The 121,896-nt window shown below is 37.3% G+C and overlaps 1 protein-coding gene across 1 annotated transcript; it reads left to right on the top strand.

Annotated features, from left to right (window-relative positions):
* Positions 1-9,701: 9,701 nt before the first annotated feature.
* KDM5A (lysine demethylase 5A) lies at positions 9,702-117,374 on the top strand. Its single transcript, XM_021001451.2, is given in 29 exon segments — positions 9,702-10,199; positions 12,480-12,557; positions 15,313-15,435; positions 21,291-21,461; positions 22,106-22,240; positions 24,878-24,983; positions 25,631-25,719; positions 28,577-28,586; positions 28,589-28,734; positions 29,945-30,064; positions 31,006-31,164; positions 40,773-40,954; positions 43,075-43,237; positions 44,324-44,443; positions 47,677-47,871; positions 53,597-53,778; positions 54,722-54,846; positions 56,356-56,506; positions 69,128-69,242; positions 71,340-71,695; positions 73,333-73,471; positions 83,692-83,871; positions 84,567-84,728; positions 90,272-90,823; positions 91,899-92,042; positions 98,256-98,415; positions 100,185-100,405; positions 101,697-102,107; positions 108,042-117,374. Coding segments are annotated over 29 exon segments (5,067 nt in total). The 5' UTR covers positions 9,702-10,034; the 3' UTR covers positions 108,249-117,374.
* Positions 117,375-121,896: the final 4,522 nt, after the last annotated feature.

Genomic DNA, 121,896 nt, shown 5'->3' with positions numbered 1-121,896 from the left:
CAGGATGTAGAGGGGGAGGAGGAGAGCATTCCAAGTATGTGGACACCCAGTGAAAAATCATGGAGAGAAATGTGAAGAAGAGCAGCTAGGCCAGTAGAGTATGTGTAGGAAAGCTGCTGCTTGCTGTTTGTCCTTCATTCTCAAAGAGGACCATGCCATCTGGGAGATGATGCCATGACATGCAAATGACTTGGATTTAAATGAGGGAGGGTTGTATTAAGGCAGTTGGTGGCTCACTGGGCCTGGAGCCAGGAAGTTCAAATCTGAATTCAAATCCAGCCTCAGACATTTACTGCTGTGTGACCCCAGGCAAGTCACTTATCCTCTCTTTGCCTTAATCCATTGGAGAAGAAAATGGCAAATCAGGGCCAGTTTGTGAAAAGCTTTAAATGTCAAACCAAGGGTATCATATATCAAGGGGTCCTGAACAATAAGTTCTTTGAGCATGTGCATGCAGAGGCTATGTTTGGAATTTCCTCATGGCTTAGAAAAAAGGGGCCTAGCTCTCCATTTTAGTGTGTTAGACAAATTTTAGACAAAAATTAGACAATTTTTTTCCTGATTTCCTTAATATGTGTAGAAGTAGGAGATGTGACTGGCTACTGAGCAGGAACTGACAATACTTACAAAAGGCAGTAATTGGATGATTTTGGTCAGTCTTTCCTGCCTGGTTGTGTTCAAGTGAGAAAGCAAGGATACTATTTACCTCTTAGGGTGGAGGCATTGGAGGAGAGAGAGAGAGAGACAGAGAACTAACATTATGAGGCTACTATCCCCATCCTGCAAACATGAGGCTTGTAATTAGAGGCAAATGTTGTTCTTTGCTATTTTGCATTTGTTCTTTCTTGCTTTAGGTAAAGGAGTATCAGAGTAGGCCACAACCTTGTGAGCTTCAGAAGGTCAGGAGAGTGAGCCACTAGTGACTTGGGAACTGAAGTACACACCAGATTTTGTGGATACTCAAGCCCAGTGAGGAACAAAGTCCTAAGCCATCTGCTTGACTCAGCATTTGGAAGACTGCCAAGAGGAAGTGACAATGACTCTGCTATGCCACATTCAGAACTGAAGTTGGTAGGATGAATGTTATGTAGAATCTTCATTAAGTTTGAGCCCAGTCTCTCCAGGAGCCAATCTGGTATAAGGGAGGGTGTGTACCCTGATGTGGGGGAAAAATATTTGTACTTCTATTTTCACTGTATCTTTTCAGTAAATATCCTTGTAAAAGCAAATTAATATTAATTGGCTAGACAAAACTGGGATGCTAATCACTGGTAATCGATATTGGGGAAGATACATTAGAATAGGCATATGAGCCAATAGTCTTAGAGAAGAACCCTATAATCCTTGGGGGCATCCCTAAAACTCTAAAGGGGAAGATGTGGATAGCCATGCTCTGGGGAATCTGATCTACTAATGTATGGGTATGTTGGGAGTGGGTGTTATTGGGAGAATAATTCCAGAGCCTTGCTCTATATATCTGATCCTGGAGGTAATAAGAAGCCACAAGAGTCTAAGTTCAAGGAGAAGTGACATCATCAGACTTGAGGTTTAGGAAAATTACTCTGGCAGTTGACCGATGTATGGATTGGAGTGAGGAAAGACTTGAGGTAAAAAGTTATTGTAATAGTCCAAGAATGGATGATGAGGTTTTGCACCAGGGTGGTGCTATGTTATTAGAGAGAAGGGGGTTGTATGTTAGAGATTTTGTGAAAGCAGAAAAAAGACTTGGCAACAGATTGGATATTGTGGTGAGTACAAGTAAAGAGTTGACTGAGGTTACATACCTCTATGACTGGGAAGATGGCAGTGCTCTCAACAGCATTAAGAAAATATGGAAGAAGGGAGGGTTTGGGGGAAAAGATAATGACTTTTGCTTTAGATGGGTTGAGTTTGAGATCCCTATCACACAACCATGATAAATATACCCAGCATAAATATATATCATCTAAAACAGATGTGTATAGTTTTTGGATAGGTCAATAACCTTTGATCTCTTTTGTTTCTTAATTGGTATTGTATTTTACAATATTTTTCATTATTCTGTCCTATGTCTTCCTTGGCAATGAAGTAACCAAGTATTGAAGTTTATGCTGATTTAGTGTGGAAGGTAGTATCAAATAAATTTTTTTAAATAGCACTTTTAATCTTTTGCACCTCATTAAGGGGATTTTATTTTGTTGCTCATTGTCTAATAACTGCATTAGAGTATTTTTTCTTTGTAAAACTATGATTATGTGCTTTCTCAATTTCATTGAATTATAAAAAGTGTAGGCATGTTAATCTGATATCTTAGAAATGTGTATCTAGATCTGTGGTAGATTGGTTTCTTCCTTCCTTCTTTCCTCCCTTCCTTCCTTCCTTTTTCATAAAATAGATTTTATATATCAGAGTAGTAAAACTCATATCCTTGGACCATCTAGTGCTGCTCCAATCAGGTTAAAATGTAATGAAGAAATGTTTAACAAAATAAATGAAAATGCAATACAAAATAGATGTTAATTTGTGATTTTCTAAGTCAACATGTGGCTTACAAGGATCCAATTCTATTTGAGTCAGAGACCACTGTTGTACATCACAAACTTTTTCCTTTCTCAATGGTATCTGAGCATGAAGACAGATTTTTCAGACATTAACCAATGTAGGTATATTTATGATCACTTTCGGTATCTTAAAATAGTTTGGAATCAGCTAACCTTAAGTGTAAAGGGTCATTAAGTACTCAGAAAAAAATTATGTTGTCCAAACTAACCTGGGTCCCCATCACAGAAAGGCAATCCTTTTACTTCTTCCTAGTAGATTTTCTATCACATTTACCACAGTGGCTGTTCCAGACTTTCTCTTCTCAAACCTCTCACACCATCTCCTTCCCTCAACCTTTCATCTGAGGATCTTACTTCATACATACCTGGCTGAGAAGCAGAGGCTATCAAAATGAGCTCCCTCAATTATTCTACATCTCAAAATCCTTTTATTCACTCCATCCCTTAATTCTTTCTTCCTTTATTCCAGTCTCTGATAAAGAGGTGGCCTTTCTTCTTGCCAAGGTCAACCCTTTTTATCTTTTTTATTTGTAGTTAGTTTTTATTTCATAATCATACACATAACTCTGCAGTTTTCCAAGACTTACGGAATGAAAAGGGAAATAAAATCCAAAGATAACTAGCAAGTGAGAGCACAAGGATTAAAGGGTATAAGAGTAGACTGAGGTAGGGGTGGGAGGGTCTGTTGTTCATCCAGAGAGGAATGATTTTGATGGTTAAGATAAAAATGAAACTAACTAAAACTTTATAAGAATCACCCCAAATCAACAATGGTGATCTTCTTGCTGGTCTTGCCATCTTGTGATCTGAAGCACTTCAAGGCTTCCATAATGTTCCTGTTCTTTTTCACCTGGCAATAGAACACGTTTGCCATCTGTGGTAGGACTAACATCTCAAAGGGTTTCCCCTTCTCCCTTCCCCCAACATGGGAGGGGTCCTGAAGGGTGACAGTGCCAGGACTTGATAGAAGAGTGGGGTGTAGGACAAGTCTTGAACTGTACCTCCCTTGATACAACTTCCTGGTGACCTTTGGCTCTGTTAATGTAGCTCCCTCATTACTTAAGGGCATAAAAGATCCCATCTAGGTAGGTGCTCTTCAGGCTTGGTGGATGCCAAGACCATTTAAATCACACAACCAAGAACAAAAGGTCAAGAATATAAAGAGAATAAATGAAAAAAAAATGGGAAGGAAGGTGGCCTGGAAGTACCAGATCTCGAACTGTATTACAAAGCAGTAATCATCAAAACAATCCTGTACTGGCTGAGAAATAGAGTAGTAGATCAGTGGAATAGATTAGGTACACAATACACAGTAGAAAATGATCATAGTATAGTATTTGATAAATCCAAACATCCAAGCTTTTGATACAAGAACTCACTATTTGACAAAAATTGGTATAGACTAACATCTCATGTATATAACAAGATAAGGTCAAAATGAGTGCATGATTTAGACATAAAGGGTGATATCACAAGTAAATTAGGGAAGCATGGAAAATTTTACCTGTCAGGTTTATGGATAAGGGAAGAATTTGTGACCAAACAAGAGATAGAGAGCATTACAGGGTGTAAAACGGATAATTTTAATTACACCAAATTAAGAGGTCTTTGCACAAACAAAATCAAGGCGGTCAAGATTAGAAGGAAAGCAGGAAACTGGGGGAAATTCATAGCAAGTTTCTCTGATAATGGTCTCATTTCTCAAATATATAGAGAACGGAGTCAAATTTATAAGAATATAAGTCATTCCAATTGATAAATGGTCAAAGGATATGAAGAGGCAGTTTTCAAAAGAAGAAATTAAAGCTATCTAATGCTTTAAATCACTATTGATTAGAGAAATGTAAGCTAAAACAACTCTGAAGTACCACCTCACACCTATCATATTGGCTTATATGACAAAAAAGGAAAATGACAAATGTTGGAAGAGGTGTGGAAAAATTGGGACACTAATGCGCTTTTGGTGGAGTTGTGAACTGATCCAACCATTTGGGAGAGCACTTTGGAACTGTGCCCAAAGGGCTATAAAATTGTACATACCCTTTAATCCAGAAATGCCACTACTAGGTCTGTATTCCAAAGAGATCAAAGAAGGAAAAGGATCAATATGTACAAAAATATTCATAGCAGCTCTTTTTGTGGTAGCAAAGAATCAGAAATTGAGGAGATGTCCATCAATTAGGGAATGGCTGAACAAGTTGTAGTGTATGATTTGATGGAATACTATTGTGCTATAAGAAATGATGAGCAGGATGCTCTCAGAAAAACTTGGGAAGACATATGAACTGATGCAAATGAAGTGAGGAGAATCAGGAGATCATTGTACACAGTGACAGTATGATGATCAATTGTGAATAACTTAGCTATTCTCAGGAATACAATGATGCAAGAAAATTCCAAAGGAAAAATGCTATCCACTTCCAGAGAAAGAACTGATGTAGTCTGAATGTAGATTGAAGCATACTTTTCAGTTTTTCTTTACTATTCTTGTTTTTTTTTTTGTCTGTATTTTCTTTTTAACATGGCTAACATGGAAATATGTTTTGCATGACTTCACATGTACAATGTATATGAAAGTGCTTGCCTTCTCAAGGAAAGGGAAGGACAGAGAGAAAGGGAGATAATTTGGAACTCAAAATTTAAAAAAAGAAACAAAGAAACAGCAACATCACCATACCCAGCCCTGCAGACAGACACAGGTTCCATATGGAGATTAATAGGGCCATGTCTGAAAAATCTAAGTGCTACTGTATTATTGTTGCATATTCTTGCTATGTTAGAGCTAAATAAACCTCATTTTGTTAACTGTTCAATGACCTGCATGTACTCATTTTGTTCAACGCTGAACCTGAACTAACAGTATTAGTATTAGGTTTTGGTATTAGGGTCTGCCCCTAATGCCATCTAACCAATCGGTTTTTGAAACATGAAGAAATCAAAAGCCATTTGTATTGGGCTCAGCATTTACAAGGTGTCAGAACCAGCATACTCCAGGGTGAGGTTCTAATTAGCCAATTCTTCCCTGTAAATGGATTAGCCACCAGTGCCATTGTGGCATATGCATATGGCACATGAACCCAGGAATGATTCTGTGAAAGCCGGATCCATTGTAGCCAAGTCCCTCCTCTCCACTGCTCAGAGCACAGAAGTTTTCTGTTTGTCTTCAGCCCAGGGGATTATTAATGGCAACATCGAAGTACAAGATAGGGTTGGCAGTAGTCATGGATGAGTGGGTTAGGGATGGCAGTGGAAGTAATGATTGGAGGGATCAATGTCTGATGGATGGAATGAAGTAGTTCAGAGAGGAGCCCCTTCCCCACACTCCTCCAAAGGTATCTAGAAAATGCACCAGGTTTTTTTTTCTTTCCAAGTTTTTCTGAAATCATTCTATTTCCTTCTATTATTAATGTAGACATACTGGTGTGGAAAGCCAAGAAAAAATCATAAGTGAATAATTTTCTAGCCCAAGTCAGCACAGGGAGGCAGACAGAGACAGTGTTTGCAGACACTGGGCATCGGGTCTGGTGATTAACGCACAAGTGCCCAGGGACAGGTTGTGAAATGGGGCAAGAAGAGGTCCCAGACCCATGTGGGGACAAGTGAGAACTGGAAACTTTGTTGTCCACTACTGAGTTCTGGGTCACAGATCCACAGTGACTGATGAAAGGCCCTGCACCTTTTAACTCCACCTCCTCTGAAGCCCTACTTTCAGGTCTCAGGCCTTAGGAGGTATAATAATAGAGGAGCAAGTTCAGAGGCAAGTAGCAGCAGTATGGCCTAACCCTAGGAGTAGAGTGGGTTCCAGCCTCCAGACTAGTCTGAAGCCCACAGAGGAATAACCAAGGCAGGAATCCCAGACCAAAGTGTGTCCTGTAGTTCTGTCACTCTGAACCAGCAGAACATCCCACCCGCTGATAGTGGCTAAGTCTAGCAGCAGTCTACTGTTGACAGAATTTTGCTGATTGAAAAGTGTGTGTGTGTGTGTGTGTGTGTGTGTATCTGTGTGTGTGTGTGTGTGTATGTGTGTGTGTGTGTGTGTGTGTGTGTGTGTGTGTGTGTGACATGAAAAAGAAAAGTCACGGAGGTGGGAAATGGAGTGTCATATTTGAAGGAACTTAAAAAAAAACTATTATGGCATGGCTCAGTTGTGGACAGTAACTGTCTCTCCAATTCTGAGGATTCCTTAAAGTGTTTTCTAGGCATATTTATATAAACCCTGAGTCTGTTTTGGTAGGCTGATTCCCATCTATTTAATACATTCTGTAGTTATTTTGAATGAGATTTCTCTATTTTTTAAAGCAATATACAAATATACTGAAAATTATGTTAATTTCTTTCAAACCCTGACACTTTATTGAAGGTGTTAATTGCCTCAGCTTCTTCATTGATTTGAGAGGTTTTAAAAAATAAATCATCATATTATCTGCCAGTAGGGATACACAGAGTTAGCATTTTGGGGGATAAGTTTTGTTTGTTTATTTGTTTTTGTTAGGCAATGGGTTGACTTGCCCAGGGTCACACAGCTAGTGTTGTGTGTCTGAGGTCACATTTGAACTCAGATCCTCCTGACTCCAAGGCCGGAGCTCTATCCACTGTGCTACCTAGCTGCCCCCCCATAAGTTTTTAGGGTGATTTTGTCAATGTTTATTGTTTTAATTATATTTACTTCTCTAATTAGTATTGAACGCTACTAGGTTTATCAAATAATAGGAGAGAAAGGAGTATTCTTTCTTTACCCCCAAACTTATTGTTACAGCGTCCAATCTTTCTCCATTGCAACCACTAGTGCTTGGTATCAGATAGATATATGTTTTTGATTATATTAAACAATGGCCCTTCCATGAATATGCCTTTTAAGATTTTAAAAAGTAAATGGGCAATTTTTGTCTAAGATTGTTTCTGAATCTATTGATATAATGTTACTTTTGGCCATTTATATGACTACTTATGTTGTTTCTCTAACGTTGAACCATTTTTCCATAATATAAATGCAACTTGATCATAATGAATAATTTCTCAGATATGTTGTTATTTTTTTTTTTGCTAAGATTTTGTTTAGCTTTTTGTCTTTTTACTGGTCCTGGAAGTCAGGAAGTCCTAAGTTCAAATCTGGCCTCAGACACTAGAAAGGCCTGTGAAACTGGACAAGTCCCTTAACCTCTGTTTGCCCCAATTTCCTCAACTATAAAATGAGGGTAATAACTTTACCTAAGCACCTACCTTGTAGGGTTTTTGTGAGGATCAAATAAGATTAGCATAATGCCTAAACAAAGTATCTAAATGCTTATTCCCTTCCTTTTCCTTTCCCTTTTTTGTATCAGTATTCATTATTAACATTGTTACACATAGTTCTATTTCTATGCCATGACCTTCTCTGGCATGTGTACCAAGACTATCTATGTAGTCAGAGAAAAAACTCCAGGTTAGCTGAACCTGTGACTCTTGCTCATAACCACTCCCCCACAGTTTTCTCCTTTTGTGCCTTCTATTATATTCTTTGGGGAGAGGTTTATACTCCAAAATTTCAATGGATCTGTGATCTCGTTAATATGGGTAATGGTACAATTCCTCTAACCCAGTCCATCCTGTGTGACCTTCCTTCATGTCCTTCCATAAATCTGCCACAAGGAGCACCTCATCTCCCAACCTGCTGGGGGACTTCCTCTTTTTTCCTTCCGATTTCTGGGATGTCAATGAGGCATATGGATTGTTCATCGATTAAAACTCACTCTCCTAACATGATCAGTCCATATATATTTTTTTTTCTGGCAACATGTTTTTATGACATTCTTTACATCATTTCTCCACAATTCTTCATTTAATTTGTTGAAGGCTGCTCATGACCACTATGAACCTCTCTTGCCTTTTAGGTGATCAACAAATTTCCATTTTGTAGGTTACCTAAATAGTACCTCATGTCAAAACCAAACGACAGCATGGGGAAAATATTCGTGTTAAATATATGGGCCCTTGCTTTAGGGAGAAGTGTGTGATCAGTAAAAGAGCTACAAAGTTTCCCAATTGCAATCCACTCTCTTCTGTTTCTCTTGTTCAGCTCTGAGCACAGCTCATTATCCATTTACAGTGTCTGGTCATGTCATATGTATCGATATTCTATGACTTCTAATGTTGAATATAAAAATCTCTGTAGAACGGAGGTTAAGGATCACTGAAAGAGAAGGGCTGTAGTCTGTATTGTCAGTGGGCACGCCTTTATGAACAAATTCTCCCAACTACAGGAGCAGCAGTTATTTTTTCTCTTTCTACAGTACAGTCATTGCAGTTTCTGTTGAACTGAGCTTAAAGATCACCCAAAGAGAAGGGCTGTAGTCTGTATTGTCAGTGGGCATGACTTTATGAACAAATTCTCCCAACTACAGGAGCAGCAGTTATTTTTTCTCTTTCTACAATACAGTCATCGCATTTTCTGTAGAACTGAGGTTAAGGATCACCCAAATGGAACAGTTGCAGTCTGCATTGTTAGTGGGTGTACTTGTATTAAGATTTTAGTGGGTGTATTTTTACCCACGCATGCTCACATCCACATCCCACCTTTGTACATTTGAGAACTAGGCAGGGAAGAGCATAGAGTAAAACCAATGAAGAGGTTTTGAGAGGAATGCCAAAGGGCAGGGATGAGCACACGCTCAGGAAGGGCCATGCCACGGCCCTGACTATGGCAAAAGAATTCTTTAATTTAGTGAATTGCCGTGGGAAAGAAGCAGGGGTATTAAACCAATTGGGTGGCAGCGGAGGAGGGTGGTGTCCCAGCGTGGGTTTGAATTAAACGGGCTGTCATGGAATCTGGGTCAGCATGTATAATAACTGAGGGGCCCTTGATGCGCGATGACCTCGACGACGAAGCAGCAGTATTATGTGACTGGCGAAGGAAATAACCCCAAACCCGGTGCCATTAGCTCAGGGAAAATGGGGGACCCAGCAACCACAGCTACACAAAAGAGGAAATACAACTTGTGCACGGAAGCAAAACCTTTACCCTCTCGGGGGATTACACATTCCTCCGCGCCGGAAGAACGCGGCGGTTTTTTTTTTTGCTCCTCCCTCTGCCCAATTCCTCTTTCTCCTTGCAGTTCCCTCCCGGGGTGGGGTGGGGGAAGGGGGCTCGAGTGCACCTGGGGGAAGGGGGGGCGGGTGAAGCCCTAGCTCTAGCAGAGATGAGCAATGTGAGGTAAGGTTGGCCTTTAAGGCAGCGGCGGAAGGATCCTGTTCGAGTTGGCGGAGGGATCTGACTTCGCTTGGACTTCCGGGGGCGTCTGCAAGGGCTCGAGAGGAAAAAGGCCCTAAAGAAACAATAACAAACAGGAGGAGGAAGAAGTTCCCGTACTCTCTCCAGCCGCTGTGGCCATTTCCGGACTATGAGCTCTATTCCCTGCAGGGGGACGTGAAGGGACCTGGCTGGGTTCCTGCCGCCCCCTCCTTTCTGATTTTCCTCCAGTCCACAGCCGGGGGGGGGGTGTCCCCCTCCGTGTGGACATGGCGGGTGCGGGGCCGGGGGGCTACGCGGCCGAGTTCGTGCCGCCCCCGGAGTGCCCGGTCTTCGAGCCCAGTTGGGAGGAGTTCACCGATCCTCTCAGCTTCATCGGCCGGATCCGGCCCCTGGCCGAGAAAACCGGCATTTGCAAGATCCGACCTCCCAAGGTACGGGGGTGGGGTCGGCTGCTCTTTGCCTCAGTTTCCCCAGCCTTGAGCCTCGGGTTCCGGGGGAGAGGTGACCTCGGTGCTCGACCGCCTTGTTTTTTCATGGGGAAGGGCTCTCTTGAATCATCTGTTGTGTTGGGAGGGGGGCTCCTGTGATCCCCTCCCGTCGCTCCGTCTCGTCCGGATGCAAGGGGCGTCCTGGGGTGCTGACAGGGACCGGGGGAGGGAGGGGCAGGGTGGGGCGGCTCCATCTGCGCTTCTTTGTCGTTGTCTCCTTCCCATCTCCCCGTCCCTGGTTCGATTTAAACTTGCTCTAAGTGTTTTCCCACTCTTCCATCTCAGGCTTTGGATTTGTGGGTGTGTTAATGAGGCGTGGGGGACACTTAGCTGTCCCCCAGGACAAGTGACAGTGCTGGTTACAGCTGCATGGAAGGGGCATTGCCAAGATGAGGCAGGGAGACGCCGTTGACCCTTTAAATCTAAGGAAAAAAGCTGTTAGGTGTCAGTAGTAGTTGGTGTTCTGAATGAGGGAAAACATTCAGTTCATTCTTTGATCCTAGATACTATGTTACTGCTACCTCTGATTTGTGTATCTTTTCTTCTGTGTAACTCAACAGGCCTAGTAGGGTCTGAAACACCTTATATTCTTAGTGTGCAAGAAAAGGGAGATTAGTATGTGAGAAAGGGGGAGGCATACTACTCTGAAGATCTGAAATACAAAGGGGTTACCGAAAGTGGTCAAGGTCAAATAGCAAATTGGTAACTGAGGTGGTTTTAGAAGCCAGGTCCCCTGTCCTTTATTTTATCCACTGGACCGTGTTTACCCTTTGGTTTGCTGAGTACCTTGGATGAAGATGACGATTTTGAAGAAGATACTGGTATTGAGCACTTTTAAAGATGTTTTAAAAAATCTCTAAAAAGCATTTTTAGAGGTATTTATGTGAAGGTACTGTAGAATGTAGACAGTAAGAACACACTAGAAAGAACTTAGAAAAATAAAATTAATATTAAGGATGAAAAATCCCATGTAATTACTATTATAATACATTTACCCATGCTACAAAGGTTCCACTTAGTTTATTTGCAGAATTTTGGGAGTTTTCATGTTTATTACTGCTTTGTTTTAAAGGCAGCCTGATGTAGTGTGTGGATAGAGTATTGGGCTTGGAGTTAGGAGGAACTGTTAACAAATCTTTTCCATGATAGCTTTGTGACCTTGAGCAACTCACTTAACCTCCTTAAACTTTAGATATCTCTAGAATTTTTAAGCCAGAGACTGGCCATCCATCTGCAGTGGTGTAGGGAGTTCCTGCACCAAGAGTTCCCCTTATACTCACAGATCTTTCAGATTCATTTATATTACAAGAATCATTTTAACCTCTTTTTTTTTTGATGCTTTTAAACTGGGTAGTTACAATCAGATCTTGATTTGTTAATTACAAATTTCCTTCAAGAGTTTCTTTGGGGATTAAAAAAGCTTGTAATTCTTAAAACAATTGAAATAGTAAACTAAATTTTCCTTTCTAGAACTTTATTTAAAAAAATACACTTGCAGACAATTTCTGTCAGTGTTGGCAGATTTATCAAGTTTGCAACATTGGATAGTCACTGCTTTTCAAATTTTTTTCATTCCAGCTTTTTAAATGGCTTTACTGTTATGTCCCCAAATTCACTTGAACTTTATTCTGCCAAAAACTCCACCTTACATAAGTTATCATATTTCAGTCAAGCAATTACTTTGATCTGGAAGTTACAACCACATTTTTTGTGTGTTCTCTCATATGTACATCATTGTTTTTAAATATTTATTGTGTATCCTGACACTAGCTGTCATACATCTCATATGTATGGCATAGTCGCTTCTCTTGATAGAGTTGCATTCTGAGATACTGTGACACAATGCAAGTACATCAAATAAAACTACTTCACAAACTTTAATTTTATTGCTTGACCTATTTGGTTTCTTCTACATTCCATTTTTCTTCATAATTTGTTAGACCTGAAGGGAAAAGGCTTTGTGGATTTAAAAAAGCCTTTATTATATTTAACTAGTGTGACAAATATCCTTTCTGAAAAAGAATATAAAAAGGGCTGTTGATATCTGAGAATTGTTTTTGATAAACAATATTGAAATTTTTATTCTTTTAAAAATGAGACCTTTAAATGTTAATAGATGGCTGAATATCATATGACTTAATGTCTTAATGATTTGTGGTAAATAATTCCTTAAATTGTGGGCATACGTTCTTTGTATATTAAACATTAATCTTTCTTATTCAGGATTGGCAGCCTCCATTTGCATGTGAAGTAAAAAGCTTTCGTTTTACTCCTCGAGTGCAACGTTTAAATGAACTTGAGGTAAGAGGGTTTTTACTGGGAATATCATTTAGTTTTTGTACCCAGGGAGCCATTTTTTTCTTTCCGTCCCATTACTTTTCTGCATATCTTCAGGGAGGGAAATTTCAAAAGCTTATGTAAGCATTGCTTAGGAGAGGCATCATGAAGTATACTGGCATCGCTGGCTTAGGAGTCAGGAGTTTTGAGTCTTACCTCTGATTTCTCCTGGCTGTAAGATCCTGGGCAAATCACCTCTTGAAGATCAAGGGATAATCTGTACTGCAAAAGGAATTTCACTAATATTGAAATAATAGGTTCCATGCTCTGCTTCCACCCTATGCTAGTGCTTATGGTTATTTTAATTAGAATGAACTATTTGAGGCATGGAGTTGGGTCTGATTTTATTTATTGCCTAAAAAAGCTACATCAGTTTTTGTGCTTACTTTATAGAAGATGAACTGTAATCATAGTTTACAGTAGTGAGGGCAGCAAGTGCTAAGCTTTGAGAATCCTATTCCTGACAAGCTAACTTTTCCTCTTCTAGGTTATTATTTCATCTTAAGTATTTTCTAAATAATTTTGTGAGTGGATCTTCACAGTCCTCCACCTACAGATTTGGTCTATATAAGCAGATTCATTAATAAACTTAACAGTTTTATAGGAAACTTTTCTGTTTCTCAGTTTTGTTGTAATCTTGATGTCATAATCCTTGAACTATACTCTCTCTTTCTTATGTTCTCCAAGTTGTAGGTGTCATCTGTCTCTCATTTCACTTATCAAATCAGTTGTCAAATCTTGCTGTCTTGCCTCAACTCTTTCATCTGATCCCTTCCCTTGTCACATAGCCACTAATTTAGTTTAGGCTTTCATCTCTTCTCACCTGGACGATTGCAGTGGTCTCCTAATTTGGCTTCCTGCCTTAAATTTCTACTCCAATCTATGCTCCACATGGCTGCCAGAGGGATTTTCCTTCTGCACAGATAGGATCATGTCATGCCTTTATTCAGGAAGCAGAAATGTTTCCCTGTGGCTTGTGGGATCAAAAATAAACTGCTCTGGTTGCTTTTTAAAACGCTTTACAACTTGGACCTCTCCCTGTTGTTCCTTCTCATTATGTGTCATTCCCCTTTTTGCATTGTACAGTCCAGCAAAATTCTGGCTTTTTTCTCTGTACCTTACCCATGACACTCTCTGCTGTTTTCATCCTTTTGCTCTCCTGTATTCATCCATGCCTGGAATGGACTCTGTGCTCACCTCTGCCTCCTAGACTCCTTCACTTTCTTTAAGATGCACCTCAGATGGCACATGAAGCCTTTCCTGATTCCCTCTTCCCTCTGTCCCCACCTAACAGTTGTCTTCCTCCTTAATTCTATTGTATTTATGTAGTATGTGTTTATAATATGTACAGGTTGTTTATCCCAACAGAATATAAATTCCTTGGGAGCAGGGGTGATTTCATTCTTTGTACTAAGATTCTCCAGTACCTAGTACTTAGTAGACATAATAAATGCTATTGACTGATTATAGTCTAATTATATATTCCTATATTACACATTGCATGGTATAGTGGAGAAAATGCTGGACTTGGAGTCAGAACAGCCTTGGATTTGCATGCTTCTCACTAGTTTTGTGACTTAGGCAGGTCACTGAACCTCTCTGAGCCTCAGTTGCCTTACCTTTGAAACGGGATTGATAGTTACTCATAGTACCTATCTTAAAAGGTCCTTGTGAGAATAATTTTATATACATACATATATACACTGTGTATATTATTTATCTGCATACATACATATGTATATATATATATATATAAGAAAATATATAAAGCACTATATAAAAAAGCTATATTATTACTTTTTAACAATTAAATAGAAAATTTAGTCTTCTACTTCGATGAGAAGATGGAAGGTATCCAATATGACCTCACCTAGCTAACATCATTCCTCAGAACTTCTTTTCTTTTTCTCTACAGAAGAATTTATCCTCATTTAGTACTTAGATTCTAACTGCACTCTTGATTTTATTCCTTTGTGTTGCCTTCATGACCTTGTTCTGACAGTCATCTGCCCTCTTTGACACATTTTTAATCTCTCTTTTAATCTCTGTTGGCCCCTTGTTCTTTGCCTATAAACATGCTTATTTTCCCCTCATTCTTAAAAAAACCTTCCTACTCCATCTAGCAGTCTTTCCAGTTCTCCCTTCTCCTTTGCTACCATATTTCTTGAAAATATGGTTTATTTATTGTCTCCATTTCTTTACCACCCATGTTCTTTTTAGCAGCTTAAAATCTGACTTCCAACTTTAGGACTTATTGAAACTGCTGTCTAATGTCCACCAATGACCTTGACATGATGCCTTTTTTTTTCATTCTTTACTGTCCTTAATTTCTTGTAGCATTTGATACCATTGACCATCCTTTCTTCTTGGATTCTCTATTCCATAACCTTTAGAGATACCATATTATTGTGATTCACTAATTACATCTGATTCTTTAAGGTATATATCCCCTAATGTTCTGTCCTTGGTACTCTTGTGATCTCTTTCTAATGCTTTTTCCCTTGGCAAACTTTCACTTTAAGATTTAACTACCATCTCATTTGAGATGATTCTTAAATCTATTTCCTTTAAGGTAGAGATGGTTTTATTTTTATCTTTATGCCCTCCCCATGTAGCAAATGCCTTGTACTTAGTATGGTTGAACTAAATTTCATTTTGGTAGTTTAACTTCATATATTTCTGACATCTAATGTATTTATTTCTTTGTTTTGTGTCTCAGGCAATGACCAGAGTGAGGCTGGACTTCTTAGATCAACTAGCAAAATTCTGGGAACTTCAGGGATCTACTCTGAAAATACCTGTGGTGGAGAGAAAAATCCTTGATCTGTATGCTTTAAGCAAGGTAAGGGGTACACTTAGTTTAGAAGTTAAGACTGAGGCTAACGAACATGTTTCAAATAAACCTGGGAGAAAGACAGATTCCTGGGTAGAATTTGATGAGAAATGGAATATCATTTTGATTTCATGCATATGATTAAATGAAATGGTAAGAGAATAGGCTAACTTAAAAGTATGACTTAAATTTTTTTTCACAACAGACTGAGTGCTATGATAATACACAATATACAGAAGATTCATTACCTTCCTGGTAATAGTTTTTGCATTTTGGGGTAACTGAACAGTATCCTTGTGTATAACTTTTTATCTTTCTACTTCTTAATCAGAAATACTCTTCTGAAGACAATACTGTATAGTAAAGGTTTTCGTTTCACTTAGTCTGGAAATTGTGTAGATCAGTTTTATTTGTGTCAGCAAGTCATGTTTTCTGTTTAGTTGAGGGTAACATCATCTAGTAGTCTAAACAAATTCCTGGAAATGTTTCTCTTTGTCAGTTTCTTGTTTTCCAGTTATTGAACCTCTCTGTGCCCTGTAAAAGCAGAATAAACTTAATCTGACATTTAAAAGTAGAGAGTACTGTAAAATTTGTCACCAACATATTTCATCACGTACCAGTATGAAGCATCTTGAGTGTGCCAGGTATTTTGGATACAAAGATAAAAGTAAAACAGTTCCTTCAAGGGGCTTACATTCTGTTACTAAAATACTAGACAATTGTAATGGTTATAATTTATGAGGGATAAGACTGTAAGTAGGATTATAGTAGTTATAATCTGAGTAATTTTGTGAAATTATTTGTGTTTATTTTTGTCTCAAAAAATTTTGTTTCAAAAAATCTGATTGTTTTAAAGTAGAAATTGCTTCTCAATTATGTTAAAGTTAATTTTGTATTAATACTTTTCATTTAGAGTAAAAAGCCTCATTAATAGTTGCATTTTTTTTTCATTAGGCACATTTGAGCTCAGAAGTCTGAGAAGCATAATAGGTCTGTGCTTTAAAAAAAAAGCTCTTGACCTATGTTGCCTAGAAGATGGTAGTGTCAAGTTAATTGTCTGTTGTGGTAATATGAAAAATCAATAGTAACAACATTGCTAATTATGGCAGATTTTAGGTGGTGCTTGTGTATTTTTTGTGTAGGAAATCATTGTTAGAGCAAAAGTAATATGCTTAAGAGTTTCTTCTTTAATATTATATTTTGTATTAAAGTATATTAAAAAAATTTTTTTGGCACTTGACACTTTGTTTAAATTTTTGTATTAGCTTTGATTACATTTTAGGGTCTAACAAAAATAAGAAATCTTTTCCTAAAAGTTACTTTAGCAGTTTTATTTAATTACTAGTACTTTTACCACAGAATTTCTTTTTTAACCTTCAAACCGAACTTACATAGGACAATTAAAAAAAAAACTCTCAAGAAATTACCACTGAAAGTATCATACATAAAGTTTATAACAAAGTTTATAACCTAGATTAAGCTGATCTTGTTCTTTCTTTCTTTCTTTCTTTCTTTCTTTCTTTCTTTCTTTCTTTCTTTCTTTCTTTCTTTCTTTCTTTCTTCTTCCTTCCTTCCTTCCTTCCTTCCTTCCTTCCTTCCTTCCTTCCTTCCTTCCTTCCTTCCTTCCTTCCTTCCTTTCTTTCTTTCTTTCTTTCTTTCTTTCTTTCTTTCTTTCTTTCTTTCTTTCTTTCTTTCTTTCGTTCCTTCCTCCCTCCCTCCTTCCTTACCTTCTTTCCATCCTTCCGTCCTGAGGGCAGTTGGGGTTAAGTCACTTGCCTGAGTCACATAGCTAGTGAGTGTTATGTGTCTGAGGCCAGATTTGACTTCAGGTCCTCCTGACTCCAGGGCTGGTGCTCTATCCATTGGGCTACCTAGCTACCCCTTAGTGTGTTTTTTTCCTGAGGCAGTTTTGCAGTTAAAAGGTAAAAGTCAAGTAATCGCATGATAGGAAGTTAGATTTCATTCTTATTAAATGAAAAAGTTAATGATAAGAGTATATGTTTCTATTAATATTTTATTGAGCCTAGTCAGAGAATTTATGTTGAGTAATTGAAATTTAAGTATACATCTTGGTATTTAGATATCCCAGATTTATTATGCAACCATGAACAAATACATACTAAATCTATAAAAATGTTTGCTTATAACACTGTAAGACTCATGGAGGTTCAGAACTAATGAAAGGCTATATTCTCTTTACATTTTACAATGGCTTTGCTTCCAAAGTGGAGACAGTGAAGTTGATTGGGTTTTTTGGGGTGACTGTTTACAAAGCATGGTATTATATTGTTCAGTCTGAGGTTCATCTTGATTTAGAATATTGTAGATGCTTAAGTTGAGAATTATAGTGGGTTGAGATTGTTAGGTAAATCTTTTAAACTTTAAAAAAGGTTCTATGTGGCTAGTTTTCTTTTTGCTATAGATTATGTGCTCTGGGGATCTTGAAACACTTTGACCTTTTAATGTTTTTTAAGGTGGAAAAGTAAGTTTTCAGTCTTGTTATAATGGATAGAGAACATGCCTCCAGGCTAAGAAGACCTGTGATCATATTCCATCTCATAATGGCTCTGTGACCTTGGGCGAGTCACTTCACTTCTCAACACTAGTAACTCTATAAAGTTGTTTGTTGTGGAAAAGGTGCTGACCTGCATTGGTAGAATGCATTTCCTCACTTTGGAGTTTCTCATATGAATCCAATCATAGTCTAGTCTCTGTCCCTATCACTATGGTGGTTTCCTAATTTGATTGTCACCTCCTTTTTTTTAAAAAATCCCATCCATTCTGCCTGTTAAAATTGGCCCCAATCCCAGCCAGACTCATATTTTTAGAAGACTGAAATTTTGGCCTATTCTGACAGAGGGATTGAGAAAAGGTTTATATTTTCAGATACTAGACATGTCTAGTCTATTGCAGTTCTGGAATCTGTCAAGAGGAGAAATCCAATTTTAACAAAGCTTAAGCTTTTGTGTATTTGAGTATCATGGCTGTTCTGATGAAGCCAAGATCATGGTTATGATCCCTTTGTGTTATTTCCTGGCTGCAGACTGCTAACACTAGCTGTCCTCTCAAATGTGTGCCATTGATCACAAGGGAAACTGGTCAGGCGAGTATAGATGAATTAGTACAAATCCATAGTTATTACCAGAAAAACCACTGCAAATACAGGCCTTAATGATAGTGGGATAGCAGTATCTCCTTTGAATATGGAGAGTCCATTATTTTATAGCTTATATTTATATACTGCTTTATAGTTTACGAGGTCCTTTCAACAATTCATTGAGGCAAATGGTGTAAGCCTTGTTATATTCATTTTAGAGAATAGGTAACTGAGGTTCAGAAAAGGTCAGGCCTTCTGATTCCATATCTAGCGCACTTAACACTAGATCATGTTTCCTTTCTATTATTATGTGATAATAGTTAGGATTCATCAAGGAACAGTGAAGTTGTTTTCAGGTAAGTCTTCACTCCAGACTGATAATTGTTTTTTCCCATAAAAAAAAATTAAACCCAGTTAGAAAACCAAAATGCACACAAACTCAGAAAAGGTCTACCAGTTTCTTTGGGCAAATGTTATGCTTTGTTTGTGGTTGTTTTGACACAGCACTTCCCAATAAATAGCTAAACACTTTTACAAAGTAGGTTCCCTCAGTTAAGCTAAACTGCCTATTGCTATGATACATAAATAGTTATTTTGCAACATTATTTTATGGTGTTAATTTCCTGAAAATAATTGATTTATTTTGCATATTTTCCTTGTCTATATTGCCCTGCTGAAGAATGTAACTTTTCCCATGTGTAAATTAAGATGAGGAAATTGAGACACAGGTAAAGCAACTTGAGTGAGGTTGGATAATTTACTTCATCTCTTTGGATATTAAGTTCCTCATCTGTAAAGTAAGGTTGGGGTGGGGGGAGTTGGATTAGCCTTTAAGATCTTTCTAGTTCTAATATTCTATGATTCTGTGCTTTTGGCTGCAGGTTTGTAACTGTTTGTAGCTTCAACCTGTAGCAGTTTAGCATACTTTGCCCTGATCTTTCCCCTTGTTTGAACAATAACACATGCTAAGTAATAGCCTCATTCTTGATCATTCTGGTCTTGCTACTAATTAGTACTAAGACCACTGAGTCCCTGGGACTCAGAAAACCTGGGTTCTAGTCTTCATACCCAGTTCTGTTGTGTGATTTTAGGCAAGTTTCTGGATCTCAGTTTCAGGTGAGGGATCATCTGAAAAATGAATGGATTGGACTGAATCAGAAGTTCTTAACCTGTGGTCTATGAGTTTTAAAAAAAAATTTTATAATTGTATTTCAGTATAATTGGCTTAATTTTTAGTCAGTTTTGGTCAGTCAGTAAACATTTATTAGGTGCCTGCCACGTGGTAGGCACTGTGCCAACTATATACAGGTTGAATTGGAAATAATCAACAGAGGGCAGACACTAGAAATAATTAAGGAGGTTGTGAAAGGCTTCTTTCGGAGAGTGAGATTTTAGCTACACTTGAAGAAAGCTGGGAAGCAGAGATGAGGAGGGAGAACACATTCCAGGTGTGGAGGACAGCCAGTGAAAAAGCCTGGGGTTTGGAAGTGGAGTGTCTGGTGCAAGAAAAGGAGGCTAGTGTCACTGGATCGCAGAGTATGTGGGGAGGGTGTGGGGTTTAAGAAGACTAGAAAGGCAAGAGAAGGCCAGGTCATGGGAGGCTTTAAATGCCAGAGGATTTTATATTTGATACTATGTATTTTATTTTATGTTTTTTGAAACATTATTCTGGAAGGATCTATGGGCTTCACCAGATTGCCAAAAGAGTTCATAACAAAAATGGTTAAGAATCCCTGGACTAAATGGCCCCTTAAGCTCTTTTCAGTTTTAACAGTTTGAGATATTCACATCATACAGTGCAAGAATATCAACTCCTATGAAATGAGCCCTGTGTATATACTTACACTGTACATAGAACATAATATAGGCATGTAGGAAACTTTTATTAGATTTAAATTGATTTTGCCCAGTTGGCTAGTCTTCATATCATTCCAGCAATATAATGTTCTGCAACCAAGCATATCTCTTATGGCTTGATCTTTCTCGCATGTCAACCTCCTGAAGTAGCGAGGTGGCACAGTAGTGCTTAAATTAGGAAAACTTGACTTTAAATCTTAGAGATATACTAGCTGTGTGACCCTGGGCAAGTCACTTTACCTTTTTGTGCTTCTGTTTCCTCCTCTGTAAAATAAGGGAGTTCCCTTTATGATCCCTTTTAGTTCTATATCTATAGTTTGTGATTCTGTGTTAAAAAGTTTGCCCCTAACCTTCAGAAATTTTGGTCCCCTACTGTCTTTAAATTCTTCCCTCTCAAATTTATAACCTCTGTGAATTGTTGTAACTTTGTATAACTCTAGTCACTCTTGTATCATCTCAGCACTTAGCATATTTTGTACTATGTGAGCATGCCTGTTTGTATGTATTTTTTCATGGATCTGTGAAAAGTCACAGACCTTTTTTCATATTTTCATCCTATATCAGATGGTAATCTCCTTAAAGGCATGGGTTTCATATTTTTGTGTTTTAATATTCCATTGATATCTAATTATAATATGGAGCTTTACATAAAATGAGTTCAGTAAATGGTCTGACCTACCGACTAGTTTGTTGGTACCCAAACACTATTTCAAACATTTTAAAACCTTTAAAAAAAATCATTAAAAGAAATCTTGCTGCAAGTTTTGATAATTTTAGTCTTTTCTGGGTCATTATAGGAAAGGAATTCCAGAGATTTGAGTTCAGAATTTTTTTTGTATGCTAGATGTAGAACCGTATTGTTGAATATAATTTCTTTTTCTAAAAATCTGCTTATTTACTTCTCTTTCAGATTGTTGCCAGCAAAGGAGGCTTTGAAATGGTCACAAAAGAGAAGAAGTGGTCTAAAGTGGGTAGTCGATTAGGCTATCTGCCAGGAAAAGGAACTGGGTCTCTGTTGAAGTCTCATTATGAAAGAATCCTTTACCCTTATGAGCTTTTTCAATCTGGAGTCAGTCTTATGGTGAGTCATTATTCTTTTCAGAAATTGGCCCAATACAGCTTGTCTGAAGTATCAACTTTAGCTACACCTTGGTATTTAGGTATCACAAATAAATTTCTGTTCTGTGAAACAGAAGTGGTTTAGAATAAGATAGCAGTTATGCACATGGAATTAGATTGCCTCATGGCCAATAGTAAAACAAACGTATTTGAAAATTTGAAGTCAAATTTGTTGCATGGATGAGCGGGGTTTGAAGACTTCATCCACATTATTGGAAACATGTTCATCCACATTATTGGAAACATGCTTCTCTTTTTCATAGCGACTTACGATGACTTTTTACATTTTAGTACTTCAGTAACTTAAAGGTTTTGTGATTCATCAACATGGGTACACCTGATGCAGATTACAAACTCTCTATGACTTATGTCACCTAGCAGCCAGGCCTTGTGTTTACCTCTCTGAACTTAGCTAGGCTGGTATTTAGATATTACATACAGTCTGACACCTGATTTATGTTTCACACTTCTCCTGGAAATATAATTCTCCCCGTTTCATTGGACTTGTAATCATTTTATTGGTTGTTTTTATTTTTTTTCTCACTTATTTTCATGCCTGGTGCCTGATTAATGACTTTGTTGTCCTGCTGTGCTCTGATCCTTTAGGGTGTCCAAATGCCCAGCTTGGATATTAAGGAAAAAGTGGAGGTTGAGGTCCTCAGCACTGATGCCCAGGCTTCCCAGGAGCAAGGCACAAGAATGAATATTCTACCGAAGAGAACCAGACGCATAAAATCTCAGGTATCCAGGATCCATTGACTGCTTGAGAGAGAAGTACAGTTAACTGTCAGTGCAATAGAATTGGCTACAAAGTGTTTCTGGTCATTGGATCTCATTTATATATACTAGTTTTTATACCTCATAGAACTTTCTCCCTCTCTTTGGGAGATAGGTTGAAGAAATTGTGAACTCTAATTAATTGTTCTCAGATTGACTGGGAGTTTGTTTCTTGTGAGTATTTCTCAACAGAGAAAGGAAACCATTCAGTGGATGACTGGGAAACTTTGACCTGTTTATAGTCTAATTTTGTTTAATTAAAAAAGATTTTTTAAAAGTCTTTTAGGGAATTTGGATTTGGAAAGGATGGCTTTGTTTTTCATTTGTTATTTCTATAAGCCATAATAATGTAAATTTGTATGAGCCTGGGTTGTCCTCATGTAGTTGCTATATTTTTTGTGAGTCTTAAAATAGTATCATTTCAAGGACCAGTGTCAACAAGTCAGTAAGCATTTATTAGGCACCTACTATGTGCCAGATGCTGTGCTAAGTGCTGGGCATATAAAGAAAGGCAAAATAGCAACTGCGCTCAAGGAATTCAGTGGGGGAGATAATATGCAAACAACTATGTACAAACAAGATATAGACAGGGTAAATTTTAGATAATCACGAAGGAAATCACTAAGATTAAGGAGGACTGGGAAAGGCTTTTTTTTTAAAATTTATTTTGATTTATCAACAATCACTTCCGTAAGCTTTTAAGTTTTAAATTTTTCTCCCCCTCCCTCTCTGCCTCCCTCCCCAAGATGGCACACAATCTGATATAGGCTATACATATACATTCCTATTAAACATATTTTCACATTAGTGATGGTATAAGGAAGAATTATAACCAATAGGAGGAACCACAAGAAAGAGAAAACAAAACAGAAGGAAAAAAATAGCAAATAGTATGCTTCGACCTCCACTCAAACTCCATAGTTCTTTCTCTGGATATGGGTAGCATTTTCCATCATGAGACTTTTGGAGATGTCTTAGATCCTTGCATTGCTGAGAAGGGCTAAGTCTGTCAACGTTAGTCACTGTACAACGGGGCAGTTACTATGTATAATGTTCTTCTGGCTCTGCTCACCTCACTCAGCATCAGTCCGTACAAGTCTTTCCAGATTTTTCTGAAGTCTGCCTGCTCATCATTTCTTATAGCACAATTGTATTCCGTTACATTCATATACCACAACTTGTTCAGTTGGCAATCCCTTAATTTCCAATTCTTTGCCACCACAAAAGGAGCTGCTATAAATTTTTTTGTACATGTGGGACCTTTTCCTGTTTTTATGATCTCTTTAGATTACAGCTCTGTAACTGCTGTTGCTGAGTCAAAGGGTATGCACAATTTTATAGCTCTTTGGGCATAGTTCCAAATTGCTCTCCAAAATGGTTGGATCATTTCACAACTCCACCAACAATGCATTAGTGTTCAGTTATCCCACATCTTCCCCAGCATTTGTCATTTTCCTGTTTTATCATGTTGGCCAATCTGATAGGTGTGATGTGGTACCTCAGAGTTGTTTTGATTTGCATTTCTCTAATCAGTAGTGATTTAGAGCACTTTTTCATATGATTATAGATGGCTTTAATTTCTTCCTCTGAGAACTGCCTGTTCATATCTTTTAACCGTGTATCAATTGGGAAATGACTTGCTTTGTTATAAATTTGACTTAGTTCTCTATATATTTTAGAAATCAGGCCCTTATCAGAGACACTGGTTGTAAAAATTGAAGATTAAATTCTAAGTGGAAGAAAATTGTTTCATTAGGAGTATAGTGCTAACACCACATTAATGATCATATTCTTTTTACCTTAAAACAGAAAATTTGTGTTTCTGGCAGAATTAGATTTGTTTGAAATCTAGGATTATAGATGAAAGTTTTGGCATTCATTCTGTTCTATTCTATGCAGATAGGTAGCTAAATGTTTAGAGCCCTAGGCCTGGAGTTAGGAAGACCTGAGTTCAAATTCAGCCTCAGACACTTTTTAGCTATGTGACTTTGGGCAAGTTACTTAACTTGTTAAGTTTCCTCAGTTTTCTCAGCTTTAAAATGGGGATGATAATAGCATCTGCCTCCCAGGATTATTGTGAGGATCAAATGAAATATTTGTAAAGTGCTTAGCACATGGTAGACACTATATAAAATGCTAATTGTTGTTGCTGTTACTGGTCTGCCCCAGATTATTTTTCTCTTTCCGTTGGCCTCCTTGTCCTGATGTCTTCACTGAATGTGGCAGACTAATCTATTTGGATTATAGATTTAAGAGGTCCATACTTCATTCTGATTTACTCTTACATCGGTTAGCATCTTTTGCTTAGGTGCTCTTAGAGAAATTATTTAACACATATATTCACATATTCAGGGAATGAGGTATTCAGGATATAAAACATGTGAGCTTCTGTGAATGGGTAATTAATCCGTTATGAAAGATAGAAAGAATTTTTTATAGAAAGTTCTTCCTGCTTTAGTGAGAGTGGGTTTGGGAAGAGGAGGTAAAACTTTTGAGATTAAAGCTAGTTTTATAACTTTTTTTATGGGATAAGAAAAGGAGAGCTTGAATATTGTGGGCTGGGGTTTCCCAGTGTTCATAATGTTTTTGGTTTGATTTTAGGTAGAGACTGGAGAAGTAAGTAGAAACACCGAATTGAAGAAACTTCAGATCTTTGGAGCTGGGCCTAAGATGATGGGCCTGGCAATAGGAGCAAAGGATAAAGAAGGTAAAATTTTGTTTTGTGAACAAAGGAATGAAATAAAGTACAGTAAGAAGTATCAATAATAAGGAAAAATAACATGGGTGTCAAGAGATATGAATTATACTTATTGTTATAATCAGGATTTGTTTGCTTTGAGGAACCATACAAATGTATTTGTAATTTACCTAGAATTTCTCTTGAGTTCTAGACTTTGAGTTTGACTTCTAGCAAAGTCACTATGTAAGCTTTCATATTGTGAGAAGTCACATTATATTTATTGGGCTTATATGATGGTTAGAAAGGATTTGCCTCTGATTTGTGGCATACACGTTTACAGAAACCTAAGACAATATTAAGAATATGTCATGATTGCTTCTTTGTGAATTAAAAGAGAGGCAGTACAGTTTCATATTCAGGATATGGATATATGAATTGTAGTGGATCAAATAAGAATGGCAGTTGATCTCCTAAATACATAACATGATTTGATTGACTTATGCTGTTTATTTTCATCCACTAAATGAAATACTTTTGGTTAGAAATTCTGTTCTTTTCCCCACAGCCTTGCTTGTGTTTTCTAGTATTCTCTTACACTTAAAGTCCAATGTTAATCTTATATTACTTCTTGTGCAAGTACCACATAACAGCTAATTTGTATTTTTACGTTCAAGATGAAGTCTCTCGAAGACGCAAAAGTACGAGATCAGAAGCATTTAGTATGCAAATGAGACAACGAAAAGGGACTCTTTCTGTTAACTTTGTAAGTGTTATGGGGCATTCCAGGATGGAAATATTTGTTAGCTATGTATATATCTCATAAGTAAAAGATAGGTTAAAACTGAATCTGGAATCATAGACTTTGAGAGTTGGAAAGGGTACGCAAGGTTCTTTTGGACCAGCCGTGAATCATGTTATGCATCTATGTTATCCTATAAATCTGGTCATCTGGCCTCTTCTTGAAACCCTCCAGTGATTGGATTACCTATTAAGCAGCCCATTCTTTCCATTATGAGACAGTTCTTATTGTTAGGAAGTTTTTTTTATTACATTGAGCTAAAATCTGCTTCCCTCTAACTTCTACCCATTGGTCTAAGGTTTACCCTGGACCTACACAGAAGCAAGTCTAATACTTTATACACAGTATAACCCTTTCGTTATTTAAGACAATCATGTCCCTATCCTAAATCTTTTCTAGATTAAACAAGCTTATTCCTTGTCATCAGTTTTTGTATGGCATGGTTATTCTGTTGCCTTCCCCTGAGTGCTCTCTAGCTCCTCAGTGTCCCCTATGACGTGCTAACCAGAATTGAACACAGTATTCCAGCTTCGCTTTAACCAGGTCAGAGTACAGCAAAATTATCACCTCCTTCAACACTATATTTTTTTAAAAAGTTGGTTTATCTTGTCTGTGATTGGGTATAGATAAGATGTAGTTCAGGTAGATTGGAAATTCAAGAATAAGATTGTAATGTCACAAAAGGAAACAATTCTGATGGGCAAGAAAAATGACTAGATGAACAGAGGCTAACTTATATTTTTAAAAAGATCTATATAGAAGATAGATGTAAAGGAAGGGAAACAACACTAAAAAAGAGCCTTTAAAATAGCTGTGTCTTGGAAGGGGAGCTTCAAAGAAGGGATAGAGTAGCTATTCAAGTTAGGTGGGACCATGATAACTGACAGCAGAGAAAAGGCAAAGATGCTCAGTTTTTTTTTTCTCGGCTTCTGTTTTCCTTGCCAAGGACAGTGACTTTTTCACTGAAAAGAACAGAACAAAAAGGCTAATATAGAATTAGAACTCAAGTAAGGAGATTAATAATAAAAAAAAACCATCTAGGTTCTGTTGTTGAGCATAAGTGACTTGGCCCAAGTGAATTCAATCCTGGGTATAGGAAAAAAAAAGGCAGATACAGTTGCTGAGTAGCACTGTCAGTGATTTTTGAAAACTCAGGAAATAATAAAATTATCTAATGCAAAGGGCTAAATATTCAAATTTCAAATGGAGGAAGAGATAAAATAGCTAATTCTAGTCTTTTGGGAAGGATAGAGAGAGGTAGGCTGAACAATAGTGCAAATGAGTCAGTCTAAAACTAGTTGAATGACTGGACTCAGGTCATTAATGGCTTTGTATCATATTGGAAGATGTTTGTAGTAGATGCCCCAAGGTTATGTCCTTGACCCTGTCCACTTTAACATTTTTTAAGTGACTCCAATAATGGTAACTAAAGATTACTAACACATTGAATGAGAGTCAGGATCCAAAAAGATCGTGGCAGGCTAGAGCATTGAGTTCAGTGTAATAAGGTGAAATTTAGTGGAAATAAACATAAGGTATTAGATTTGGTTTCAGGAAATTAACTTGAAAAGTTATAAGGTGGTGGAATCATGGTTAGATACCAGTATATCTGAAAAAGATCTCAGAATTTTAATTGACTTTGAACTCAGTATTAGCGAACATTTGGCCTGGCAACCAGAAAAACTGATATGATCATGGGCTCCATTAGGAGAGACACAGTCGCTCCCTGCTCTGTCCTGGTCAAATCACATCTGGAGTATTGAATTCAGTTTTGTGCACCATAGTTTAGTAAGTCCATTGGTAAGCTAGAATGTGTCCACAGGAGGGCAGCCAGAATAGTGAAGGGCCTCTAGTTTAGGGCGTCCTAAACTTTTTCCACTCGTGACCCCTTTTCACATTGTGGCAGCATTCGTTGACATTGCATGGCATGACTGCATGTGCAGTGCAAAGTGTGCATGCTGTGTGTTCAGAACCAAGGCTAGAGTAAAGTTGTGTGATGCATAGGCAAGCACTGCCAGAAACACCTTAGATTCATGATGTGTTTGATTTTAAATTAATTTTTGGTCATTGTGCGTTCAGAAAACTTTTACTGTTGTCAAATTTTTCATGACTCACAGTTTAAGAAGGGCTGCTCTAGTCCATGTCATATGTGGATTAATTGAAGAAATTAGGGATGTTTAGCCTGGAGAAGAGATAACTGATGAGGACATGATATTTGTCTTCAGATATTTTGAAAGACTATCATTTTGAAGCAGGATAAATCTTGTTCTGTTTGGCTTCAGGAAGGTAGAACCAGGAGTCATGAGGTGAAGTTGCAATGGGACAGATTTAGTGTGTCAGGAAAAAAATGTCCTAACATTCTGAGCTGTCCAAAAGTGGAATGGATTGCCAAAAGATGCAATAGATTCACCCTCACTGGAGGTCTTTGAGTACATGCTGGATGACTTTTTGTTGGGTGTGTTGTAGCTGGGATACTTTTTTTTCAGGTATAGATTGGATTGTCAGGGGTCCTGGAAGCCTGTGAAATCTGTGGATACTCTTGTGAATGAGGCTGAGCCTCATGTTTGATCCTAGAATGAGCCAATTAGTTTGCTTTGTTCTTTGTCAATAGGCTGCTAACCTATAGGGTTCTAGGTTCAAAGGTGAATAAAATCAGTGTTAACAATCTTGGAGAAATAACTTACTCATATGATGTGTTTATATATATATGTATATTTGTTTTTGCTAGTGGGCTCCTAGTTTGGGATTGGGTATCATTTGTTACTCTTTTACAATGACGAATGATTTTCTTTCCCCCCCCTCTCCCCCTGCACCCCAATAGGTGGATCTCTATGTTGTATGTTTTGTGGTCGAGGAAACAATGAAGACAAGTTGCTTTTGTGTGATGGATGTGATGACAGCTACCATACGTTTTGCTTGATTCCCCCTCTACCTGATGTGCCCAAAGGAGACTGGAGGTGTCCTAAATGTGTTGCTGAGGTACAAGCCTAGTTTTGAGCCCTTTTACAAAATGCAAATCAACCAGAAAATTGCATAGTACTCTTCTGTCAGCTCATGAAATCCTCTTGACTTTTGAAGAACTATGTTAGAGGGAATTAGAATTCATATTTTGGTAGATTATATTTGCTTTGCAAAAGTTCTTTCTGTGACTTTGAGTGCTGAATAGATAAACCCACAGACTACTATAGATGACTGAGTTTTTTTGTGCAGAACATAAGAATTATTGAACACCTAAAGGCTTTCTTTTGCTTTTTAAATTAGAAATTATAGTAGTTAAATAAAACAAATAGGGTGGGACGGGGGCATGCAGGAGCATAGGATCTGGGCAGTCATCACACATACTTCTACCCAGAGCCTCACTGGGCAATAAGTCTTGTTTTGGGTATGCCTTACTTTGAATTTGATGAGCTATTTTAATTGGAGTGATTAGGAAGAAGTAATTAATTGTGGATTTCCTGGTAAGTATGGATCTTCTTTTGCAGAAAAGGGACTGATAAACCTTTCGATAACTTAATACAGTGTGCTTAGAAGTATTTAGAGGTGCATGTCTAGCTACTGTAGTTTATATTTCCTGGATTAGATAATAGAAAATATATTCTGTTCTGGGGCAGCTAGGTGGTGCAGTGGATAGAGCACCTGGGCAAATCACTTAACCCCGATTGCCTCGTTCCTTCTCCCCCCCCCCAAAAAAAAAGGAAAAAAAGAGAAAATGTATTCTGTTCTAAATCTGTGTTTGTGCTTCGATGATGGATAAATTAATATAAAAAAATTGTTATACCTGGCCAGATAACTTAATTCCTTTTATCCTCTTTTTATGTACATCTGTCTTTTTCATGGTGAAATCCAGTGATATGTTAAGACTTGAGAGGCTGCTGTGGGCTTGGTTCCAGTTCATTAGTACCACATTGTTTGTCCTGGTGCCAGAGCTTATTGCCAGCCCTGAGACTTAAAAACTGTTTTATTACCTCTTTTTTCTATACCAGGTAGACTGTGTAAGCCTATAACTTTGCAGGTGAGGTTCTTAGATCATTTTCCCTGATGCCAAATTAGATAGCGTTTATATTTCTCAAATAAGCAAATGATTAAAACTGTTTCACTTTCAGAAATTGGCAGTATCTGTCACAGTTGTGTCAAGTATACCTCCAAGGAATGTGACACTAAGTTTTGTAATTTTTCTTTCTTACCCCAGGAATGTAACAAACCTCGAGAGGCCTTTGGGTTTGAGCAAGCAGTCCGAGAGTATACCCTCCAAAGCTTTGGAGAGATGGCAGATAACTTTAAATCAGATTACTTCAACATGCCAGTCCATGTAAGTCTGTGTCTAAGGGCTGGTTTAGGGGAGGTGGAAGGATTTACAAGTTTCAAACCTTTTGGGTTTTTTTTCTTTATTTTTTGCCCCTGTCTTCCTTCTTGCTCCTCCTTTTTTTTCTTTAAAAAATGAAGGGAGGGAGGACACACAATATGAAAGATATAATGGAATATGGAACTTGAAATCAGCCTGAATTCTAATTCTTTCACTGACTCTCTGATTTGAGAGTTCCTAGTACGGTGAATTGGAAAGAAAGCACTAAATTTGGAGTTGAGAGCCCAAGTTTAAGGCCTAGTTCTAACACTTAATCTGCTGTGTGATTGTGGGTAAGTAATTTATCCTTTGAGCCTTTAACTTCCTCATCTGTAAAATGGGGTACATGTACTGTCTGTAGCACAGAGTTGTTGTGAGGAAAGTACTTTGTAAACAAAATTATGTATATTAAAATGTGAGTTATTTTGCTGTTAAGAAGTTAAGTGTTGATGACCTAATTTCCTCATGGCTCCTTGGGAGTAATTGACAACAGAGAAGCATGAAGTACATAACAGTTGCTTCTTTTGTTTATCTGTTTGTAATGGTAGGGTTTGCTTTTTTCCTGAGAGTATTTTCGTTGGCTTTCATGATACTCTATAGGACATTTTGCTAATTCTTTTGAAATTCTACTCTGATTTTTACCTCTTCTCCTTTCTCTTTGATGTTCTGTTTCATCTTCTTCCTTTTCAGTTTTGAAACAGCTTTCTGTAGAAAAAGGTTAATTACAGTTACAGATGGTTTTCTGAGGAACCCAGCTTGTCTATTTTAAATCCCTGTTACCTAGTGAAAAAATCTGGGATCTAGTCTGCCTGGACCTGGGAGCTTTAGAGGTTTGTCATCTTATAACAGTTGCCCTGCATGTCATGTCATGGTCATTTTTACTTATTAGCCATTCTGTTTTTCCCTAGATGGTGCCCACAGAACTTGTAGAGAAGGAATTCTGGAGACTGGTGAGCACCATTGAAGAAGATGTCATTGTGGAGTATGGAGCTGATATCTCTTCAAAGGATTTTGGAAGTGGGTTTCCTGTAAAGGATGGTCGGAGAAAGATGATGCCAGAAGAGGAGGTGCAAACTTCTGTGTACCTACAGCTAGGCTGAGCTTTGTAGAGCAGCTTTCTGCTCTATAAAGCCTTCCCTTATTATTTTGGACCTGAGTAATTTTGATTTAGTAAATAGATGGTAGGGCCAATATGAAAAGCAAAGAGCACATTTTCACCTTGGAACCTAGACTTCACTAAGTGCAAAGAGCACTTTGACTTGAGGCTTATATGATGATGATAAAAACCACTTCAACTGATTTAAAAAACAGTGAGTTTAATAAGAAGTGAATAAGATATTTGAATCAATTAAATTTTTTTGAGTAACCTCATTTTGAACTTGAAGTGGTTTTTAAAATCAAATTCATTGCTTTTGAACTTTATGCTTGGTAAACCTAGGAAATGAGTCTCAGCCCACCCTTGTTTAACACTTATAATAGATGACATCATACACTTGAGTGCACGCGTGAAAACACACACACACACACACAGACACGAGATTCAATATGATCATGAGGAAGTGTACTTTCCAGGTTCCCAGGGGAAAATGTTCTATGGTTATGTGGGAAAAAAAAAAAGGAAATTGCTTATTTCTCTGCCCTTTATTTTAGTCTTTCTCTTTTCCTATACCTCTGTAATTATCTAGTAAAAATAAGTGGCTAACTACATCTAGTAGAGACGCGTTTTAGAAAGAATAAGGTGTCTTAAAAATTGGTAACACTTGTTTTGACATCACCTTTCCCAACCCATTGCATCATCCCTTGTAACAAAGGCCAAAAAGAAAAGAGAAAAAAGGAGTTCAGCAAATCTGAGACAGATAGTATATGTAGTGTTCTGTAACTCCACCTCTGCAAAGGAGGCAGAGAAGTGCACTTTCTTATCTCTTCTCTCAGGCCAAGCTTGGTCATTATAATTATACAGTATTCAGTTTAATTTTATGAGTGTTCTTTCCGTTTACTTTTTATACATGGTTTTCTTGGATCTGCTTTTGTAGTGTGCATCAATTCAGATGTCTTCCCATGCTTCTCTGACTTCTTCATATTTATTGTTTTTATAGCCCAGTAATGTCGTTATATTTGTGTACCACAGTTTGTTTAGCCATTCCAATCTCATTATTTGTAGTTCTTTGCTACCATGAAAAGTGCTGTTATGAATGTTTTGTTATATATGGGATGTTTCTGTCTTTGACCTCTTAGTAGTAGGATCTCTAGATCAAAGGGAGCTTTTTTTTTTAAAGCATAATTCCAAATTACCTTCCTGAATGGTTAGACCACTTTCCCTTACTCTTTAAATCACTTTAGACCTGTCTGATTCCATTCATTTTCTTTATAGTCCTATCCAGTTCTGCCCAATTCCTTTTTAGCACTACCCAACTCTTTGTTATTCTAGCTAGTTAGGGTTTTTTTTTTATATTCTCTTAAACTTTCACTAGTTCTGGGTGGGTTTCACTTGTTCTAGTCTAACTCTGTAATGGAGGTCAGGAGAAAGCCATGATGTTTTTGTGAATGGAAGGCCCAAATCAAGAGCAACAGGTTGCTTTTTAGATGTAGAATGGACATTTGGGCTTTCACCAAATGAGGGAGAGGCTGATTACAAAAACAAGGAGAAAGAGCATCAGTTTCCTGAAAAATGGTTTTGAGAGAGGGAGGGAGACTGTCTCTGTGTGTGTGTGTGTGTGTGTGTGTGTTTGTGTGTGTGTGTGTGTGTGTGTGTGTGTGTGTTTGCTTGCCACCAAGCCTTTTTAAAAAAATCATATTTTATTTTTTCAATTAACAAAAATTGATTTTTCTTTCCCTCCAGCCTTTCCCCCCACCATTTAAAAAAAGAAAAAGAAAACCCTTGTAACAAATATGCATAGTCAAGCAAAGCAAATTCCCACATTGGCCATGTCCAAAAAAAACATATGTCTCCTTCTGCACCTTGAGTCCATCACATCTCTGTCAGGAGGTGGGTAGTATGCTTTATCATCGGTTCTCTGGAGTCATGGTTGGTCATTTCATTGATCAGAGTTCTTAAGTATTTCAGAGTTGTTTGTTTTCACAGTGTTGTTATTGTGTAAATTGTTCTCCTGATTCTGCTTGGTTCTCCTTGCATCAGTTCATACAAATCTTCCTAGGTTTCACTGAAGCCATCCTTTTCATCATTTCTTATGGCACAGTAGTATTCCATTACATTCATATGCCATAATTTGTTCAGCCATTCCCCAATTGATGGGCAGTGTTTTCTTAGTTTCCAGATCTTTGCCACCACAAAAAGAGTTGCTGTAAATATATTTGGACATATAGGTCATTTTCCTCTTTTTTTGATTTCTTTGGGGTATAGGTCTGGTAGTGATATTGCTGGGTCAGAGGGTATGTACCGTTTAGAAACTTTGGGTGGACTCTATTAGCAGTGCATTAATGTGCCTGTCTTTCATCAGCCTCTTGAACGTTGTCATTTTCCTTTTTTGGTCAACTCTCAAACCTCAGAGTTTGCTTTAATTAGTATTTCTCTAATTATTAATGATTTGGAGTATTTTTTTATGTGGCTACTTATAACTTGGATTTCTTCCTTTGAAACCTGCTTATTCATATCCTTTGACCATTTATCAATTGGGGAATGGCTTTTATTCTTATATATTTGAATCAATTTAAGGAATGGTTTTAACAGGATAATTGGAGAGCTGGAAAGCACATGTACTTTTTAAGGTTTTAAAAAGAGGATGTTGTTTAATCTTACATGTGTGACTACTTATGAAGAAATGTTAGATTATTAATGCTTTGATTTGCTTAAGGGAAGGAGACATCAGTTGACTGCTGTTCATTCCTTCCTCTGAGGTTTTTCTCTGCTATTAATTTTTTTGTTCCTGGGCATGTATCATTTACATTTTTCCCTTTAGTTTTATGTATGGAGAACAAACCAAAGTAGACTGAGTTTTGATTTTGGAGTCAGATTCCAAGTATCAAGTCCTATCTCAAACACATACTTTAGCTGTGTGGTCTTAGAGAAGTTATTTAATTTCTTAGTGTCCCAGGCAATACTCTAAGACTATAAGTTACAGAAGAACTGCTAGTATGAACAGAGGAAGGAAGTTAGCACCACAGGCATTCCCTCTACCAATGAAATTACATGTCCAAACCTCCTTCCTCCACCCTCCATATGTAACAGGAAGAAACAGTATGTAAATGTTCTTTAGTTTTGAAGAAGTGGAAAGTAGGAGATGAATTGTACTAGTGTAGGAAACCCCTGTCTTTCAACCCTGCCATATATTTAATTTTTATAGGAAATATTCTCAGGTTTCTTTGCAGCTGTAGTCTCTTTTTACTTTTCAACCACCTTTCTCAAGGTGAGGAAATTCAGTGGTACAGTGGCCATGCTTTCTGTTTACCCATAGCCAAATACCAGGCAAATGATTTCTTCTGTTTATGTTGTCTTGGCCCTCCATAATCCCTTTCCAAGCATCATAGGAGGCACAAAGCTCCTAGGGCATGGCTGCAATTCTTTATAGTTATTATCTAGTATTGACCGCAGAGTTATTGAATCTTGGAGTTAGAAGAGACTTCAGAGGCCATCTTGTATGACTTATACCTGAAAAAGGCACTCTTCAACAACATACCCAATAAGTGCCTATTCAGACTTTGCGTGAAGACCTCTGGTTGTTGTGGGGAATACGGGTAGGACCCATTACATTTCAAAGCAACCCGTTTTGCCTGTGGCCAGTTCTAATCATAAGAAATTTTTTCCTATGTCGACCCTAAATTTGCTGCCTTTGGATTTTTTACTTATTGTTCCTGGTTCTTTCCTCTCTGGCCACCAGGCGCTAACTCAGAAAAGGAAATAAAATTAGTTTAGCATGACCTTTTCTTTATGAAGCCATGCTAGCTTTTTGTGTTGACAATTTTTCTAGATGCTCATTAAGTATCTCTTTAGTGAGCTTTTCTAGAATTTTCTCAGTAATTGAAGTCAAGGTCATCGGGCCTGTAATTTTCAGACTTTCTTTCCTTTCTTTCTTTTATGGCCAAATATTCTTTCCTTTATGAAAGATCAGGACAACAGTTGCCTTTTCCAGTCCTGTGGTGTATCTTTTGTTCTTTGTCATTTTTTGCATATTACTGATGGTAACTTAGGGATCAGATCTGCCAGAATCTTTCTCTGACTGAGGGTATATGTCACCTGAGGTTGGTGACTTTAATCCATCAAGAGTAACAAGGTTCTCTTGTACTCTCCTTGTGCTCAGGCTTCTTTGTAGCCCTTTAAATCCTCTGTTTCCCATGCAAAGGTTAGTTTCCCTTGCAAAGAAAAAAACAAGCAAAATAAAAATTAGACAGCTAGGACTTCTGTTGTTGGCCACTGTGGCTCCACCCACCTGGACAAGTATTCTCTTATCCTTCCACTGCACCAGTGTAGCTAACACCCTTCTGTTGTCCTGAATGTTTCTTGCCTGCTTCAGCTCGCTCCAAGTGGCACTTCTAAGACCATGAGAGAAACTGGCCGTGCTATTATATTTGTCCTGTTACCTTTCCTGGCATCTGTCTTACATATCTACTTTTAAAAAAATCTAAAAAGTTGGTTTGAATGTTTTCTGTGCAGTCACATCAATCTCTTCAAACAGCTTCTCTCACTTTTTCACCTCACTGAAATAATTTCCTTTTGTGTATTTAGAATTTTATTTTTGGGAGTTTTCTGTTCCTCCTGGACTCATTTCTGTAGAATTATAGTCTTTGGGATCCTGCCTAGCTTTTTTCTGAGCCTTTTGAAATCTGCTTACTCAAAGTAAAGGGTACATGCTATTCTCTCTTTTTTATGCCCACAAACTCTAGTAGCCTTGGGTCACTTTCCTCAATGTTTGCATCATTTCCACCCCAACAAGTGAGAAACAGGTCCAGTGTAGATTTTCCCCTTTTTGGTTCTTTCACCTTGCATTAAGGCAATGCAAGAAGTTATTAGCTTACTCTGATTTGGGGTTGGTGGTGGAGAGAGAGGAGCAAAAGAGGAGAGGGAGGGAGGGAGAGAGAGAGAGAAAGAAAGAAAGATAGAGAGTGTGAGAGTGAGAGTGTGTGTGTGTGTGTGTGTGTGTGTGTGTGTGTGTCTGTGTGTCTGTGTGTGTGAGTGAGTGAGTGCATGTCCCAGCAGGTGTCAAATGATTGAAGTTTTCCATCCATCAATCAATAAACATCAAGTGCCTACTCTGTACTAGGCAGTGTGCCAAATGCTGAGGATACAGAAAGAGGCAAAAGACCTTTCTACCTACCCTCAAAGAGCTTACAAGCTGATAGGGGAGACAACATTCAAACCAAGGATACAGTGGATCTGCTGGATTTGGCCTAAGTCAGGATACATCTGGATTCTAGTGTATAATTGATTGATCATTTCCCTCCATTTCCTTAATTTCCTCACATGAATATACCTTCTCGATGTATATCACTATCTCATCCCCTCTTTTCCTCTACTATTTCTTTTGAATAAGTTATATCGATCTGGAACCATAATCTCTATCCAGTCATAAGTTTAATTTGGCCAAGGTCAGTAATCTCTATGAGGTCATCAGGCCAAATATTCCTTGCTAATGCCACATCTAGTTCCTCTTGCTTGTGGCTTAAATATTGGAAGTCTCTTTACAGACATTTGGGACCATGGGCCTCAATAGTTCCTTTCTTGGATTTTGTTTCTTAGTAACTTCTGGGTGTCTCTGCTGCTGTTCTTCATTCATTGTACTTCTCTGTATGGTATTTAGTCTGGTGGATATGCATAGGCAGTTTTTCTCCCTCCTCAGTTCTTTTTAGCTTAAAGCTCTTTTAAATTAGATTTGTAGGATATCCAATAGAGCTGTTGTTCCCAGACTTTATTTGGGACACTCTATCTGGCCAACAGTCTCTCTATATTTTAAGCTTATTCAAGAAATCCAAATGTCAGTCAGACACTGTCTTTTTAAACAAAGGTTCACTTCCCAAATAAAATTTCTCTTCTTCATTCCTTACTTCCAATGGCTAGACAGTGAGGGAAAAAAACCGCAGCCTGAGCCCAAGACTTGATAATCTTTGGCAATGTTTTTTAGCCTAGTGCAGTGCTTGGTACATAGTAGCTGCTTAATAAATATACTGATCGTTTGATTTAGTTTTCTTATGACTAAATAGTTTGTGTCTGCGTGTGTTACTAGATGTGGATCGTTGTCTCCCATTTTTTTAAAGTCTTGTGAGGTTCTCTGTTTTGTTTTGATTACGTGCCCTAGACAGGAAACCATTTTTCTCGTATTTCATATCAATAAAGAGCTACCCTCAGGAACCCCAGGTAGGAATCACAGACCTGCTGTTGCTTCTTCCTCTGACCCTGTCTGTCAGCTCTACTCCCTCTATCTTGTCAACCTTGGGAGAACAGGCAGCTGCTGCTGTTCAGCTCCCTTAGCTTCCTCTCCTTTGATCCATCAAGGAGCTTCTTTTCCTCCTCTTCCTCTTGTATGAGATAATCTTGCATTCTGCAACTACCGATACTTCCCTTCCTCCCTGAGGACATCTTTTTTTTAGGATCCCTGCTGAGGCCCTCCTTCTATTTTCATTAGAGTTGTTGTTCCAATAATGTGAATGGAGGAAAGGCTTTCCTTGAGTACCTGTGCCTTTTCCTCCTGGAGGAAGACCAATTGCTTTTGGAACAGACAGTCATTTGGCCATCTCTCACTCTGCAAGTCACTGCGTTATTTTTCTTGTTCTTGGTGTTGATTGAGATTTTTAAAAAAAATTATTTATGAGTGTTTACACTTTGCTAAGTGTTATGCTTTGTTTGGAAGCCAGTGTGAGCTCTTAAGCTATACCCAGCTTTCTTTGGTTAATTTCAGCAACTCCATTGCCACACCAGAGGTGCTCCCCTATCTGTCTCACCAACTCACTCTACCTAACTAGGCCATTGTACTGATTTGTTTTGCCTACCACTTTGTTCTACTTCCTTTTTCTTACTTCTTGTCCCAGCTACCTTTTTCTTGGGTCCTTCTTGAATCTTTCCTTTCAGGTCCTCACATCTCAACCTTCCTTATTCTTTTTCCATTAACTTTCTCTCACTGAAGTAGAAAGTATATTCTGGTCTTGGAAATCATCATACCTTTAAATTTTCTTCAGTTTCTCTTACTAAATTTAATTTCTGCCTTCACAAGGTCGTTCCCCTTCAAATTACCTACATGATTTCCTTCTCTGTCTTTAGTGTATCTTCTCTTCTCCTCTCTTCTGCTCCTACTCCCACAGAAGCTGGAATGGTCTTAGTGTGTACTCTGTCCTCCCTTTTTTGCTTAGCGTTATTCCATGAAGGTTCTTAGTTTCTTTGTATTCCTCATAATTGTTGATCTCAATGGCATTGTAGTATTATATCACATTAACTTACAGTGATTTATTTTACTCTGTTTTGGGATATTTTAGTTACTTTCAATTTTTTGCGGTTAAATTATTGTTGCAGTTCAAGACTTGTGATAGATTTTTTTTTGGTATTGTTTTTCAGCAGCTCTTTTAAGGATAAAATCCCAACATTGAAATTATTGGTTCATATGGTGTGGTTATTTTCATACTTTATATTTGCACACTGCCAGTTGTTCTCCAGAAGGATTCTTTAAGTTTTCAATTCCACCATCAATGAATGAGTTTTTGTTTCTTTTTAAATGTAAATGTCTTATTGAAACTTTTTTTAAAAAACATTGCCATGTGACATCCAAATGAAGCCCCATTGGTTTTTGAGATTACTATTTCCTTTTCTAGATGTTCATCAGTGAGCCATTTAATAACCTCTTCTTCATTTTGCCAGGATTTGAAGTCAGGTTCACTGGCCTGTAGTTTGTAGATTTCTTTTTCTTTCCTGTTTAGAAATTTGAAATAGGATTTTCCCTTTTCTCTGCGGTATGTTTGCTGTCCTCCATGAAAATTTAGAGATTACTGCCATGTCCACAACATTCTCAGAACTCTTAGATGTGGTTCTTCTGTCCCGGGTGATTTGAACTTTGTTAAGTATGCTGTAACCATAATCCTGTTGGGCAACTAGTGGTACAGTGGATAGTTTGCCAGGCCTGGAGTCAAATCTAGCCTCTGACACTTACTAGCTGTGTGACCCTAGGCAAGTCACTTAACCCTGTTTGCGTCAGTTCCTCATCTGTAAAATGAACTGGAGAAGGAAATGGCAAACCACTCTAGTATCTTGGCCAAGAAAACCTCAAATGGAATCATAAAGAGTTAGATGCGACTGAAACGTATGAACAACAAAATTCATCATCCTACTTATCTTATCTTGGATTTAAGTTACCTATTAGCCATATTTTTGTCTGTCATTTCTAGTCCATAGAGCATTCTCCTTAGCTGAGAAAGCAGAAGGAAAAGATGAATGGGAGCAGCCTTGCTTTGTGTCTTCTGTGATTCAGGATCATTGTTCTGTCTGTAATTAGCATCATGCCTTTTCCCTACCGTATAGCTAAAATTATTTGGGGATTAATTTCCTAGCCAGACACTGTAGTAGAGACAGTGACATTGAAGACCTGTTTTTAGCATCAGATTGTCTGGTACTAGGGTCAAACATGAATTTCTAAGTCTTAACTCATTTTGAAAGTCCAGAAACCAGAGCAGTTCTTGACCTAGCTACTTATTGGTTAGATATTTTACAATCTGTCACATATTATTCATCCCTGAATTTCTTTTAAACTTTTCAATTTTTTCAATTAAAAAATTTTTTAAAATCATGTGTACCTGATGGGTTTTGGGATGAATTATTTTTTAAAGCCTTTGGATATTACTGTTATCTCCCTGCTTTTAGTCTTTGCTTTCTCTAATCTATATTGCATACTGCTTATAGATTAATCTTAAAACAGGTTTCAGATTGTCCCTCTCCTCACGAACCCTCAGTAGTTTCCCATTGCATTACCTGAAGTGGTATGAACTTATATTGATCAATAAAGTCTAAACTAATTTTGGTATTCAAAACCTGCCACAGTCTGGCCTAAACCAATTTTCCCAGCATAATTTTTCATGGTTCCTCCAAATCAGTCCCTTATTCCAACCTAGCTTCTCTGCTCAGTGTCACTAGAACCCATCACAGTGCATTCCTCCATCAGTTGTGCTGTTCCTCTTGCCTGAAATGCCTTTGGTCCTCCCTATCCTTTAAACCTTAGTCCCAACTTAATCTCTTATAAACCTTCTGTGATCACCACAGCCCACAGTGAGTATTCTCTGCCTTGGATTACGACTGTCTATCACTTATTTAGCACTAAACTTTACTACATTTACTACATATTTTCATATGTGTGGGTCTTGTCTCCAACTAGATTATAAGCTTCTTGAGAGGAGAGACTTGTGTCTTAAAATTCATCAGACTCCCTAAAATACCTATCACAGTGTTATTTATACACATGACGATGGGTCACCAAAAAATATTAACTGCTAAGTTGATTTAAGGGAGGCAAAGGATTTAAAAGCCTTGTATTTGTGCTTCAAGTTTAACCAGAGATGATTGAGAGAATTGAGATGAGGCTCAAAGTGTGGTTTAGAGAATTGGTGAGTCGATGACAGTGAAATTCAAATGTCATAGATTCCATATAATGGAATATAGTTATAGAAAAAGGCTCTATGAGCCTCATGATACAGTCTTGCCAATTCAGTCATCTCTAACCTTTCTCTCATACTTTTTATCCTTTGGCAGGAGTATGCCCTTTCTGGCTGGAACTTGAATAACATGCCTGTACTGGAACAGTCTGTCCTTGCACATATCAACGTGGATATCTCTGGTATGAAGGTGCCTTGGCTCTATGTGGGCATGTGCTTCTCTTCATTTTGCTGGCACATTGAGGATCACTGGAGCTATTCTATCAACTATCTGCACTGGTACGAGTATCCTTTAATGATCCTCCTCATTGTACTTTGCCAGTGTAGGTTTCTTTTTGATATGTATACTTACTAAAAGTCATTTGGGGGTAGGGGGCAGATGAATTTATTATTAAGTGATTTATTGGGGAGACCTATCCTATTTAAAAGTAGTTTCTACCCAAAATAAAAATTTGATTTTAAAAAGAAATTGGAAATATCATTGAAGGCTACTTCGTGCTAAGCTCCTTTCCTTTTACTATAGGCTACAACATCCCAGGTCCCTTTCACTTCCAACCTATGTAAGAAGTACAGGCAAAAGTTTTGGACCAAATGATACGTGGCCAATATGTTAGGTAATTCTGGTTGAATCTTATATACCTTTCTAGCTCATTCTGGCTTAATATATATTACTGAATAACTTACCTGAATGGTTAGCCTTTTTACTATGTAGGTAATTTAAGTCCAAATAAGTGGATTAATCCATGAATATGAAACCAAACCTAATTTTCTTGCATTTCCATGTGTTTGTGCTTTTTTAAATGACAGTTTACCCTAAGAAAACTTGAGTATATAGCAATGTACATTATTTACTTCTTTTGAATTGTATTTGTAACCTTTATTTAATTTCCCAGTCATTTGGTTAGTTTTCTGATAACCTCCAGTAACTATCTTTCTCTTTACTCTTTATGTCCCACTTTTGCTATAGAAGGCAGTAGAAAGTCCCATCACTTTCTTACCATAGCCCATTTTGTTTCCACTGTTTGTCACCATGTGAATTGGATTGAGAAATTTGACTTGCAAATAGCATGACTGGTAATTTCAGCATTAGTAGCATGGCCTGGTTATATAGATGTACTATATTAGAATTAGGCTAATAGGCTTTTGGTCTAACCTTGGTTTTGACGTTTGGATTATTAGTTGAACATAATTAGGATGTTATCTAAAAGTGTGCTAGAGGCCAAGACCAGTAACTACAACTTTGAACCTGTTGGGTAGTATGGTTTATCATGTTGGTGTGTCAGCATCCTTTAGAAGAATGCCTGTATGTTATCCATTAAATGCCTCATTGTGTTATGGAGGTGACCCTAGGTGCCTGAAGGCTGTGTCATTGGTGCCAAAGCTCTAGCAAGTCCTTATAAAGTGGAAGAGTTTCAGGTACAGCCTGCTGTACTTCCGTTATGTAAGGGTGAGCATAAGTTAGATTTGAAGAAGATCATCATCAGAAAGTTGGCCACCAGGTTATTCATTTGTGCTTCTGCAACTAACTTCTGCTAGTGTTAAGAACAACTAATATACCTTTACCAAGGCCTAGAGGGGTTGCAGCCTGTAGCTCTCAATGAGGTTCCCCTCACTATGATGAAACCACAGATTCTCAAAATGTTAGCACAAATATCCTTCATATATGAAGATGTTAAAGATTCATGGTTGGTGTAGTATGTATTTTTTGAGGTATTTTTCCAGGTCTGATCATGTCACCTTTACTTAATAAACTCCCGTGACTTCCTGTTGCCTCCAGGAGGAAATCCAAAATGCTCCGTTTGGCATTCAAATCCCTTCATAACCTAGCCCCCTCCTGTCTTTCATGTCTTTTTATGTCTTACTCTCCTGGCTATTCTATGAACAACACACTCCATCTTGTAGCTCCGAGCATTTTCTATGGTTGTCTTTCATGCCTAGAATGCTTTCCACTTTCACTCAGACAACTGACCTCCCTGGCATCTTTTTAAGTACCAACTAAAATCCCACCTTCTACAGGAAGCCTTCCCCAACCCCTCTTATTTCCAGTGCTTTCCCTCTTTTAATTTTTTCCTATTTATCCTGCATATAGCTTGCTTCATATATATTTGTTTGCATGTTGCCTCCCTTGTTATATTGTAAGCTCCTTGAGGGCAGGGGCTGTCTTTTGCCTCTTTCTGTATCCTTAGAGCACAGTGCCTGGAACATAATAGGTGCTTAATAAATTTTTTTTGAATTGTATTGAAATATATTGCTCAATTAACAAACGTGTGTGGTCTGTCATTTGTGAGCTAACTGTCAGGATTTTGGACATACTGAAGTTGGTTGGTTGAGATTGACCGTATGTCTTTATCCTTATTCAGCACCTGTTGTGCCTTGCCTAAGAGCTATTTTTTCCCTAGGGGGGAGCCAAAGACATGGTATGGTGTCCCATCTCATGCTGCAGAACAACTGGAGGAAGTGATGAGGGAGCTGGCACCTGAACTGTTTGAGTCCCAGCCTGATCTCCTTCATCAGTTAGTCACCATCATGAACCCCAATGTACTGATGGAACATGGTGTACCTGTGAGTCTGTTTGTGTCTCTCTTCAGTACTTTTAACTTGAAGTTATTTCACATTTTGATTTGAGTAAAAATAGACTATTCTGTGGTTAGTTAAAAGGGTTATTTTGAAATATGAGTCAGATTATACTTAACAGATCCTATTTAAGTGGAATATTTTGAAGAGTAGTCTTTTGTTTTCATTAGGGCATTTCATCCTATGTTAGTACAACCTCATAACTTATATTATTGTTGTTTAATCAAAAGCCATTGTTAAATAAAAGCCAAGTGTTTTAAATGGCAACCCTATGGGTTAATCCTTTTGCTCGTGAGAATTGCATTTCATATAAGGATTTTGTAATCATTTAACCTGGTGACCTAATGAAATAAATATATTTCATCCAAACATTTTTATTCAATATTTTAATGCTAAGATGTATTCTTAAACTTATGTAATAAGTACCTTGTAAAGCACTACTTTAACAAATTGATTAGAGACAGATATCTAACTTTACTTGAATAAGGAAGAAAATGTCCAGATTAAGTAACTTTAATAATTCTGCTTTCCTCTAGAGTGAGGATTTTATTCTAAGACCTTTCAAAGGGCGAATTTAAGTATTTTTGAACAAAGCTGGATTAGTGACAAAAAAACTGGTTTTGGGGTGACTACCAAAGATTGGGGTCTGGTTAATTCCCAAAAGGTGTCCATATGTGTTAGGAGGAAATTTTTATCTTTCCCATTGTACTTTATAGCATGAATGGAGGGAAAATTCCCTTGAATGCCAACTTTAGCCAGTATACAGTTTTGAAGGTATAGGAAACATTTGGTACATTAAGAATTTGTTATTTTGGAATCTCTTTGGCTACTAATTATGGTATTTGGTAATTTCAGTGTTAACAGGAAGAGTTTTTCCCTCCAGAGGAAAAGCTCCTAGCTATTTCTAAAAACCTTGATTCATTTTTTCCCCCTTGGTGTAAATGTAGTGGGATGCTTGCTGTTTCTAGTTCGAAAAAATATTTCTAAAATAGCTATCTTATAAAAATATGTCTTTCTCTTCCATGTCTCTCCTCCCCCCACTTTTTTGTATTTCATTCCCTAATTTGCATTCAGGTATTCAGGACCAATCAGTGTGCAGGAGAGTTTGTCGTGACATTTCCTCGCGCCTATCACTCTGGATTTAACCAGGGCTACAATTTCGCTGAAGCTGTGAACTTCTGCACTGCTGACTGGGTCTGTTCTTGCTAGTGGCTTTTGTTTATCTGCCAACAAGTTTGTGATATGTAGCTTAGTCAGTATGTTTGCTTAGGTAGGCGGTGAGTGGGGTTCATAAATCGGAGTGGAAAGGTCAGACAGAGTTTCTATCACAGTCTTCATTTGGAGGGTTTATAATTAATAGCTTTTAATCCATCCCTTATTTCTAATTCATCCTGTCTGACTTAAAAATGAGCAATTGATGCCCATAGTTCTTTGCTTTTATAGGTGTCTTCTTTAAGCTTTTTGTTTTTGAGCACTATTGTCTTTAAGCTTTTGCAAATTTTTGTCATCAGAAAGATGACTTAAACATGCCGGGGTGATTTGTGGCATTCATTTAACAATACTGTATTGATCCAGAGGTAGGCTATTCTTTGAATGTAGGCCACATTCCTAAAATGAGCTCTCGCAAAAGAAAATCATTTTCAGGTATACGTTGAAAAATATTTAGACAAAAATACTGTGAAAGCTCTTCTAAAAAACATTTAAAGTCAAATAAAGTTCTAACCACTGATGCTTCAGTTTTGTTGTGAAGGCAGCTCAGGTTCTGAAAAGTTATACGACTAGCATATAAACTGTCACAGGTTTTACTAAATGGGAAAGGCTTTACCACAGTCCAAGGATCACCTGTCCACTGGTTCATACCAGTAGATTGGCCATTTTATGATGAAATTTTTAGTTGTCAAACTACATTTTAAAAAATGACCATTGATACTTTTATCTTTGTCACTTTGTCATTCCTACTAAAAATGTGATTATATAATAATAAATTTGGGCTTTGTACAACCCACATTTTGTGGGTCTGGAGTTGGGAGCATGGCATTTAAATACAGAACCGTGTCTTAGAGCAACAACGAAGTGTCTAGCAGTGTGGTTTTTATTGAAGAGAGGACTTGACCTTATTTTCTTCTCACTGATGGCAAATCAGATAATCCCTTCCCCCTTCTCTATTACTTTTGCTGCCATTTTATATCTATTTCAGTTGAGAACTTTTTTTCAAATCTAAAGAGTAATTACAGCATTGAAACTTAAGTGTGATATAATGAAAATAACTTTTGTATGTAATGTGAATAGTGCTACCAATGATTGCTGGGGGCACTCTGCTGTCCTTGGGGGATGATAGTAATAATTATATCAGGTCAAATGAACGTGGGATTGCATATTTTAGGATATGGTGTTTTTAACATGTAATTTAATTTAATTTTTTTATTTATTTTTAGTTTTCAACAATCACTTCCATAAGTTTTTTAGTTTTTTATTTTCTTCCCCTCCCTCCCTGATTCCCTCCCCTAGGTGGCATATAATCTTATATAGGCTGTACATATACATTCCTATTAAACATATTTTCACATTTAGGATATAGTCTTTCGGAAGTTCCTTGTATGGTAAGACTGTGATGGCCACCAGTCTTACAATTTTGTTTTTTGTTTTACTTTGGTTTTGGTGACTCCTTAACTTTAGCTATATCTATGTAGACTAGCCTGATCGTTAGGACTATCTGTGAATTCAGTAACTCCCACAGTGATTTAGAGGTAAAGCAGAAGCCCAATGAAAAAAGAACATTCATTAGAACTTAAAAGAGAGATAACAGCATAACAGTCTCATTAAGTATAGGCCAGTGTTACTGCAGTCTGACAAACAGATGAAACAAAAGCTGTCCAAAAGGGAGGATCATACAAGTTTGTTGATGATCTCTAATGCTTGATTTTCTTTCCTTTTTTATTAGTCTTTTTTCTATTTCATTCTTTCTAAAAAGTAGTTATTAGGAGGTAGCAGAAAATCCAAGTCGTGTTTTTTTTCTTTCCAGCTCAAGAGTTTAATATTATATATTATGTGAGATAATATGTATAGGGTATTTTGCAAACCATATAAACATCAGCTATTAATTCCAGTTTTTTATTAGAATAATAGTATGGCCATAAATTAAAGTGATTTTCTTGCATGATTTATGGATATTAAATCTGTAATTACTTCTTTATTCTGCCCCAGGTTGTATATTACTACAATGGAGAAATTTCATATCATTCTTTTCTTCTATAGAGTGTTTTCACATAGATAATCTCTTGTATTATAATTGGATAAAGCAACTTGTTAGTTTCTTTTTTTTTTTATTTGGGAAATTGAGGATTGGTAAAATTCGGAACTTGTCCAAGGTTGGACAATCCCTGGTAAAATGATTACTCTTACTTTGGGTTTAACTCCCCAATCTAGTGTTGTTCTTACTGGGCAATGCTGTTTCCCATAAAGGATCAGCGAGGGAGAGATTTGAAACTAATGACTCAAGCAAGGCTATTAACTTGACTGTTTTTCATTTATTAGCAGAGGAACACAAACAATAATTTTCATGTTTTTGTAATTTTCACAAAAGCATTCATTAAAAAAAAAATTCCCATTAACATTCTTCCTTGACAGAACTCAGTTGTATCTAAGTAAAATTCTTAACAGTATAAATTATTTATAAACAACTGAATAGGAATTATATTATTAATTTTCATTAAGAAAAATAAAGTTGGAAACAGTTTCAAATTAGCAATTAATTTTTAAAATACCAAATGATATACTCAGTGACTTAATTTGATCTGCTGATTTTAGTTACTTCTCAAGACATAATGGGTAGGTGCTTAGCCCTGTCTTCTAAATAGTTTGCCTTTGGGGCAGCTAGGTGGTGCAGTGGATAGAGCACTGGCTTTGGATTCAGGAGGACCTGAGTTCAAATCTGGCCTCAGAAACATAACACTTATTAGCTTTGTGACCCTGGGCAAGTCACTTAACCCCATTGCCTAGCCAAAAAAAAAAAAGTCTGCGTTTAGTGTGCTTTGCTCTGTTACTAGATGGTGATTATTTCATTTATGTCTTTGTTTACCTCTGAACTGTGGAGGTCAAGGAGAGTGGGTTTAATATGTTGACTAACCATCTATCCTGTGGTTACTTCAAAGTGGAATATCATTCTAAACTTTCTATAACGTTTCAAACCATTTTTTTGGAATGCTTTACAAAGCATTTCTAAATATTCTAAGCCCAATAACTAACTAAATAAATAACAATGTTTATAGTATCTGTCTGCCTGTAAAGCTCAAATGAAGTGTTATATGTAAAACTTTGCAAACTTTAAAGCGCTATATAAATGCTAGTTATTATTATTATTATTATTCTGCATTATAGAATGTAACGTAGACAAGTAATTCGATTTGGGTATCCTTTCATGGCTTCAGCTGCCTATTGGACGTCAGTGTGTGAATCATTATCGACGACTAAGGCGTCACTGTGTGTTCTCACATGAGGAACTTATCTTCAAGATGGCTGCAGATCCAGAATGCCTTGATGTAGGGCTTGCTGCTATGGTCTGCAAAGAAATGACCCTTATGACTGAAGAAGAGACACGACTGAGGGAGTCTGTTGTACAAATGGTGAGTAAACTCAGTGCTACTTCTGTAAGAAATACATTACAAGAAGAACATGTACAGCCCAAGTTTTCACTATAGTTTACTTCAGAAGCCTTATTGAGTCAGTATCTGATTAATTGAGCTAATGGCAGCAGGTGTTTTCAGACCTTCTTTCATCAAACCTCCCATTCCACCCCCTTCATAACTACTAAACTCCTCTCTTACTTTACTAAGAAGATAGAAGCAACTGTTGTAAACATCATGCTTTTCCTTTTTCCCCCTTCTGTAAATCTGGAAACTCCTTGATATCCTTTCCCATTCTTTCTTCCTTTACTCTAGTCTCAGATATTAGCACTTCTTGCCAAAACCATTCCCTCTATCTGTGATACCATCCCCTTATGTCTTCTCCAGCAGATTGCTTCCCAATCATCTGCTCTTTGTCTCTTAAGTTCATTCTTTCCCTATCTTCCTATATCTTTCCTACTTTTAACAGCCAAACTCCTGGAAAATACTTGTTGCTTTCGCTTCCTCTTTGCTTACTTCTTAACATTATGTTTTATGATTTAAAAATGTTTTTGCTGATATCTTGTTTTTTTGTTGCCCTCATTTCTGAACACATACCTGGAACAAAAAAAGGAAAGAAAAGTAATTTTGCAAAAACAGTTATCACATCTACTGAATCTGAGTCTAAACAACATGCCATGGTTTCTCCCACTCTGCACAGAAGGGTGGGAGGTAGCACCACTATTTGCATAAAGGAAGGGCGATTTGGTGTGTCCCATATGCCCATTTCTTGTAGACATATGATGTAATAACAAATGGCGAGATGTAAATGTGTTAAAAAGTTGTTAACATCATGTTTTCCTTTTAGGAAGTATGAGAAACTTTGTGAGTCAGAAGGAAGTGTACCATTGGATTAATGGTGACTTTCTCTATGAGTTTCAGTGATTCTCCCCCCGCCCCAACTTCTTAATCCTTTGTAACATGGCTCATCACTCACCTGGAATTACTTTCTCCAAATCTGATTGCCTTTTTTCACTATTCATCCTTTCTCTCATGTTCCCTTCCACTCCATTGGGGGAAAAAAAAAAGGAAAAAGCCCTTGTAACTAACATGTATTGTTAAGCAAAACAAATTCCTACATTGATCATGTCCATAAATGTATGACTTATTATGTTTCTTGAATCCTTCACTTCTCTTGTTAGGTAGTAGTCTTCTTCATCATTATTTCCCTAGACCCCTGGTTGGACATTGTGTCATTCTGAGTTTTTAAGTCTTTCAGAGTTGCTAGTCTTTTCGTTGTGGTAGTATACATTATTCTCCTGGTTCTGCTTTTTTCATTTTGCATCAGTTCATCCAAGGCATCGTGTTTCTGTGAAGTTGTCCCATTCATCATTTCTTATGGCACAGTAGTATTCCATTGTTTTATTTTTTTGTTGAATAATAAAAGCATTTGTGAAGTGCTTTCTGTTTACACAGTAAGAAATAGAAAACCAACACAGTTCCTGCTCTTAAGGGGCTCACATTCTAATGGGGGAGATAACACATATGGAACATTTCAGCTGCAAATCATATGGAAAACTCCTGTGGTCCTTATGGTAAAATGACAAAGTAGATGTTAATGCCTTTTTTTTAATGTCTTATAAAATTATATCAGTTTCTGATGTTGAACCATTTGACAGGGCCAAGGACTTTGTTGTCATTAGCTTTCTTTTTGGAGTTTTCAGTAGCTATGGCTGTTGTATCCTAATCTTCCACAAAGTCTCACAAACCACCACACTTTCCAACTTTGTTTTCTCTTTCAACTATGCTATCTTGTACTGGTTGTTTTAGTTGAAATTATTGGTGTCATTTTTGAGTTATCTATGTCTTTAACTTCATATACGTAGTTTCTTTTATTGCTTAAAATTCTGAACTTAAACGCCAAATAAAACAACCATTTCCATATATGTTGTAAATGGGGGAGGATTTTACATGAAACTCTGAATATTTATTATATGGAGCTTGCTTTTCTTTTAAAATACATAATTTCAACAGGTAACTTTCAAAATTCCCCTATTTTGTTATATGTGATTCCTATTGGCCTGTCTTTTGTTCACTTATCTCCCTTTACCCTCCCCCCAACCCCATCCCCTACCTAGTTAAATTAAACTGTCATTTTTTCCTTTGAAATGTTTTTCATGTCCACCCTTCTTTCCCATTCCCATTCATTGACCTCATTCAGTCCTTTAGTACTTGAAGTAATTGTAATAATATATTGTTGGATTCTCTGACTTTGTTTTCCTTACTCCCATCTATGTTTTCTCTACTACTATCAGACATTTTTGGAAACACAACTTTTATATGTTATTACTTTGTTTAAATACTTTATTTCCTCTTTTCTAGCATATTAAGTCTAAACTCCTTGCTTGGCCTTCAAGGCCTTGGTGCACCGGCCACTGTATTATTTCTTACTAACCTCAGTCTCCCTCTGCTGTAGATAGGCTTGTTCCCTCACCTGCTGTATGCCTCTCCCCATGTTATCCTCTTCATCTGGAATTCTCCCTTCATCTTCTTGTCTTACATAGTGTATTAAGGCCATCTAATTTCCACCTATCAAGCCTTCCCAGTCTTTATTGTTTTTTTTCTTTCCACTCTTATTTTTGGTCTAAGCCATAACGTTTAGCATTATTCTTGTTTGATAATGCACATCTTAGGGATTAAGATGTTCACATAAGTGACTCAGGTGACTAAATTACTATGTAAGCATCAGTTTTTTAATGGTATTTGAAATATTTCTAAAATGAATTATTACTGTGTGAGTGAGAATATATGTTGTATTCCTAAAAAGAGATCTTTGAAAAGAAAATAAGTATGTAAGCATATACTGAAAATAACAATGATTTCATGCCTCACTTAGCTTTTGTAAGATGGGCTAGATTTGAGGGAAGAGTAAGGCCAATCTCCTTTGTATTTCCCTGCTTATTAAACAGAGCGTATACTAGGTTGAGAGCTGGCCTTAGGATTAGCAATAGTCAGTAAGTTAGTAGCGTTTGTTAAGTGCCAGGCCCTGTGCTAAGCACTGGGTATACAAAGAAAGCAGAAGGTAGTGCTGGCTCTGAAGGAGCTTGCAGAGTTCAAGTACTGCCTCTGATACATACTACCTTTATGACTGTTGGCAAATCACTTAAATTCTCAGTGACCTGGGCAAGTCTGAAAAGAGTATCTAAGTTGCAAAACAGATGCCAATGTGCATTGGTAGAGGAAGTTTGTTGTTGGTTTTTTTTGAGAGTTCTCTATATCCATGAGATCATAGGTCCCACTCCCTGAAATATATTGATAATTCAAGATGATTGTCACGAATCAGTTACCATATTGTGGTAAGATACTACAGTTGGTTTTTTTTGGGGGGAGTCATCTTACTTACTTCTAATTGCTCTCCCCTTTCTCAGCTCCAGCCTGTTGTAGCCTGAGAGCACAACTGAGACTTAAAATTTTATGTAAAATAAGTCAGTACACTTTGAATGAAGCCCTAAGACTTCTGTCTTTTAAAACACAAGTTTCAGTGCATGGGTTTTATTCTAACCATTTCAGTTATTCAAAGTTTTTTGCCTTACTTCTGGAATCTGATACTGAGGTTACTGGAAGTAAGATGGGATGCTACTGTACTATGTTATTTTGTTCAGTTTTGTGTCATGTGTTATTCTTGTCTTCTGAGCTAAATTGTATGCTAAATTTATGGAATACAGGGATTGTATGTTATAATTTTATCTTCTTTATTCTCTCCTCCACCTCCATCACTTAGGACAGGGTTCAGCGCATCAGATCAGTAAATTTTTCACCATTTGGATCAATACCTTTGTTACTGTGAGGCTATAGTAATCACATTAGAATATTAGTTTGTGGTATTATCTTTTTGTGGAACATCTGTGATATAATAAAAACGATGAGTAAAGTATATAGTGGTCTAAGCAAGATGTAAGATTACAGCTTGCCTCCAGGTATAAGTTTTTATTGATATTTTCTCTTCCTTATGTCATAATAGTTATTTCCAGTATCCCTCCCATTTCCACTTCCTTCTCCAGACAGCCATCCCAAATAACATACAGTATTTTTTAAAGAGGAAAAAAAGCACAACTGATTGTTACATTGAAAAAATCTGACAATGCACAGTGTGTAACACCTGTGGACATCCCACTTCCACAAAGGGTGTGGGTTGAGCTGTCCTCTCATATCTCTTCATATCATGCTTGATCTTTATAATTTTGTTATATTAACTTTTTTTTGTATGTGATTGTTTTTTTCCATTTACATTGTTGTAGTCCCTATGTAAATTGTTTTTAGTTGTGGTTACTTCACTCTGCATCAGTTCATGTAGACCTTTCTATGCTTCTCTGTATTCATCACATATATCATTTCTTATAGCACAATAGTATTCCATTACATTCATGTACCACAGTTTATCCATTCACATTCCTGTACCACATTCCTCAATCAGTAGGTATCTATTCTCTCTTCCCCCCCGCCCCCCCCCCAGTTCTTGGCTATTACAAAAAAGGCTGCTATAAATATTTTGGTGTATATGGGGACTTTTTTCTCATGGATGACTTCCTTAAGATATAAGGCCTAGTAGAGGAGTCTCCGGTTCAAAGTATATAGACATTTTAGTTGTTTTGTGTACTATTTCACAGCTCCACCAGCAGTGGGCCTCTAATTCTAGCATTGAGTAATGCCCTTATTTTTGGTATGATAGTATTGTCAATATTCAATCTGGCAATGAATATTGCTATTTTTTGTCATCTTTGCCAGTTTGCAGTGTGTGAATTGAAACTTCAGAGTTGTTTTGATTTACATTTTTCTTATTATTAGGTATTTGGAGCATTCTTTCATGTGGTTGTGAATATTTTACAATTCTTCTTTTTATAACTTTGTTCATATCCTTTGACCACTTATCTGTTGAGGAACTGTTTATTCTTTAGTCAAGACAAGGTTGGGCTTTATGGGGCAATTTAACTATAAATAAATAAAATAAAACTAGAACATATAGACAGTTGGATGTGGAGGACACAAGGATCTTGTTTTAATCCTCAGAAAGTAAAGTGGCACCCATAGAGTTAGAACTGTAAAAGACCTTAGACATTGACCATAATAGAAATGAGAAAACAAAGACCTGCTGAGATTAAATGACGTATTCATAGTTGCACAGTTTTTGGATTTGATAATGGAACCCAGTCTTTCAACTCTTACTCTAGTTCTCTTTCTATTAAATTGGGTTGTTGTCCTGTCCCATTCTAGTTCCTTACTTCAGCCTTGTGTAGGATGCCCACTAGTCAGTTTTTTTAGGTTGGTTTTTACCTCTGGTTGGATAGGATTAGTCATAGGTTCACCACTGCCCCCATGACATAGACACTGTTGCTATCCCTGACAAGTATGAGCATTGTACTTTCTTCCATGCTACCGTTTCTACCCCAAATAAGAAAAGGCTCGCAATACTTCTGTCTTTGTGTATGTTTCAGAGTTATTGCTCAGATTTTAAGCCCTTAGAGGTTGAAAATCGTTTTTGACTATTGAACAGTGTTATATACATATGGGAACGAATGCTTTTTTTATGTTATTTAAGTATAAGATATTGTTTATTGCTTATGTGTTTCTTGGCTTGCCATTAAAGGGAATTGCACCTTCCATGATGGTACCCATAACTAGAAAATAATCATAGGTAATTTTTTTCTTTTTAAAGTTTTTCATTTTTAGTGAAAAAATTCTGTTTCAGGGTGTACTGTTGTCTGAAGAAGAGGTGTTTGAACTTGTTCCTGATGATGAGCGACAGTGTTCAGCTTGCAGAACTACATGCTTTCTCTCTGCTCTTACTTGTTCCTGTAACCCTGATCGGCTTGTGTGTCTCTACCATCCTGCTGACTTATGCCCTTGCCCCATGCAGAAGAAATGCCTTAGGTATGAAAACGAATCACCTTCTTTTAAGCTCTCTACCATCTTCTTGTTTGGTAAAAAACATCGTAGCTAGGAATCTGCAAACGCAGCTAGAAAGATGGAGATAAAGTTTTAAAGATGTAGGATAAGCTGAGAAGTTGAAAATCCAGGCAGGAAGCTAAAAACGTAGCTATAAACTTACAAGCATACCAAAAAAGTAAGACATCTAATGAAAGGTTACAAATTGAGTGGGAAACTTACAGACCCAGCTAGAGGCAGCGTGGTGGCACAGTGGACAGAATGCTAGATCTGGAGTCAGGAAGACCTGAGTTAAATTTGTCCTCAGACACTTACTAGGTTTGTGACCCTGGGCAACTCACTAAACTTCTGTCTACCTCAGTTTCTTCATCTGTAAAATTGAGCCCTACCTCATGAGGCTATTGGGAGGGTCTAATGATTTTTGTGATGTACTTAGTCAACCTTAAAGGACTTTGTGAATACTAATTATTATTACACTTGTTATTAAGATTATTATTAAATTGGCAAACCAGCTAGAAATCTGCAAAAACAGCTAGAAAGCTGAAATTCTAGCAAGAAAGCTGCAAACACGACTAGAAAAATGGAGACCTATGTATAAAAGCCTACAAACATAATCATATAGCTGAAAAGCTCTCTTATCCTTGGTGTTTAATGATTATTTGTTAAATTTCTAGAAAAATGGAATTGTATTTTCTCATCAATATCTCCTGTTTTACAATTCCCATAAATTTTGTTCTGATCTTGGAAGCTAAAATTTAGCCTCATTAGGTATTTGTTATGTTTCTTCTTCTCCTTTTGGCATTCTTCTAGATCAGGCTGCCATTCCACTGCCTCTTGTATTCTTCTTTGACTGCTCATGTGTGTAGGACTTAATTTCCTTCAATTTGTTAGAATTTTTGAAGTTTTTGCTGTTATGTCTTTTCACTAGGTACCGGTATCCATTGGAAGACCTTCCTTCTCTCTTGTATGGTGTTAAAGTCAGAGCACAGTCCTATGACACTTGGGTCAGTCGAGTTACAGAGGCATTGTCAGCGAGCCTCAACCACAAGAAAGGTTAGGTTTCCAATACAAGAAGGATTATTTCTCTAGTAGAGGATTTATATGTTGGTTATCTTATGCAAAATCATTTTCCTAAGGGTACAATAGGTGGGATGAGACTCTTGTTTTTTCTCTTCTAAAAGCCCTCCCAGACCACCAAGAGAACTTTGGACTCTTTTGAAGTTTGTGGCAAATGGATTGACTAAGAATGAAATGGCCTTCTCTGTGGGAATGGATGTCTAGAAGAAAAAGTTGACATCTTTAACCTTTTTATGTCACAGATCCCTTTGGCAGACTATTGATGCCTATGGCCTGCTTCTCAAAATTATGTTTTAAAATAATTTTAAAAACATGTATTACAATGAAAATTTGAAACAAAATTATAAAAACATTTTAAAAAAATAACAAATTCATGGACACCAGATGAAGAACCTTGGCTTTGGATCAGTGATTTGCATTAGATGTAAGGTTCTCTTTGGGTGATGATTGTTCTCAACATACTAATATAGAAGGCAGATTGGATGAAAAAGAAGTTTCTCACATGGGAGAAATTGTAGCACAGAAGAACAAGCATCTAGTGAATTATTTTTATTGGGCCAGTAAGATTTTCTCAGCTGCAACTTGCTGATACTAAAAGATGATTCTCTTGTGTAGAATTGGGGTTAAGATTTTAAAATTGCTTTTAAACCTGATTTCATAGTGTTTGCATAGCATTTAAAAACATAATATTTTTTCCCCACAATTGCATGTAAAGAAAGTTTTTTGCATTCATTTTTTAAGATTTTTGAGTTCCAAGTTCTCTACCTCCCAGACAGTAAGCAATTTAATATAGGTTATACATGTTAGTCATGATGTAAAAGAAGACACAGACCAAAAAAGACACACAAAAAATAAACAAAGTAAAAAATAGTGTGCTTCAATCTGTATTCAGATTCTATCAGTTCTTTCTCTGGATGTGGATAGCATTTTTCATCATAAATCCTTTGGAATTATCTTGAATCATTGTATTGATGAGAATAGCCAAGTCATTCACAGTTGATCATTGTACAATATTGCTGTTACTGTGTACAATGTTCTCCTGGTGTTGCTTACTTGCCTTTGCATCAGTTCATGTAAGTCTTTACAGGTTTTTCTGAACTCATCTTGCTTATCAGTTCTTGTAGCACAGTAATATTCTGTTACAATCATATACCACAGCTTGTTTAGTCATTCCCCAATTGATCGGTATCCCCTCAATTTCCAATTCTTTGCCAACACAGAAAGAGCTGCTATAAATATTTTTGCACAAATAAGTCCTTTTCCCTTTTTTTTTAAAATCTCTTTGGGATACAGACCTAGTAGTGGTTGACCAAAGGGTATGCACACTTTTATAGTCCTTCGGGTATAGTTCCGAGTTGATCTCCAGAATGGTTGGATAAGGTCACAGCTCCACCAACAGTGCATTAATGTCCCACTTTTCCCACATCCCCTCCGACATTTGTCATTTTCCTTTTCTGTTTGCATAGCTTTTTATTTATGTTGCAGATGTGATCGAATTGAGAGTGATGTTGGAAGATGCTGAAGATAGGAAGTATCCAGAGAATGATCTCTTTAGAAAACTCAGGGATGCTGTGAAGGAAGCAGAGACTTGTGCTTCAGTGGCTCAGCTACTTTTGAGCAAAAAACAAAAACACAGGTGAGAGTAAAGAATGGTTGGCTCATTTGTACGTTATCTTTTCAATAATTTAATAGTTTTTGTCACTTTTGTGTCCTGTTCATTATAATCAGTCCTTCAGTATTTTGCATTTATGTTCATTGAACATGAACTTTTACCATTGCTCTTGGCTTTTTTAACTCTTTCAGACCTAGGTTTTCCTTCTTTTGGACATTTATGTGCATAATCTTCTAGAATGCAAAAGACAGATCTTCCCCTTCTTCCTCCACCCTACTACTTATATTACAACTTACATTAAATCTAGAACCTGGCCAACAAAATGACAGAATGTGAGGTCATAAGAAAGCCCAATGTCCTAATGCTATTCAAGAATAGTGGTGAACACCTTTAAGTTTAAAGGTAACAAAAGATCCTCAAAGACAATAGTCATTCAGAACAGGAGAAGGAAGAATAAACAAAATGAACGAACAAGAAAAAAATCGTTCATTGTACCTTCATTGGTGGGGGGTAACATCAACAAATACTCTAAGGTAACTCTAAGGTTACTAAAGAAGGAATTATTATTAGTTTGAAAGGATTTGATGTTAGTAAGGGAGAAGAGCTGTTAGCAGTTTTTTAAAAATTGCAAAAATAAAGAGAGAACTGTGGACATTTTAAAAAAACAGATTGATGAGAAATAGAATTGTTCTACTACTTGAGGAAATGCACCCACTCTCTATTTAATAGAGAGGTTGGTGGACTAAGGTGCAGAATGCTACATACGCTATCAGACATAGTCATGCTGTTGGATGGTTTTGCTTGGAATCTAAGAACAAAAGGCATCAGTAATACTTTAAAGAAACCAAATCAAAGGTCAGTTAATCTGGAAAGCTTGATAACTTTGTAAGTAAAAATCATGTAACTAGAGAACAGTGAACAGGAGGGAGAATTTGAATCACTGAATTACTGGAATAAAGTAGATAGAGGGAATCCGAACATATTTCTAGAAATCACACTAGAAAAATTTCCCAGAATAATTGAAGTTAAGGGTCAGACCTTATAGACACAAAAAATCCACCAGATTCTAGGAAGAGTGAATGTCATATTCAACTCACAAAAGGACATCCAGATTCAGAAATTCTTTGCTATGTTTTTCTTCTAGATTTGATCTTTGTTCTATCAAGTAAATGATCTGGCTTATATATATACAACTGAGGAACAGCCTGGCTAAAAATTTTTTAAAAGATAGGTAATATAACCAAAAAGAAGAGCAAGAATAACCTAATTACCAATAATAAAAATGACAAGGAGGAAGGTACAATGAATGAAGAAAATTATGGGAAATTATTACAGATGTATATATATGTTTTGCAATTATTTGTGTGTATATGTGTACACATATACAATGAATGAAGAAAAAGTGAAGGAAATTATTACATATATGTATATATGTGTTTGTATATGTATGTGTGCGTGCGTGTGATTAGATTCCAATTAGATCCTAGCAAAATTGAGAATATAAAGAAAATAGTTGTTCATCTATTAAAATATGAGTATCTTCCCAAGCTCCTTAGGTGGCAAAACAGGAAATACGTAACCTAAATAAACCAGTTTCAGGAAGAAAAATTGAATGGGTCATTAATGAATGGCCTTGTTTGAGGAAAAGAAATCCCACTGGGACCAGATGGATTCACAGATGAATTCTAATAGGCATTTAAAGAACAAATTGTCTCTGTGCTAAATAAACTTTTAATTTATTTTTAAAGTTTTCAAATTTTATTTTTTTCCCCCAACTATATGTAAAAACAATTTTAACATTCATCTTGAAATTACGAGTTTCAAATTCTTTCTCTCCCTCCCTGCCTCCCTACTCTCCTTTCTCCTCCCCCTCACATTGAGAAGGCAAGCAATTTGCTATACGTTATACATTTGCACTCATGCAAAACACATTTCCGTGTTAGTCTAAATAAACTTTTTTTAAAAAAAGAGACATAGATGTCGTTCTACCCACTCTGTTCTGTGGGACAAGTATATGGTTTTGATCTCCAAACCAGGGAAGAAAAGGCAGAGAAAAATAACCTTTATTATTAATGAAAATCAAAACAATTCATAAAATAATTATTTCTTGTAGTCAAGTTGGATTTATAGAAAGGCTACATGGATGGTTCAATATTAGGGGGAAAAATGAGCATCATTATTTATATCAGTAATGATGATTTTTATTATTTTAATTGTAATTAATAATCTGTATCTATCAAAAGATGTGGGAAAATAGATAAACCTACTGATGTCAAAAATATCCAAAAGTGTAAGCATAGCAATTGAAAGTTTTCTTTAAGCCTGGAGAAACCTTATAATCTTTCATACAGATTTCCCTATTCTCGTTAATATTATTTGATAGAATATAATGCCAAGGGGAAGGACTGCTCTGGTTTTGTCTTTGTATCCCTAGCACAGGGGCTGGAACATATTAGGTGCTTAATAAATGTTTGCTGATTGAGAAATATAGTTCAAGAAATGCTAGTTTTAAGAAGGCAAGAGAAAGAATTAAAAAGGAGTAAATGTTATGACAATACTAAACTATCTCTGTGGAAAGTATACTTTATTTAGAAAATACAAGAGGGTTTAAAAAACGTTGAAATAAATTAACTTCAGTATAGTATGGAGATATAAAAGAAAACAATTGCCAATGTTGAACTAATCCGTGCCCCCAAATTAAGAGAAGTCCCATTCAACAGAAAGGTTTATTAAATATCTGAAAGCTAATCTACCAACACATTTATGTGATATATCGTTGTTGATTTGCAAGCCATATATATGTATATATCACTATATATAGTAGACAGAGTGCTGGCTTTGAAGTCCACATGACCTAGGTTTTCACATCCCTCCTTTGACCTATGCTGGATGTGATTCTGGTTAAGTCACCTAAACTCTTAATCTTCCTAAACAGCTCTTTAAGAGTGAAAATTGCAGAAATGGCTAGTCTTTATTAGGAGAGGTAAGATTTGCTCTCAAAAAGTTCTATTTGCATAAAATTACAGATCTTGGCCAAAGTGTATGTGTCTAAAGCAAATGCTTTAGAAATAAAGTTAGAACATTCAAGAGGTAATTCAGTGTTTTCTTCTATTCGTTTTTCTTAACCTCTTGCTATGGCTAACATTCCTAGAGCTATGTCAGATGATATTAATAGAGTGTGCAGTCTTATCTTTTCCCTGTCCTTATTGGGAAAGATTCAGTGCATTTGGTTAGTTTAACTAATGTAGCTCAGTGGCAATACTAACAAAATTTACTTATAGATTTAATTTCATACAATTTAATTTGTTTTACTTCTAGTAGTTTTACTACTAGGAATACATACAGATTACAAAATTCATATGAAAGAAAAGGTCAAGACTATCAAGGGAAATTATGAAAAAGAAAAAGGAGGAAAACGATTATTAAACTGCCAGATCTCAGATTATACTATGAAATAGAAATTTTCAAAATAATCTAGTACCAGAATAAAAAATTAAAAAATAGATTAGTTGAATAGTTTAGATGTTAATATTAGAACCAGATACAAATAGTGCTTGTGTTCAGTAAATCTACACTGGGTAAATACTGGGTAAAATAATCATTAGTCTATAAAACTGTTGGGAAAATTAGATAACATTTTGGTAAATTGGCAGCAGACCAGCATGTCACATCATTTGTCACAATAAATTCCAGATAGTTTCTTGAGGAAAATATTTTTAAAGATTATAAGGTAGAGGGTCTAATAGAATGAAGTATTTTTCATAGCTGTAGAGAGGGGGTATATCCAGTTGTGACTCAAAGGAATGAGACAAAATAGATGAATTCAGTTGTATTAAAATAAAAATCTTCATTACAGCAAAGTATTCAGAAGGAAAAAAATTGTTCAGAAAATATTTGTACTTTAGAAATTCTATAGTTGATAAAGACAAGAACAGGTAGTTCATTCATTGTATTTGTATTTATAAATGCTTGATGATTGATTCTTGGAAAAAAACCCAAAGTAGCAGCATGCACTTTAATAAATGTTCAAAATTTTCAGAAAATGCAAAGTAAAATAACTCTTAGATTCCATCTCACACTCATCAACTGGCACATAGTAGGTATTTAATAAATTCTTGTTGATTAATTGAAATTGATAAAGATATAAAGTGGGAAGGATAAAGGAAAAAGGAGGGAGTTTCCAGGCCAGGAGTTTGCTACACTGATGAAATCACTGGTCTTCCTACCATCTGTGCCCTAAGTTATGTTACGCATTCTTTATTTTGGGATTATTCAATAAATAAGAAAAGCTAATGGGCACAAGGCTAAATGTTTATGATAATTTAGTTTCATTTAGTTTTTTATTTTTCTGTTTGGTTTATATATTTGAATACTTGTATTTGTCAACATTGAACTAAAATAAAATTACAAAATTAATAAAAATATGTGTATTCCTAAAAACAGCATGTTGAAAAACAAAAAAAAGTATACTAGTCAGATAGGAACATATATAGTAGTGCATGTTGTTAAGTATAAAAGACAGTCCCTATTTAACAACAAACAAGAAAACCTTTTTTTCTTATTTGTTAATGAGTTTGGTTTTTCCTTCTATAAATAGATTTGTTTGTATTTCTTTACAAATTTTTCTGGTGGAATTGAAAATGGTTAGGAGAATGTCAGAGTTTACCCACCCTATGATGCTGGGCCAGATAGCAGGAAGGAAAGATGGGCCCATGACTATAACATGAGGAACAAAGACTTAAATCTTTGAAGGATTTAGCTGAGGGAAAGTTAGAGATGTATTGCCCTAACTTTAACAGCCTGATTAACACATATTATGTCTGTGGACAGTTACTCTATCAACAAGCATTTAAGTGTCCTCTATGTGCTAGGCACTGTGCTTAATGCAGAAAAGAAAGGCCTACCTTGCAAGGAGTTCACAGTCTAATGGGGGAGGTAACATGCCAACAACTATGTACAAACAAGGTAAGTCAGGATAAGTTGGAGATAATAAGCATGGGGAAGGCATTAGAATTGAGGGTGATCAGAAAGGCTTCTTGCGGAAAGTGGAATTTCTGCTGGAATTTAAAAGGAGTCAGGAAAGCCATGAGATAGAAGTGAGGAGGGAGAGCATTCCAGGGATGAAGCATGGCCAATAAAAATGCAGTCAGGAGACGGCCTCTCTAGTTCAAGGAACAACAAGGAAGTCAGTGTCACTGGATCTCAGAGTATGTGGGGCAGGGAGTAAGGCATAAGAAGACTGGAAAGATAGGAGGGAGTTAGGTTATGAAGGAGTGGAAAGGAAGGGAAGAAAACATAGTGCCTACTGTGTGCCAAGCATTATGCTAATAAGCACTTTTTACAAATGTTATTTCGTTTGATCTTCACAACAATGCTGTGGGGTAGTGAAAGTCGTTTATTATCCTCATTTTACAGTTGAGGAAACTGAGGTAAACAGAGATTAAAATAATGTGTTTGAAGCTCTATTTGAACTCATCTTCTGTCTCCAGGCCCAGTGTTCTCTTCACTGTGCCACCAGCTGCCTGAAGGGCTTTGAACACCAGATAGAGGATTTTATATATTTTTACCCTGTAGATGATGGGAGAGCATTGGAGTTGGGGCAGTGAGAAGATAAGAAAGGGAATAACTGCTAAGGAGCATTGAGATCGATAACAGTTAATATAGTTAGTAGAGCCCTGAGAAGTGAAGGTATGGAACAACTGCTAAGGGGCATTGTGTAGATAAGAGTTAATAACATTAATTAATGCCTGTATCTCAGGTTTTTCATTCATGAAGTATGGTTAATAATCCTTATACCTCCTACAGACTGGTTAGTGCTGTCTTTGGCAGAAAAATGGAAATTTTAGATATGTTGAGTTTAAGATATCTTCATAACATCAAGTTTGAGATGTCCAACAGGCAATTAATAGTGACATAGGCCTGAAGCTCAGGAGAGATAACAGATTTTATGTAGACAGCTGGGAGGCATCTTCATGGAGATGGTAGATAAAGCCAACAGAACTGATGACGTTACCAAGAGAGAGAATATAGAAGCAAAAGAGGAGACCCAGCACAGAACCTTGGGGATCACATGCAGTGTATTGACATCTACCACCAGCCCCCAAGGAGAATGAAGAGTGGTTAGTCAGAAAGCACTTACTGTGTGCCAAGTACTTTGCCAAGTGCAGAGGATACAAAGAAGGATAAAAACATAATATCTGCTCTCAAGGAGCTCACATTGTGATGGGGAAGACAGCATGTAAATACGCACATATAACTTGCACAATTCAAATGGAAGGCAGTCTCAGAGGGAAGGCACTAGCAGTGAGGAGGGAGAAGGATGGGGAATTGGGAAAAATCTCCTCTAGAAGGTGGGTTTTGAATTGAGCCTTGTAGCCAGGAGATAGAGGTGAGGAGGGACATGGGGGGACAGCCATGGAAAGGGTACAGACTCAGCAGAGGCAATGTTGTGTTCTAGAAAAAGCAAAAAGGCCAGTTTTGCTAAGTGTGTTCTGGGCTCTAAAGTGTAAGAAAACTGGAAAGGTACAAAGGAGCCAGGTTGTAAAAGACTTTTAAATATTAAACAGGATTTCATATTTGATTCTGGAAGTAATAGGGAACTATTGGAGTTGATTGAGATAGAAGTGGCAGTGACATGATCAGACCTGCATTATGGGAAAATCACTTTGGCAGATGAGTGGGGAGGGACTTGGGGCAAGGAGACCAGTTAGAATGCTGTTTGATAGTCCAATTGTGAGCTGATGAGGCCCTACACAAGGGTAGTGACTGTGTGAGGGGATTGAAGGGAACATATAGAAGAGTTGGTGTGAAGGTTGAAACAAGATTTGACATCAGATTGGATATGTATAGTGAGGATTAGAGAAGAGTTGAGGATAATGCTTAGATTGTGGGCCTTAGTAACAGGAAGGACAGTGGTGCCTTAACAGTAATAGGGAGTTTTGGAGGAGAAGGACCTTTTTGGGGGTGGGATAAGATAAAGAATTCTGTTTTGGCTATGTTTTATTTGAGATATCTTTAGGACATCTAGTTCAGGATTTGCAAAAGGTAATTGGTGATGTGAGATGAGCTAAGGAGAGAGGTCATATGGTTTACCTGCAGATGTAAATCTGGGAATCATCTGCATAGAGATAATAATTGCACCTGTGGGAGCTGATGAGATCACCAAATAAGATAATTCAGAACAGGGGTTTTCAACTTGAGGTCCAAGGACTTTTTTTTAATATCTTGATACTATTTCAATATAATTGATTTCTTTTGTAAACGTGTGTATTTTATTTTATGCATTTAAAAATGTTATTCTCAGAAGAGGTCCTTACACTTCACTAGACTGCCAGTGGGGCCCCTGCACAAAGAAATTAAGAACCCTTGATATATTGAAAAAAGAAAAGACCTACATCAGAGCCTGGTGAAAATTTAGGTTCAATGAATGTAACCTGAATGAAGAGCTGGCTAGGATAATTGGCACTGTCAAATGCAGCCCGTAAGTTGAGAAGGATCAGTGTGGTGGAAAGGCCAGTCAGATTTGACAGTTGAGATGAATCATCATCATCATCATCATCATCATCATCATTTTGAGGTTTAAAAAAGTGCTTTACAAATATTATCTCATTATAACATCCCTGAGAGGTAGGTGCGCTTATCATTCCCACTTGCAGATGAGGAAACTGAAACTAGAAGTTAAGTGACTTGCCTGGGGTCATACACTAGTTGGTATGTGGAACAGGATTTGAGCTCAGGTTTTCCTGATTCCAACTTGGACACTCTATCCCTTGTACCACTTACCTGCTTGGTAATGCTGTTCAATTTTATTAATTCAGTGTATGAACATGAATGGTTTTGAATTCTAGCATTAAATGAATAAGTTACAGAATGGCTCAAAAAGATAAACCAATGTCATTACATTATTTACAGGAAGCACATTTAATGCAAACAAAAATGCCTGGACATCTAGTTGGTGTATTGGCTAGAGCCCAGGGCTTGGAATCAGGGAAACCTGAGTTCAGTTCCTGCCTCACTCAGTCACCAGCTGTGGCCTTGGGAAAGTCAATCGGTATCTCTCAGCCTCAGTATTCTCTGTAATATGAAGTTGTATATAACTAAGGTTCTTTCCAGCTATGAATCTAATCTTCTAATCTCGATTAAATTGGACATTGCTAGGTTTTTCTCCCCACTGTGAATCACTGGATGTTGAATAATATTTTAATTGTTTGTGAAAGCTTATTGACATTTATTATACTTCTATGAATTCTCTACAGTATAAATCTTCTTGCCTAGTAACTTTGGAGAGAGTTTCTGGTGAGTCAGCTTTCAGTTGACAGATGAGATCGGAAGCCAGATTGCAAAGTGTTAAAGAGTGAATGACAGCAAGTGGATGCAGTAAGTGCAGATAGCATTTTCAAGGAGTTTGAGAAAAGGTGGAGAGATATAGGACAATTGTGATGGCAGAGTCAAGTGAAGATTTTTTAAGTATTGTGGAAACTTGGGTATGTTTGAAGGCAGTAGGGAAGGACCCAGTTGATATGGAGAGGTTGAAGTTTCAAGAGAGTGGAGGTGATTGAGGATACAATCTGCTGGAAAAGATAGGAGTGGGTGGGAGTATATGTGTAGGGGGTTGGCCTTGGCAAGGAGGAGGGTACCTCTTTTGTCAGAGACCCAGGGAAAGGAGGAGATAGTGCAAAATAATGTCAAGGAATTTTGAGATGAAGAGAATTGGAAAGGGGAAGTCTATGTTAAATGGCTTCGTTTTTTTTTTTAACTAAAAGGCAAATTCCTTGACTGAGAGAAATGAGGTAGGGTAAGTTATGGGGAATCCTAAGGACAGAAAAAAAGGTTAGGAAGAACTTCTATGGGTAATGATAACCAGTCATTTCGGGAGGAATAAAAGGATTGCTTTGCTATAGTGAGGGCCCAGTTGAGGTTGGGGAATAGACACCAAAGTCACACGTACTCAATTCCCTCCCCCCCCAATTTAGTATCCTCTGGTGGCTCCCCGTTACTGTAGGATTAAGTACAGTCCTCTTTTTGGCATTTAAAGATCTTTACAACCCGGCCCTTCTGCCCTTTCTCCTCTCCATGCATTCTCTGATTTAGCACCGGTGGCCTTCTTGCTGCTCCTTGAATGTGACACTCCATCTGTTCTTCATGCCCAGTGTTCTCTCCTCACTTCTGCCTCCATCTCCTTATTTTAAGACTCAACTCAAAGTCCACCTGCCTAGATCTTCTTTGGTTCTCCCAGAAGCTAATGCCTTTCCTTAGAAATATTTGTATTTGTATGTGTGTCATATTTACTTTGTGTTTATAGAAAGATAATATACTCATATATACCATGTCTTCATTAAATGTAAGTTCAGTGAGGTATCAGGAATAGCTTTATTTTTTGTATCCTCAACTTTTATATACTCAGCATATAATAAGTGCTTGTTGATTGATTGACCACTGGATAATGAGCTATTAGGTCATGGCAGCCCATGAAGAGAAAGAAAATTTTAAAATGGACCTTAGTTCTGTTAGCCTTCTTCTGTGTGGTTTTTGTTTTTTTTTTTTGGCAAGGCAGTTGGGGTTAAGTGACTTGCTTAGGGTCACACAGCTAGTGTCAAGTGTCTGAGGCTGGGTTTGAACTCAGGTCCTCCTGACTCCAAGGCTAGAGCTCTATTTACTTCGCCACCTAGCTGCCCCCCTCTTCTGCTTTTGAAGTGACAGAGTGTTGTAAAAGAAGTCAAAAAGTGCTAAAAGTCACAGTTTTTAGTGACTCTTCACACATTAACTTAGCTATCAGTGATTAGTTTTTGTCCTGAACCAAATGTAATTCTAAAACTGAATCTTACAGGTCTTGACATTCTTGCTAAGAATCAGAAGAGAAAACAAAAGGAAGCTCCTGCTTCATGGAAGGGTGGTTCATAGGTTCTTCTTGAAAGGACACATAAAAGAGTTGGAGTTGATTCATTGTGCATCTCAAGGGAACAAGAAACATCATCTCTTGGGATGTTTGGTCATTTCACATTTCAGTGCTTTTTATCAGAAATCGTAAAAAACAAAAAACTCCTAAAGACTATGAAAATAATATGTTGCAGAAGATGAACAGAAAGAAACTTTACACACAAGTTGATAAAACCCCTGAAATTAAATTGCATATACTTTGGTAATCAGCGAATTCAGTGCAAATATAGACATAAAGGAAAATATAAAAAAAAGTGTATGTGTATGTATAAGAAATATGGTTCAAGAATGAGGAATGAGAGGGGCCAAAATCTTAGACTACTCTGAAGCCTAATGCCTAGCTTTCATGAATCCCTTCTTAAGAAGAATTGGGTGGTGCTGATATGGCAAGCACCAGATTAACATCATAAAAAATGAAATTGATTTTATTTAACAATGGAAAATGATTAGTGATATGGAAGTTATTACTGAATTGCTATCTGTGTATAGTCAGATCATCAACTTGTTAGAACAAGTATCATAATTAATATAAAACTAGAAGAATGAAAAATGAGAAAAAAATATGGTGTGTGATTAAATTTATTACAACCTAACTTTTTGAACAAGTCACTGATGCTGAAAAAATGAGAAATGGGTAGAGGAATTAACATTTTTGTACACAATGGACAATTTGTACATTTAACCAATGTAAATCATATGCCATAATGAAAAAACTGACTGAGCCTAAAAAGCCCTTCTTAGTGGCCACGTGATCTCCCTTCTAAGAGGAAAAATATGGCAGTCAAGGGTGACTGGTTTAGAACATCAAAGGAAAGGAAGACAGCAGATAGATGGAAAATAGGAAAGCTTCTCCAAAAGTTTTTTTTAAACAAACAGTTTTTGGCATTAGGGTTGAACCATCACATTTGGACTCTACCTCATAGTATCTCACAGTCCTGGATGTGCTTCTTGAGGGAGTTCAAATGCTGCTGAAGAAAAAGCAGTTGGTCCTAACCAAATATATGCATGTACGTACGTGTGTGTGTGTGTGTGTATGTGTGTGTATATATATATATATATATATATATATATATATATGATATAAATACAGTATTTGCATATGTGTGTATATATGTGTTTAAGTCTGTGTGTGTGTATGTATGTATAATACAGAGGAGATTCATGCTAGAGGCAGCCCATTTTGAATGCGTTTAGGAATCATTTATCTATGTGTCTGAAGGGGAGAGGAAGATACCAGAAGCAGCGTGGAAAAAATCGTAGACTGTGTTATTTCTCTAAAAAGGTGAGAAGATAAATAATTACTAACCCCTATGACTATTTTGTGTGTATATTCTCATAAAAAATTTTAAATCTGCACATGCATTAATTTAAGGGCATCTTTTATGAGGGTATTAGAAACGAACCGGCAGTTTTTCACTAACAGTCTTCCTCAGTACAGTATAACACAATTGACTAGAAGGTATTAAGAATATAAGAACACACTGTGCTGATTGTTTCTGTATTATAAAGTAGCATTTTGATGAGTGTAACAAAATATCTGACTTTAAAGTGGCTTCTGTTGAAATGCTACAAGTTTCCTTGGAAGATAGAATGACAGAATTTTGACGCTCTTGTTACTCATATATAGGAGGGCATAAAACTGGGAGATGTAAACTCACTCAAGGTGAACACCCCTGCTATGGATGAAATTTAGTATAGCAACCAAGTTGAAGAGAGATTCCTTTTAGGTGGTAAGGTATTCCAGGTGTTTGTGTACATATGTGATATTCCGATTGCATTAAGGCCTAGAGTATTGTAGTCTTCTTAACAAGATCCGTGATCACTGAAGATTTGAGAATGATTTGTGTTTAAAAAAATGAGTGATTGTTCAGACAGTTCACATGGTGATATGTAGTTGGATGGATAATCAGTGTGTATATGTGTATAGGTATGTATCTGTATCTTGGACAAACATTGCAAATAGATAATTATCTGAGCCCAGACTTGGTTAAGAAAATATTGGACAAGGCTGCTTTTGGGTAAATTTTTCATTTTTTTTTAATGATCCCATTCTCCTTGAAACAATGGCCTACCTTTTTAACAGTTATATTAATCTTGTAATGTCACATGGCTACAAATTACATGAACCTGCAGTCTCTGAAGAATTGAAGTTGAGGATCACCCAAGGGGGCAATGAAGTGTGAAGAAGTCACGACACATTCATTGAACCATAATCATCTAGATCAAAAGCCTCAGAGCAGGACTGATGCCTAGGGATTACTTACTGTGTATCCTTAAGTGCTTAATACAACACTATGCATTATCTTTATAATCTACAGTCATTATTACCTGCTATCTGTGAGATATCATCATAGGCTATGCATACATGCTTAGTTTTGATGGCTTTGAACTTGAAAAGTTATATGTTTTTGTATGTTACTAGAGGTATAAAGGTCTGCAACCAAGGCTAAAACTATATTCTAGTAGAAAAATTCAATTCCTATTTAAAGAGCTACAGAATTAGTGCTGAAATGATCACTAGTAATATAGTGGATTTGTTTGAGTCAGCTGGATTGAGAAGCCCAAAGTTACCTATGCTAACCTATCGTCTTTGATGTTAAGACTGTATCAACATGTGTGGACTTTTCCTGTATAACCAGTGCTGACCTCTCTGAATGCTATCTTATATCACACTATCTGTGTACTTTTTGTATGTTGACTATGTAGCAGACAGAGCCCAGAGAGTGGGAAGACTCGGACCAAATTGACTATGGAAGAACTAAAGGCCTTTGTCCAGCAACTTTTTAGCCTTCCATGTGTTATCAGCCAGGCTCGACAAGTCAAGGTGGAGTATTTTATTTGTTTTCTTTTTTTTTTTTTAATACTTAATTTATTTTTAGTTTTCAACATTCACTTCCGTGGGATTTTGAGTTTTAAATTTTCTCCTCCTCTTTCTCCCCCCACCCCCAGATGGCATGCAAGGCTTTACTTACATTCATTACATTTACATTCTTATTAAGCATATTTTCCCATTAGTCATGATATAAAGAACAATTAGAACTAATGGAGGAACCACGAGAATGAAGCAATAAAACAACAAAGGAAAAGGAGAGCAAACAGTATGCTTCCACCTGCATTCAGATTCTATAGTTCTTTCTCTGAATGTGGATAGTCTTTTCCATCATGAGTCTTTTGGAGTTGTCTTAGATCCTTGCGTTGCTGAGAAGAGCCAAGTCTGTCAAAGTCAGTCATTGCACAGTGTGGCTGTTACTGTGTACAGTGTTCTCCTGGTTCTGCTTGTTTCACTCATCATCAGACCATACAAGTCTTTCCAGATTTTTCTGAAGTGCCCCTGCTCATCATTTCTTATAGCACAATAGTATTCCATTACATTCATATACCACAATTTGTTCAGCCATTCCCCAATTGACGGGCATCCCCTTAATTTCCAATTCTTGGCCACCACAATAAGAACTGCTATAAATATTTTTGTACGTGTGCATCTTTTTCCCATTTTTATGATCTTTTTGGGATATAGACCTAGAAATGGTATAGCTGGGTTAAAGAGTATGCACAATTTTATAGCCCTTTGGACATAGTTCCATATTGTTCTCCAGAATGGTTGGATCAATTCATAATGGAGTATTTTATTTCTTACGGGACATTGCCCTACTATGTTTGGGGAAACCATCAGAACTACCCTGAACAAACTCAGGGTAGTTCAGCCCCAGTGGTTTGCCACCTCTCAGATATTTCCTTTTTGTTTCATTGAGTGATATAATGTTAGAGCTCGAAGGGGTCTTAGGAGGTCATCTTGTTTATCCACCTTATTTTAAAGATAGGGAAAAAAATAAGCTTATTTCTCTGCTTCATAAAATTGCTGCTATTTGAAATTCTGAAATGAAAACTGTTGGGAAGATACTGTTGTCTGTTTTATTAATTGCTGTTCTTCCCTCCCTTTTAATTTCAGAGGACCAATAATTAGTTTGAGTTATATTATTTCCCCCATAACAGTGTAAGGTATAACAGTGCTTTTTTTTTGTTTTTGGTTTGTTTGCTTTTTTTCCCCTCTTCTCTTCTATACTCCAATTTCCTGTCTGCTCTTCTTCTCCCCTTTTTTCCCTTCCCCTCAGATACAAATGCCAAGTTTAATGTTTATTTATAGAGGCCCAATTAATTATTATCTAATACATATACTATATATATGCTGTATATAATAAATAGTACTTAAATGTTTGAATACATTTTTCTTATTAATTTATTTTGATTTATCAATAATCACTTCTATATGCTTTTGAGTTTAAAATTTTTCTCCCCTTCCTCCCTACCACCTTCCCCAAGATAGCGCACAATCTGATATAGGCAGTACATATACATTCCTATTAAACATATTTTCACATTAGTGATGTTGTAAGTAAAAATTAAAACCAATAGGAGGAACCATCAGAAAGAGGAAACAAAACTCAACAGAAGAGAAAAAAATAGCAATTCAACTTCCATAGTTCTTTCTTTGAATGTGGATAGCATTTTCCATCACGAGGCCTCTGGAGATGTCTTAGAGTTGTTTTGATTTGTATTTCTCTAATCAATACTGATTTAGAGCATTGTTTCATATGACTGTAGATGGCTTTAATTTCTTTATCTGAGAACTGTCTGTTCATATCCTTTGACCTTGAATACATTTTAAACAAGTGACTAGGAATCAGCCTATTGGATTATTGCAAGAAGCAATAATTCTTCAAGTCATATAGAAGTAATAAAGCATAATGATCATTACACACAGGTATATGCCTATTAACTGTTGTACTGTGTCTTTTTGTGCTACAGTAGAAATGATATTTAATTAAAATGCCTAGAGCTGACAGTTTGGACAGTCAGTTCCCAGTTTTGTTTTAATCATTTTTATCACTACCTAACTTTGCGTGTTTTTTTTATGTTTCAGAATTTGCTGGATGATGTGGAAGAATTTCATGAACGTGCTCAAGAGGCTATGATGGATGAAACCCCAGACTCTTCCAAACTTCAGATGTTGATAGACATGGGTTCTAGTCTCTATGTAGAATTACCTGAGCTGCCTCGGCTGAAGCAAGAGCTACAACAGGCTCGATGGCTGGATGAAGTGAGGCTAACACTTTCAGATCCACAGCGTGTCACTTTGGATGTCATGAAGAAGCTAATAGACTCTGGGGTGGGGTTGGCACCTCATCATGCTGTGGAGAAAGCTATGGCTGAGCTTCAGGAGCTCCTTACAGTCTCTGAGAGATGGGAAGAGAAGGCCAAGGTTTGCTTACAGGCTAGGTAAGTTCTGCTTTTGGTGACTGTTGCCCCCGTGATAGTCATAGGATTTACCCAAAGGTAGAATTTGGAAGGGGGAATCAGAAAGATTCACTAAATGAGTAATTACGTATTGTGTCACTGAGTGTGCATTAAACTCTCAGTTGGGACTGACCTTGATGGTTTGTCAGTCAGAATTCATTGACTTTCTTTTGTGCAGGACACTGTGCCAGATGCTTTGGGGGATACAAGATAGTAAATAATATGGTCCCTAAGTATCCTCCAGTACCTTACAGTTTAGTTGAGATAAAGTACACATATAACAAACTATTATATACTGCCCTATGTTTAAGTGTGAAATAGATAATAAAGACTTGTCATTAAATATGATAAGAGTTTAGAGGTTAAAGATCACTAACTGAAGGCCTGGGGAGGGGGTAGTATTTCCTACTTGCAGTTGAAGGGAAAAAATGAGTAATCTCCTTCTTACATATTCTTTATCTTGTCATATTGACTTTCCCTCCTTTTGGGTGTGGTGAAGAACATAAAAACAAAAACAAAAGGTTTAGCTCCTTAACTATACCAGTGATCCCTTGTAATGCCACTCTTCCCTTTTCTCATTCTGTGCTACTTCTTCCTTTTGCTCTGATCTTTTTCTGGCTCAGTTCAAATTTAGACCCTAGTTTCAGACTGCTTGGTCCAGACTTATTTCCTGTTTCATTGTAGGCTCAGGATATCAGGGAAGAAGCTTCAAGAGATGGAACTTGACCTGGGCCTTGAAGGATGGGTAGAATACAGATAGGTGGAAGGGCATTCCAGGTGGGAGGAGTGGTAAGAGCAAATCAATCAATAAGCATTTATTAAGCATCATCTTTTTATGTAGCAGGCGCTTTGCTGGGAAAACAAAGCAAAAAAATTAAGCAATTCTTGCCCTCAAATTTATATTATATTAGAAAAATATGTACATATTTAGCCAAGAGTTAAGAATATGCAATGTATTTGAGGGACAGTGGAGGATCAGTGTCTGGAGTGGAGGCTAACTATGTGAGAAATAAGCATTTGCATTAGAGTTATTGCTCTGTTGGAGAACTTTGGTAATTTAGGCCTATTTATTGCTGCCATTAATATTAATTCAAAGTGGCTAAATAAAAATGGGTCTATATATGGGCAGTAATACATGATGACAGAAAATGTATTTCCCTAAGTTAAATTTCCTATCCCTTTTAATCGTCGATAAAAAGAAATAGGCTAATTCAAGGACAGAATGTAGGGCTCCTACATTGCCACCCAGTGATGAAGTTTTAGCTATGTTACCTTGGCTTGTCCTTTTGTTAATTATAGAATTCTAGGGATTGAGGTGATTTTAGGGGTCATTTAGTTTTCTCCTTTTCCTCTAGATAGGGTCACACTTAAACCTTTGCTGGTAAATGATTATACTAATTTAAAATTATTTGGAACTTTAATATATGCCTTCCTTGCACTACTAAGTGATATTTTGTGGTTAATAAGGTTTTGAACTTATATGAATAAACTCCAATGTATTTCTGATATGTCCTTTTCTAATTATCTGTGACTCATATCTGAAATTATCATGGATGCCTCACAAAAAAAAAGACCTCTTGGTCTTCTGACTTTGTTTCCCTAATTTTTTCTTCTTTTAGACCTCGCCACAGCATGTCAAGCCTAGAGAACATTGTGAATGAAGCCAAAAATATCCCAGCCTTTCTACCCAATGTTTTAGCCCTGAGAGAAGCCTTGCAAAGAGCTAGAGAATGGACAGCTAAAGTAGAAGCTATTCAAGTGAGTACTTTGGATCAAATCACATGAGTTTTTTTTCTTTCTATCCTAAAAATAAATGAATATTTTGCTCTTGTCAGCTTCTCATCTTGTTCCACACAGCAGTTATTCCAAACTTTTTTTTATCTTTGCTCGAGCCTAATTGCATCTTACCCCCATACTTCAGAGGTAGCTTCCTTAGCCTCCTATTTCACTAATTGGGAGCATCCTTCCTTCATACCTGAAAAGGATTTGTCATTGTCATTACCCATTCTCTCCTCCTAATACAATCCAGTAAACATTAAGTGTCTTCTTTGTGCCAGGTACTGTGCTAAGCTGAGGATACAGTTTGAAAGAAGAGAGAGAGAGAGAGAGAGAGACAGACAGACAGACAGACAGATACACACACACAGACACACACACACACACACACACACACACACACACACACGTGTGCACTCGGGCATATACTTGCACACATGCCTCTTTGCCCTCAAGGCGCTTACATTCTAATGGGGGGAGACAACGCACAAAAGAAGGCTAGAAAGGTAGAGGAAGACAAAAGGTAGTACCAGGTTCAGGGGCATCCAGTTGGGTGGAGTTTAAACCAGGCACAACAGCAGATAGAAAGTGGAGGATTCTGTCTTTAGCCATCTCTGTGTTCCTTCTCTTGGCATTCTCATTCATTTCCATAGTTCCAACTATTCTCTCTGTGCAGATAGTTCTAAAATCTGTATCTTCAGCCCTGACACCTTTGAGAGCCAATCTACCAGTTCTAATTACCTATAGGAGTATAGTCATTCTTTCTACAAACATTTATTGGTTTTGGTTTTTTTTGTTTTGTTTTAGGCAATGGGGTTAAGTGACTTGCCCAGGGTCACACAGCTAGTAAGTGTTATGTGTCTGAGGCTGGATTTGAACTCAGGTCCTCCTGCATCCAAGGCCGGTGCTCTATGCATTGTGCCACCTAGCTGCCCCCTCTACAAACATTTATTAAGCACCACTTTGTGTAAAACATTGTGCTGAGTGCAGAAAAAAAAATTTTAAATAAGACATGATACTATGCTCTTGTAGACTTCACAGTTTATAGCGAATAAGACAAAATCATAGATAATTGTAATACAAAATGTATTATTGAAGAATCAAGTACTTAATGAATTTTGGTGAGCATAAATAGGGTGGTCAAGAAAGACTTCATGAAAAAGGTTACATTTCTTTTGGGCTTTTAAAGGATGGGTAGGAATTCAGAAGGCAAAGAAGTGAAATGAAAACATCAGGCATAGAGAACAGTGTGAGCCAAAGTACAGAAATAGGAAGGCACAAGGAACAGAGGGTAATAGGGTTTGGCTGGAATATGGTTTGTATGGAGGGTAGCAGCATGAGAAAGACTGGAAAGGTAGAGTGGTTTTCAGTTGTCATGGACCCAATCTCCCTCCTAGAAGAAGAGGTAAAGGGGCTCAAGGAATGCTGCTTCGTTCTCTAGGTCTTATGGGAGAATGAAGTGGGTTTTGTTTTTTTTAAATGGAAGAAGGGTTCCAATGTGAAAATAAAGAAGACAGAACAGTTTGAAAAGGCAGTTGGAAATTTCTATTCGTATCTGGAGATTGGAGGATGGAAGAATGTCATAACAGAGGAGAAAGGAAGGAAGAAGGACCACTGAACACTTAGAGCTAAGAAACAGATGTATGAAGTTCTTCCTAAGGAGAAGGGAGCTGGATGCCTTGAAGAGGAAGCAGCTACTTATCCTCCACAGGTGCTGACAGGTGTTGACACATGCTGACAGGTGAGATCATCAATCAGAGGTCAGAGTAAGAAGAGACAAGTAGTGGTGGGTGGTGACTTCTTCCTGAAGGGTACATGGATGGCTACTTTTATGGACCCAGGAACAACAGAAGGTCTGATGTCTTCCAGGGGCATATATCCAAGAAATGGAAAGGAAATCTTTCAAGACCAAAGGATTACTACTCATTTCTGATAATTACTATGGATAAAATGAAACTTCCAGAAGAAATCTGGAAAGTATGGCTAAAGATTAAAGAGTCTTGGACAAGAAACTCAAGACCTTAGGGTTATAGGTAGTGTTTCCGTCGCTGCTCCTAATTGAAGGCAGGCAACTAAGATGATGAAGAATCCTGAGTCCACGTCATATGAGCATTAGTTGAATGAACTAGGCATGTTTAGCCAGGACTAGAAAAAATTCAGGGGGACATGATAGCTGTCATCAAGTATTTTTAAGAATGTCATTTGGAGGAGAAATTAGACCCGTACTGATTAGCCTGAGGGGGAAGAACCAGGAGCAGGCAGAACTGAAGTGGGTTATGTTGAGAGGTGATAGATTCTCCCACCTTAGAGGTCTTCCAGGTGAGGCTGGAAGGCCATTTTTCAGGTATGTTGTAGTGCTCTTTCTTCTGTGGTTGGGTTGGACTAGGTGGCTGCTATGTTCCCTTCCACCTCTGAGGTTCTTTTAAGGCAAGGGCCTCACAAGAGAAGAGCAGATTTGGAAAATGAAGAACTGGTAATGAAAATGATGTTCAAGAAGGGAATTTGTATTTTTGGACTGCAGTTTAAAAAGAAATGATAGGCTCTTGGCCAAGGATATAGTGCATGTAAAGGGGCTTGTAAATTTTGTTAAGAGCCTTGCATATCTAATCAAAAGACTTTAAACAGAGAAGATAGAAGAGAGAAGAAAAATGTAGCTGTTCTGTGTGGTATCTAGCCTGGAGGTTTATTATATAAATCATTCTCATTCTCACACTGTACAGTCCAGCCAAAATGACCTTCTTGCATTTTCTTATATACAACATTTCTATCTCCCATCTTACTGTCTTTGTACAAGTTATCTCCTATGCATGCCTGGAATGTACTTCTTCCTTCTTTCTACCTCTTAGAGTTCTAGTTAACTTCAAACTGACCTCTCTTGCATGAAGTCTTTCCTATTTTCCCTCCAGTTGCTAGTGCCTCCCTGAAAAAATTACATTGTATTATTTTGAATAAATGTTGTATGTCTCTACTTTGTGTCTGAATCCTGACTCTGAAGCCAGCTTTCTATCGAGTGTGTCATGCCAACTTTCAGAAGCCATATTGTCAGTGTGAAATACTATGAACTAGTAGTGTCAAACTCAGCTAGAAATAGTTCTCTGCAGGCTGCATCTTGACTTAGAAAACCACAAAATATTATCTACTATGTTGTATTTTTATTTGTTAAATATTTTCCAATTACATTTTAATATGGTTCAGTTTCCTGCTGGCTATGAGTTTGGCACCTCTGTTATAGACCACTTAAATAGAACTAGGAAATAAATATATGAGTATTTCAGGAAATGTGATCTTGGTGTGAGTATATGATAATACTAATAATGGAGGACTTAATTTATTTGTACATGTGCAAAAGCTCTCTCTGTCAGAAGCAAAGAAGTTAATAATGACTTATGTTTTGTGATAATTTCATCCTTCAAAAGCTAGTAGAATCAACAAGGGGAAGTTCTGTTCTGAATCTGATTTTCCGAAAAAGGGAAGAAGTGGTTGTTGTCGTACAAATGATTGGAACCTTGGGAGGGAAATAACCTTCATTTTAGGATTAGTGGTAGAAGAGAGTAAAGCTGGGCAGTGTCAGTGCATTCTGGACTTAAGGGAAACAGGTTTCACAATGTTCAGAGAAAGGATAGGTAGGATCCTGTGTCCTAAAAGGTATAGGGGAAGATAGCACAGGAGGAATGGAAAGTTTTCAAGAATGAAATTCTGAAGACACAGAGAGAAACAATTCTGTTGAGACGTAATTGTTTGAGGAAAATTATGTGGATTTTTAGGGACTAATTAAAAAAAAGATTTCTATAGAAGATGAAAGCAAGACAAGGTAATAGAAAATGACTCCAAAATGTGCCATACTCCTATAAGAATGTGTCAGGAGGGCAAAAGCTCAGGAGGGGTTGCTGCTGGCAAGGAAAGCTAAGGACAACTAAAAGTGTTTTTTGTTGTTTTGCTATATAAAGAGTCTGTGAGATGATAACTGATAACGGAGAGAAGGTGTAATTGCTCAATTCTTACTCTACTTTTGTTCTTTTTCCTGGGGAGAATAACCTTTGTACTGGAAAACAAAAATGGCGAGTAGCAAATCGTTACTAAAGATGAGTAGGGAGAACATAAGAGAACACATTGTTCTTGAAGAGTTCAGGTCACCAGGCCTAAGTGGATTGCATTCTGAAGGAACTGGCAGATGTGTTTAGTTAGCTTTTGCCAGTATTTTTTACAAGATTGTAAAGATGAGGAGGTGGTACCCTGGGATTAAAAGGCAAATGTTTCCTCAATTTTCAAAAGAGGAAAAATAGTAGTCTGAAAACTGTAAGTGAGTGAGCTTGATTTTGGTTTTTGGCTGAATTCTAGGGTATACTATTCTTTTTTAATTGTTGTTTTTTGGCAGTTGGGGTTAAGTGACTTGCCCAGGGTCACACAGCTAGTAAGTGTCAAGTGTTTGGTCTGAGGTCACATTTGAACTCAGGTCCTCCTGATGTCAGGGCCGGTGCTCTACCCACTGCCCCTAGCTGTCCCCTGGGGTGTACTATTAATGGGACGGTTAATAAATACCAGAAAGGAAAGTAGTGATCAAAAGGACACAAGTTAAGGGACACACTAAAGTTATTTCCTTTTTTTTGACAGTTTTATTAGACTCTTGAGAGGTAGCATGGTATAGTGGGTAGAGAGCTGGCCTTAGAGGTCTGGAAAACCTGAGTTCATATCCCAGCTTTGACACCTACTGCCTTTGTGATCTTTGGCAAGTTATTAATTTCTCAGTGTTCCAGCCAACTCTCAAAGACTATAACTTGCAGAGGAGGTGCTGATCTGCATTGTTAGAAGAAGTTCCTTGCATCAATGAAATCACAGGTCCAACCCCCCCCCCCCAAACAGACAGTTATAACAACAACAAAAAGCTGGGCTAAGACATTAGATGAGTGCTCTAGATACAGTTTGCCCAGATCTTGTCAAAATATGTGGTAATACTTCATGCTGTTCTTTTGGAAAAGATGAAGAGATTTGGCATAGCTGAGAGTACAGTTAAGTCGATTCAGACTCAACTGATAGTTACTGTTGTATTGATGTGAACTTGGAAGGAAGTCTTCAGTGGAGTGTACAAGGAATCTGTGCCTGGTTCATTGCTGCTTAACATTTCTATCATTACTCTCATAAAAGCCTGAATGGCATGCTTATCAAATTTGCAGATGACATAAAGCACAGTGGGATAGCTAACATTGTGTAAGAGTAAAGACCCAAAGAGGTTTTGACAGGTTAGAACACTGGACTAAATCTAATAAGATGATATTTAATAAGGATAAGACTTGGGTAAAAAATATCAACTTCACAGGTAAAAGTTGAGATAACTGTGGCAAGATAACAGTTCATATGTAAAAGATTTGCCGTTTTGAGTAGACTGCAAGTTCAGTATGAGTCTACTGTGTGATATAGCAGCCAAAAAAAATGAATGCAGTAGTCAACTGCATTATGGGAGGCATAATGTCCAGATGATAATCCCTTCATTGTACCTTTGCTCCGGTCACACCATACCTGGGTCATTGTGTTCTGTTCTGGGTACTATATTTTAGGAAGCGCATCAATAAGCTGGAGAATGTTCAGAGGAAGGCAGTTGAGTGATGGAGGGCCTTGAGTTCCTGCCATGTTAGGATTAGCTGAAGGAGTCACGGATTTTTAGCTTGGAAAAGATTTTGAGGAAGAGGGTGGGACACAATGGCTGTCATAGATATTTAAGGGGTTGACTCACAGAAAAGAACAGATTATGTTTGTTCTGTTTGGCTTCAGAGGGCAGAACTAGGAACAATTGGGTAGAGGTTGCAAAGGGGTAAATTTGGGCTTGGTATAACAAAAACTTTCTGGCAAAACTATTCCAAAATTGAATGAGGAGGGTCCCCCCCCCCAATTCATTCATTTATTTATTTATTTTTAGTTTTCAGCTTTCCCTTCCGTAAGATTTTGAGTTCCGAATTTTCTCCCAATCTCTCCCCTCCCCCACCCCAAGATGATGCGCAATTTGATATAAGCTCTACATACACATTCATATGGAATATATGGACTATATATATGGACTATATTTACATTAGTCATGTTGTAAAGAAGAATTAGAACCAAAGAGTGAATGAAATGAGAAAGAAGAAAGAAACAAAAAAAGGAGGAAAAAGAGCAAATAATATGCTTCAGTCTGCGTTCAGACTCCATAGTTCTTTTTTTGGATGTGGACAGCGTTTTCCATCATGAGTCCTTTGGAGTTGTATCCTAGCATTGCTAAGAAGAGATACATCTATCAAAGTTAGTCATCTCGCTATGTGGCTGTTACTGTGTACAACGTTCTCCTGGTTCTGCTCATTTCATTCAGCATCAGTTTATTCAGATCTTTCCAGGTTTTTCTGAAGTCCTCCTGCTCATCATTTCTTATAGCAAAATAGTATTCCATTACATTCATATACCACAACTTATTCACCCATTCCCCAACTGGTGAGCATCCCCTCAATTTCCAAATCTTCGCTACCACAAAAAGAGCTGTTATAAATGTTTTTGTACATATGAGTCCTTTTCCCATTTTTATGATCTCTTTGGGATACAGACCTAAAAATGGTATTGCTGAGTCAAAAAGTATGCAGTTTTATAGCCCTTTGGGCATAGTTCCAAATTGCTCTCCAGAATGTTTGGATCAATTCACAGCTCTACCAACAGTGCATTAGTGTCCCAATTTTCCCACATCTCTAGCATTTATTAGTTTCCTGTTTTGTTATATTAGCCAATCTGATAGGTGTGATGCAGTACCTCAGAGTTGTTTTGATTTGCATTTCTCTAATCAATAGTGATTTAGAGCATTTTTGAATGAGGAGATTTTAAAGCAAAGGCTGAATGTTTACTCTTGTCAGATATGTTATTGGTGAATTCTTGTTTAGGTATGAGTTTGACTAAATGATCTCTGAGGCCCCTTCCAGACTGGAAATTTTCTGGTCCCATTTAGACTAAAATCATGTCTAAAACTGACCTTTTTTTACCCAGTAAGCCTATTCCTTGCTCCAGTTTTATTATTTCTGTCAGTAGTACTGTTTTCTTGTTGTCTTGCTTTTTTAGTCCTTTCACCACTACCCTAATATAGGTCCTCAATACTGCCCACCCAAAATTATTAAAATAGTCTCTTAAAAGGTCTTCCACCTTTATTTTTCTCCCCTCTTATTCATCCTTTTTAATTGTTAGATTTTTCTTTCTTATCTATAGATCTAGTCATGTCACTTCTCTACTCAAAATCATCTTTAGTTTTTTATTGCCCGTTGACTACAATTCAGACTCCTTAGTTTGGCATTAAAGGTCCTCCACAATTTGGAGCCATCTGCTTTTTAAACTTTACATCACAGCACTGCCACCAAACATGCTATCCTTTGGCTAGACTGGACTATTGTTTATTCTTCCTATTATTATATACAAATATAAATAAATTTGTATTTACTTGCCTCTACTCAGGAATATTTCCTGGAATATTCTTCCCACTTTAACCCTGTTGAATTTTTATTCACCTTTTAAAATGCCGCTTAAAGGTCATCTCCAAGAATCAATCTTTCTTTTGGCTGATAATGACCATTTCTGACCTATATATACACATAGACAGAAAATACATATTCACAGAATCTCAGAGTTACAAAGGAATTCAGAGGCCATCTATCTAACCCACAACTGAATTGTTCAGTTGTTCAGTTTGTGTCTGACTCTTTGGGACCTCATTTGGGATATTCTTGGCAAAGATACTGTAGTGGTTTGCCATTTCCTTTTCCAGCTCATTATACAGATGAGGAAACTGAGGCAAATAGGGTTAAGCAACTTGCTCAGCATCCCAGCTAGTAAGTATCTGAAGCCAGATTTGAACTTAGGTCTTCGTGACACCAGGCCTGGTGCTCTATCAACTGTGCCACCTACCTGCTCCAACTACATAAGTCCCCTTTAAGGCTTTGCTTGAAGGCCTAGATTTACACCTCACCTTAGATAGGTGTGTGAGCATGGGCAAGTTATGGCCTTCTTTGGCCTCAGCTTCCTAATCTGTAAAATGAAGATAGTGCTTTGATTGCTATGAGAGTCAAATAAGATAATCTATTTAAAATATTTTGTAAATTTTAAGGCACTATATTGTTATTGTGAAATTTTCAAATATTGGTAACAGCCTCCTTGGATTTGACATTTTTAACATGCCCTATGTGTTTAATGATCTGCAGAGTCCCTATTAGTGACATGGCTTAGGTGCTAAGGAATCTAAGATTCCAATTTTGAAGCAGTATTTACTAGGGCAAATAAATAATTAATTTGGAATGGAATTTGAAGTAGGCCTAGAATATTACAGTAATTTTATAACTGAATAATTATCTCACTACTAAGTCTTGAGCCTTCAATTAGTAAAATTCCTCTCTTGTGATGGAGATGCTTGACCAGGGCTACTTGTGCCCTTGAGTTTTCCTTAGATCGTGAAGTTGGCTTCCTTCTCTGCTGTAGAAAGATAGACTAGATTAGGAATTAAGTATTATTTCAGGAATTATGAGTTGCACCATATTCCTTTAAGCAAAATTAGTTCCCTTTGTTTCTGTGGTGAATTTCTTAGGGCACCTCAGATAGAAGGTTCTCAATGTTTGCTGTTGATTAAAGGGTATTCTGTCTCTTCTTTAGACAGTGACTTTGAGATCACCTCATAACTTCATTCTTTCAGTTACTTCCTATGGTACTGAATTATATAAGAAATTACACTCACCTAGCCCTGTAGGGTGCAAGATATTGTTGTAGCATGGGGAATCCTGGAATACAATGTTATTGTGCTGACTTGAGCGCATCTGGTTCTCATCCCTTATTTAACATGTTAGTAAACTGAGTTGTAGAGAAGGTAAGTAATGTGGCCAGCATCCTATAATTAGCATACTTCAGCATTTGATCTGTGCTCTCCTCTGTGTTGGTATATCCCTTCAGTGGTGCAAATCACAGTCCATTTATGCCTCCTCATCCTGTATAACTCTTGCCTCTGCCATCCTGGGAACCTGCCATTTAGTGTTTATTTAAACTGCTGTGGACCTGCCTCTTGACATCATATGGGTATTATCAGAACTGTCCATTAATTTTTTCTTCCTTTTACTGCATGATTTTCCTATCTCCTTTTCTACTTACACATCTCTTGTATTTGACTCCCTGCCTTGCACTTTATAATCCAGACTGCTTGCTGTTGTTTATACACACTGCTCTGTCTCTAGTCTCTTTGCCTTTATGTGAGCTGTTTCCCATGCCTGGAAAGCTTTTCCTCCTTACCACTGACTGTTAGAATCTCTAGCTTTCTTTAAGACTTGGTTCAAGCACCTCCTCCTCCAAGAGGCCTTCCTTGGTTTTCTCAGCTTGCCAGTACCACCCCCTCTAAGGATACCTTCCATCTCTTCTCTATTTATCTTATATATTCTGATGTGTTGATGTTGTCTTCCCCATTAGAATGCTTCTTGAAGGTAGGAACTGTTTTTTTTTCCTTTTTCTTTGTATCCTCATTGCTTAGTTTTGTGCCTAGCACATAATAAGTGGTTAAAAAATATCTGTTGATTGATTTTGATATCTTTTATGTTTATTTTTGTTCCAGTAAATTGTAGCTGTGTGGTGTAGTTATTAACATGTTAGCTTAATTTTAACACTGAAGTCTGGTCACTTTTTTTGTTCTACTCTGATTCTGCTCCAAGTCCCTTGAGGAATTGAGACCCTTTTTATCTACTTCTCCAGGTACAGTTCCTAATTTCATGTTAAAATTCCTTTTCTGGATGAATTTACCCCAGTTTTTTCACTATCATTTTTTATTTCTGTGCCCAGACATATTTTAGCCATCTCTTTCATAGGAATCTAGCTTAACTCTTTAATTTGTTGTATTTCACTTCAGCTCAGTCCTTTCCCCCTAACAACTAATCAAGAAATATTTTAAGTTCCTGCTAAGGCACTGTGGTGAGAATTCTCTTTTACCTTTCGCCTCTTGCCTTGCCCATATTCTGGTAATGATTTTGTTTTCCCAGCAGCATTAGCGCCAACTTGGTACCAACCCCTGGTGTTCTGATTTTTATTAATTACAATTTTGTCTCATGTAAAATGCAGACATTTTCTAATTTATTCATCAGTGGAATGATAGAAAAAATTCACTCCAAACTCTTTGAAAATATTTTTCAACAGTAGACTGTTGTACTAAGTGAAAAGGTCTTTCTTTTTTTCAGAATGGCAGCAACTATGCTTACCTTGAGCAGCTGGAAAGCTTGTCTGCCAAGGGACGGCCTATCCCAGTACGACTAGATGCATTGCCTCAAGTGGAGTCACAGGTAGCAGCAGCACGGGCATGGAGAGAACGTACAGGGAGAACCTTTCTTAAGAAGAATTCTAGCCATACACTGTTACAGGTGAGCAGCAGTATTGCTGGATGGAGACAGTATTTCCACCTGTTTTCTTTGGTGGTTCAGAATCTGAGGTTTTGGGTATTGTAGGTATATTATTTTTGTGTGAAATATATTCAAGGACAGTTTTCCCCCATCTGTTTAAGTCAGGTGTTTAAGAACCCCATGTACTAGTATCAGGCATTGACATGAAATTTGGGTCCTCATGCAGGTTTACCTACTGCTTGTATTTGTTGGTGCTGTTCACTCCTTTGAGTCATGTCTGACTCTTTGTGACCCCATATGGCGTTCTCTTGGCAGAGATACTGGAGTGGTTTGCCATTTCCTTCTCCAGCTTGTTTTACAGATGACGAAGTTCGACAAATGGAGTTAAGTGAATTGATCAGGGTCACACAGCTAAGCGTTTGAGACCAAATTTGAACTCAGGAAGAGGAGTCTTTCTGATTTCAGGCCCAGCACTCTATCCACTGTGCCACCTAGCTGCCTGTTGCTCTTATGGATGTATTCATGTCCTTTTTGTTGTGGTAAAGGAGAAGAGACTTTTATGATGACTGGCCTGACAGATATCTGTGTGCTTTGATTGGCCTCTAATATAAAACGATCTTGTGTAGGGATAGAATTCTTTCTCTTTCAATTTTTTTATTCAAATTTTATTCAGTTTTTATTCTGTGTTCCACTTTTCATAACTTTTTTTTTTAAAGGTACTGAGTCCTCGTACTGATATTGGTGTTTATGGAAGCAGCAAGAACCGAAGAAAAAAAGTAAAAGAACTAATGGAGAAGGAGAAAGAAAAGGATCTTGACCTTGATCCTCTGAGTGATCTGGAAGAGGGGTTAGAGGAAACTAGAGATACAGCAGTGGTGGTAAGGGGCTCATTTGAAGAATTCTGTCTTTAAAATAGAATTGTGTGTATGTGTGCACAGACATGAGAAAGTTAGCTGCATGTGTCTGTACATTTGTTTGCCTTCCCAATAGATTTTGAAGGAAGAAGTCCATCTGTCCATCTATCCATCCACTTTTTTTTTTAAAGGCAATTGGGGTTAAATGACTTGCCCAGGGTCACACAGCTAGTAAGTGTCATGTGTTCGGTCTAAGGCCAGATTTGAACTCAGATCCTTCTGACTTCAGGGCCAGTGCTCTATCCACGGTGCCACCTAGCTACCCCTATATCCATCCACTTGTAAAGTTAATTCTTCCATCTGGACTCTGTACTCCATCTTTCAGGGTCCTTGATCAACTACAATCATCTCTTTGCATAGACTATCTTCAGACATAATTGGGCACTTCTCTCTCTCACTACCCTTTCCTTTTTTAAGAAAGAAAACAAAATTTGACCTTGCTTCCTCTTAATATTTTCCATTGCTCACTCTCTTCTTCGAACTTCTATTGTGCATAAATACTACATAGTTCTATATTTAATTTTCTCATTGCTTCACATATGGTGGTTTCTTTGAAAACATCCCTTTTATCATCCAATTAGGAATATACTTGAGGGTGGGGATCTTGTTTTATGTTACTTATTTATCTCTCATACTGCTTAACACAGCATAGTAGGAACTCAATATATTTGATTATCTAGGTTACAGAAAAAGGAAACTATTCTTTTCATTGTTTTGTTCCTTATTTTATAATTTAATTTTTTTTTCCAATGAGGCAGTTGGGGTTAAGTGACTTGCCCAGAGTCACACAGCTAGGAAGTATTATGTGTCTGAGGCCCAATTTGAACTCAGGTCCTCCTGACTCCAGGACTGATGCTTTATCCACTGCTCCACCTAGCTGCCCCTATAATTTAATTTTTTTATTTTGAACTTTAACACTAAAAAGGAGCATTACATAGTACAACACAAAAATATATAACCGTAAATCTCCATTTCATACTGCTTATTTTTTAGAATTAAAAAGTTCCATGTGTTGTTATAATAAATCCCATATGTTACTTTCAGAATTCTCCTTCCTATTTGTGCTTCCTTCTGTTCTCTTGTTTTGCATTTAAAAATGTTTCAGTGACCTTTTTGTTACTGCTGTTGTTAACTCTTCCCTCTTCCCCTCCTAGTTAACAACCTTGAGAATTAAAAAACAAAACAAAACAGCAAAACCTCATAGCAAGTAAATGTAGTCAAACAAAACTATCCACACTGTGGCCATATCAAAAAATATATATCTCTTTCTCCACTTTGACATCATCACCTCTCTGCCAGGAGAACATACTTCATTGTAGGTGCTTTGGAGACACAGTTGTTAATGATAGTATTCTGTCACATTTGTATACCATAATATGTTTAGCCATTTGACTGACAATTGATGAACTCCACTTCGATTTCCAGTTCTTTGTCACCTTGAAAAGAGATGCTGTAAATAGTTTTGTGCATCTGTAGAATTTGTTTTGATTAGGGCTAATCTCTCTCATAATCTACTCTCCCTTATTCCTTTTTCTCTTCTTCCTTCCCATTTCCCTGTTTTAAGTGAAATGTATTTCCATACCCATTTGTGTTTTTCGGTCTTTCTGCCTTTAACCAGTTGAGTATGAGGTTCAATTATTACCCAGTTCTCCCACTTCTTCCTCCATGTTTATATGGACATCCTGATCATGTGAGATAAATTTCCTTCTCCTCTTCCCCCCGCCCCTCTCCACAAAAAAAGTGTGTTTTTCTTTCATACTCTTTTCATTCTTTTTTTTTTTTGGCATAGCATTGGGTCTAAGTGACTTGCACAGGGTCACACAGCTATAAGTGTCAAGTATCTGGTCTAAGACTGGATTTGAACTCAGGTCCTCCTGATTCGAGGGCCAGTGCTCTATCTACTGTGCCACCTAGTTCCCCCCCCAAGTCTTTTTTTATAGATCATAAAGACATAAAAGAACCACTCTTAGGCATTTTGGCATCTTCATATGACTTTTGTTGATGATAGTGTTCATAATGAATACATGTGTTATCTTTCTATATTATAGTATAAGCAGTTTCTTCTTGTTTAGTCCTTTATGATTGTTTCTTATGTTTAGCTTTTCATGTTTCTCTTGACTCCTATGTCTGCATTTCAAAGTTTCTATGAATCTCTGGTCTTTTAATCAACAGTGCTTGGAAGTCCTATTTCATTAAAGGTCCATTTCCCCCACCCTATATGATTATACTCAGTTTTGCTGGCTAAGTTTTCTTGGCTATAAGCCGGTATCTTTTGCCTTGTCAGGGATCATATCCCAAGATCTCCTGTCCTTTATGTAGTGGCTGCTAAATTTTGTGTAATTCTGATTTTGAGTCCTCGGTACTTGAATTCTTTTTTTATGGCTGTTTGCAGTTATTTTTTCTTTAACTTGGAAGCTTTGGATTTGAACTGTAATGTTTCTGGCAGTTTCATTTTGGTTTTTTCTTCAGGAGGTGACTGATGGGTTCTTTTTATCTTTACTTTAGATCTGGGCAGTTTTCTGTTGTGGTTTCTTGAAATATCGTGTCCAGGCTTTTTTTTTGGGGGGAGGGAGGAGGCACAAGGGGGAGACATGTATTTCAGGTACAGTGATTCTTAATTTTGTCTATTCTTGATCAGTTTTTGAAGTTAGGGTTTTTTTTTTTTTTGGTATGTGATACCTTATATTTTCTTCTGTTTTTTTCAGTGTTTTGACTTTGTCTTACTATTTCTCATTGCCTCATGGAGTCATTGGTTTCTTTTTGGTCCATTCTAATTTTTAAGGAGTTTATTGCATGGGCAAGCTTTTGTATTTCTCATGCCAAGCTGTTAATTCTCTTTCCAGTTTTTTCTTCTATAGCTTTTATTTCTTTTCCAAACTTTTCCTCTAGAACTATCATAAAAACATTTATAACTTTTTTTAAAACTCTTAAGTTTTATCTCTTCTAGGGATTCTAGTTAAATTTTTGCCCACTCTGTTTTTCTTTGAAGCTTTTCTTAGATGTTTTTGAGTCTTTCTCTTCTGGGTTTATGTCTTGAGTGTCCCTGTCACCATAATACCTTTTTTATATCCTCATTCTTCCAGCCTGCCTCCTGACTTTGAACTTGATGTTAGGGCAGGCTTTTCACCTTCCAGAGGGAATGTCTGGGCTGGTCCTGCTACTGTTTTCTCAGGGTATTGTGTGTTGTTTTATTTTGATCTCAGCAATAGCTTAGGCTGGGGACCTGCAAGATATCAGTGCTCCTAAAGTAGTCTAATCCAAGGCAAAGTCTGATCATTTGCTGCCTAGTCTGAGTTCTGCAAGTTCTTGACCTAGATTTGGGGCTGATATACATGCTGGTGGGCTTGCTTCTTTTGGTGTTTCAGAACTTCTGGACCCAGCCACTGTCAGCTAGCTAGGAAGCTCTGCTCTAGTTCATATTCTAGGTTTCCCTTTGGGCTGGAATTCTTGCCCTGCTCTGAAGCTATATAAGCTGCAGAATGGTCTAGGAGCTGGAACTGGGACCCTGCACTATACTTGGGAACCCTTGAAAGAGAGGAAGGTTTAGTAGAAAAGAAAAATGATTTCAGTTTTGGATGTGTTGAATTTAAGATGTTTACAGGACATCCAGTTTGAGAGGTCTAATAAGCAAAAGGAGATACAGGACTGAAAGCCAGCAGGGAGGTTAGTGCTGAAAAAGTAGATTTGAGAATCATAACCATAGAGGTGATAATTGAATCCATGGAAACTTTTGGGATAACCAAGTGAAGTAGCATAGATGGAAAAAACAGATGGCCAGAGCCACAGAGGATATCCACTATTAGTGGGTATAACCTGGATAAAGATTCAGCAAAGTAGACTGAGAAAGTAGTCAGATTGGTAGCAAGCAAACTAGGATAGAGTAGTGTCACAAAAACCTAGAGAGAAGAGAGCACCAAGGAGAGTAGGCTGATCAGAAGTATCAAATGTTGCAGAGAAGTCAAGAAGGATGAGGATTTGAAAAAGACCAATAGGTCTGGCAATTAAGAGATCATTTGGAGAGATCAGTTTCTGTTGAATGATAAGATTGGGAGCAATACTTTAGATTGTTAAGAGAGTGAGAGGAAGGGAAGTGAAGGTATTGATTGTAATGGCTTTCTCAAGGAGTTTTGCTAGAAAGAGAAGACATGAGATGATAGTTCATGGGGATGGATGAATAGTGAGGGATTTTTGAGGATAAAGGAGACATGTATTTGTAGGCAGTAGGAGAGTAGCCAGTCGACAGAGATGGAAGATAAGCACGAGAGGAATGATAAAAGGGACAATCTGCTGGGGATGCAGGACAGAATGGAATCGTGTATGCTTGTAGAGGGTTTTGTTCTGGCAAGAATGGCTTTCTCTTCATGTGAGACTACGGTGAGGGAGGTGATAATGGCAAAAGGCGTCTAGGTGATATGAGATGAGGAGGATGGGAAAAGAGGAAGCTCTTGGTAAATGACCTCAATTTTTTTCAGGAATATATGAGGCAATGTTCTCAGCTGAGAAAGTAGTGGGAAGGGAGTTTGGGGAAGTTGAGAAGGGATGATTTTTTTTCAGTTTCTTTCTAATGGTTGCCTCCTTAGTTTCTAGGTTTTTTTGCTTTGCTTTTCTGTTTCCCACTTCAGGATTAGGAAGTTTATTTTGCTTGGTATTATTCCCTCTTTAGTATTATCTTCTCTTGGGGAACCTCCATGTGCTCTCCTCTTGAGTTTGCTATATTTCTATACTCTTTATGTGTGCATGCACATGCATATGTGTGTTCATCCCTCCCTTCATTTCAGAGAAGAATAAGATTCATTTGATGGCTGCTTTCACCAACATCTTCCTCCACATTTGTGTATTGTCACATACTGAAACTATCCTTTTTTTAAGTTTTCTAAAATCTTCCTGATAAAAGTAATAAGCTAGAAATGTATTCAAAAGGAAAATATATTTGAGATTATATTCAATAGAAGGGAATTATATGCGCTAGGTATTCTGCTAAGCACTTTACGAAAATTATTTCATTTGATCCTTACAACAACCCTGTGAGGAAGGTGCCATTATTATTAACCTTATTTTACAGTTGAGGAAACTGAGGTAGACAGAGATTAAGTGATTTACCCAGTGCCGCACAGCTAGTAAGGGTCTGAGGCTGGATTTGAACTCTAATCTCCCTGACTGTGGGCATAGTACTCTATCCATTGTTTTATGAAACACAGATTCCAGTTTTGGAAAAATAGTTGTAATTGGTCAGGTTTGGTCATGCTACTTTCTGTAGAAATTGAAGGATGTTACTGGATTTACTTTTTAGACCCTCATCAAGGGGAGCTTAAACCATTTTTCAATGATATCATGTTAGTCATCAGAGATGGATGAAACTCTCCCTAATTTATAGATTTTGAAATGATTTTAATGGAATGATGACTAGACTTCTCTGAGGCTAAAAATGGGGCTTTAAGTTCAACCTTGCTGTGTCTCCTGTGTATTATGATGATTCCCTTTTTCAGTAAAATGTTTATGTTGCACAGGTGGCAGTATTCAAAGATCGGGAGCAGAAAGAAATTGAAGCCATGCATTCCCTCAGGGCAGCTAATTTAGCTAAGATCACCATGGTGGATCGGATTGAAGATGTGAAATTCTGTATTTGCCGCAAGACAGCAAGTGGGTTTATGCTTCAGTGTGAGCTCTGCAAAGACTGGTTCCATAGCAGCTGTGTACCCCTTCCCAAAACAAGCTCCCAGAAAAAGGGATCCAGCTGGCAGGCCAAAGAAGTCAAATTTTTGTGCCCTCTCTGTATGCGCTCCCGAAGGCCCCGCCTAGAGACCATCCTGTCTCTCCTAGTATCCCTGCAGAAGTTGCCTGTGCGACTGCCTGAAGGAGAGGCCCTCCAATGCCTGACGGAACGTGCCATGAGTTGGCAAGACAGAGCAAGGCAGGCACTGGCCACAGATGAACTGTCATCTGCTCTGGCCAAACTTTCTGTGTTAAGCCAGCGTATGGTGGAGCAGGCTGCCCGAGAGAAAACTGAAAAGATTATCAGTGCAGAACTCCAGAAAGCAGCAGCCAACCCTGACTTACAGGTAAATATAATATGTTCATCCTTTTTCTGAATTGAAATGATGGCATTCATCTCTGTGTCAGTGGTAAATTAAGTCTGAAATGTAATATTTTTATTCTACCATCTAGCCTAGAGAGGAAGCAGTGATTTGTTAATTACTACAAAGTAATTATGGAATCATCTCTCTGCTTGCCAAGATCAATGGTTTGAATCCACCCAAGCTAGATTTTACAAAAAGCAGATGACTGGTCAGTGAGTCAATAATTCAGTTACCCATGTCACCAAGACCCTTTTAGTGGTCAGTACAACTATACCTATGACTTAAGACATATTGGTTGCTTTAACTAACAAAGTGGGATTAGTCTCATGACACAGAAGCATGAATCTTTAACAGATATTACTCAGAGGGTTGTATGGGATAGTAGGTAGAGTTCTGGCTCATGAAGAAGACTGGTTCAAAACCTACCTCTGATGCATACTGGGCAAGGCAGTGACTCTCTCAGTGCTGATAGGCAACTTTATAGACTATAAATTACAAAGTTGATGCTGACATACATCGGTAGATAGGTGTTTCAGAGAAAGAGGAAGGGATCGGGGGAAGTAGGGGAGAGAGAGAGATTGTTATTTTACGGCAGGACAAAATGTAAAAGTTTAGTTTATATTTAGTTCACCTACCTTCTCTTCCCATGTGTATCAGGAGGTAATTTGGTTAGTGACCGCTACGTGAATAGTAATCAAAGAAAGATTTTGTTACAGAATTATTTCCTGGAGAAATCTGTAACAATGCAAGTACAATATTTGTACTTTGGACTATAAAACTAAAACTATTTCCGTATTGTCGAATTAAAGGATTCTAAGTGTAATTTTGAGAGTTGAAATAGCTTTATGCAGAGTTCTTTATAATAATATTCATTCTAGTGAGATTTTATCATATAGATTTCTTTCATGGATAGCTTGGCATTATAATCACAAACACAGTATGTAATCACTAGCAATTGAAGCCGTCCCTAAGTTATTCCCTCGGCCCTAAATATAGTTTATTTCCATGTATATGTTCACAAGTTTTCTTTCTTCATCCTGGCATTGTTTATACTTAGGGACATCTCCCTGGTTTCCAGCAGTCTGCTTTTAATCGGGTGGTAAGCAGTGTGTCATCCTCCCCTCGACAAACCATGGACTATGATGATGAAGAGACAGATTCTGATGAAGATATTCGGGAGACATATGGCTATGATATGAAGGTAATTAAATAGAATGGTCATATTGAACATGGATACCAACTAGACATATTAAATAGTCTAAAGACATTGATAGGTAAGGGTGAAAAATTATTTTCTCAGCTGAGTCTACCCCACAATTATAATGGAAAAGATGTTTTATATTCTGTGTTTTGTTTAAAGTCATGCTGTCTTTTTTTAAATCTCAATTTTTAAAGTTACTTATACTTGATGTTTAGAAACTCTGGGGAAAGCACGTGTTTTAGTTCCTTAAAACTTCTGTGATATCAGTTTACCACTATTTTGTCTTAGGATTAGGAGATCTTGTCCAGTTTGTTTGAACCTCTTATTCAGATCCTGTTTTCATGATGCAAGTTACATGTTATTTCAAAGATAGGTAATATGTAGTCCCATAGTAAGGATATATGGAAGATAAATATTATTTCAATGACTATATTGACATCAATATACTTATTTTTATACTTACACCATATTAGTGGTAAGAGGGTCCTTTTAGAATGTCAGCATTATACTGAATTGTATTCCATTATTCGTTAATGTAAGTTGCCTAGTTTTTCAGCTTTTTAGCTAGCAGTGGCATCTATTCCTGAAAAGAAAAATTTGCTGGGTCAGAATGAGCCCTGTTTCACAATTGCGCACCTAATCAGAATGCTGTTGCTTTTGTAGTTGGGAGGCTCCTGCCAAAGAACTACCAAACTTTTTTTTTTTTGTTAAACTCTCTCTTGTTTTCCTTGCAGAACAGGTGGGTACCACTCAGTCTTAAGAATGTGAATTCCGTCTGCAGTAAAACTCTCAAAATGTAAAATTAAAACCATCATATACCCTTATAAATATGTCTGCTAGAAAATAATTTTCATGAGGTAAACCTGAATTCTAATTCTTCATGAAAGAACCTTCAGTTGTATGGATTATAAGATCCTTCAAAAAGGTTGGATTTATAGTGTAACTATGAATAAATCTGAACACCATGATCACAGAAATCAAGACTAATGATAGGACCTATTCCCAGGCCATTCCATTTCATTTGATTGCTCAAACTTGTACTAATAACAGCATGCCATTAAAGGAATTACTCTGACTCATAATCTAGATGTCTGAGAGAGTGACTTTTTAGTAAACTGTCAGGTTCTGGTTTGGTGTCTACTGCTTTCTTGGACTGCCCAGGATATCTGTCCACCTTACTTTTAGCTGACAGCGACACACATAATGAACAGATTAGAGGTTAATGTAACCCCTAAATGGTATAGGACTTCACAAACTGTAGTATATATTTTGGGAATAGAATGTTACTTGCTGGAAATCAAAGACCTTTTCTGCTGCATATTGTGAAAACCAGCAAATTCTGGAAGGGAGTTAATGTAGTGGTTGGCACATACTAAGCCCTTAATAAGAGCTTTTTCATTCACTCACTAATATGCCAGTTCAACAGCATTCAGAGAAAAAAAAGCTGACATCTAGACCAAACCTGATAAAGATCCTTTAGTACTGGAGCCAAAGGGGTCATACTTGGCATTGTGTAATGTTCTATAACAGTTAAACAGCTATCACCAGCTGTGATGCAGAGTGGCTAGACACTCTATATGTGATGAAGTTTGCTTGAAAGCAGTTCAGTAAGCTGAAAAGGCAAACCTTAGTTGGTCATTGTGTGACTCTGATGCTACAGATCAGTTTTGGCTCAGCTGAGCTATGGATCAATTGGCTTGTCTCAGTTTTGATTTAGGGATGTGTTGGATTAGATAATCTGATTAGATAATTAGATAAACTGCTAACTTGGAGATTTTATGATTCTTGGATAGGATCTCTTGTGTGCTGGGTGGTGTCACTGTGCTGAATTTCCTTCCTGGTTTTTGGGAGGAAGGTTTCAAAAAGTCTCCAGTTGTGTTTGATTGAGTTAGCAGTACTTCTGAGGGTTAAGCATATTGGCAGAATAGTGACAAGAATCCTAGAGCTTCAAGATTAATTTTATTTTGATTCTGGCATCCCTGAGCTCTTTATTATTCTGATCCCATTAGGCATTTGCCAATTGAGTGAGCACTTGTTATGTAGTAAAGGTTTCATTTGATTGTTCTTCACTTTGGAACATTTGGCTATAAAACTGAAGCCATGCCATCAAGCTGGTGATTTTTTCCTTTGTTGTTATAATTTCTAGATCATAATGATTTGAGTTTAGTATCTTCCCTAAAGGAAAGGGGATTGTATTCATTTGAGAAAAAGGTTGGAGTAGTTTGTGCAGAAACAGAATTCTGACCACAACTGTCATGCCATTTTTCAAATTGCCCAGTTAATGGTATTTTCTATAAGTGTCTTGTTTCACTTCCCTTCCCATTAACTTCATGTAGGAAGAGAGGGACAATAATGCTCTATTTGTTGGAACTGTGAATTACTTTAACCATTTTGTAAAGTAATTTGAAATTATATAGAGAAACTGCCATAAATGCTCATGGCCCATAGATTGCATTGCTAGGCATATGCCCTAAGGTATATGACAGATGACAAAAAGAAAGGCTCTATCCCAATACACCAAAATAGTTATAGGAGTACTTTTTGTAATAGCAAAACTCACAAATGTTCATGAATATTACTTTGCTGTAAGAAAGAGTGAATATGATGAATACAGAGATGCATGGGAAGGACCTCAGTGAACTGATGCAAGGTGAAGTCAGCAGATCCTGGAAAACAGTTTACACAATGACTATTACATTGTAAATGCAAAAACCTACCACAAAACAACTAACTGAATTCTGTGAAATTATGGTAACTAAGCATGGCCCCAAGGAAGATAGATGAGAAAGCTCATTCCTCACTTCTTGTAAGAAGTAGAGGATTATAATGTGAAATGCTACAGATAAGGCTAGACTTTTCTCAGTGGCTTTAGTTCAGCCATTTTTTTTCTTTTTTGTTCTTTGTTATAACAAGTGGCTTTCTGGGAATAGAAAAGGGAGGAAGTACAGTGAGAAATGTAAATGATGTAAAAATAAAAGATATCAATAAAATTTTATTTAAAAAAACTTTAAAGGACCTTAACTTATGCTCATAGGCACCTTTTGATGACTCAGAAATGATTGGAAGGAGTGAGTTCAGTGATTCCTTGTTTACCACAATGTGTAACTTAGCAAAATTTGGTTTCTTGAGTATAGTCCTGATGGATATAGTGATATGTTGACTTCTTTGTTGCTTCAGCCTTCTTCCATTGTCATTGGAGCATTCTCCTTGAAAGTGTGCATTCCTTAATGATGCTTCTGTCCACGTATTTAGAGGTATCTCATTTTTGGACATTTTGCTGACCCTTTATTCTAACTGCCCTGGCCATATAATCATAAGCATGTTTCAAATGCTCATATGTACAGAGTGATTGATTAGGAATAGGATCAATAACAAATAGCACCACAACAAAGTCCTAGGAGGTGGCACTGACTGCTCACCTCAATAGAAGGCATATCCTTAATATGGAGGCTCTTTTATGTTTATCCTTCCCGCTGAGCACCTCGGAGTGTTCTTAAGAATTGTTTGAGGATAATAAACTTTCAGGATATTAGTTCCAACTGAGTCTGTAACTCCACTTAGTATTAAATCAGTTGGTGTGGAAGATCCTTAAGTCTGTGTGTGTGTGATATGCCTTTCTTTTTAAAAAATATATTTCCAGTATTATGACCTTGACAAGTTATCTACAGATGAACATTTCTATATACAAAGAACAATAAAAAGGATTGTATATGAAACCGTAAGCAGTTATCTTTGTTGTCCCCTTTTAGGTTTTATTCTACTCTCTAATATGCATTCTTTTATGTATTTCATCAGTGCTCTTTTTTTTTTTGGTGTGCATCACCATTATTCTGCCTCGCTTAACCCCAAGACTACTCTTTCCTCAATATAAGCTCTCTCTCTTTTTTTTATAATTAATTTACTTTTAGTTTTCAGCATTCACTTCCATAAGATTTTGAGTTTTAAATTTTCTCTCCCTTCTTCTCCTCCCCCCTCCCCAAGACAGCTTGTAGCCAGATATAGGCTCTACTTATACGTGCGTATTAAACGTATTTTCACATTAGTCATAATGTAAAGGGAATTAGAACCAATGAGAGGAACCATGAGAAAGAAGAAACAAAACAAAACAACGAAAGAAAAGGAGAGCATATAGTGCACTTCCATCTACTCAGACTCCTAAGTTCTGAATGTGGATAGCATCTTCCATTGTGAGTCTTTTGGAGCTGTCTTAGGTCCTTGCATGGCTGAGAAGATAAGCTGTGCCTTGTTACAAAGAAATAAAATCAAGCAAAACAAATCAGTGTTGTGCTGGTTGCGTGTCAGATTGGTTTGTGTGCTACACGCCGTACCAGCTGTCATTACTTCTGTCCAGAGATGGTAAGTGCACTTCATCATCGTTCTTCTGGAGTCGTGACTGCTCGCTGTCTTGGCCCGAGTTCGTGAGGCTTTGAAAGCTATTGTCCTTTGCAGTGTTGAGGTCAGTATGTAAATTGTTTCTCTGGGGCTGATCACTTCGCTCCCCATCAGTCCATACAGTTTCCCCCAAGTTTCTCTGAATTTGTCCTTTTCATGACATTTTATGGGACAATAATGTTCTGTTATATTAATGTATCACAATTTGTTCAGCCTTTCTCCAGTTATTGGGCACCCTAATTTGTTTGCAGTTCTTTCCTAAAACGAAAGGTATTGCTGTAAATATTTTTGTACGATTGGGTCCTTTTCCTGTGTCTTAGATCATTTAGGGATATAAGCCTAATAGAAGCTTAGAGGGCAGCTAGGTGGCACTGTGGATAGAACCTGGGGCCTGGAGTCAGGAAGACCTGAGTTACAATCCAGGCTAAGACACCTACGAGCTGTGTGGTCCTGGGTAAGTCACTTAACCTCTTTGTCTCAGTTTCCTCAACTGTAAAATGCAGTAGTAAGCACCTATTTCACAGGGTTGTTATGAGGATCAAATGAGATAATTTATATTTGTAAAATGCTTAGCACACTGCCTGATCCAGAGCAGGTGCTATATAAATACTTTTCCCCTTCCACTCTCAGGGTTATTACTGGATCAAGTTACAAAGTGCTTCCTTAAATGGATGGACCACTTAACAGGGCCCGCCAATAGTGCATCAGCATTTATAACATGGCTTTCACATTGATAAAATTTGGTCTTTTAATTACCTTTGTCTGTCTTACCGTCTTTATATAGGATTGACTGAAATTGTCTTCCCTCAGAAGAGTATTGTTTTTTTAACTTACACATTTCTGTTAAACTCTCCACCACCTTCATTTTCATCATTCTTTTTTGGTCCTTGTCCTTTCAGTTTGAAAGTTTAGCAGAAAATCCCACCACATGAATGGGAATGCAATGAGTAAAACCCAAATCAAAGAAGAGAGAATATATTCCAGTCGCTGATAAGAAGCTCCTAGAATATAAGATAGGAGTTGTGAGTTCTCCCTTGTTTGATGTTTTGTAAGTTAGATTCTCATATGGGGAGGATCCTTGTTTCTCTTGTTTCTAGGTTTTTAATTAGTGGTATTAACTGGAGACATCGTTTTCCAGAATCACCTTTAAAGCCTTTTCTCACCAGTACTTTTTTTCTATAACTAGTTATGACTTCTAAAAGAGTTTCCAGGCATGTTCAATTTGAGATTATTCAAGATAACTTGAACTCTCTCTCTCATTCATCACATTGTAGACTATAACTTGATTGGTGCAAAGTGTATGACTTCAGGGTTTTTTAAATTAGAGCTAAATTTTATGTGACTTTGATATTAACAGGTAGATTCTATGCTAAGAGCCACTGGAAAGCCTCTGAAAATAGCAGAACAATCCTTTTCTCTGTGAATTCTCCATCTTCCCCCACCCCAAGAATTTATATCTAGAATTTTTCTTCCTATTTTAAATGAAGCCATTTCTTTTTAAGTTCTGCAATCTCTTTATCTGTTACAGAAGTAGCAACAATATTGTTTTGTAAGATGTGGAAATCAGTATTCCTAATTGTAATTTACTACTGGATCTTTTGTATAAATTTATGAAGAAGCTTTGTTGTTTTTTTACTTAATACCATACAGCTTGCCATTCATTGTCCAGGAATGTTTATTTTTCAGTGTGCTACACAAAGCTGTAAATTTGATGTTTTCTACAGGAAGCTACAGCCCTGAAATCTTCCTTTAGCCATAATTTAGCCAAAAGCCAAATTCACTTACTGTATAATGATAACACTGTTTTGGTTTCTTCCTTAGGACACTGCCAGTGTAAAGTCTTCTAGTAGCTTGGAACCCAATCTCTTTTGTGATGAAGAGATCCCCATCAAATCTGAGGAGGTGGTGACACATATGTGGACAGCACCATCATTCTGTGCTGAACATGCCTATTCGTCTGCTTCAAAGAGTTGTTCTCAAGGTATTACTCCTCTGTTTATATATGTGGGGTGGAGATGAGCCTAAAGCCAAAAAGAGAAAGACATTGTGTTGATTACAGTTGATCAAAATTTTGCCATATAAATTGTCATGTGATTGCAGATCGATGTACTAACTGTAATTTCTAGTCAAAACCGCTACCTTGAATCATTGGGAAATGGTAGTACATATCACTTGAATGTAGTGAAAGATGATCTAAAAGTTTCAATTATAATTCCTAGTGTTATAGAATTTTTTAGAATAAGTCTAACTGCCCTCTGTATCTATTTATTTATTTATTTATTCGTTCATTCATTCATTTATTTACTTATTTATCTATCTATATCTATCTATCTATCTATCTATCTATTTATTTATTTATTTATTTTTAGTGAGGCAACTGGAGTTAAGTGAGTTGCACAGAGTCACACAGCTAGGAACTATTATGTGTCTATGGTTGGATTTGAACTCGGGTCCTCCTGACTCCAGGGCTGATGCTGTATGCACTGCGCCACCTAGCTGCCCCTCACTGCCCTCTTTTAAAAGATAGAGTTTAACTCTCACATCTCCTGCCTCCATCCTTTGTGCCAGAGCCTTCTTTTTTCTTTCTGTCTAAACATTCTTAGTTTCTTCATTTCTTTATAAGACAGTTTCTAGATCTCTTCACTGTCCTAGTTGCTTTGAACGTTTTCCAGTTTGTTAATTCTCTTGTTTAAAATATGCCATTCAGAACTCAGCGCTATTCTGAACATTTTCTGGTCAGTGTAGAACTCAGTGAGACCATGATCTCCCTTGATATGAATAATTCTGCGTCCCAAATATATGTATATTTTGTATGTATACACACACACACATATACATATACACATATATACATACATATTTATATATGTATGTATATATATTTTAAACAACCACATCAGTGAGCTGGTAATGCTGGCTTATTGAGCTTTGGGTCAATTAAAACCTTCATATCTTTTTCACATAAACTGCTATTCTTATGGAATTTTTTAAACCTAAGTTTAGAGCTTTACATTTCATCTTGTTAAATTTAATCATTGGGATTGTGTGATAAAGTACTTGAAGGAAGGGAGCAGCTAGATGGTGCAGTGGATAGAGCACTGGCCCTGGAGTCAAGAGGACCTGAGTTCAAATCCTGCCTCAGATACGTAACACTTACTAACTGTGTGACCCTGGGCAAGTCACTTAGCCCCATTGCCTAGCCAAAAAAAAAAAGAAAAGAAAAAGAAAGTAGTACCCAATAATAATTTGCTTCCTAGTCTTTAATGTATACTTATGAAAATGGTTTACTGTGTTCTTGACTTGGAATTGTAGCATTCTGAACCTTAGACACACCCCAATGAGATGTAAAGTGAGTTTTATATCTCTGTAGTGAAATCTAGAGTAGATCACACACATTTTTATCCCTTCATTCAGAGGATGAGTACTTTGCTTTGAAGCATAACTACATCCCTAATATGGTGAGAGCAAAACTATATTAAGAAATTTCTGTATTTGTTTGTGGAAAAAGAAATAGTTTCAAAATCCTGAGGATCTTTTTATAATCATTTTTGTATAGAAGGAACTTTGGATACAGGGTATTGGAGCAAGGGTAATTTTATATATTTCATATTTTATTTTTACATTAATCCATAATGATATATTTGTAGTTACCAGGATTAAGACTTCCACTGCACAAAATTTCTTTGTCATAAATATTATAGTTTCTCATGCTTTTTCTTTCTTTTTAACTCATTGTCTCTGCTTGCAAAGGTTCTAGTACTCCAAGGAAACAACCTAGAAAGAGTCCTTTGGTGCCCCGAAGTTTGGAGTCTCCAGTGTTGGAGTTATCAGCTGGCGCCAAAGCTCAATTAGAGGAACTTATGATGGTTGGTGATCTCTTAGAGGTATCTCTGGATGAGACTCAACACATCTGGCGGATATTACAGGCCACACATCCACCCTCTGAGGACAGATTCCTGCATGTCATGGAGGTACAGATTTAAAACTTACTTTTAGATGATAACACTCCCATTAATACTGAGTATTGCCAGTGGACCTAAAGCCATAATAACTAACATTGGTGTGGCACTTGAAGGTTTGCAAAGTGCTTTACATATATTTTAATAATCTCCTTTAAACTTCACAGCATCCTTATACAGTGCAGGTGTTAAAGGTATTACAATTCTCATTTTGCAAATGATGACACTAAGGCTTAAAGAGACTTAAGTGACTTGCCCTTGGCTATTAAGTGTCAGAAGAGGAATATGAACTTGTCTTCCTGACTCAAGTCTGACACTTAGTATACCACATTACCAAGCTTTGCTAAGAGTAACTGTTAGAAGGCATAAAACATAAGTAGAGGGAGTGGTGAAATGAAGTAGTAACATATGTAGGAGAAAAGGCAAGATTGAAGGTAATGGGAAGAGAGAGAAAGAACAGAGAAACTTTTATCAGGAGTGGAACATTGCAGCTGCCATTCTTTGGAAACTATGCTATAACTTTTGTGTGTGTATATATCTATATCTATATATATATATATATATATATATATATATATCTATATATATAGCTTAGAAATTGGGCCTACATAGCCCTTAAATTAGGTCCAATCCAGTTTTCAAGTTCCTTTCATTAGTTTTTCAAAACTTCGCTCTGTAAGTATTACTTTACTATCCCAAATTTCCTTTATGTACCTTCTTAAATGATTATTAATCTTATTTCATGTTTTCCCCGATTTTGCCTGCTTTTCATTCATTTATTCTATTGGTCTATAGTTTTCTTTTTAGCTATATCTTTGGACAGTTTAGGGATCGATATCATATTTGCCCCATAGAGGGAATTAGTTAGCCTACATATCTTGTTGTGTAATTTGGAGTTACTTCTTTAAGTTTTTTTGAATTTGCTTGTGAATCCATTTGGGCTCATCTTTTTTCTTTTTAAAAGTTTTTAATTTCTTTCCTTTAGGAAGCCTAAAAACTTGGAAAGAGGCATGTTTTATTGTTTAGTTATTGCTAATTTTCTTTTGTCTTTTTGTATTTTGCCAGGCAGTGGGGTTAAGTGACTTTCCCAGGGTCACACAGCTAGTGAGTGTCAAGTGTCTGAGGTCAGAATTGAACTCAGGGCACTCCAGTGCCAGTGCTTTATTGACTGTGCCACCTAGCCGTCCCTAGTTCTTGTCAATTTTTATTCACAATTCCTGATTGCTTTTTTTATTGTTCCACATTGTGGAAATATTTTAAAGCTCCTGATTTTCATGAAATTTCTAATTTTATCTCCCTAAAGGATGACAGTATGGAAGAAAAACCATTGCGAATAAAAGGAAAGGACTCTTCTGAGAAGAAGCGGAAGCGGAAGCTGGAAAAAGTTGAGCAGCTCTTTGGAGAAGGGAAGCAGAGGTCCAAGGACCTAAAGAAACTGGACAAACCAAAGAAGAAGAAGTTGAAGATGAGTGTAGACAAGTCAAAGGAGCTGAACAAATTGGCCAAGAAACTGGCAAAGGAAGAGGAAAGGAAGAAAAAGAGGGAGAAGGCTGCTGCAGCCAAGGTCGAACTTGTGAAGGAAAATACTGAGAAGAAGAGGGAGAAGAAGGTGCTGGACATCCCTTCGAAGTATGACTGGTCAGGAGCGGAGGAGTCAGATGATGAGAATGCAGTGTGTGCAGCACAGAATTGCCAGAGGCCTTGTAAGGACAAGGTAAATCCTAGCTCATCCCTACCTGAGCCAGATGTCAGAGAGGAAGAAGGATTTTGACTTCCAGAGGCTAAGAGCTTATGAGAGTATAGATGTAACGTGACAGTCTGTTCTTGGTGCAGCCCAAATTGGCCTTTGAAATAATTTGCTTTCTGCATTTTTTATAAACCCTGGTAAATCATGAGGCACCTAGGCCGCTGGGATAACATCCCCTAAAAGAGTCTTTCACTCATTAAAATAAAACAAAACTAGAATGCATTGATGAACATAGTAAGGCAGATGTAAGTAGCAGCAATACAACTGTTAGCATGCAACATGTTTTACTTCATAATTCATCATGAATGTAGCTTTAATTACAAAGCCAATTAAATTTACTCTTAACATTCAGAATTTTAAAAAAGTCTTTAGCATAAAGGCTTCTATAACAAATCTAACCGTTCCTCCCTTTGTTCCGTTCTGTGTTGTCTGTCTTCAGCAAGTATTTATGTCTTTTTTTCCTTCTTTATAGTTGTCATAAATGTGTGTGCTGCTATTTTGTTACTGTGTTTTTTACGTTGTACATCTTTATATTTCTCATGATTGTTCACAGGATTATAAATCTAGAGCTGGAGCCACCTAATCCAACCCCCTCATTTTACAGATGAGGAAACCCAGAGAGGTTAAAGTAACTTGCCCCCAGTCACAAAGGATCAGAGGTGGGATTTGAACCAAGGTCTTATGAGTCTAGAGCCAGCATTATTTCCACTATACCATGTTGACCCCTTGGCTGTTGTTTTCAATTGCAGTGTATTATTTCCTTACATTAATTTAGTATAATTTGTTTAGTCACTCCCAAATTATACATTTAGGATTGTAGGGTCATAGAATTTAGAGCTGGAAGGAACCTTAGAGATCACTGAATGCAACCACTTAATTGACAAATGAGGAAATTGAGAACCAGAAAGGTAAGTTAACTTTCCCAAGCCACTTAGGTAGACAGTAGCAGGACCAAGATTCAACCTCAGGTTCTTGGACCTCAAATCCAGTGCTCATTCCAGTTTGTCATACTGTAGGTTGTTTTCTGGTGTTTTTAAAGGTACAAATGATACTATTATAAATATCTTTGAATAAGCTAGCTTAGCTTTTTTCCTTTTTGCTAATACTCTTATGGCATAGGTATAATAATAGGATTGTTGAATCAAAAGTTATGATATAAACTAAGAAATACATTTAGGAAAATGGAAGTTTTAGTGCTCTATCAGATTACTTTCCAAAAAGATTCTAGCAATATGCATCACATATATGCATCAAACCTTGCTTGTTAATAGTTAGTTTTTGAAAAGTAGAATGGACTACCTTGGGGGTAGTTCCCACTTTTTGTTAAGTGAAGGCAAGATGATCACTTGTTAGGGATGCTATAGAGAGAGGGGCTTTCTTTTGAGGTATGGGTTGAGCTAGTTAACCTCTGAGATCCCATCCAACTCTTATTGTGTGATTCTGTGCTTGTCCTGTCTTGCTGTGATGTGTTATGTGAACATTAGAACCAAATCTTTTATCAGGAACCATAAGAATATTGAGCTAGCTACTTTAGAAAATTGTGCTTTTTAGTGGGCTGACACTGAGGTGGGATGGGAGTGGGACTGAAAAATTGTTTACTTGGTTATGCCTTCTGCCAGATTCCAAGCTTAATGTGTAGTGTTTAACCTACGGAGTCTAAATGAAATGTTATCTTTTTCAACCCCTTGCTTAAATCCTGTAAACCCTGGAGCCTAGGGGAGGTTTACAGATTTTATGAAAGCCAGAGACTATACATCTTCATTAATCTGCTATGGTCTTAGAGTTGATGAAGGTAAACTAGGAAATATTGACTCTACCTTCATCATTCATTTCCTGTCACTGGGATGACCTCAACTCTTATTTTATTTATGTTTATAAATTTCTTGACATTTTGACACAAAAAAGCTCAAGTAAACCCACTCACAAAGTACATTCCCTGAGAAAAAAGGTTAATTACTAATTAACAGAAAGAAGGGATATGTCCTTTAATTTGGCCAGTATAGTACTAATGTTAGCTATTGTAGTTGATCGGAGTTTTGTTATCTCTGCACGTTGGCATTATTTACACTGTTGTAGTTATTTTGTATGTTGTTTTTAGCTGTTTTCTTTACTTTGCATAACTGTATACATGTCTTTCCATGCTTTTTGTTTTGTTTTGTTTCGTTTTTAACTTAAATTTTTTTTGGTTACATTTTAAGTTCCAAACTGTCTCCCTTCCTCCCCACCCCACACTAGAGAAGGCCACCATTTGACACAAATTTATAAATATATGTAAAACCATACTATGCTTACTTCTGTTTATCAGTTCTTTTTCTGGAGGTGGATAGCATCTTCCTTTATAGATCTTTATAGTTGATTTGAATATTTATAGTACTCAGAATTATTTGGTTGTTCATAATTATTCTTTGAACAACATTGCTATTACTGTATGGACATTCTCTTGTTTCTGCTCACTTTTCATTATTTCATGCAAGTCTTCCCATGTTCTTCTAAAATCAACTAGCTTTTCTGGTTGCATTTCTTATAGTGCAGTAGTATTCCATCAATCATATGTGACAACTTGTTTGGCCCAATAGATGGGCATCCTCTCAGTTTCTTGTTCTTTGCCACCACAAAAAGAACCATTATAAATATTTTAGAACATATAGACTTTCTTTTTTCCCTAATCACCTTGGGAAACAGACCCAGTAGTGGTATTGCTGGGTCAAAGGGTATATCCATGTTTGTTTGTTTGTTTGTTTTAAGCAAATTCACCACATTCATCATTCCACATGGCACCATAGTATACCATTACATTCATGTGTCAGAGTTTGCTCAGCTATTCCAATGACTGGGCACATACTTTGTTTCCAGAATTTGTTACTACAAATGATAGCACTGTGAATGTTTTTGTACATAGTCATCTTTTCTTGCTGTCAGTAAGCTTAGAGTATATACTCCTAGTAGTGAGATCTTCTGTTTCCTTTTATTAGAAGCTCTAAATTTAAAAAAAACAAATGATGATAATGAAGATTTCAAAAATGTATAGAGAAAATGAGACTTTTTGATTGAAAATTTTAATAACTGATTTGGTTGCATTTATTACTTATGGCATTAAATGACTATTAATTTTAGGATATTTCAAATTCAGTGGTAATACAGACATGTCAGGTACTTGTAATGAGATCATTCCAATATCTCACTTCTAAGACTTAGGTAGAGCAATTATATAATGACATTTTCATTAGGTAATGGTGAGAATTTGAAATATATGGAGAAGGAATCTTTGAGAGATTAAAACTTGATAAATTTATATGATGCTTCCTTAGCATCAGAAGAAACTTTTGATACTATTGAAATTTTTCTCCATTTCCAGGCATATTTATTCATTATGTTCTAGAGGGTTTAAATTTCTTACTGTTCCCTGGATTAAAAATATGAAAGAGTGACATGTTATTTACCATGTTGGTTTCTCTTGTATGTTGTTCCCCCTCTCCCATTTGAAATAGCTTTGTGCTATAAGTTGAACATTTCTTTTTCATCGTTATTGATTAATGTTTGAGCAGCTCACATTTTAAAAATTCTTTATTTTTATTACTCTTAAGTGCCTCTGTAAAGTAAAAAATATTCTTCTCCCACCAGAAACAATGAACAAAGTAACGTCTAATGACTGAGTGACCAAAGTGAAATTTGAACCATTACTCTTGAGTTTGTTAGGTGTATCTGCTTCTCCCACTGAATTTTATTAGAGTCTTCTATGGTATTAATTAACTTCTCAAACTTTTAACTTCTGAGTAATCATGGGGCTCCTTTTTGAATTTTTTTTTAAAAAGCCCAAGTTGATGATGATAGAGCAAAATATAGCAAATTTCAGAGAAGCAAGATTAAGAATTTATCGATATAAGTTGGCATATAACGTCTAATTTTTCTTTATAACCAGCATAGCTGTGCTTCAAGGGAAATTTTATTCTTTAAAAAGGTCATAAGAGATCCTAACTTTGGGAAGGGATATCTAGCTAGCTAGTTATCAGGGTAAAAAAGGAGAACTGAGCTTTTCTCCTTCTTGCTCTTGGCTGAAAGAGAAAGATAAATCCGTACTTGTATATGTATGATCCTTAGGAAACTGGAGCCCAGTGGTTATATAATAGTGCAGGGTAAGATGTCAGGAAAAGTTCAGGATATGGAGATGTAGGTAATTGATAACTGATTTGACATTTGTGCAAGCAGCAAGTGGTGACTGTCCTAGTTAAGAGAGAGCAAAGGTCTGTGGGTTAGCTCATAAAAAGGATAATAATGTCATATTCAAGTTGCCCAGAGAAATAAAAGTTCATCCCTCTAATTAGAGTAACTGTTCTTATGTTTCAGAGTAGCCAACATACTCTTCCTTAGTGTCCTTCTTTATCTGCTATCCAATTAGCACCTTCTTAAATCACATATATCTAAAGTGTCTTTATTTTTCCTTTGATGCATAGACGTGATTAACTCCCCTCTCTGCATTTAGTACGTTACTGCTGGGATAGGTACATTCTGATTATTCTTTGTGCTGCAAGGTTTGAGTTCAAAAGCCAGACTTCTTACAGAGAATAAGGAAAGAATTTCATTTGGGAAGGCACTATAAAAGCAATTAATATTTGTGGCAACAACGACTACTGTAGAGTTTCTTCTAAAAGATAGTCTGGAGTAATAGTCCTGATTGGGTTAGTAAACTTGAGAAGCAGTGTGATCTGGTAGTAAGCCACTAGGGGTTGGGAACAAAAGTGAAATGATGTTGATAATCCTGTTAGACTGACAGATACTGGGTCTGACAAACACAGAAATTTTGTGGATTTGGGATAAGATCTGCAAGACAGAACCATAATGCTACTTTAGTGCTCAGTGAGTACTATGAGAGATTGGCTGGTGAAGATCTGCCAGAATGTATCAACTGGGTTCTGATGACACATATTCGTGCAGAAACAAAACCACTTGAGAATTATTCCAATTTTATTAGTACAGCTAACTTTCAGATAACTGCCTAGCTTCCCCCCACCCCATTTTGTAAAGAAGAAATAAAAATTGTCTTGGCAGTGAGCATCTAAGTTTTTCTGCCAGCATAACCTGAACAGCTTTTCTTTTGAGAGGTAGCTTAGTATTATGGAATGGTTCTTCACTTTTGAGAATAATGGACACTTTTTAATGTCAGAAATTTCACCGATGCCCCATATGATAGTAGTTGCAGTGTTATTATTGAATAAGAAAACATTGGCATCTGCAGAAATCTACTGTGAATTCAGCAATGCTTTTAAAATAAATTTGTATTTTATTATAAATGTGCAAAATATGTACATTTGGAAAAATTGCAGTCCATTTGGAATGTATATACATATACGTGTGTGTGTGTGTGTGTGTGTGTGTGTGTGTCTGTGAGAGAGAGAGAGAGAGAGAGAGAGAGAGAGAGAGAGAGAGAGAGAGTCAGTCCTGCTATATATCTATATATCTTTATGGAGTTAAATGAAGATAGAAGTCACAGTGGTGCACATGTGGGTTCTTGGACTCTTTGCAATGTCTGTAGTTTCTCAGACATTCTTGCCCTATAGGTTGGGAACCATTGGTATAGTGAATAAATCATAGCAGTAAACTTGGGAGTCAGAAGACCTGAGTTCAAGTTCTGACTGTCATTTACTATTCACATGATCTTGGGCAAGCTAGTTAATCTTTCTAAACCTCAGCTTCTTTATCTGAAAAGTAGGGATAGTACTTGTCCCACTTACCTCACAGAACTGTTGTGAGGATAAAATGAGTTCATGGATGTAAATAGTGCAGAAATACTTACAAAACAATAGTTATGTAAAAAGTAAGCTGTTAATTTATTTTGCCTTGACTTTACTTTCACCCTAGGGATAGCTAACTGTCCTAAAGCCCTCTCAATCTTATCTCCTACAGGTAGACTGGGTACAGTGTGATGGTGGCTGCGATGAGTGGTTTCATCAAGTCTGTGTGGGTGTTTCTCCAGAAATGGCAGAAAATGAAGATTACATCTGTATAAACTGTGCAAAGAAGCAGGGGCCAAGTAGCCCAGGACAGGCACAACCTCCTTCTTTCATAATGAGCTACAAGCTACCAGTGGAGGAACTGAAGGAGGCCAGCTAGCAGAAGCTTGGTTAGTTTAGAACATGAGGGAAATGGACCACACTGAGACCCTTTTCATCAAGGGAGGGTGGTTTGGATCTGCTCAGAGTTGTTGCTTCCAAAGACGAATGGCCTACAGCAGAGAAAACCCTCTTCGCTTTTTCTATGCAGTGGGACTCTGTGAGCCACATACTGTACCAGCCCATCTATGCAGAGATGTCTTCTTTGGTATTCCAGCCATTATCTTAACTGAAGTGTTTCTCATGAGTGTGGTGTTCTGCATTGTGTTCAGAGACTTGATTGAGCAGTAGGATGGCTTAGACAGCTGGGGTGTGGAGCTGGCTTGGGGCCTGTAGGCATTAGCTAGAGATTCACAACTTAATGGCAGCACTATTTGTAGGCATGTATGGAACCAGAGTGCCTTGGGCCTGCCTGAATGGGACAGCAAGATAGTCAGAATACCTTAGTCCCCTTCCACTATTTCTAAGCATTTAATATGCTACAGCTATTGAAGGCAGGGTAGATCTGCAGGTTCTGTTAGAAGTCAGATGGAAAAGCAGCATATTGCAAACATCAGTTCCTAGTGCTTGTTTGTACCAAAAAAGAAAACCTGGAGCTTCCCTTCAGCTGGGGCAGACCACCGAATGTGGAGAATACCATCTCAATTCAGATGTTTGGTTAGGCTGGATCTTGGAAAGAAGAGCATTTCTTATTTCCTCCAAGAGCAACAGCTTCTCTTATAGAGACTGGCTTTGAGGATTCCCAGTGTCCTGGGCCTACATGTTGGAAAGGAACAACTACGTGGACCCAGGATTCTACACAAAGAAAAGGAAAAAAGGCCAGATGGGTTGTCTTGCAGAGCCACAATGGTGCATGCTTTTGGCATAACATCCTTTTACAAGTATTCCTGTCATCACCAGGCTTTAGGCATGATTGTAAGCAAGACCACCATGTAACTGCTCGCCTTGTAGTCCTGACCCATAATCTACCATTCTAAACACTGGCTATTTCAGATTCTGGCCCAGAAGCAGCAACAGATGATGCTGAGTCATGCCCTGGCTTCGTCAGAAGATGTAGGATTATGGTACCTCTAGGTGATGAGGTCATTTTAGTCAATCCATTTTTAAAGAAAAGAACTTGTTTTTACTTTTTTCTAAATGTCTCTGACTACTGACTGTTCTATAAATAGATTATTTTTCCTTTTTTTAATATACATATATAAATATATATTTACCACTATTACCAGCAGCATACATACAGTTTTCCACCATCAAAAACCCATTTGGGGGCTTGTTTTTTGTTTTTGTTTTTTGCTTTTTAAAAAGGACCTTCATTCCTTCCTTGTAGTACAAGGAGTAAGCAGTCACCTTTTCCCAGACTAGGCTAACTAGACCTTCCATCATCTTGCCTGTGTTCAAATAGGTAATTACATTTTCTTCGTATGTTGGGATTTGTCCCTGTCGTTGGGGAAGTGCTGGTTTCACTTTAGTCTATGCCGTTTTTGTATGTGAATGTCTGAAGCTGGCCAGGGTGCTGTATTCTCTTCCCTCCCACTATGTTTTTCACTTCTTGTACAGACAATAGGTGAGTTGTAGAGCAGAGTCTACATAGATGATGAGCGGAGATTTAACAAACAAAACAAAAAAAAATCCTTACTAAAAATAGTGTTTTGTCTTTGACTATTCTGCGTCTCTTCTCTGTGTCCTAAAAGTACTGATTTATGATGTTTTAGCAGTTGAACTAAACGGTATCTTGGAAAGACCTTACAAACTACTCCTCTCTATATTGCCTCATTCTATTTAATAGGAAACTAGTGGCTACTAATGTCCAATTATCATTTGAGTCAATATAAGATGACTAAAACTAATTTTATAAAATCTGGTCTCCATGAGGACATTTTCCATTGCATGCCTTCTTTCCTAGTCATTTTTCCCCTTAATGCTATCATTTTTTATTCTTGTGAATTAATAGTTCATATTTTGAGGTTTTATCAATTCCCAAATAAGGAAAAGATAGTTGTGGGTCAAGATTTAATAGATGAACATTTTATTTTTAAAACATTTCTTTATTATGAATTTAATAATCATCAACATATATGGATATTTTACACTTAGTTCATACATGAGCTGTATAAGTTTTGTTCTCCTCTACTGTCAATATAGGCTATAGGAGGAATAAATAAAATATCTTATGATTAATTGAAGATAATGAACACAGGAATAGAAAATAATTCTGAGAATTGAGAATATGAGAGAAATCAGTCCCCTTTATTTTGGCCCTCTATGTATAAAACAAAGAATTCCCGTGATTATTGATGTCTCCAGGTTGGACACTGGCTGCTTAGGGATGCAAATTTGCTCCGATTTCTCTTGTTCTGTTCTCTAGAATTCAGCTCTTTGGAGCAGGCTATAAAAATGTCTACTATAGTACTTGTTGAAGTTTTGTGCCCTTTAAAGTGGTGGGCCAACAAGTGTGGCTATGTAGAGTGTGATTTCTGCCCCTAGGTGTGTATGTGTTGGGGGATTTCTCCCAGAAAACTCACAAGAAACAAACTAGCCTCCACCAAATGTATAGTTTCCTGCTAAAAGGCTTAACATAGACATCATTTGACATTTTAAAAAAATTTATATTCCTTCATTTAGAACTATGAGATTATCACTCAAGTAAAATCTGAGAGTTTGGCTTAATTACGTTACAGATTGGGCCTCCAGGATTGGGAAGCAAAAAGTAAGGATAAAAATGAATGTTAACATACCAAGCTGTAATTTTTGGGAGGCATAAAGCTAAGAAATATTTGTATTCTTATAAAGCATAATTTTAAAAAAGAAACTACTCACTGATACTACAGCTTACTTCATTCCTCAGCACTATAGATACTTTGGTATCAAAGTTTGGTTTTTAAGTGGTTGCCAACAGAAAATGGCAGTTCATCATAGTTGAGCTTTTGCATGTTTATTGCTTTTCAAAGGCAGATGTCATTGCAAAGCATTTTGACAAAGGTTATGGAAAGTGTTGAAAGGAAAGTTAAAAAATGAAAATAACAGTTAAAAAAAACACACTGGAAGTTGATGGACCTGTCAGATTGACAAGAAGATTTTAGTTATAGCTTCAGTTCTGTTCATACTTACTTTTGTATCCCAGAAAATGTTCTGTTCATTTATTATACACTTTGGAATTTAGGTGCAAAACAGTACATTGAAAGGATACTTCTGTAAGTTAGTATCCTAAATAAGAAATGAGTGTGAGTGAATCAGCTAGTACTTGAAATTGGGCAAGATCTCATTCATTCAACAAACATTATTGAAAACCTACCATATGCAAGGCTAAGAGGGTTCATGGACCTTATAGTTTAGTTATTGAGATGAGAAATATCTGCTTGTTAATACAGGATAGAAGGTGAAAGTACAGTAGGAGGTATAAAGAGATACCTAGAGTTCAGAAGAAGGAGATCTGATCCCAGATCTCGAAGCCTTATTTTGAGAAACGAGGAAAAGAAGCTAGGAATTACATTCCCAGGGAAGATGATTGATTAGCTATTTTTTTTTAGAGGGTTGGTGAAAATCAGAGTTTGAGGGCTGAACATTGTGTTAAGGTGAAACTGTTAAACACTTATGTCAACTCTTGACATATTTAGAAACTTGCTGTTGCAAGTTTCATTGACTGCCAGATTGACAGGAAAAATGATTGGTTTGATTTATTCTCTACTATTTAATTATTTTTTGGTTCTATTTTGATTCAAGAAACATTTTTAATCACCTGTTCAAAGACAATGTAGTAGGCAATGGGCCACAAAAATAAAAATCCTTTCTAGGTGGGAGCTTACAGTTTGGGATTAGAAAGGAAGGATGGGTATTGTTATATTTCCCGTTGTCATGGATTATGCCTTTGTTATCTGTTGGTGATGAAATACACTGTGGAATAGGGATTACAGGGCTGATTTTAGAGTCGAGAAGATCTGCGTTCAAGTTCTGCCTCTAACTTATTACTAGCTGTATGACTGTGGCCAAGTCACATAACCATTTACAAGGCAATTATTATATCTCAGATGAGTGGGAAGAGATTTCATATTTTGGGTTCCTCACACTGATGAAATTACAAGTCCAGGAAAAAAAAGTTGATATAAAAAATAGAAATGAAAAATTATAACCAAGAATTATAGTATCTCTTATGTTTGGAGGTAATATGGTGTAATGGACATGGGGCCAGGCTTAGAGGGAGTCCTGAATTCATGTCCTGCCTCTGACACATAATAGCTATTTTACTGGGAGCAAATTATAACTTCGTGCCTCAGGCAACTTTCTAAAACTATATGTTGGTTTCTGATTTGCATCACTGAGTGAAAGTTTCGTTGAACAGGGAATTCTTTACACCTATTTGAAATCAGATTCAGACCAAAAAAATTTATTTTACTGTCTAAACATTCTCATAATGGAGTGTTTCTTATAAATAATCCTTCAAGATTATTTTGCTCCTGGAGAGCTGTGTTTGTCCCACTGTCTGCCCATGGCACATTTTTAGGGGTCCACAAAATTTGCTGCTAGAAGTCCTTACCATGTACTTTGCCTTGCTTGAAAATATCTAAAATTTTATCATTGTGGGTATTCCCTGTACCAATGCAGATCTCATTTCCTCAATGCCTTAGGAAGAGGAAGAATAGTGGGTGTTTTTAAACAGCCTGGCTTCTGACATCTCCTCCTTGCATTCTCCCATCTTCTTCCTCCCCCTTAATCTTCCTTTGGGCCTCATTCTTCCCCTCACTCCTCCCCTCCCCCCCCCCGCCCCAGGTCTGAAATAGAGAATTTAAAATGCTTTACATAGCTGAAGTATACTTTAGGTTAGGAAACCGTTGTAGGATATTTTTTTAGAGATTTATTATGTACAGAATACTTACATATAATATGGGCTCTCATTTAACAGGGCTATTAGTGCCTTATAAGTATGACTTATTTCATTATTTTGGTCATCTGAACATAATTTTGTTTTGTGAGGGAAATTTTGGTGTTAGAGAACATTAATTATTACATATAAAAGCAAAAAAAAAATAAAGCTTGATGTGCATTCAATGTCTTATATTCTCATCCAGACTGATTACAACTTGTATGGTTAACATATAAGGTAGTATAACACAAAGTGGGCCAGAGCAAGAAAAGCTGGGTTAGAAACTGCGGTGGTGCAAATGAATAGGTGTTCCCACACACATTTCGTTTACTCTGTGGCCAGGAGAGATGTTAGATAGGCTGATGGTATCAACAGCTTATACTATACTGAGAGCAGTCTTCAAAACTACAGGTGGGTTTGGTACCTGAGGAGTTCAGCTGTTCAGGTGATGACAAATATATACATGACTCTACCTCTGTTTCTTTGAAACTTTGTCCTTTTGCAGCAAACCAATGCCAGTCATGAAAATAGAGGGGAAAAAAAACCCTCTGAAATTTTTGTTTCCCAAATACCTAAGACTAGTTCAAACCCAAAGTTTTTTTTTCCAAAAGTTTCTTCAGATAAGGAAATGACGTGGGTTCTCATGCAAGTCTGAAGGACAAATAATGGGATTGCTAAGGACTTTCAGAGTGAAGCGTGCTCTATTTTTATAAATTTAGAATGAGGGAGATCCTTTCTACTTGTAATAGGTGCCTGTGTTTTCTTAAGGTGGTTCCTTAGGACATACCCTGGTTGACAGTATGTATTGAGTTTTCTGTGTGCCTACCACTCATTATGCCAGATACTGTGTAGAATGCATAATAAGTAGGAGGCACAATCTCTTCCTTGAAGAACTTTACATTTTGATTGAGAGATGAGGTACATATGCATGAAACAAATTAAACAATCCTGGGAGGCTGATAATCAAGTAATAAAACATAATGTGGACTAAAATTGCCATTGGAATTCCTTTTGACATTTCTCCTGCAGAGAGGCATTTGCTTATTTGACTTTATTTTTATCCAGCTGTTGATAGGGAATATTTTAATCTGTGTAATACAACCTGCTTAATGTAGTTCATTGAGAGGCAACATGGTATAGTGATTATAGAACTGGCCTTTGTGAGTCCAGAAGACCTGGGTTCAAGTCCCTCTTCAGACCTCAGGCAAGCTTGTCACTTAATTTTTCAGTGGCATAGGAAGGAGACTGTCTAAAACAGGTGGGGAACCTGTGGCCTCTGTGCCTTGTGGCCTTTTAGGGCCGTGGGTATGGCCTTTTGACTGAGTCCAAGTTTTACAGAACAAATCCTTTTATTTAGGGGATTTGTTCTGTGAAGTTTGAATTCAAAGGGCCACACTTGAAGACCTAGAGGACCACAGGTGGCCTCGAGCTTCAGGTTCCCCACTCCTGATCTAAGATGAATCTGCAGAATAGTTATCAGTCTATACTGGTGCTGCTGGAAGCTGCTCATCAGGAGCTCCCTACCCTAAGGAAATCATGGACCTAGTTTATTTTTTTTTTTTTAGGTAATTGGGGTTAAGTGACTTGCCCAGGGTCACACAGCTAGTGAGTGTCAAGTGCCTGGTCTGAGGCCGGATTTGAACTCAGGTTCTCTCAACTTCAGGGTCAGTGCTCTATTCACTGCACCATCTAGCTGCCCCCCTCACGAATCTAGTTTAAAAAGAAAATGTGGTCTATCACTGGTCTGAACTAAATTGTATCCTTTCTGTGTAAGGACCAGCTTCATCACTATGGTGGCTGTAGGGTGGTAAGGTTTTCCAGTCGCATCAGTTTAGGAAGACTATCTACTAAATTGTAGAGGGATTGAAATTAGCTTCAGTGGAGACACTCCCTTCCTTGAATTCCCGTGGTTAGTGGCCATGGCTCCTTTAAACTTTGGCTTTAATCACCTGTGAAATGAGGATAATAACACCCATCTCAGGGTTGTTTTGGAGATCAAATAAGATAAAGTGTGAAGCACTTTGCAACTTTAAAGCACTATGTAAGTGCTAGCCTGTTATTACTACAGTCTCCCACTGGGGACTCCCAACCATTGAGAGAGTTGGCTATTCTGTGTGTTATTTAGGAGGGGAATCACAGGAGTCCCCCAAAACAATTTGGGTAGTTTCAAACTGGTGGATCTTGTTCTATGAAGCCCAGTTGGATTGCTCAGGAATGTAGGGTAGAGTGATAGTTTTTCCATTTCTGAGGAAATTTAATTTCAGAAATGGCAGGTCTCCTCTCCCCATGTAGAATTGTATTGGAGAAAGAACACTAATGTAAGAGAGATGGATTCTAGTCTAGTGTGTAAACTTTCTTATTTCTAAAGTGAGGTAAAGGGTCCAGATGATAATTATCAGGAAATATTGAATAACTACTATGGTCTTCTTAGGCCATCATGTAAGATGCTAAGGGTACAAAAGAGCCCTTGGCATTTAGTGAAACACACATATATGTATGTATAGGACATATATACAGTGATCTCTAAAGGTCTTTTCTGGCTATAAAAATTCTATAATTTTGAACAGTACATCTTGTACTCTCATACCTAACAAGTTCTTCCTATGTTCTAAGCACTGCATTAAGTTCTGGAGATACAGAAAGAGGCAGAAGATAGTCCCTGCCCTCAAGAAGCTTTACCATCTAATGGGGGAGACAACATGCAAACTTATGCAAAGCAAGCTATATACAGGATAACTAGGAAATGATTAACAAAGTGAAGGCACTGGAATAAGAAGGGATTGGGGAACGCTTCCAGTACCAGCTGTCATTTTGTAAGGTCTTCCTCTAGTCTTCTCCCTCCGTGGGAGATTTTCAGCTTACACAAAATTTAGCTTGCACATAGATTTAGAGATGGAAAGGACCTTAGGAGGACATCTAGTCTAATACCTTATTTTATATATGTGAAAATAGGCCCAGAGATTAAGTAACTTGCCCCAGGTCTCTCATGTAGAGCCCAGACTTGAACACCGACTCTCTGATGCTAAAACCAGTGCTCTTTCCACTGTAGTGTGTTGCTTTAGGCTAGCCACAGCTTAAATGTATTTTAAAAAAAACCCAAAAACCAAAACCTGGCCTTGATTGCTCTAAAAGGTGTTCTGTCTAATCTGTCAGCTGCCTGAAGGCTAATTTAGTATTCTACTTTAATACCTGCTCCCCTGTATAACCATCATTGTCAGTGTGACATTGCCAGTTTGATTATAGGGCTTATGAGTCATTCTGTTACTTTCCTTCCATTCACTTTATCTTATTCAAAATTGCCACCCCCAGAGATACTTTAACATTTTTTCTCTGCTTGGTTCATAAAATAGTGAAGATGGAAGGAACCTCGTCTTCCCTGCCCCCAGAAATTGATGTAACTAAAACTAACCCAGCAGAAATATTAGTGTTGACCCTCATTTTTTAAAAAATCTCTTATCTAACTGTTAGCTCTGTGTTACCGTATGTTTCTTTTTGGTATGTGAGCGCTCATTGAATTTCTTGCCATCTGATTATTTTTCTCGAACATCAATTCCTAATGCACTATGTTACTATGTTTTCCAAATTTCTCCTGACTTTTTCTTCTGCCCAAATTTCTTTTGTTCCTTATAGCATTCCTACCCTCTTTTGTTATTGTTGTTGTTGTTGTTGTTGTTGTTTTCATTTTTATCTCCCTGGTCTGCTCTGCTATCCATGATTCTTCAAAACAATTGCTTTGCCTGGAAGGAAGCTTAGCCTCAAGTGTACCCTGCCTCCATGAATGAATATACATTTATCTGTGTAGCTATATTTATGTAGAGATACAACATATAAAGTAGCTCACCTTTATGTAGCACTTTAAATTTTACAAACTATGTTCTTCATGATCCCATTGACTAAATATGAGGGTATATACAGAGGGCATTCATATGCTAATTGTATGTGTGTACGCATATACTCACCGCATATGAAAAATTACAAAGAAAGCTAAAAATGAGATACCTAGAAAAAGAGCTGGCTCCCCTTGAGTTTAATAAAGTTTGCGGTAAAATATTTCTCCTTGTCCTTATCCATACTTTCCCCCCAACCCAAGTATTAAAAAAAATTGAAATTAAAATGAAATCTTATGATAGTTTAAAAAAAATTTTTGTCACTTTCTAAAAAAAATTGTCGTTTCCCAGTGACTTCCCCTCTCCTGTCCTAATAGAACCCTCTCGAAATAAAAAACTACAATTGAGCAAAATAAATCAAGATATTGGTCATGTCTGACAATGTGTGCTTCATTCCATACCTGTAGTATACCACCTGGTGCTGTGGCATCACAGTAGTTTTTTCTTGATTTGGATGGAAATTCTATGAGATTGTGCTGCAGTATAGTATAGTGTCAGATGCAATTATTCTGATCACTGTGGTTTATTGAGCTTGGTGAGCCAAACCTTTCCAGCTCCTCAGGATCTCAAACACCCCAGCATACTTTTCTATGCAAACTACTGTGGCATTTTTTCTCTTGCATTTCCTTTGGAAGCTGCCAACATGTAATTTCTATTCCCACCTCATTCAAATGTGGAGGTTTGAATAGTCTCCTTTACAGAAATTACTCCTTCAGAATAATTGGGATGCAGTATGAGATTTGGTATTTGTTCCTGAGAATGAGTAAGATGGGAATTCAGCAATTTGGTTTCCTTGAAGGAGAAGTAGATAAAAGGGCCAAAAAGCTCCTCATCCTGGAAATTTGGGGAATAATAAATTACTGTCCCAAATGATAAGATTAACAGATATATGGTGGTTTCCACCTTAAGAACAGGGATGGTTTGCAATGAATCAAGTTGGAATCATTGGTTCCTATTGGTGTGTGTAACTGTTCTAGGCCTGGAAATATACTCAATAGCCAAGCCACTAGCAGACATATTCCTGTCTCCACTAATCTAGTGCCAGTGGCTTTAGTGCTATAGGTTCTAGGGGTTAATGTTGGGAACCCTCAGGATTTTAGAAGGTCATCTTGTCTACCTCTGCTACCAGGCAGGACTAAACCTAAAGCCATTCCGGAAAGATACTGCCTGTTTGCTGGAAAGTGTCTGGAATACATTGCATGTAAATAACCTGATACTGTCCCACTTTTCTCTAGTTACTATTGCCAAATAATTTGTTGTACAATAAATTTTTGTTGGCTAACTAAACAAACTTTTTCTCGTTTGTGACACTGACATACTTTTAAGGTGGTTGGCCAGGAGTACACCTTCCTTAATCAGAAATGAGGACGTTGCAGCATGGGGCAGACCTATCTAGAATCAGATCCTAAAGATCAATTTTCTACTGTACTAATGTTTCCCAGAGTTGTCTGGGGACCCTTAGGAGTTTTCTATGGATGGTTCTTTTTAGTCATGGTGGTGGTGAGGAGTTTTGGAAATGTAAAGGATTGGAAGAGGAGGGAGAGTTCTGAGAATAGGATTTAAGTTTGGCATAGAAGCAGTATAGAATTGATAATGAAGGTAATATTCTGTTGGTGATGGTCGAGCAAGGAGATAGTGGAGCCTCATGGAATAGAAATCACAATATGTTCTTCCTGTAATGTTTTCCCTTCTTTCCTTCTCATTGATCTTTCCATAACTTCTCCAGCTAAGAAAAGCACAGAAGCAAGGTAAATGGAGTGAGTTTGGCCCTACAGACTTAATACAGACAAAGGGTCTGCAGAAATCAGAATTGGAGGTGCGTGTAACAGGATGAAATGGGTTTCCAGCAGTCATGCAGTTGGTCACGTAGGAAAGAAAAAAAATCAGCAATGCAGATATAGGGAAGGGGAAAACTGGAACAAGTATGCTAAGAGTTGATCAGTAAACATTCAGATTGACATTTTATGCCTACTTTATGTTAAGTGCTAGGGATACAAAAACCAGTCCTTCTACAGCTTACATTCCACAATGTATACAGAGAAATAAGTAACTGATTTGAAAACAGATGAGTTAGCAACTTGAGGATCATGGCACATATAGTTTCTGAGCTAAGGCTTGAAGGAAGGATTCTTAGGAGCTAGAGATCCTAGGCATGGCTTGTACAGAGATTTGGAGTCAGGAGATGGGATGTAGAATTTGGGAGACCATTAGTAGTCCAGCCTGGCTGGAATATGCAACACCTGAAGAAGAATGATGTGAAATAAATGGGACAAATTTAGGCGATCATAGATCAAGAACTGGAAGAGACTTTAGAGTACATTCCCTTATTTGAAAGACAAGAAAACTGAGGCCCAGAAATGAAGTGACATAAGTAGTTATTGCCAGAGGTGGGATTTGAGTCTGTGTTCTCTAACATGAGAGCCAAGTAGGTTGTTACTCTCAAATTAGAAGGTAAAGGCCTCATATGTTTATCTTTGTTCACCTAGCTTGGACTACAAATTTTTCTCAGCAGTTTTTGTTTTGGTTGTTGAGAGAGAATGCTAAAGCAAAACAGGAGTGAAATAGATATACTTTCTCGTATCCTCCAAGCTTATTCCCTCCTTGTTTTTGTTTTGTTTCCTCCTTACTCCAAACTTACCTTTTAATACTCTTCTTTGCTATCTTTGATATTTCCCAAAAGTCTCTTCATCCTGAGCCTTCTTCATACCTTACAACTTTGTCACTTTATATTTGTCCTTGGTTGTATTCCTCCTTTTCCCTCCCATCTCCCTACAGCTACCTTTCACTCACCTGGTGTGCAATGCACCATGTTGTTGTTGTTTGTACTTTGTTTCGAATAGGACCAATGAAATCACAAGGTGATGTCTTGACTCACATGTAAACTGGATTTAAGTGAGGAATTGTTGCACAAAGTCATCGGCCTCACTCTCCCGGTCATTGAAGTCCAGTGACAAGACAAAAGTCAAGATGACTGGTGATGGCTTTGGATACAGAGGAGGACGTTGGTGTTTTTGATATCTGACCAAGCTCTAAGCACCCTACAGTGCCTGCTTCAGCTGCCTTCGTGGCCCATTGAAACAAAATGTTCACTTCTGCCTATTCTGCAGGGGGATGTCTTCACGTGCTTGGGATAGACACCTCCCAACTTGCTGACAGGTTTTAGGCCTGTCAGTTATCTTCAACCTGGTTTAGTTGAGATGGTTTACCAGGGTGTGGTCCCTGTGCATGTTATGGCTTCTTGGAGCTACAATTGAGGGCTGGGGGCAACAAAGGTGGATGAGGAGCCCTGAAAAGGGCTCAGGGAGCTCTCACATCAGAGCTACTAATCCTCCTTGATCACCCTATACACCCCATGCATGGACTGTGCTAAAGGTTGGGAGTAATACTTACCCTCAAGGAGTTTATAATCTAGTAGATGATGCTAGTAATTTTTGAAAGAATAAATGATGATGTCAGTAAGAAGTTATTGAACTTAGAATAGCAAGCAAGACTTGCTGTGGGGAAGTAGCCACTGAAATATGTATTATATTTGGGGTTTTAAGCTCACCAGTCTTGCATTTAACACTGTGAGCTTGTAAAGTACATGGACTAATTTGTTTTATGTAGTACCTTTTGTATAATACCAAGCCCTAAATGGATGTTCAAATGTTAATTGGTGAAGCTGCCCTCCTTTTCTTTCAATTCAGTGATTCAGTTAAAAATAGCTAACATTTTTATAGCACTTCAAGGTTTGCAAAATAGCTTATGCATGTTAATTTATTTGATATTCATAACATCCTGTTGCAGATGAGAAAACAGGCAAATGAAAGTGAAGTGACTTGTCCTCAGATAATTAGTGTCTGAGACATTTTCAAACATAACTCTTTCTGATCCCAAGTTCAATTGTTTCACCTGTGCCATTCTGCCTCCATTTATAACTCTTAATAAATAGGTCATTTATTAAGTACGTGCTAGGCCCTGGGGATTAAAAAAAAAGCCTTAACAGACCCATTCTCAAGAGCATACAGTCTTGTAGGAGAGAGATGTGTACACAAATAACTACAATGCAAGAGAAAATAAGTGAAGAAAAGATGTGCAAAGTACCCCCAGGAAATTTGAGAAGGGAGAGATCCCTGTTACTGGGTGGGTAAGTGTCGGGTTCGACTCCTGACCCATGATAGATTCAAAGTTGAAAAGGACTTTATAGGGCATTGAGACCCTTATTTTATAGATAACAAAAACATTAAAAAGATTTTCATAGCATGTTGTGTATTCCTTAGAGATTTTTAGGTGCTGAGTAAGAAAGACTGATGTAGTTGTTCTATTGAGTGACCTGCCTGAATCTGATGGGGCATTCCTAGATCCTCAAAGAGATGACTGGAAGGGGGAGTATTTGGAAATAAGTTATTAGACTAATGAGGAGGGAATAAGGGCAAGTACTAATCCAAGTGTCAGATGAGAAGAAACTCTTCTTCACTGGCCAGAGGATAGAAAACTGTTCTTTTGTGATCACAGTTGCAACTCATTAATGGGACCCCAGTAGGGGGACTTGACCCTTTTCCATTGGATACAGGGGTTAATGTGGATACAATGATCCCAAAGTGGGGAACTAAACCTGTAGGATAAGCATTGCCGGGTTGGCTGTCTGAGAATCTCCAGATGCAGCCAATTCTGACAAGTTCCCTGGTGTAGTCACAATGGTCCAGGATCAAGAGGAAACCCTTAACCTTTTTTTGTGTGTGTCACGGACTACTTCAGCATGTCTAGTGAAGCCTATAGATGTCTTCTCAGAATAATGTTTTTAAATGCATAAATATTATAGCTTCACAAAAGAAACCAGTTGTTAAAATGCTCATCAAAATATTTAAAAAAAAATAAGTCCATGAAGCCCAGGTTAAGAATTTGTCCTGGTGAATTCTCCTCCC

This window comes from Phascolarctos cinereus, unplaced genomic scaffold (assembly GCF_003287225.1).
Source record: "Phascolarctos cinereus isolate Bilbo 61053 unplaced genomic scaffold, phaCin_HiC Scaffold_1;HRSCAF=81, whole genome shotgun sequence".
NCBI lineage: Eukaryota > Metazoa > Chordata > Mammalia > Diprotodontia > Phascolarctidae > Phascolarctos > Phascolarctos cinereus.
Note: the sequence above shows the minus strand (reverse complement) of the source record. Positions and strands in the feature narration are given on the sequence as shown.